This window comes from Mercenaria mercenaria, chromosome 2 (assembly GCF_021730395.1).
Source record: "Mercenaria mercenaria strain notata chromosome 2, MADL_Memer_1, whole genome shotgun sequence".
In the NCBI taxonomy this organism is placed as follows: domain Eukaryota; kingdom Metazoa; phylum Mollusca; class Bivalvia; order Venerida; family Veneridae; genus Mercenaria; species Mercenaria mercenaria.
This window is the reverse complement of record NC_069362.1, coordinates 103,418,892-103,563,070: the sequence shown is the minus strand read 5'-3', so window position 1 is coordinate 103,563,070 and position 144,179 is coordinate 103,418,892. Positions and strand designations below refer to the sequence as shown.

General features: G+C 34.5%; 3 protein-coding genes across 5 annotated transcripts; 2 read left to right on the top strand and 1 right to left on the bottom strand.

The window, feature by feature from the left end:
* The first annotated feature begins 41,207 nt into the window (after positions 1-41,207).
* Positions 41,208-47,347, top strand: LOC123562941 (uncharacterized). The gene is made up of 3 exons (XM_045355518.2): positions 41,208-41,369; positions 41,959-42,141; positions 46,485-47,347. Exons 1-3 carry the CDS (start codon positions 41,301-41,303, stop codon positions 46,581-46,583), a joined length of 351 nt encoding a protein of 116 aa, XP_045211453.2. The 5' UTR covers positions 41,208-41,300; the 3' UTR covers positions 46,584-47,347.
* Positions 47,348-53,483: 6,136 nt separating this feature from the next.
* LOC123564764 (thymidine kinase 2, mitochondrial-like) lies at positions 53,484-73,635 on the bottom strand. The gene is made up of 10 exons (XM_045358567.2): positions 73,397-73,635; positions 68,311-68,363; positions 66,703-66,777; positions 66,230-66,283; positions 64,678-64,767; positions 64,274-64,347; positions 63,607-63,695; positions 62,645-62,724; positions 61,036-61,116; positions 53,484-58,924 (listed from the first exon to the last, which is right to left on the bottom strand). Exons 1-10 carry the CDS (start codon positions 73,605-73,607, stop codon positions 58,838-58,840), a joined length of 894 nt encoding a protein of 297 aa, XP_045214502.2. The 5' UTR covers positions 73,608-73,635; the 3' UTR covers positions 53,484-58,837.
* Positions 73,636-73,647: 12 nt separating this feature from the next.
* Positions 73,648-113,872, top strand: LOC123564763 (guanine nucleotide-binding protein G(o) subunit alpha-like). 3 transcript variants are annotated; one of them, XM_053537403.1, is made up of 11 exons: positions 73,648-73,783; positions 74,081-74,191; positions 74,612-74,713; positions 84,730-84,821; positions 94,908-95,000; positions 95,749-95,909; positions 96,747-96,875; positions 104,477-104,606; positions 105,562-105,633; positions 106,549-106,636; positions 108,026-113,872. In XM_053537403.1, exons 4-11 carry the CDS (start codon positions 84,768-84,770, stop codon positions 108,214-108,216), a joined length of 918 nt encoding a protein of 305 aa, XP_053393378.1. In that variant the 5' UTR covers positions 73,648-73,783; positions 74,081-74,191; positions 74,612-74,713; positions 84,730-84,767; the 3' UTR covers positions 108,217-113,872. The 3 variants fall into 3 exon arrangements, with proteins under 3 accessions (XP_053393378.1, XP_053393377.1, XP_053393379.1); XM_053537404.1 differs by lacking the exons at positions 73,648-73,783; positions 74,081-74,191 and adding an exon at positions 83,770-83,952 and having other exon boundaries at positions 74,606-74,713; XM_053537402.1 differs by lacking the exons at positions 73,648-73,783; positions 74,081-74,191 and having other exon boundaries at positions 74,216-74,713.
* The last annotated feature ends 30,307 nt before the right edge of the window (positions 113,873-144,179 follow it).

Genomic DNA, 144,179 nt, shown 5'->3' with positions numbered 1-144,179 from the left:
ATATAAATCGCAAGCACAAGACGCAAAGCCTTGTTCTCTTCCTACTCAGCTGACGTTGATATTATCTGAACTACAGATTATGTCGTAAAATGATCGGGTTCTGAATTTTACGACGACTATGCAGGCTTACAATCTTTTCTTGAATCAGTTGTTCTTCCTGGTCTGGGTGTAAGGCAATGTAAGATCTTGGCTGGGGTGTTATGTATATTTCTTGTTGTAAGGAAATAGCTCACAATATGACCTTGACTAACTTTAAGCTGAAAGAAAGATATCTTCACCAAATTCCAATTCTGGTCCTACTAGAAATAAATAAATTGAAAACAGACCGCACTTGAAACAATATTTTTATTACATTTAACCCAGCCTTTTTTCTTCTTTTTTAAACGACTGCGTCCTCTGCAGGTGGTCTAGGACACCCGATTTAATTCCAAAGGTTTTAAAACGACAAAGCGATTATGTATTGTGTTCTTTTGTGTAAATTTACAATAAGTTTGATGATGTATGGACATTGTTCGTCCAGAAAATATAATAAAGTTGTTAACGTGTTAACTGCTGTTCATCCATGTGTCGCTTTTATATTTAATGCTCAAAACGAACTCGAAGTTTTGTTTACATTCCGTATGTAAATAAATCAAACTCCAGTTTCAAAATTATCGACAATCTGAATTGGTCTCATTGTAAACTAAGTATGATTAATGACTGTATATCATTTATGGAGGGAAACTGCAAAAGCGCCAATTCAAATGCACACAAGTGTACACGTTTAATTAATAATAAATAATTCAACTTTCTTTTTGTTTACTTTTGTTATGCTAACTCGCGCCTTGGCTGCAAAATAACATTTAAGAAATTATTTATAGCAAAGCAGTGTTTTAACACCAATTATAGCAAAGCAGTGTTTTAACACCAATTATAGCAAAGCAGTGTTTTAATTATTTCGTACGACGTATACGCCGGAGTGTATAAATAGTGTTAAAACATGACTTTGCTATAAATTATTTCTATTCTAATACGTTTTTTATTTTAAGTATTAGTTCAAATGTGATAGAGCTGTTTTTTCGCGAATGTATGGCGCCAAATGGTAGGTCGTCACGCTCCTGCGTTTATGCACGACAGGACCGGAAATGGCAATGCGCAAATGATAGCAAATTATTCTGCACAGCGAATTACCAAATCAGTGCATGTGTAAATCAGTCAAGACAGTTATGCTTTAGGACATTTCGTTTTAAACGTGTTTTTTAAGTAAAATATTTGATCAAATTTGAAAGATTATTTCTCGATGCGTACATGGCGCTAAATTCATAATTTTAACATGTCCAGAACATCACGTGACGTCAACATAATATCGTTGTGATGATTTAAGCATTGCCTGGTCATATTAGAATTCCCTGTACTGTCTCTAATTCTGGTTAAGATGATGGACAAATTTGATGCAGTAGAGTGCAGTTGAATTTTAATCATGTTTTAAATTTTATAATTAAACGTAGTACAGGTGGGCCTGTGGTCTAGTGGTAATACGCTTGACTGTCAATCCAGAGGTCCCGGGTTCTTCAGTGTCTCCCACCATTTAACTAAGATGTCTCCCATCTAACTAAAATGATTTCTCTCTATCTGTTCTGGGTGCTTTATCTCACTCTGTCCCTTTGGTCAGATCGCTCTGTGTCTGTACTGGTAGAGGATGAATTTTGCGCCCTGTGTAACTGCGTTTGCTATGTAAAGCGCCTTTGAACGTGTTTATCATGAAAAGGGCGCTATATAAATCTGGTATAATAATAATAATATAAGATTGAAAATGTTTCAGATACCTTTTGGCATTATTTATTGATTATTAAAGGCTTTGTTCGCTGATATGCTTTGCTTGTCGTCTGCAACAAAATTATCAGAAGCGTTTGAGGTTTAAGTAAATGTGCCCTGAAATATACAGTTTCCTTCATGAAAGTGTTTCTAAGCTAAATGTTCATCCTTAAAAGTTTGTTAATTTTATTTGTCCCTTGTTTTTGTTGTTGGTTTTCTTTTGTACTGATGAGAAAGTTCCAATGACTTTAAATAAATCCCGATGGACTATTACTTATCAAGAAAACTACTAATAACAAGAGCACAACCTGCGGGTGCCATCGCTCGTCTGCAAGTGCTGGACAAAACTGACTTTCTAAGTATAAAAAGGGCCATAATGCTGACAAAATGCAGGTCAAGTTATGTTTCTTGGTCTAGTTACTCATCTAATGATGATAAACAAGTGTACAAATTTTCAAAGCTGTTGCTTTTATAGTTTTTGGGATAAAGTGGACCTAAACAAAACTGTTAACCAAGAAAGTCAAATTTTCTAAGTACAAAAAGGGTCATAATTCTGGCAAAATGCATATCAGAGTTATGGTTCTTGATCTACATAGTCACCTTATGGTGATAAACAAGTAGCTGTAGGACTTATAGATTTTGATTAAAGGTAGACCTAAACAAATGTTTTAACCAACGCCGACGCCGACGATCAAGTAAAGACAATACTTCGTATATATTTTTAAAATCAGAGGAGCTAAAACGGACATTCATATCAGAGGGCGTTCTGATATTTAACACTACTCTCTGATAATCATTCCGTATTTTTTAAAGACTTGTATTTCAAAACTGTGTAACTATTTACTTTAGTTGAGGTAGGCCTAGTTTAAATTTCAATCTAATTACTAAAATGGCCTATATATTTTGGAATAACCAGACCTTTAGGCACATGTCAATGAGCTCAGTTTGAAGTGTTTTGTCAGTAAATGTTGGAAACTGGCAAAACATTTACGTAACCTTATTTTTGTGCCCCAATTAGTGTAGGGCTTCCGTGATAAATCTTTGCTAAGGTATTTCATACAAAATCCATTGGGTTGATAACAACAATTTACATAGTAAGTAATTCATTTGCTCAGATCACGGAAGGTCTTTTTGGGGCGTTTTGGTTTCTAAATCACAGCGAAACAATTAGGCCAAATGGTGATTGCTGAGTATTAATGGTAGAAGAAATACCACATGTACCCCTTCAGGCATGATTTGAGACACAGGCGAGAACCGAAGATCTGTAAGCCATCTTGGTGGTTTTGTCTTATAATGTCACGAACATGGCTCGAATCCATACAGATGAAGAATAAGTGATCTTAATCTTGTGGCTACGGAAGCCTGCACTAGCGTGGAGGACTCCTGAAACAAAGACATGAAAATTCTTAAGTAATAAATCTAATTAAAGTCTTTTAATTTTATTAACATACACTGACGAGATAATTTGCTGCCATCATGCTAATTATTCATATGTGACGTACATGTATGTAATGGTAGTCAGCAATTATTTCAGGTAGTGACATTTCATTACATAAGTAGTATTCTTTTATTTATAAAATCTGTAAAATATGTTATTTGTATGCGTAGGTAACTCTAAGCTTATATGGTCTCCCACATTTGATAAAATAACAGAAATAATTCAACGTACAAAACATCTTGAAACGAGACATGTATAATGAACTTGTAAAGAGACATTTGTTGAAAGAAATACAGTGCGAGCTTAGTCTGCCATACAGAACTTGGTACGCCAACAAAATGATGATATAGGACTGTCTGTCGTCGTAGTAAATCGTACTTTTAAAAAAATGAAGAAGAGTTCCTATGATCCAATTATTTTAAGTCGGTTCAAGTGGGTAACGTTTGGTGGCAAAAAAATTCAGAATCACTGACATTTCTGCGACTGTATACAAAATTCGAGCGGTTTAAGCGAAAAAAATTTATAAAAGTTTATTTGTATGTATGCGTTTATGAAATATGTAGGAAATTCCTTTGGAAGCATACAACGTAACTTCTGTTTGACTGAGTCTGTACATGAGTTTGACCACTTCCAGGCACTAAAGAGGAAATACTGGGATAATAAGATTTTTGATTTTGCAGAAGAGTGAATACATAATTTTTGTGATCAAAACCTTGCCTTAATTCCTATTAATAAAAAAATATGATTACATAAGCCCAGTCAATTTTTCTTTTTGATCAATTGTTTTTGTTGTATTGTGTCATAAAAGAACGGTTGAATAATGGTACCGGTATAATGGTATAAATTCCAAACTGTGCAAACAAAATTGATTTTTCTAATTTCCCGTTAGAATGTAAACACAATATAATTTCGGTGGAAATCATCAGAAAATACGATTCATTGCTCAACGTATATATATTATTCATCATTGCAATTAATTATATCATAATTCGACTTAAAGTCAACACAATTAACTTTGGAACAGTCTAATCAGTTTTAGTTGGCGTTGATTGAAATTTTGTCATCTGCAGCACGGTGTGTCATCAAAAATATCACTTTAGGTACAAGTAAATATGTAACATTATTGAAGTCCGCGTGGTATTGGCTTTTAATCAGAACAATGAATATGAGTCAATTTCAATAATATGAAGACGAGATTTGGCAATGTTCGTATAGCACTTGTTGTTGCTGATATACCCCAAACAGGATAAACAAACCTTAATTTACTAATTATGAAAAGTTCCATAAGGTTTTAACATTGAAAAAAAAAACAACAGGTAACGAAAGTTTCAATATTATACATGAACTTATACAATTAATTCAGCACTATTTTCAAATGTGCTGATTAATGGTATAAAAGTTCTTTATTCACAACTAATTTTGGTTTTTTACCTGACTGTTTCGGACAGTTCTCTGTCCTTCATCACAGCACTGACTTCCGGTCATCTTCGACTGTTTCCGCCACTGCACGGGTGAGCGGCGAAAACGGAATCGTAGACGCTTGCAAGCTTGTACGCCCCTCGTCACGGTTCATAGTCGAAGATTGGCGCTTGATATGTTTGCCCTTCAAGGCCTTGTCGAGTTCGGTTCAACATCCCTATAACCACTAAAAAAACAAAATATTTGAATAAAAACTTTATACAGGATTTACCAACTAAATGAACTTCTTCAAGCATGGTGATTAATGTTCAACTTGCGGTATGAGGAAACAACAGAAACGAATAAGATTTTAACAACAAATAGACATATTTTATGTCAATGACAAAATGTGTGGTAGCCACATTACGAACAAATGCATAATTAGCCTTGAATAAAAGCTGTACGGACAAAAGCATCCAAGAATGCTTACATTACAACTCTCCACTGCATCCAACATTAGTTCAGCTTACTTTGCAAAATTCATGAATTTAACAGACGCATACTTTTGAAATTGAAAAAAGTGGTGGTATGATAGAATTTACCTCAAAAAGTACAAGGTTGGTACATGAAATGGATATTGTTTCAACGTTATAAGTATCATATAAAGGGTGCTCACTAATGAAAAATGAAAAACTGAAACAATAAGTTATGTTGAATTACAAAGACTTATTGTGTACATTCAATTACAATAAGCTTTTTGGTGCGAAATAATAGTTGCTTACCATGTCAAAATTGATCAAGTCCTAAGATTCTATTTAAAGAAAGATGTCCAATATGTCACTGTCTTGTTTCATCCGCATATTAAGCAAACACTATTTAGTTTCTTAAGTGCATAGAAAACGAAGGTGGTAGGAAGCCATATCCAAATAAAAGAGTATTATCCTTAAATACATTAAACATTTATCGTTACAGAAGTCTTGCTACAATAAGGTTAAAATGGCATTATAATTTTTACTTGGTACAGAAGCACACATGCACTTAATATATCAAAAATTCAACAACTTTGAACATTATTTCTAAAATCCTAAAATAAGGTATGATAAATTGGTTGAGAGGTCAGTCAATTTTATGTGCAAATAACATTCTAATCTCTTCACAAAATTACTAATAACAGAGATTCAATGATAAAACTGGACGAAGTATCAGTTATTTCAAAAATGTCATTTATATTTGTCCTTAATTTCTCCACCATACTTCATAACTCTTTTGCACGATGCACGAATCTGTCATTCACGTAAAAAAGTTCAAATAAGTTTTAAATGCAATATTCTCTAAACGTAATAATGGATATGCATTCAAGATAATTTTCTAACGTAACGAACATGATAATGCTTAACAACCAACTTTGACTTATGATTTAAGTACATCGATTTTAGTGACTTTATTGATTCTTTTGTGTTTTGTAATTGTAGCAAAAGTATAAAGGAAGGGCCCCACATGAAGCGAAACCATGCAGCGCAAAGTATCAATTAAGTAATATTTTTTGCAAATGTCAAGATAATTACTAAATGTTTCTAATATTGAAAAGAAACTTGAATAGGATTCTTATTGATTGAAAGAAATGTATATCATACGACATTCTTTTTTTATAAAATGTAAAACGGCTTGACACCTAGTTGTTCCGTTGTTTATTAGGTTACTTTCGTCCGGCGCAGTAAAATTTGCAGTGTACGCGAGAAGTCGTGGAAAATTAAACCATGAATAAACTAAATTAACCACATTTAAGAGAATTTCAAGGACGCATTATGCATTTAAACCGCATGCTGTGTAGCATTTAGATACTGTTCAAGGATCATTGTGTAGAATGTCATGTATGCCCTTGCAATGTAACACTAGCTTTTTTGTTACATTTATCAATGAGAAATATGCGTCATCCGACTGAAAGATCGGCGTAATTTTCTGTTTAGCAAACCTGTGCGTTAGAAAAAATCTTATCCCAACATTATTTGGAACATGTTATTGTAAAAAACTGTATTTCCTATCAAAGCTTAAAATTTGTGTGAATGTACTTTCACAAAGACCTGTTTTCCTGTAATTCATAGTACACATCCCTATCACAAAATGACTGAATATTAAGTGTCCATCATTATAATCAGTTGGAATAGTTTTATTCCACATCGATTTCTGAAAAGCACCCTCATACATTCGATGAAACTAGAATGAGAATATGCGTCCCTAAGCGATCTGTCAAGTATTTGAAATTATTTTTTAACTTTGAAAAGTTATTCTACCTATAACCAGCCTGTAAATCATGTATTACTTTATGAAGTATAAGAAGTATAAAACGACTTTACGTGAAGTTTATATACCCTCCAACAAATTTCAACTACGATGGCACTTCAGGTGTACTTCCGAACCAACTGGACATAATACGCATGAAAGATGGGACAAGTGATTCGAGTACCATCATGAAATATTATTTCTAATTAAAATGTCAATATTTGTTCTGTAAATAAACAATCTGACAACCAAAAAAACAGTTTATTGAAATGAATTGAAATGTAAAATGCACTTAGACAAATGTTATAACATAATTTTCATTTAATTTATTCACGCTCATTTTGATATGGAATAGGTTCCATTAAAATATGGTCTTACGTCACCTTAAGTTGCATTACTTTATTAAACGCAGAAAGTGCGACATCCAACGTTGAGCGGAATATGCGCATACGTTATTAGGCGCGTATTGCGACATACAGCTGTTGAGGGCGGGAATACTGTGATTACCAGCGTGTGGCGGTATTGCGAATATAACGTGTGAAGGTGGGTATTGCGACATACCACGTGTGAGCGAGTATTGGACATTACGTGTTAAGGATATGCACATACCCTTGTGATGGCGGCGTATGGTTGACTAATCAGCATTTTGCACGAATCTGGCTTATCTTCGGCGACAGTGCATTGTACATCCAATGCGCGCTTCTGAATTTAATTTAGTCGTGCATGCAATCAACAATAATTTTTAACTTTATTTCTGTTTTCGAGTGAGTCATCATAATGGTTTCCAATGACAATAACTTCCACAGGAAATCGTTAATAAAGCGAAGTGAATTCGTGCAAAAGCTTTTAGATTATGACTTCACAGTTGGTTGATTTTTTTAAATTCACCACGTGAAGTTCTTCAAGTGCAATGTGGTATGAAGAAAACAAGTCAAATTTATAAATTTAAGTTTTTTATTAAACAATACCCCAGTTACAGTCCATAAAATAAACAAACGTGTTTGTAAACACGGACGGATCCAAACGGAAGGGGAAGAAGCATTTTATAGAAATATTCCGATGTCAAAATACAATGTATATCCGTAGCCCTGACCAACCTATAAACCGGGTAATTCTATTTTATAAGTGCATCAACACGGCTGACCCATTTAAACGAGCTGTATATATCTAGATAGTTTATTTTGCTGTTCAGTATATTTTTTCAATCTCAAAAATAGAAACTTCACAAACAAAACAATCAATAAACTTATAGATGAAAATAATGTCGAATACACTAACACCAAAGACAAATTGTCAAAAAGGTTACTATGAAAAACTGTATGAAAAAAAGTTTACATCAAGATGAAACACCTATTATAAATACTATTGGAGATAATCCCAGAAAACTAAGTTTTCTAGATTCTGCAAAACTGGAAGGCGAACTTGATATTGAGGAATTAGGTGATGCACTAAAAACATGAAAAATGATAAAGGCCCTGGGTTGGATGGATTTACTGTAGAGGTTTTCGAGTTCTTTTGGAAAGATGTTGCATATTTTGTTCTGAGATCATTAAACTATGCTTATCAAACAAATAACTTACCAGTAACACAGAAACAAAGGTCATAACTTTTCTTCCAAAACCAAACAAAAATAGATTTTGGATGAAAAATTGGAGACCAATTTCTCTCTTAAATGTTGTTTACAAGTTAGCTTCAACAACAACAGCAAATCGTTTAAAATTAGTCTTGGATAAATTAATACACCAAGACCAAAAAGGTTTTATATCCGGCAGATTTATAGGAGAAAATAGTAGACTTATCTACGATATTATGTTTGAAACGAATTTAGAATATATGCCTGGTTCACTGCTTTCCATTGATTTCCGGCAAGCCTTTGACTCGATCTCCTGGACATTTATACACAAAACCTTAGACGATCTTAATTTCGGGAACTCTTTTAAAAAATGGATACGTTTATTTCAAATGGAAGTAAAACGTGCATTCTACAAAATGATCATTTATCCTACTTTTTCCTTCTCGAAAGAGGCTGTAGACAAGGTGACCCAATTTCACCTTATATATTTATTTTATGTTCTGAAGAACTGGGATTAATGATTAGACGCAGCAAAAGCATTGTAGGTATTAGTCTGCGAAATCAGCAATATGAAATTAGTCAATATGCTGATGATACACAAATATTTTCTAATGGAACCGGGGAATCTCTTGAAAATTGTTTGGTTACACATGAGAACTTCTATAAAATGTCAGGTTTAGAAATAAATATAGAAAAAACTATAGCCTATTAGATAGGTTCACTTAGAAACTCCCAACTTCAGTTATGTAGAGACTACTCATTAGACTGGAGCCAAAAACCAATTAAGATACTTGGTGTCAGGTTTTCTGCCAATATTTATGATATTTGGAATTTAAATGCACTTGAAATATTACAAAATGTAGGAATATATTAGATGATTGGGCAAAAAGAAAACTCACCTTTTATTGGAAAGTAACTGTGTTAAAATCCATTGTTTTGTCAAAGTTTGTATATATATTGATTGCACTACCTGACCCTCCTGATGATTTTGTCAAGCTATTTGAAACTATTGTCTGTAAGTTTTTATGGAACAACGGACCTGACAGACTAAAAAGAGTAGTTGTCACCAAGAATATAGAATTCGGGGGACTGAACATGATTAATAATACATCTTTTATTTAAAGTTTGAAAATTAGCTGGATTAAATTAGCTATTTTAACTGTGACACTTGGAAATCTCTGTTAACATTCTCATTTGATAATATTATCTCTTAAGGCTCGCAATATACAAAAGTACTATCAAGAGAAGTACATTATCCTTTTTATACGTCCGGAAGGACGTATTATGTTATACCCCCCGGTGTCCGTCCATCCGTTCGTTAGCGATTTCGTGTCCGCTCTGTAACTCTTGAACCCCTTAAAGGGTTTCAAAGAAACTTGCCACAAATGTTCACCACACCACGACGACGTGCAGAGCGCGTGTTTTGGATGTCTCACTTCAAGGTCAAGGTCACACTTAGGGGTCAAAGGTCATATCAGTTTGTTTCGTGTCCGCTCTGTAACTCTTGAACTGCTTGAAGGATTTCAAAGAAACTTGGCACAAATGTTCACCACACCGAGACGACGTGCAGAGCGCATGTTTCGGATGACTTGCTTCAAGGTCTAAGTCACACTTAGGGGTCAAAGGTCATATATGACTTTGCTTTTTGTTTATTGCTCTGCATTGCAGTGCTCTTGTTTTTATTTGGCAGATCCCTTTTTTGTTCACTTAAAATAATTATTTTTCGAATTACTTCCCTTTTTTGTTACTATAGATAGCTTATTTTGAAACTTTTTTATTATTGGCTGTAGGGAAAAACCGAGACCACTTTTCTGTGATACAACATGGATGGTACCTCCAATTTTTATGTGTATTTTGGCATACCTGTACCTGGTAAGGAATTTTTTGTGGACTTAGATTTTTTTTGGAGTTTTTTCCCTTTGTTGTTCCTGTCATTTGGGCTTCAACAGTCAAATTCTTTAAATTTTGCTGCCATCCTCTGATGTAACCCTTCGGGCGTATATTGCCCGCTTGGCGGAGCTCTTGTTGGAGAGATGTGCTCAATAGTTGGTGTAGATTTGCTGAATGTTGCGAAATCAACGATTAAGAAGATATTTTATACTCGCCTTTATGGTATAACCACCGTTTTACAATAAAATGGAATATTCAGAAAACTGGTAACAAAAAAATATCATATATGTTATAGATTTACTCGACAATGATGGGAATTTTTATAATTAAGAAGACTAAAAACCATTTACTCGATAAGAGGAACTTTTTTAGATTTACACCGTGTTCTTTCAAATATACCAATTGAATGGAAAAATATAATAAGGAAAAATGCAAATGAGGTTTAAGAAATAATAATTTCCCAATCGTGGTTTATCGTAGAATTACCCGTGTTTTGAGTTCCTATGCGTAAGAATATACCACGAAGGCCGTAGGCCTTGTTTCGCATAAGAACGAAAAACTCGGGTTATTCTACGATAAATCACACTTTGGGAACTTGTTATTTCGATTCTAACACGACATACTAGTATCAACAGTGTTAGAAAAAATGGTAACTACTTTTTACGACCGTGCTACGCACCTTGATCGAATGAGGTCATTGCACGCGCGTGGGTTATTGCAGAATAACCCGAGGTAGATTTTGCTCTACATGTGTGTAGGTTATTTGCTGGTCGTGTTAGAATAGTAAATATATGACAAACATGTTTTTGAATAAATATTTAAAAAGTTTAATTAAAGATAAAAAGGCAGTAGTAGTTTTTATAATACAATCACAGACACGAAGAGTGTTGTGGTACAAAACAAATGGGTACAATCACTGGGGATTTCCGATACAGAGTATAAAGATTATTGCAAAAGCTTAAAAACAATAAAAGAAATAAAGTTGAAAGATTTTTTAGTTTAAGATAAATCATCATATTCTTGCTACAAACTCATTTCTACACCTCATACATAAAAACAGATAATAATTTATGTCCTTACTGCCAAAAACGAGCGAGAAACAATAGAACATATTTTTTTCATTTATGTCCAATTATTTATTATTTATATAGATGTGCCCTAGAAGGAACTTTTGCTATGCTTTAAATTGTAAAAAAAAAAGCAAACAGTATTTATGTCCCGCTTTCTGTAAACCAACCCTGCTTTTTATTGTATCGGAGAGAGTTCGTAGCTGTTTGTTGTCCTTCCACTTCCTGTAAAAGGGAAACAGGTTATGCTGGATAAATGATGCGCAGTGCATAAGAACTTTCTTAGTTGCGGGTAACAACATTGACGTAATGTACACATGTAAGTTACCTCGCATATTTTATCTATCTTTTGCTGAATATCTTCTATAAGTAACTAGATTCTACTGCTTAGCTTTTATGCTACGAAGGATACGGATATGTTTCACGACTGAGCTTGGATGATGAACGAAGTACCTTACTAAAAATTCTTAAAAACTATGTCCTACTTCTATTTTCATATTGTACCCAATTGTATTTAAACCAGTACAGTTTTGCTCATTGATTGATCTTTAAGTGATCCAAGAGTGCCATAAGTGGGGGTATTACTTTGGAACCGGACACTGTCTGTTTGATCCATTAGTAACTGCTAATATTTACTTAGATCTGTAATTATTCAGTAGCTTGAACAATGTAACTCCTCATTATTTTTTGAAACGTTATATGCTTACTTTCTACTGTTTAGGAATAACCAAACGACCCCTGTCAACTATTAAAAGGACAGTTTTTAGTTTTTAATTTTTCGGGCAGGGTAACACCTAAAGTAAATGGACGTACATCAATATTAATAATGTTTTGGACATTTCTTGCTCTCTGCATGTTCCATGTACAGGCGGACACATTTTCTGGTATTCTTTGTTTATCGTCTGCAACAAAGATGACAGGTTTATTCTATACATTGCCTGCATGTGCCCGAGGCTGTGCATATACAGGCGGGTGTCAAAGTTTCTTCTATGATAGTACAACCTTAGAATGTTACAGCGTGGACACGGTTTTAACATCAACGGATGGGTGCGTGTCAAAAGCTGGTACAAGGTACTACATCCCACCAGGTGAGTTAATTTGCTGTCAATTATTTATATTTGTAATGTTGTTGTTGTTGTTGTTGTTTTGCATTCCCATATGATCCATGCGTCTATGATGTCACGTAAAATTGGATCATTCTGGATTGATTGATGATTGTTGGGATGAAAGTCACACCCACAAAATTATAGGTCATATAAAGACTTTCTAGCGTTACATGGTGGAGGATGACCCTACGTGTCCCTTCTTGCATCAATCTATTAAATGCGGGTACCTGGGTAGAACCATCAACCTCCAGTAAGCCAGCATGGTTGCTTTGGTGCGATTAATTACCCATGTCACATAGTGTATGAGGAACATGAATTTTACCGGACATTACCCATTGAAAGCGTACCTTGTTTGTCGTGACGTTAGAGCTTTTCATGTTCCAACACTCGCCGTATACTGTTATTTATTTATTTATTTGTTTGTTATTTTGGATAATTTTAACTTCTGATATAACCGAGATATGATTAAAGACAATTTAAAAAGACAGAGGAAATCAAAACTGCACATATACAACAAAGAACGAGGATTTGGTCATTTACGTTTGCGTATGAAATACATTACTGTGTGAAAACTACGTGGGAGAGGGTCTTCGTGAGTGCGAGAGGTCGTGTGTTAGTATCCCTGGCCACGTCATACAAATGATGACATCAGGTCCCCTGCTTGGCGCTCAGATTTAAAGGAGAAACTGGCTTTTTTCATACCCTCTCGGCGTTTGAATTGTTGTACATGTTTTGCAATCGGCCCAAAATAATATAGTATAAACTAATTATGCGTGGAGACCTTCGACTTCCTCCAATTTTAAACACCATCAATACATTCCATACATGAAATTAAACTAACATCACGTGTCATAGATTTTACATAAACAAACAATAAAACAATACATACATGTAAGTGAAGAATTAGATAATGAAACTATAGGCCTAATATATATTCTCGTTTGCTGTTTGGTAAACAAAAATCAACATAATGATTTGCAAAAAATTATATTTTCTTGTATAGATATGCACTGAATTTGAATTCATTTCTTAATACTGAAAATAACAAAAAAGAAAAGAAAACATAATACAATGCTTTCAATATTTGGGCCATTCAATACAAAATTCAGATGCATAAATGCCTTTTTATAATGTATGGAATGGATTTAAATTAAATACATTTTATTGAGGAATATGTAGAAATATATATTTCTAAGAAATTTATGTAGGGATAGAACACGTTTTTTGTGTGTATTAACGTCTGCAGAAGCTCGCGGGATTGTGTGTGACCGAGATCGAAGGTCTTGCATAAAAAAACATTATACGACGACAAAATGTATTGTTTTCATATGTGATGATTTAACGATTCCGGTACATTTTTTTTAATTACCATTCTGTTGTTCTTGGAAACAGTAAAAATGTTTTAAACATCCATAACCAGGGCGCAGATATCAACAACACTACTAAAAGCACGTACTGAAGGGTTTTAAGCGATTTTTTTATCTCTCGTTATTACAAACATGAAATTACGAATAATTTTTCATATAACTTAAAACGTTGGTAAACAGTAGCACAATTACAAGAATAATAACTTTACCAGTACGGACACATTTCGGGTAACGAGTACGACCGTAGTGAAAAGCTTTCAAGCTTTTTATATAAATTCTTTGAAAAATTAGATAAAAACATACCGATTGATACTTATCAAAATCATAAATATGATTCCTAAAAACAAACAATCGCACAAGTTACACGCGATTCTTAAACATTCACGGTTATCTACAAAAACTGAAACGACGCTGAGTTCTAAAAGGGGAGTAAACGAGGGAAGAAGCGCGTACGAACATTCTTAGAGGCAGTGCATTTTGTGTTGGTAACTGATACAGCAAAAGATTGTATCTGTCATACTACAAAACGCGGTTATTATGGAAGAACGAAGGCGCATATGTACCAGATGTCAATATGCGGAGAAATACATCTACGTCCCCGGGAAAGCAATTCAAAAATAAAAATCATGTATTAACAGCACGTGAATTGCCTTATTTGCACACGATTTTACTCCCGTTAATACATGGGCGGATCCAGTGAAAAAAGTAGTTTTTATGCAAGAATGTCTCAAAGAACTTTTACGTACAACGTTTGCAACGTATTCCGTACGCACAATGAAAAGTTTATGAAGTTTGTAGGTCTGTTTCACAACCCGTCGTGCGGAGTCAGTGCAAATGAGCGTATTTTTTTCTTCGCACGAACCTTATTTCGAAAAAATGTTTAAACCTATTTCTCCCTGTGATGATTTATTTTCTTTGCACAAATAAAGACCAATGTAAGCAAAAACAACAGCACCAGACATATTTTCCGGCTGGTTAAGAGTAAACGGAAGATACTGAAAGTTTGATATTCATTTTAATAGTCCTAACTGAGTAGAGTGATGCTTATAACTGTGATCAAAGGTCTTTTTGCAGAGAAAAGAACACCTCATTCGCCGTATTGCGTGATACGCGAGTAAGTGTGAGTGCTTGAAATCAGGCAATATGTTGGAAAAAAGCGGTAGAAGTTGGCCTTCTGGAAAACAGCTGTAGAACGGTTGGCCTTCTGGAAAACAGCTGTAGAAGTTGGCCTTCTAACGATAAAGAAATATTTAAGTTCCAAAGCTATAGCTGTTATTATTAAATAAGAAAAATGGATATAAACAAAACATTAACCTGGAATTATCAATTGTCTAAAGAACAAAGGCTTACAATTCTATCACAATGGAAGGTAGAATTACCGTTTTAATATAGTTACACACCTAACGATAATTAACAAGTGTACAAAGTGCCAAAGTTTTAACTCTTATATAGTATTCAAGAAAAATTGACATGAACAGAAACATTTAACAAAAAAAAATAATAATCAAATATTCTTAGTATAAAAAGGACCACAATTCTGAAAAAAATACAAGTGAGAGTTATGGTTAATGGCGTACTTAACCTTATGCTGATAACACGTGTATAACATTTCAAACCTTATTTCTTAAAGCAAATCATAACAAAATTGGAAAAAATGTTTTAAAGCGTACAGTCGTTTTGTCTTAAATGTGTTAAGGTTCAGTTTGAAACTGTAGCTTATTACGTAATGTATACTTGGTATATTTTCGGTACATATAACATTTAATTTGAAGGTATATTTAAAACAAGAGTGCCAGAATGTCACAATATACGTCGGTCACAGCAAATTTCTTTATTCTAGCACCTGTATTTGCAAATGGAATTTTAATTTTGTAGTTGTTTAGTAATCATTGTAAGTCTTTTGTTTTTCTAAGTCCACTAAAAAAATCCTTACCAGGTAGAGATAACTTAAAATACACCTAAAATTGAAAAGTAACATCTATGTTGTACCACAGAAAAGTGGTCTTGTTTTTTCCCTACAGTCAATTATAAAAAAGTTACAATATAAGTTATTTATAGTAACAACTAAGTGAAGTTAATCTTAAAAAAATAAATAAATAAATAATCCAAAACAAAATTGTAAGTCCACACAAAAATCTTTACCAGGTAGAGATTGGTCAAAGTACACCTCAAAATATGATGTAGCATGCATGTTGTACTACAGAGAAGTGGTCTCGATTTTTCCCTACGACTAGTAATGAAAAAGTTACAATATAAGCTATTTATAGTAACAACAAAGGAAAGTAATTCTAAAGAAGGGAACTGCGCATGACACTTCGTCTCATGATGGTGTATAATTGTGCCAAGTTACATCAAAATCCTTCCATGCATGAAGAAGAAATGCTTCGGACAAAGTCATTCTTGTATCTGACCTTTGGCCTCTAAGTGTGACCTTGACCTTAGACCTAGGGACCTGGTTCTTGCGCTTGATACTCCGTCTCGTGGTGTTGAACATTTGTGCAAAGTTATATCAAAACCCCTCTATGCATGAAGAAAAAATGCTCCAGACAATGTTTTCATTCTTGTATCCTTTGACCTCTAAGTGTGCCTTGACCTTAGACCTAGGGACCTGGTTCTTGCGCATGACACTCCGCCTCGTGGTGGTGAACATTTGTGCCATGTTATATCAAAATTCCTTCATGCATGAAGAAGAAATGCCCCGGACAAAGTTTTCATTCTTGTATCCTTTGACCTTTTAGTGTGACCTTGACCTTAGATCTAGGGACTGGTTCTTGCGCATGACACTCCGTCTTATGATGATGAACAATTGTGCCAACTTTCATCAATATCCCTCCATGCATGAAGAAGATATGCCCCGGGCAAAGTCATTCTGGAATTTGACCTTTGACCTCTAAGTGTGACCTTGACCTTAGACAAAGAGACCTGGTTCTTACGCATGACACTCCGTCTCATGATGGTGAACAACTGTGCCAAGTTTCATCAAAATCCCTCAATGCATGTAGGAGATATGCTCTGGACAAAGTCTGTGGACGCCGCCCGCCCGCCAGGGGCGTTCCCATAATACGCCCAAACGGGCGTATAAAAATGATGTATCCCAAACAGTGATTTGTCATTGAATAAAATCATTGTTTGGAGTTTAGATGCGAAAGAATTATATCGCGAGGTTGCAGCCCGGGTGATACTCTAATACTATGCATCTAAACGACATAAAATGATTTTATTCAAGAGCAAATCTCTGTTTGAATATATTATTTCGATTCTAACACGTTATCAAGGATTAGGCCCTATTATGTACATCCTTGACGACACGCATCAAATATTTGCCTGTTTTCTGTTGATTTCATTTCCAGCGCGCCGCTATGCCGTCTGACGCTATATAACGTAATAATTGGACATCAGAAAAATTAATTGTTGAATTATAACACAATTTCAGCTTTCTTTGTCTAATAAAAAATGAAATCGGGTCGTGTTAGAATACAATTTATTTCATGATTCCTTATATTAATCTACGGAAGCCTATTAGGGACATTTTGTCTTAGTTTTTATGCATTACCTCTTATATTTGATGTATTATGCGTTACGTATTATTTATTACCTCTTAGATTATACACGTAAGGTAGAGGTGAAGCGGGAAACATGACTTTGTAAACTCAAACCACAACACCAGAGGTACAACGTAACATGTTTAATAACAATCCTAGGTCTGGTGACTCTAGGTTAAATACTTTTTGAGATATATGGCATATATTCAGACAGACGTACTGACAAGAACAATTTTAGGTCTCCCATAAAAGAACTAGAAACAAAAGCTGTCGGTTGACAGCGCACTCGACTATTCGAAGAATTGATGGAAGTATGGGTTCAAAATATCTGACAGAAAATAAAAAAAAGATAAGACAAACAATCTACCTATATTTGTGGATCTGGATTATGGCAATGTGTGGCTATGATGGTATGCAAGTGTTCAAAGTTTCGAAGTTATATATCAAGCATTTTAGACAAAACATTGAATTGTATGCGAAACGTAACTAATTTCTTTGCCAAAAGAAAACGCCAAAACTGAGCTAAAGACCTTGTCCTAGTTATGTAGTCTTGCCTACATATGTATACTATGATGGTAAACAAGTGGTCATCAGAAAAAGTTGTTTAAAGGTACTTCTATTTCTGCCTCTAATGGCTTCAGAAAGTGTTCAAATGCCCCGTGTTTAAACTACAGACAAAGTTTAATGACAATTCAGCAAAAGACTTCATGAAAAAAATGTTTAAAGGTATTTCCGTGTTTAGCTCTAGAAGACCCTACAATGGGACTATTGCGCGTTTTAAAAAAAAAAATTGGAAATGACCTTAATATGGTGGTACAGTCCAAGTTTGATCAAGATCCATCATGTTGTTAATAGCATAGGTCGTTTAAAGCTTTTTTCTAGCTTTAGCTCTAGTGGTCACCAAAAGTAACACACAAGATATAACACCTAAGAGGTAATACGTAACATGTAAGAGGTAACTGATAACACGTAACACATAATATGTCACACATAAGAGGTTATGCATAAAAACTAAGACAAAATGTCCCTAATAGGCTTCCGTATTAATCACCGGTTCGCAGTGTGTGTTACTATGACCCGTCTTTGAATAATGACAGCTCTGCTGGGGGTATAGTCGTATAAATTGAACACGTGTTTTCTGTGCTATTTAAAACCAAAAGGTGTAATAAAAGAGGCGAACTGTCATAATATACCTCATCGCAGCAAATTACTTTTGCCTTTTAAAATTCTCTGCTGATTGAGCAGACTGATTGTCAATTTTTTTTTCATTCCGACCAATTCACTCTAGAGCAACACAGATTTTCCATCTAGTTATCGAACTTTGCAAAGAAAGTATAAGTTTGGTGAACATAGGATAAGAACTAATCAATTTATTTAAAGGACACTGTCACTTGCAATTTCAAGTAATTCCAAGGCCATAACTTATATGTGAAAATAATGCTTATAATAAGACTCTGTCCATAAATATTTTGACCAAGTTTGGTGAACATTTGGCAAGAACTGCTCAAGTAAGAGAGAGGACAACTTTAGTGAACGACGCCTGCCCACCGAAGGAGACCACATAATACTTGTTGAAAAATAAAACTGTGAACAGTAAAAAGTAATAAACTCCAATTTTTGGCTTACCAGTCAAGAATTAGAACTATTGGGCCTCAGCTCAACAGACTATTTAGTAAGCATGTAATATAGTTTCTAAGGTATTTGTATATATATGAGCCGCGCCATGAGAAAACCAACATAATAGATTCGCGACAAGCATGGATCCAGACCAGCCTGCGCAGGCTTGTCTGGATCCATGCTTGTCGCAAAGCCACTATGTTGGTTTTGTCATTGCGCGGCTCGTATTTGCTTTGGTATCACAGTTGAGGTAATGAGAATATGAGGTAAATAAGAACTCACCCAAATTATAAAAAATTATTAGAAGTACTTCTCATAATCAAGGGGGGTATTCGATCTACTCCTTACCACCAAAACAAAATGGCGGCCAAAACTGAAAATGTGAGTTTTTCTTACTTTTTATCTTTTTTAAGGATTTCTAGACCATGACACATAGCTATCAACCTGCTCCACTGTTTTTTCTATCTATCGGTACCTTTAACATTGGAAACAGTGCTGTAGTTTGTCTGGAATGCTGGTCATGGGATTTGAATCGATGGAAAATCCTCCGGTAAACACGGGATAAGGAATAGTGCGATTAGCAAAAATAGTCTTTTTTCCTTATAATTCAAATAATTGTGAGCTGTTTTTCTAATTAGAAGAAAAGAATCAATATATATTTCCATCATGGTTAGTCTGGAGCCGATTAAAAGTCGTAATTTTAAATTACACAGTTTTTTGTCTGATGGTAAGGAACAGTGTACGAAAATAAGAGGATAAGGTGCAGTTCACTTCTTCAAGCAACTTTTTACTTTGCTCTTTTCAGAGACAATCAAGTAAAATTCTATTACAATAATATTTTGGTGATCATTTATAACTATCTCTTGCTAAATGTAGTAAGATTTAAAAGGTATCCGCCTGTCTATCAGACACGTGATGTACTGAAAGCCAAAAGTTCAGCAAGTATTTAATATAGTATCCCTCGCCAACATTTAAGTATTTATAACTTTCTATTTGGTATAGCGCCCAAAGTCATTAACAACAAGCAATTGCCTTACAAAAATATTGAAATATTATTTTATTTTTTTTGTTTTAAAAAACCATTAAAAGTTAAACCTACTTAAAATACAATGTGTTTTACTAAAGATAGTGAAAACTCAGCAACACCACTTAACTTGTTTAGGTGTTATGCATTCTTTGTAATTTTGCGTTAAAATACATATGTTATGCGACATTTAGGCGCACTAATTCACGATTTTATGGATACAAAGACCAGAAATTATTCGTGGTTGAAGCTATAACTATGTATACGACTTTTCATAATTATGGTTAACTCTTACATTTTAAGTTAACGTTGGCTTAGAGTTATTAAGGAATATTACCTCGCGAGTTCGCTAGTAGATTATTGAACGAACATTTAACTGTAACAAAACATATTTAAAAACATTGACAAAAGGCAAATCGCAAACATAATAAGCTCATAAAATCATAGATATACTCTTACGATGCCATTAACATATATATTTGGAAGAGCAATTTGAATATTTTATGTGTCCTGCTTGTATCTTAAGCTGCATTGCAAAAGTAACGTAAGTATCATTGCACATAGGTATGAGAAAAAAATACATTCAAGTAAGGCTTAATATGTGGCAAATATGATTGTTATTTACCAACATTATGTATCTTATACCACGAATTTAAGAATATTTAATCATCAAGCTTTTCTTGGAAACATTTATGTCAATCAACAATAACACATACGGTATTGAACTTGTCAAAACTGATCAGAAATATGCTGATGGTAACGTATGTATCCCAAATTAACTAATAAATTCATTTTCGGGTATCAAAATTCGTGTTCAAGATTGCCATCAAATTGAAAGCCGACCATTGTAAATCAAAAGCACAAATACTTATTTATTCAAATTAATTATTTCTTACGATTGTCAAATTAATTATTCGTATTTTCAAAGGCGGCTTTGGTAATCTTGTTCCCTTGTATATTTGTAAGTGGCAGCTCTTATAACAAGTGCTTTTGTCACTGAATCCATGAATCACACCACTTTAAGCTGTATATAATGAAATGCACAAAGAAAAAGTATTTATTCTAATATTAAAAATTAAATATAACCACAAGTCACCGTGTCAGAACTTTTCCAAATAATGAAGAAAAGATAATTTTATTTGAGTACAACCACATTCATGAACCAAGCACCAACAAAAACCAACAATTCTCATATAAAATTTCATTCAGAGTTAACAGTTCTATTAAGTCTGTCTTTACTGTAAAGACTTTTTCAAATATATTAACGGTCTTGTAAAAAAATATTTCAAGATATATCACGGTTGGAACAAAAATTTATGCCCTTTTACTTGCAGATTTTTACCTTAACAGTAATTAAAGCAGCTCTTTTACCTTTTAGCTACCAGTTCTACGGCAGCGATTTGTTTTAAGGTATCGATTTTAATAGATACGAAAATAAAGTAATATAAGGTCGCATACGTTCTTAGTAAACTACAAACACTATCTTTTCGGTTAAACCTGCGCCCGAACAACCAAAACCTATTCAACAAACTAAGAAACAGACTCTCGATACTCCGAAAGAAACACAGTACATTTTCACAGGGAATGTATAATGTCATATTATACATTTCTTGTGAAAAAGTACTGTTTTTTTTTTTTCGAAGTCTCGAAGTCCGTTTCTCGTTTTGTTTTTCTTATTTTCTCTCCTCCATTTTCTGTTTGCCAAAGGATATAATTAGCAGGGAGGTAATAGTTTCACTGTCTGATTCTCTCTTTTTAAAGTAGCGCACTGTCTTTAGCCTTCTCACATTCTCGATACACATTTCAGATTTTAGCCCTTGATGTTACAATAATTTTAACCTGATGTGCAACCCACCACAAGTCAACAGTGATACACCAATAACCTATGTATTGATACATACGTTACCGATCACTGTGCTATGGGTACCACAGGTATGCTGTTTCCATTCATTTTGTATTCAAAAATATGTTAAACATGTATCTTTATGCTAAAAACACTATGACATACGACCAGTTCTGTAAACAAAACCTTTTTAGCAAGAAATTAATATTAAAGCATATATTATTAGATTTTATAAATAGAATTTGCATGACGTGTTTTAAACAAAAATAGTGATAAAAACAAAACTTTTTAGCAAATTAAAACACCTGAGCGTATTATCTTGGAACCTTGACTTCAAAAATAAAAGAAGCCTCGTGTTGTATAAAAAGTAATATATCAGGCATGAAAGGATACATACGTTACCATACGTAACGTATGTATCAATAATTTGTACTGTGTTTATGGCGTACTCAATATGTACAACAACATAAATTTAATTGAAACAAAAAATATAATTGTCATATAATCACAACAGGTTTTACTTTAAGCTTCCTATTTAAACCGAACATTACCAGCAGAGCCTATTGAACATTTTCAGAAAAAGAAAACACTTCTTCAAGGACAATGTGCGACTTAACCTGTGTGAAATCTGCATCTTATGACATCTATATAGACGATACAAACTGATGACACTGTCAATTAAAACTGAGTGACACTTTCTTGTTTATGTTATTTTAAATAAGATTGGTAACGTTTGTATCGATCACGTATCATTTTGCCATTTCTTATGCCATTTAAATTAAGAAGGACCCCTGCTTCATAACAGACAAAGGATTGATGTATTGAAAATGCATATATTGTTTTGGCATGAAAAAACTACTCTTAGTTCAACATGAACTGCTGTGATTTTCAGTGTCTTAGAATAAATGTAACGTTTGTATCATAGAAAGTGGAATCTTTATATAAGGAAAGTTTAAGTGAAAATATATCACTACTAAGTATATCTTGTATCAAATGTTATAACATGTAGTTGAAACAAAACTAGAAATAACCTATAAAGACATAAAAACGATATTCTTTATATGTCAAGCTCATATATTCATAGTAGGATAGATCCATAACCAAAGTATTCCTTCATTGGCGTCATATCTTTTTTTATTGTTTAGGAATCGTAATAACACAAACATACATATTATGATGCAGTTATTAATAATTAGGGAACATGTATTCTTTGCATTTACTAAAAAATCCGTCATTAACTATAAAAGCGGTCAAGCGTTGTGAATTTTTGTATAAAACTTGCGCATGGCGCCAGTAACGTATGTATCATTTTAAATTGTCTTTTGTACATTTTTTGGATTATGGATATGATAAATCCAATTGACATTAGGTAACAAGTATAAACACATATTCATTGGAATTATAGTATGTTTAATTTGCTTCCGGAGCCTATTTTTAAACAACCACGATAAGGAACACTCGATTGTTCGTCATTTAAAACTTAACGATAGGAGGGTTTACACTATGGTTCATCTACAATATTAGTGTAGTTTAACAGCCAGGGTCACGATTCAGACCTCTTTAATTATTACATGGTATAAAAATGTCAACTGATTATCTCAGAAATGATGAGAGAAAACTGTAAAATCCGTTTATAAAAATTGCACTGCACCTTATCCTCTAATTTTCGCACACTGTTCCTTACCATCGGACAAAAATTGTGTTTTTTTGAAAATACGAACTGTGATCTGCTCAAAACCAACAGTATTAGATAAATATGTGGAAATATTCCTTCAAATCAGAAAAATAGCTTACAACCTGCGGTATATTAGGTAAAAAGACCATTTTTGCAAGTCGCACTATTCCTTATCCCGTGTTTACCGGAGAATTTTCCATCGATTCGAATTTCATGACCAGCATTCCAGACAAATTAAAGTGCTGTTTCCAAAGTGAAAGGTACCGGTAGATGGAGAAAACAGTGGAGCAGGTTGATAGACATGTGTTATTGTCTAGATATCCTTGAAAAAGCAAAAAAGTAAGAAAAACTCACATTTTCAGTTTTGGCCGCCATTTTTTTTCCATGGTAAGGAGTAGATCGAATACCCCCCTTGTTATATTTACCTTGGACTCTCTTCGCCAAACAGCAACAAGACAAAAAGAAAAATTCTAAGTTAGCGTTTTTCTTTTTTCAATACGGGGACATTGAATATTTGAGGTAATTGTTTGGAAATTTTTCAGTATGCCGTATTGGATACTTCGTTAGTCTTTAAACTTATTCAGTTTCTTTATTTCAAGACTAAACCTTATTTCTCTTTTCAGACATAGCAAGTTATGACTGCTACAATTTTACTCAAGCGGATCAGAACGATATGGCCCAGCTTAATGGCAACCTATCTGAACGAGAGGAAAATCAATGCGGAAGTTACCAATTCCACGCATACACGGGTGGTGACAACCAGGAATACCCTGGGTGTGGTGATTGTCACTGTTGTAAAATGAAAGGTGAGCAACAGTCCATATGAGCCGCACCATGAGAAAACCAACATAGTGCGTTTGCGACCAGCATGGATCCGGACCAGCTGGCGCATCCGCGCAGTCTGATCAGGGTCCATGCTGTTCGCTAATGGTTTCTCTAATTGCAATAGGCTTTGAAAGCGAACAGCATGGATCCTGACCAAACTGCGCGGATCCATGCTGAACGCAAACGCACTATATTGGTTTTCTCACGGCGCGGTCCATAAGTTTACGAAATGTAATAACTGCCATGGACATGTTATGAACGTTTTACCCGTCATGTGCATCATAAATACACTGACGAGATAAAGAAACGCCTCATTCAAACTCGGTATACAATTTTTCGTTAACCGTGATTCAAAATTAGAAAAGAACAATTCCATTCGCAAATTAGATGCTTTACAAGAATTTATGGTCAATAAGAAATCATTTCATTGTCGCATTAAGCTTAAATCTTGAATTTTAATAGCCCGGTCGGAGAAATTGCATTAGAAAAATCAGTAGCGCGTGTGGCCACCTCTGCTAGCAACCACAGCAGCAAGGCGACGCCTCATAGAGCCGCACCAGTTGCGTAACAGATACCGTGGGATTCTGGCCCACTCCTGGTGCAGCGCTGCTACCAGTTCCCGGACGTTTGCTGGCTGGGGTTGACGTTGGCGTAACCGCCGTCCGAGATAATCCCACGCGTGTTCAATCGGATTGCAGTCCGGTGAACACGCCGGCCAAGGTAAAACATTAATGTTTCTAGCCTGTAGAAAGTCCCTGGTGACGCGTGCAACGTGAGGTCGCGCGTTGTCGTGCTGATAGACTAATCCTTGACGTTGACGGAATAAAGGGACAACTACATGACGTAATATCTGGTCGATGTAACGCCTGGCTGTGAGATTACCTTGGCAAACGACGAGTTGGGACTTAAGCCTATGGTTGATTGCTGCCAACACCATTACTCCACCTCCACCGTAACGATTGTGCTCCAAAACGCAATTGTTTGCGTAGCGTTCATGGCGTCGTCTATAGACACGGATACGTCCGTCGGCGTTCCACAAGTTGAAACGCGACTCGTCACTGAACACTACGTTCTGTCAACGCTGGCCGCGATGGTTGCGGGCCCAAATAAGACGTTGGTGACGGTGGCGTAACGTTAGAATTAGACCGCGGTAGGGCCTACGACAGGTAATTCCGCGTTCTCTGAGTCGATTTCTCACTGTATGTCGACTAATTGGACGTCCACGGTTACCTACAACTATACGTGACGTAGATTGCGCCGTCACAAATCTGTCACGTAAATGACGTTGACGTATATAATTATCCTGTCGTATTGACGTTACACGCGGTCTATCTGAACGTGGTCTATCGATAGCCGTTCCCGTGTCTCTAACACGTCGAATAAGATGCACAATTGTCGAACGAGAGACGTTAAAACGTCTAGCAACTTGTTCCTGCGTTCGCTCACATTCAAGCATAGCCAAAACCTGAGCCCTCTCTTCAGAATTCAGCCTCGGCATTACGAAAACTAATGTTTTTTTCAGAGAATAGCTGAAAATATGGTTGTGTGTCGTATTACACATGTATATGTGCAAAAATCGTTCAATCAAACCACATGGTTTACATGCACGGACTGCACGAGGAAATCATGACCAGGTACAAGAAGTGAACAAATGGCGGAATGAAATCGCGCGAGTTTTTGTTCACTGTGTTTGTCGGTCAGAGTACATGTAGATTTACTACATTTCACAACAATTAAAAGCGTTAGGAAAAAAAATAACGCCAAATTTCAATGAGGCGTTTCTTTATCTCGTCAGTATATGAAGATTCGATTCTAGCGTGTGATTATAAAAATACCGTTCATAATTATATAGCAAATCTCTTCATCTTAAACTAAAGATAACGATCTGGCTTTTGTTGCAAGGTGGCATATGATAAACTTATTCTTTCTTTCTTTCTTTTTTTTTTTTTTTTTTTTTTTTTTGATTTAACGTCGCACCGACACATGATAGGTCATATGGCGACTTTCCAGCTTTAGTGGTGGAGGAAGACTCCAGGTGCCCCTCCGTGCATTATTTCATCACGAGCGGTCACCTGGGTAGAACCATCGACCTTCCGTAAGCCAGCTGGATGGCTTCCTCACATGAAGAATTCAACGACCCGAGTGAGGCTCGAACCCACATCGATGAGGGACAAGTGATTTGAAGCCAGCGGCCTTAACCACTCGGCCACAGAGGCCCCTTAAACTTATTCATAAAATGACTACTCAAATTACTAAGGTATAATCAAATGAAAGTCATCTTTCAAACATTTCTTTTAATTCGTGAAAGATCATACATATTACACTTGTTAAACAATAACAAATCTAGACAAAATATGTCTACAAAGAAATAATGTTCTACTGTTGGAGTCAGCTTAGCTTGAACGCTTATGAGAGGTTGATGATAGAGGTGGTTAGTTGGGTTTTGATTTCTCATAAATTATGGTGTGACGTATTTTGATACTAGTATGTGAGCAACATGTTAGATACGTCATAGAAATACATGAAAAACAAATTAATAGAAATAGACCTTTTTATAACAGAAGTTTTTTTGTCATAGACTGTGAAAACAATGAAGAAATGGGTTTATTTTAATTCATGTACACTTAAATCATACCGTCTTAGGATCCGCTGGAATGTAAAAAAAAAGATAATTGTAATCCCATGCCATAATGCATGTTACCTTAATGTGTGCTAACTCATGTAACTACAAAGAAGAATTTAGAAACATCGTCGACAAACCGATGGAAGACACTCTAACTTCACACTCCTCCCAAATTCAACCGGACTGGCAAACTGCTGTAACTAATACTGAACATGTTCCTAACATCAGTGACAACAAATCCGGTTGCATAAAGTTATTCTAAGAAATATGTAAATTAAGGTGTACTAATTGTGATATAATAAGGGCACGCCGAAGCAAGTTATAATTAAAAATAATAAGCTACATACCTTTTCCATTACTTTTAATAAACTGTCAACACACTGACAAAAGTTAATTAGGGTCTCATTTCCAATGAGCTATAAAAATGTAAAGACATTCACAAAATCATTAAAAGTATGAGGGACTGGCTACAGTGTAGTTTTTTTGTACCTAAAACTTGAAATACACTTCTTATTCTTCTTCTTCTTCTAAGTATGCAACTACACTGTCAGATCAGTATCCTCGATGAAACTTGTGGTTTGCCGCAGATCCTCAACGCCTCCATACAGTTTCTGGTGGATTGAGGTATCTATCGGCCAAGTCGCAGCTCGCTCCTTGTCATGCCTTTTCATCTCTGAAGTATATGCTCCGTTGTCTGATCTTCCTCACCACATGGGCAGATTGTGATGGTGCCAGTCTGTATTTCTTATACATATGAGCATTGAGTTTGTTGTTCCCTGAGCGAAGCCTGACCAGCATCACTTGTTCAGGCCGATCAAGGAGATGAAAAGCATCTTCCTCTATCCTTGGTCTCGTTAGTACCTTGATGATGGTGACTTTCTTCTTGTAGCTCACATGTGGTATTGTTGGTTGTTCAGACTGAGCTCCTAGCTTAGCCAGTTGGTCTGCCTCTTCATTGCCTGCAAGACCACAATGGGATGGAATCCACTGAAGTTCTACTTTGCAGGTTATACACAGGCTCTGCATTCTCCTGACTAGCTGCGGAGCTTTATTGTTGATCAGAGCTTCCATGACAGACAGTGCATCTGTGAGAAAGACGACTGATGAGCTTCTTCTGCCGAGTCTTCAATCATTAAGACGGCCTTCATGGGTGTTTCAGTCTCCGCCTTGTAATTGCTGCAGTGTTTTCCTGTGGCTGCATGTAGTGTTTCTCTCTTGCCAGATAGGTATTGAATTGAAACTCCTGCTCCTCCATTTTTGATGGCGCATGTGGCTGATCCATCTGTATAGACATGAGTCCATGTTTCCGGAGGATAGTCTTCATTGATCATAGCTAGTGTGAGGCTCTTCCGATCCGAATACCTTCATCCTCTTGCTTCCCGCGGTCAAGATGAGGAACAGCAAGGCTCACAGTCACTGAGGACAGATCATTCGCTAGAGGGTTTATAATGTCTTCTCTACCTAGGGGAGTCGTTGGTATGTTCAGCTCAGTTTTGAACTCTCGAACGAAGCTGCTACATTTGAGCCAATTTTTGGTGTAGCCATCCAACTTGGCATTCATGTGATGGTCTTGAAAAGACCTGAACTTCTCTGCTTGAAGCAGGACCTTTGTATGTCGCCTGTCTTGTAACGACTGTGTACCTGTTAGCTTCTCCATGAAGGAGATTGTTGTAGACTTTGTAGCATCTGTCATGATCCGCAATGCTTGGTTTTGAACCTTTTCTAGAGCCTGTTGGTTGGTTTTGGCAGTAGTGGACCAGACAGTTGAGCTATACTCTAAATGGGGTCTCACTGTTGCCTGATATATTGTCTTGAGTATGTGCTCATTTGCTCCCCGCGTTGTTCCAGCAAGTTAACGCGTCATGGCAAGCTGCCTACGGACCTTCCCTTCTGCTTGACTAATTTGGAGTCTCCAGGTTAGCCGTTTGTCAAAGGTGACTCCAAGGTATTTTGGCTCGTCTGCTTCAGTCAGCGAAGTATTTCCCATCTTGATTTTACCCGCCCTCTGCTTTGACGACAGGGAGACTAGTGTGGTGAACGATTTCTCAGTATTGGTCGAGACACACCAATCTCCAGCCTTCTTGCATTCTGTGTTTGGCTGTTGTGGCATATTCCTCCTTACACCAGAACACATTTGAAATAGCATTTAAGCATTACGTAACCAAACAATAACACACTTTTTTCATTATTTATAAAGAACATTGAATTCTACATTGTACTTAAAATACATGTATGTGAAAACGATATTTTGTAGGACAGTTTTGTAACAGACATGATAGTAAAGCATGCTCTTTGCTTAAATACAGTTTCTACTTGTAAAATTACTGCATTAAAATACTTTGAATTTCAACCCCATTATGGAGCTTCGCTAACATGTGATTCCAATGTTTTCAAGTGTTTACAAGACATTCTCGATCTCAGTGCGTCATTGACCATTTAAAACCGTTCAAATTAATTATACCGATATCTTTACAAAATAACCCATACCATTGATGACTTTAGATGCTTGTTTAACATGAGCACATTGTAGGAATGTGGATAATACACGTTTTAATGTACTAACGTCTGCAGAAATCCGCGGGATTGTTTGTGACCGAGACCGAAGGCCTTCTTGCATAAAAAACATTACACGAAGACTAAATGTATTGTTTTCATATGTGATGACTTTACGATTCCGGTACATTTTAATTACCATTCTGTTGTTCTTGGAAACGGTAAACATGTTTTAAATATCCATAACCAAAAGCACATACTGAAGATTTTTAAACGAACTTTTTATCTCTCGTTATTACAAACATGAAATTATCAATAAGTGTTCATATAACTTCAAAATTTGGTAAACAGGAGCACAATTTCAAGAATAATAACTTTACATTCGAGTTATTTTGAGTACGGACACATTTGGAGTACGGATACGAACGTAGTATCAAGCTTTCAGGCTGTTTATATAAATTCTCCGAAAATTTAAATAAAAATGTACCGACTGATACTTATCAAAATCATAAATATGATTCCTAAAAACAAACAATCGCTCAAGTTACACGTGATTCTTAAACATTCACAGTTATCTACAAAAACTGAAACGACGCTGAGTTTAAAAGGGGACTAAACAAGGGAAGAAGCTAGTACAAACATTGTTGTGGGCAGTGCATTTGGCTTTGGTAAACTGATACAACAAAACATTCTATGATTTAGATTGCATCTTTTGTGTTACTAAAAGAGGTTATTATGGAAGAAACAAGACGCAGTTACCAGATGTCAATCTGCGGAGAAATACATGTACGTCACCGGGAAAGCATTTTAAAAATAAACATCGTGTATTAACAGCACGTGAATTGCCTTGTTTGCACACGGGTTTTCTCCTGTTAATACATGGGAGGATCCAGTGAAAAATGTAGATTTTATTTCAATTTCAATTTAGTATGGTATCTACTGGCAGGAGTCTGCACCGTTATCAAAAAAAAAACGAAAGCAGACGACTTATCCCAGGCAGAAACTACAATGATATATAGAACTATTTATAAATGATTTACTGTGATTCATCACTATTGGAAACAAATTTACTTATCATGAAAAATAGCATTTTCCTTCCCCTAAATAGATAAACGCTCATTCCATATGAAATTAATTACTAACCCTGTAACTCAAAGGATACTTCGGTACAGAGATTGTTGGCTTTTGCATGGGGTTGATAATTACCGTAAATATGCCGGATTGCAGTGCCTTTCAAGGTGTCCGCATTTAGGACCATAAGCCTGCTATCGGCAAGTGGTTCAGCCTTTGCGACCAGTGCAGACAAAGATCAGCCTGCACAGATGTGCAGGCTGATCATGGTCTGCACTGTTCGCTATTCAGTCAGTAAATTTTCAGTGAACACCCCTTTAAATATTAAGTGGTATTGCCCAAATTGAATGATGGGCAAGTCCATTTTAGAAATTTCGCAGGGTAAATGTTAGCTGAAGAAGGGCATCTTCATAATTATGATACCTGAAATGAAAACCCTAGATGAAGGAATATCTTTGGCTTTTACTATTGAGATATAAAGTTCTGAACTGAACTACATGTTCTCTTTCAGGGTGTACGAGTGGAGAGCCTCGTGCTTATAACGGTACTTGGAGTAAGACCAGAAACGGACGCACGTGTCAGCGCTGGGATTCCCAAAGCCCACATACACACACTCGCGATGATTTACAAGGATTCCCGTTTGATAACAGCGTCTCAGATGCACACAATTATTGTAGAGACCCAGATTTGGAAGGTGTTTGATCTTCATTCTTCATAAAATATATTTAAAAAGTAATTTATAGCAAAACCATGTTCATAACACAATTTATGCACCGTGACTACGGTTGGTTATACTTCGGGTGTAATAATTTAACAAAGACGCAGCCCGAGTGCAATTATTTTGTACGATGTATAACAGCCGGAGTGTATAAAAAGTGTTCAAACATGGTTTTGATACAAGTTATTTCGATTCTAATGTGTTTGTTATTGTGAAATTTAGATCAACTATGATAGAATTATTTCTTCACGCATGTACGGCACCAAATGGTAGGCGCCAGGACCGGAAACTGTAATACGTCTTGCGGAATAGTTCCACAAGGGTGCAAATGATGGCGAATTATTCTGCACGGCGAATAACCAACTCAGTGTTTGTGTAAATGAATCAAGACAATTGTGCTATGTGACATTTCGTTTTATACATGTCTTAAGTAACATATTTGATCAAATAAAAGCGCTATTTCTCGATGCATACATGACGTCAACATAATATCATTGTGATGGTTTAAGTCATATTAGAATTATATGTAATACACGGTGATCCATAATAAATATTCCCATAATCCCATTTCGCATGCTTGTACAGCCTTAGTAAAAACCTTTAACATGATAAGACATGGTTTTTATTTGATATATAACGCACACATATAAATAGAACATTTCCAAAAAGGCACCTCTTTAACGAATTTCGACGCCCCGTCATTTTTCTGGTTCTTCGTAAGTGAAAACAATCAAGGGATATATATACTTGTTACAACAGTTGGTTGATAACTTGCATTATATAAGACTTAGTGTAAAAGCATTTTAAAGAAAAAGTTGCATCTGTAATTGGAACATATTTCTTGGCCAACTTTGGGTTAACATCACTCTGATAGAACGACGTTTCCATCTTTTCGAGGTGGAGGAAGACCCCAGATGCCCCTCATATCATATGTACAGGCAACATATGCGTACGAAATGGTAATATTACGGATCACCATGCCAATCCATCATTAATTAATGTACATTAACGTACCAAGCCTGTAGATTTGATATTTTGCGTAATTTTCCAAATTCACCAAATGCGGCTTTAGTTGTTTGTAATTGTCTAAACATGTAAAAAAAATGAAGTTACTTAATGAGTTCTAGTGAGTATATATAAATTACTCGTAGGATAAGATAAAGAGCTGTCCTAAAAGTCATACAGTAAAAATGTGATCTGAAAAAGAAGGAATATAGACGTATTTTATTGTCCTATAAATGTCAGTTGAGAATGCTGATTACTGATTTTTTATTTATGTTCATCTTCTTCTTCTTCATCATCATCATGATCTTCTTCTACTTATTATTATTATAATTATTTATATAATGATTGCCACCACTTTAGACCACGCAAATATGTAGAATTTGTTCACACCCAGACTTTGCAAAACAGTTAACTTAGAACCAAAAATTATCTAATAAAGCAGTTCATACCTATTTGTAACAGTTAAATAATGTCGTTGTTTTGCAGGTGGTCCATGGTGTTACACAGTTGATCCGGCTGTAAGGTGGGAGTTGTGTGGTGTACCAAACTGTGCTGTTACAACCCACATGTTCGAGGAAGCATAAGCATTGAAAACCTTTGAAGGATAACTTATACAAGCACTAAACTGTTGCTGCTACTTAAAACTTGTTGTAACACTATTGCGATATTTTCATCTTACACATTAGCATATATTGCTATTTTTTACTTGTTGTAACCGTGTTGCGATATTCTCATCTTAAGCATATGTTGTCATTGTTGTAACCGTGTTGTGCCATTCTCATCTTTAGCATATGCTGTCATTGTTGTAACCGTGTTGCGCCATTCTCATCTTTAGCATATGCTGTCATTGTTGTAACCGTGTTGCGACATTCTCATCTTTAGCATATATTGTCATTGTTGTAACCTTGTTGCGATATTCTCATCTTTACCATGTGTTGTCATTTTTTGAGTTGGTTAACGCTGAAAGAGTTTGAAGATTCCTTGCTGATTTCATTCTAACTGGACAGAACAATACAGTACAGAAATGTAGTTCCATTTGAATGTCTCAGACATCATAGAGTTCGTCGCATTAATGAACTACTTATTAGTTCCAACACAAAGAAATGCCAACTTTTTCCCCCAGGACCCTTCCGCGTGATCTCCATCAAGCATATTACGTGGTGGTATTTCTCAATATTTTGACATTATTCCTGGTACTTCTTAGTTATAACATGCCGAGTAGTAAATTGATTAAATGGTGGCTTTAAGTGAAAATGAACTACATGATTAGATTCGATAGGAAACACTATTAACATTATGTGACACTTTCAAAATCAAAATTGGTAGTTCACGGAAATGGATTCACTGGCTGTCTTTATGCACAGACACGTGGTACTGATAGGCTAAGTTACTCCCCTTTGTTTCCTTGTCGGTGTAAACATTCATCATATTCATTTAACCTTTATTATATTTATACACAAAAGCAAATATTCAGATCAATTAAAATATGACTACACAGTACCTAATAGGTATAATTTAGTCCATACACATTATTTACCAACAGTATAAATTTACTAATTTTAACTAATATTCTTATGGTATAGCTCTCTATTTTTATATTTTTTGAAATATTGTGCTACATTGGCTTAACTTGTTAGATCTTGAAAGCAATGCCCATGGGATGATTTTAAAGAAAACAAAGTAGAGCGAAACGTTTCACAGGGTCCAGAGCCGCACTGAAAGGTTAATAAACATAATGTACTTCGAAATTCTGAGCTAGCATTGTCTCCGTACACCTTAACTTAATTCTTTCTGCTTCAGTAATTACAACAACTCCCAGTACTACATCAGTCAGTAGCCGACTCTCGGGTCCTTCAGACCTTTGACCCTGTTGCGATCTTTCATACTTCATACATCGGAATATGTTGCCAGTTCTAACTTGTAACCGTGTTGCGATACTCGTGTCTCTTACCTTAGTATATACGTTGCTAACAAAATTTGAATTGCTTGTATATCGTTACATATACATATACATTACACTTAGATATATACAAGAAGCTCTGTAAACATTTTCACTAAAACGCTAGGCATTTGTTTCGACAATATCGGTAAATGAAACACAATTGTTAATTTTCATTCCATCTGTTCAATTAAAACGTTTGTCCATCAATGGTTGCTTTTAATAAACACATCGGCGCTGTAGATGGAATGTTATATTCCAGTAACAATAGTGTGGTCATGATGAAGTCATGTTTACATTTTGTGCAAATATTTTATATAAAAACACGTCCAAAGGCAACGTCAGGCAAGGTATGACCATTTCATTATTATGATATAACAGATATTGTCTGTCAACAAAATTATCGAGATTTTACTGAAGTCCAAATACATCTACGAAACACCGGGGAGAAGGTTTTATGAAAGGTCATAACTAACGATTTAGATGAGGTACAATAAGTCAGACAATCTGCCACTAAGTTTTCTAAAAGTCTTGACGAATCTCACTACCAAGGAACATCATTAGACTTACAGAGTCTGTTGAGATTAAGAAATCTGTAATAATGTTTATATCTTCCTTCATATACCTGACATTTTTCAAAAAAAAATATTTTCCCTATTTTCTCTCTGAGCCTGTTAGAGTCAGAGATAAGAGATATTGTAATTATTTTCAGAAAGTGCTATTAAAGACGATTATATGGCAGAGATATTTATTTTAAAGGATATTTGATGTCAGTCTAGAACATCATACACACAGCTTAAAGAATGACCGAATAGCGTGTATGTCAACGTATTTATTTTGTAATGTTTCAGAGATGATGTTATCATTAGACGAAGGAACTGTGATCCTATAATAATGACATATTATTAGACAATAATGGTTCCTTTTTGAATTCTAACAGTAACGACCAATTAAACATTTTATTTGATATATACAAATCAATGAAACCATTTGCTTGCCGTCCTCTAAGTAAATTCTTATAAATATTAGATAATTTGTCTATGGCGCATTGTTCAATGTCTGTAAATAAGTCCAGTTCGGGTTATTGGGTCAAATGTTTCTATTGACCTCTGGCAAATATCAATAAATAACTGGAACATGATTGGGCTTGTGATCTGGACGATTCTGAAAGGCCGGTATCGAATGCTATTGATTTTAATGTTCAGAAAAATCAGAGAAAGCTTTTTCTACGAAAACATCAAACATACGGAAAATTTGTATTCACATTTTTCTTGATTATGTAATAGTTTGAAACAAAATAATGTATATGTAACATTAGTAATTTCACTTTTTGTTATCCTTTGCCATTCTATTTTGCATCGTTGCAATTTGTATGGAAGTATTACAAATTGTAACTGAATTATTATCAGAAGCGCACATTTGAAGTCAGTTATGTAAGAAACATTTTCTAAGGCGGTATTTAAATAATTTCAGTTGTTACAGATCATTATTGAAGAGTTATATTAACAGTTTTGAATAGCATTTTTGGAACATGTTTCACGGTTCCTGTAAATGGTCAGATAAAAAAGTCATTTACTATCCGTCAGTATACACAGAACTTTGTTACATCAGTTACATTTTGATATCAAACTTTGTTTGTAAGGTACTGCAATAATGCTAAATGACGTAGCCACTCGAAGTAACTTTCTGGCTTTATTCACGAAGTTTTAAATTTCCAGTTCAGAAACCTTACGGCAAAAAAGCATAGTTTCATCTAGCATATATCTAAAAATGCATTATCAAGCTCTATAGTAAAACAAATCTTGTTTGAATTAAGAAAATCTAACATCAGTAAGAATGCAGAATCTAAGTATTATTTTCTGTATTTGGTGTTTAAATGTTGCTATTGCGGCTCTATTTGAATAGGATATAGGTCAATTTTTTATTTATTCATAATTTATTCTGGATACTTTACATTAATACTTAATGGTCAAATTAGACAATAATGATTCACTGTTGAATTTCAACAGTACCGGTCAATTAAACATTTTATCTGATATATATAAATCAATGATGTTTACTTGACATCCATTTATTGGTCCGTCCTTTGAGTAAATTCTCATTAATTTTTGATATTTTGTCTATGCTCTTTCTGTTTACTATTAACAACATCGCATCAATCTTCCGGCGAAAATATACAGTGAGCGTTTAAGCATATCTTTTTTTTTTAAAAGAAAATACTCCGAAATGTTAAAACTAATATGGATCATTTTTGCTTTATGTATGCCATGTTTACCTATGACCTCTGTAAAATTTGTAGACTATTACAAAGAAGTTCTTTTTGCTGATATTGTTTGTTTGTCGTCTGCTACAAAATTAAGGGGAACATTTTATAGTTTAAAACAGTGTGCTTTAAAATGTGTTCGTACGGCTGGATGCTTAAGTTTTTTCTACGATGGCGCCAATTTAGCGTGTTACAGTGTCAACAAGGTTTTAACGTCGAGATCTGGTTGCGAGTCGAAAACTGGAGCAATGTACTATATCAGACAAGGTAATAATCATAAGTATTTTTGTATTTAACGTCAAACCGACAAAATTGTAGATAATACAGCGGCTTTTCATCTTTTGATGATAGATGAATATCCCAGGTGCCCCTCCGCGTATTATCGGACACATGCGTAGAACCAGCAACCAGCTGGATGGCTTCCCAACGTGCAGAATTATTATAGATCTAGTTAAACAACGTGTCTTTTTGTAGAAATATAATTGTTTACCCGTTCAAAATTCATATATTTCTATAAATAAATAAATCGTGCGATTGATGCATGTTTGAATCGCAATTTTACTGTATATTTTAAAACAACTCCGGAATTACCAGGTGCCATTTGATTACTTAAGTGAAATTTAACAATGTTGTTAGATAAAACCACAGCTTTTGTCTAATATATGAGCCGTGCCATGGGAAAGCCAACATAGTGGGTGTGCGACCAGCATGGATCCAGACCAGCCTGCGCATCCGCGCAGTCTGGTCTGGCTCCATGCTGTTCGCTTTTAAAGCCTATTGGAATTGGAGAAACTGTTAGCGAACAGCATGGATCCTGACCAGACTGCGCGGATGCGCAGGCTGGTCTGGATCCATGTTGGTCGCACACCCACTATGTTGGTTTTCCCATGGCACGGCTCAATTATGTGCTTTACCATGTTTACCATACTGAGAAGATCAAAGGAAAATTGCTGCACCATGCAAATTTCTTTTTATTATTGCATGTAGCTGAAATATTTTTAACTCCCATAGAATTTTTAAGCAACTTGTTTTAAGGTATAAAACATGGAGAGGGTTCAATATTTTATATTTATTCTATACCTATTTTATCTATCCAATCGCGAACGTTCATTTGCAACACGTGACCGTACAATATATTACGGTATTTGGATGCACGTGCGTACAAAAATCCTGTATTTTCTGTATTTGGACGCACGCGCGTACAAAAATCCTGTATTTTCTGTATTTGGACGCACGTGCGTACAAAAAATCCTGTATTTTCTGTATTTGGATGGTTCAACAGTCCCATGTTAAACACACGATAAAGCCCGAAACGCGTGAAAATGATCCGAATGTAATTCGGATGAAGTATGCGCTCTATATACAGAGTTTTTGTTTACAACACACAAAAACGATTCAAGGGATAACAATGCTATCTGATTTAGATATTGAAACGTTCTTTAATAATCAAAAACTTAAAAATACTGTAAAAAGGATTATCAGATGTTGGAATATTTGAAAAGTCGCTAAAAGAAGCCGTTCCGGACGAAACCTAGAAATTGGTATCAGCCCTGACTGTCTGAATAGCTACCCCAGCAGTTTTTATTTAACGGTTAAGAAACAAAATGGAGAAGATTATGAATGGCAGCGGACGGGCGGTCAGCATCCAAAACATGTCTGCTCTATAATTCAGTTATCGTCGGATCTTCACCAAACTTGCTGACAATGTTTGTGGGCATTACATCTCGGTCAATTTCGATAACAGCCAAATTGTACCGGGCACTCTTTGATTATAGTCCTTGAATTACTCGAAAAACGGGGAATTTAGCCTTGTCCGCTCTTTTAAGTCGAACAGTTTTCATCCGATCTTCACCAAACTGGCTGACAACGTTTGTGGGTATAATATCTCAGCCAAGTATTATTACCACCCAAATCGCCAAATGGCTGTTGTAGGGAGGTTGCACCATATACTTTTTTTAATGATGATACGCAGAAAAAACAACATTCAATGAACACGTATATTACGTATGAAGTGAAATAAATATAGAATAAAAAGGTTATTAAGGTCTAACATTGTTCTTCATAATATATATTTGCACTCATACCAAGCTGGGAAAAGCTAGAAAAGGCAGGAATACAATATTTAGTGAAACATTTTTAATTTAAACTATTATTATAGTAAGATAAAATAGATAAAGAATAAAAAGGTTATTTAACATTGTACTGTACAATACGAGATATATTTGGACTCGTACCCAGCTGAGAAGACCATATTGAACTCGCCTAACGGCTCGTCCAATATGGTTTTCTCAGCTGGGTACTCGTCCAAATATATCTCCGTATTGTACAGAACAATGTTAAATAACCTAATAATATTGCACAAACAGCGCCGTTGCATTTTTGAACCAATACCGTGTTAAGCATCAGGTTTTCGTCATGCATTTACAGTATGTGCATACTCATATTACTGTTATTGTTCATACATTATGACTGACACGTCAGACAATTTATATATCTAAAAAAATAAAAAAGCTAAAAATATTTACGGTAACAAAGTATTTACATTTTGGGCTTGAATAAATATGGCATGTCAAACGTTGCTAAATTATATATGTATGTTATTATTATTGTATGTTTGTTATTGTTATTCAGTGTCGTGTCATTCATATTCTAAAAGTTGCTATTGTTATTGTATATGTCGTTATTTTTATGGTATGTTCGACATTCTTATAGTAAAAGTCATTATTGTTATTCTATGTTTCGTTATAGTTATTTTATCTTTGATATTGTTATTCAACGTCATGTCATTCATATTATAAGTCTTACCATTGTTATTGTATATGTCGTTATTCTTATTGTATGTTCGATATTCTTATGGTAAAAGTCATTATTGTTATTCTATATTTCGTTATTCTTATTGTATCTTTGATATTGTTATTCAATGTGGTGTCATTCATATTCTAAGTGTTACCATTGTTATTCTATATGTCGTTATTCTTATTGTATGTTCGATATTCTTATTGTAAAAGACGTTATTGTTGTTGTATATTCATTATTGAATTTGTAAGCTTGATATTCTTATTGTATGTGCGATTTCCCGCGATATAAATAGCACAGCGACGCTATACAAATACAATCACATAACATAGAATAAGAATGACACATTTTGTAAATAGAATCGTCAGATATTGAACAACAATTATGACGTTTACCATAAGAATATCGAACATACAATAAGAATAACGACAGATACAATAACAATGGTAAGACTTAGAATATGAATGACACGACATTGAATAACAATATCAAAGATACAATAAGAATTACGAAATATGGAATAACAATAATGACTTTTAGAATATGAATGACAAGACATTGAATTACAATAACAAACATACATATATAATTTAGCAACGTTTGACATGCCATAAATAAAGAGGTATTGATGTTGTATCAATTGTTGATATATCAATAGGTCATATATACATGACACTTATCTCGTTATCTGTTGTTCCGTTCAATGGTTTCCGTGAAAATGTGCTATCAGATCATATCCACTAGCAACGAAAGGTAGTTTAATTTGTCGGCGCTTTGTCTGAATGGCTATTAACATTGTAGTCTCCAACCCGAAGGCGCATTTGTTCTATTGCTGTCATAGGAATGAAACTTATTTGTAGAACCCGCACATTTGTGAAGTACAGAGTAGTCGAGTAATTGTTTACAAAGGATTCTACCGGTTTGATAAGCATAATTTGCAAAAAGCGTGCAGTCCCAGTTGCATTATTTTCACCGGCGAACATCCCTTATACACTTAAGAAATCACCAACGCAATACTGCATTTCTTGTCACAGAAAACCAACATAGTGGCTTTGCGACCAGCATGCATCCGCGCAGTCTGGTCAGGATCCATGCTGTTCGCTAACAGTTTCTCTAATTCCAATAGGCTTTGAAAGCGAACAGCATGGATCCTGACCAGATTGTGCGGATGCGCAGGCTGGTCTGGATCCATGCTGGTCGCAAAGCCACTATGTTGGTTTTCTCATGGCGCGGCTCAATTGGTTTCCAGTACACGACTCTTGAGATTCTAAATTTCTGTAGTATAGGCTAACTATGTTTGTGTAATGTAGTTGGGTGTTGTGGTGAGCTAAACTCTATTGTAGTTGATTGATTTCCACCGCTTGACTAAACAAATAGTGATAAAAGCAAGTGTGTGATATGATTTTGGTTCACAAAATGCCGTCTTTTTGCTGGTATATCTACCAAAAAGTGTCAGAAATACAGTATTAATTTAAGATTGCACTCCTGTAAAGCGTCATAGTGTTGTCAAGACGTACTTAGTAAGGTATTTCCGATGTAAACGACGCGCGGGAGACTGACAGTTGTAGTGATTTTATTGAAACTTCACATGGCTAAGAGGACATTGAGAGTAAGCATGCACAGTATGAAAGATTGTCTTTATTTTACTTCTTTATCTATACTACAATCCAACATTTTCAACACATTAAATCCCCACCAACGCCGAATATCTTTTTAAAGATATGGTTTGTTTCTTCTTACTTAGGGTACAATTTAGTATTTAATTTCTTATTACGAATTAAAAATAGTTAAAGTCGTAACATAATAGCATATTTCCATTTTGTTCATGTTTTTATTTGCCATTTACAATTATAGCTGATATCGACTGCTACGTGAATACACAAGAAGATATAAACAGAATAAATGTAGAACAGAGTGTTTCGGCGAGGGCTAATTGTGAGAATTACCAGTTTCATGTGTACACGGGAGGCAACAATGACGCATATCGTGGTTGCGGCGGCTGTCATTGCTGTAAATATAAAGGTAAAGAAGATATAATAGGAAATAACAGGCCATTGTATCTTTTACTACTGCATCTAAGCATTTGAGAAACTTTTGAAATGATGCTGAAACAGTATTAACCTTAAGCCTGCTGGTGGCAAGCGATTTTGCCTTTGCGACCAGTGCAGACCAAGATCAGCCCGCACGTCTGTACTGCTCACTATTCCGTCAGTAAATTTTAAATGAATACCTCTTTGAAAAATAAGTGGTACTGCCCAAATTGAATGATGGACCAGTCCATTTTAGAAATTTAGCAGGGTAAAGGTTAATCAAACGAATCCGGTACCAAAACAATCAGAAATCAGAAGACTTTAACTGCTAATTGCACTTTACCTGCAGTTCTATTCATGTATTTATCCACCCTGTGTGTTCTCACTGCTCTACTGAATGATGATTAATGTTGATATGTATTTAACATTTGGCAGTTTTAGCTTTATAACTCTATAAAAGGAAGAACTTTTCGAATATGTTTTGTACCATTGCCAGTTTACTGCACACATTTAAATCTGCAAGGATTTGACAAAGAAATAAATTTCATATACATGTAACACCTTTATCCTTGATTCGTAAGGGTGCAGAACTGGAGGTTCACGCAGTTACTTTGGTACCTGGAGTCAGACCAGGTACGGACGTCGGTGCCAGCGTTGGGATTCACAGACCCCGCATGCACACACTCGCAACAAACCGTCTTTATTCCCACAAGATACTAGCGTGTATGATGCACACAACTATTGCAGGGATCCCGATTACGAAGGTACTTTTACTTGTATCAAGGGCAGGTTTATGAAACTAAAGGAACGTAGTGTTTGTACTAATTAACAAAAAAGAAGGTAGTTTCACTTCTATCTAGTGCAGGCTTATTGCTATCTGTTTATTAAACTGAAAGGACTTTGTAGAGTTTGTACTAATCTACAGATAAAAAAGAAAGTAGTTTTACTTCTATCAAGTGCAAGCTTACTGCTATCTGTTTATTAAACTGAAAGGACGTTGTAGTGTTTGTTCTAATCTACAGATAAAAAAGAAAGTAGTTTAACTTCTATCAAGTGCAGGTTTTCTGCTATCTGTTTATTAAACTGAAAGGCCGTTGTAGTGTTTATACTAATCTACAGATAAAAAAGAAGGTAATTTCACTTCTATCTAGTGCAGGCTTATTGCTATCTGTTTATTAAACTAAAAGGACGTTGTAGAGTTTGTACTAATTTACAGATAAAAAAGAAAGTAGTTTAACTTCTATCAAGTGCAAACTTACTGCTATCTGTTTAAGAAACTGAAGGGACGTAGTGTTTGTACTAATTTACAGATAAAAAAGAAGGTAGTTTCACTTCTATCAAGTGCAGGCTTACTGCGAAACTGAAAGGACGTTGTAGTGTTTGTACTAATCTACAGATAAAAAAGAAAGTAGTTTTACTGCTATCAAGTGCAGGCTTACTGCTATCTATTTATGAAACTGAAAGGACATTGTAGTGTTTGTAATAATTAACAGATAAAAAAGAAGGTAGTTTTCACTTCTATCAAATGCAGGCTTATTGCTATCTGTTTATTAAACTGAAAGGACGTTGTAGTGTTTGTACTTATCTACAGATAAAAAAGAAAGTAGTTTTACTTCTATCAAGTGCAGGCTTACTGCTATCAATTTATGAAACTGAAAGGGCGTTGTAGTGTTTGTACTAATTAACAGATAAAAAAGAAGGTAATTTCACTTCTATCTAGTGCAGGCTTATTGCTATCTGTTTATTAAACTGAACGGACGTTGTAGTGTTTGTACTAATTAACAGATAAAAAAGAAAGTAGTTTAACTTCTATCAAGTGCAGGCTTACTGCTATCTGTTTAAGAAACTGAAGGGACGTAGTGTTTGTACTAATTTACAGATAAAAAAGAAGGTAGTTTCACTTCTATCAAGTGCAGGCTTACTGCGAAATTGAAAGGACGTTGTAGTGTTTTACTAATATTCAGATAAAAAAGAAGGTAGTTTCACTTCTATCAAGTGCAGGCTTACTGCGAAACTGAAAGGACGTTGTAGTGTTTTACTAATCTACAGATAGAAAAGAAAGTAGTTTTACTGCTATCAAGTGCAGGCTTACTGCTATCTATTTATGAAACTGAAAGGACATTGTAGTGTTTGTAATAATTAACAGATAAAAAAGAAGGTAGTTTTCACTTCTATCAAGTGCAGGCTTATTGCTATCTGTTTATTAAACTGAAAGGCCGTTGTAGTGTTTGTACTTATCTACAGATAAAAAAGAAAGTAGTTTAACTTCTATCAAGTGCAGGCTTACTGCTATCTATTTATGAAACTGAAAGGGCGTTGTAGTGTTTGTACTAATTAACAGATTAAAAAAGAAGGTAATTTCACTTCTATCTAGTGCAGGCTTATTGCTATCTGTTTATTAAACTGAACGGACGTTGTAGTGTTTGTACTAATTAACAGATAAAAAAGAAAGTAGTTTAACTTCTATCAAGTGCAGGCTTACTGCTATTTGTTTAAGAAACTGAAGGGACGTAGTGTTTGTACTAATTTACAGATAAAGAAGAAGGTAGTTTCACTTCTATCAAGTGCAGGCTTACTGCGAAACTGAAAGGACGTTGTAGTGTTTTACTAATCTACAGATAAAAAAGAAGGTCAATTCACTTCTATCAAGTGCAGGCTTACTGCTATCTGTTTATTAAACTGAAAGGACGTTGTAGTGTTTGTAATAATCTACAGATAAAAAAGAAAGTAGTTTTACTTCTATCAAGTGCAGGCTTACTGCTATCTGTTTATGAAACTGAAGGGACGTTGTAGTTTTTGTACTAATTAACAGATAAAAAGAAAGTAGTTTTACTTCTATCAAGTGCAGGCTTGTTGCTATCTATTTATGAAACTGAAGGGACGTAGTGTTTGTACTAATCTACAGATAAAAAAGATGGTAGTTTCACTTCTATCAAGTGCAGGCTTACTGCTATCTGTTTATTAAACTGAAAGGACGTTGTAGTGTTTGTAATAATCTACAGATAAAAAGAAAGTAGTTTTACTTCTATCAAGTGCAGGCTTACTGCTATCTGTTTATGAAAATGAAGGGACGTTGTAGTTTTTGTACTAATTAACAAATAAAAATAAAGTAGTTTTACTTCTATCAAGTGCAGGCTTAGTGCTATATGTTGAAGACACAGAAGGGACGTTGTAGTGTTTGTACTCATCTACAGATAAAAAGAAAGTAGTTTCACTTCTATCAAGTGCATGCTTACTGCTATTCGTTTAAGAAACTGAAGGGAAGTTGTAGTGTTTTTACTAATCTACAGATAAAAAAAGTAGTTTTACTTCTATCAAGTGCAGGCTTACTGCTATCTGTTTATGAAACTGAATGGACGTTGTAGTGTTTGTACTAATCTACAGATAAAAAAGAAAGTAGTTTTACTTCTATCAAGTGCAGGCTTTCTGCTATCTGTTAAAGAAACTGAAGGGACATTGTAGTGTTTGTACTAATCTACAGATAAAAGGGCAGTTTTACTTCTATCAAGTGCAGGCTTACTGCTGTCTGTTTATGAAACTGAAGGGACGATGTAGTGTTTGTACTAATCTACAGATAAAAGGGTAGTTTGACTTCTTTCAAGTGCAGGCTTACTGCTACCTGTTTATGAAACTGAAGGAAAGTAGTGTTTGTACTAGTTTACAGATAAAAACGAAGGTAGTTTTACTTTTATCAAGTGCAGGCTTACTGCTATTAGTATCTGTTTATAAAACTGAAGGGACGTTGTAGTGTTTGTACTAATTTGCAGATACAAAAGGTAGTTTCACTTCTATCAAGTGCAGGCCTACTGCTTATGAAAGTGAAAGGACGTTGTAGTGTTTGTACTAATCTATAGATAAAAAAGAAGATAGTTTTACTTCTACCAAGTGCAGGCTTACTGCTATCTGTTTATGAAACTGAACGGACATTGTAGTGTGTGTACTAATCTACAGATAAAAGAGAAGGTAGTTTTACTTCTACCAAGTGCAGGCTTACTGCTATCTGTTTAAGAAACTGTATGGACATTAGGGGTGTTTGTACCAATGGGCTTTATTTGTATCAGCCTTCAGTGTTTTTTCCTCTTTTTTTTTTTTTTGTTGTTGTTTATTAATCATCATCGTTGGTAGTTTCTCTAATAACAAAGGACAAACGAATTTGTAATTTATTGTTTTAAGAACCCAAATAAATAATTCCTTCAAATATTGATTTGAATGCTTGTCGTGTTGATATTGTGCTCTTCGTAGAGGAAGTTGTATTAAATGGTGTCGTGAAAATGCTGATCCTAATGCAATAAAAGCTTGGAAACGAACTATTTTAGCATTGTCGATTCTCGTAATTTTCTTTTATAAACCTAGTGAAGACCTACCCCCATTCCCATCCCTTAGCATACGTATACTTTCCAGGTATGTTTCGGATCTGGCAGTTATTATAACACTTCCACTCATGTAGATGGGACGTATCTCACGGGAAATATTTTGCAAATGCATTGAGTACAATTTACATTATATAAATGTCTTCTTTTTTTTAAATATATGTACACCAAAGCATTTTTGTGAAATTAACCGGATTAATGTCTCCAGTTGTGTTTTAGCCACTGACTGCTCCCATTGCGTACCTTATGTTCTATTAAGTCTCCATAATATGTATGGATCGTTTTGTTGTTGTTTTTTGTTTGTTTTTGCTTTCTTTTGTTTTTTTGTTTTTGTTTTGTTAAACTGATTGATGAATATTAATGCATAAGTCCGGACACGTACATGATACAGATTCGATCGTAGCTTTTCACGTGTGATGAAGATTTTTGTTTCCTCCCATTACTGTTTGTTTTAAAAATTACAATACATATTTTTCTTTGATGTTTTATAGGTGTAAAATGAAATATAATATTTGCACAGTGCTTTTTGCTTGTACATATTTCATAGTGCAAATGTTAATATAGCTTTTTTTCTAAGTTGCATTGCCTGATTTCCTATTCACATTCAACATTCAAGGACCGCATTAATTCATATTAATTGATATTCTAATTGACCTTAGATACATGTAAGAAATTCGTCTATATATAAACCGTCAACTTGTTTAGAAAAAATAAATTATATACATATTATGTTACAGGAAGTCCTTGGTGCTACACTGAAGATCCGAGTGTGCGGTGGGAGTATTGCATTGTTCCAGAATGTTAACCAGCTGTTCGATGAATGTATGAGCTTCTAAAAACAACCTACGCTTGAACATTATACTAGAAGACAATGAATGATTTAAAACTATAATGTATTTTGGCTTACATGAGGTCTGAACAGTAAAAGTTTTATATTCAATTTCTTTATAAATTTCAATTCAGAGAACCTATTTATAACATCATTATACTTGTTGACTAATGTACCTGTAAAGGATGTTTTAAACCTGCATTTCTTTTTTTTCTTTATTTAGAAAAATTCAATTCAAATGTTACAAACAAGCCCTATGGCTTTTTCAATACTACACTAACAATCACCACTTACTACAAAGTATATCTTCTGACAAGAAAGCGTTAAAATCGATCTATAGAAATAGCTATGATACATTAATAACAATTTAACAATTTCATGTAGATATTACTGTTCGATTACACTACCGATAATAAAAAAGTTGTTATTTTACCCCACTTTTATACATTTCCAGTCAATTATCTACATTTCAGTTCTAAGTTAATCTAATTCTGAATGTTGCATATGCATAATCATTTTTATTATGAGTTCTAATAATGTTTAAAATGTTTTTCAAAAACACCAGCTACTAGAGAACAACATGACCAACTTATCCACAAGATATATAATTATTCATGTAAAAACATTCTTCTCCACACTATTAACTTTGTTCTTGAATAGGAATTCAAATTAAAGAATTAAATATCGAACAAGGCGTCAGTATACCACTTTCACTGGCTTAGAAGATCTACAAGAGTCCATCCCTGTTGTTTATCTTCTCTACATGTTTTATCAATTATTGCCGCAATACCGGGTAGCAAGTTTAAAGCTTGCCTTAAGTCCATGTAAAGATGGTATAACATCCCTTCTTTTACAGAGAAATATGTATCTTTTAATTTCTAAGCACAACACATTATAATTATATGCAGTTTTTCCTGGATAACCCAAGATAAAAGATTTACAATTAGTAAAACACATATTATCATAAGTTTTGGCAAGTTTTTCAATTTCTGTGATCAAGTGTTTTACATGACCACATTCCCAAAATAAATGAACTAAAGTTTCTTTTTCACTTTTACAAAATGTGCAATATTCAGTTATACTCTTGTTCATTTTGAATAACAAAACATTTGTACCTAATATTCTATGAGAAATTCTAGTTTGTAGCCACTGTAAATCCGTATCCTTACATGTCATATAACCCAGCTATATATGTGTTTCCATTCAGCAGTATCAATATCAAAGATATTACACCATTTTTCTTGAGACGTTGGATTGTCAGAGTTTTTTATAAAAATTCTGTACATTTGTTTTATTCCTTTATCTGTACTTAAAATAGGCTTCATAAAAAAAGTATGAATGGGAATACATGGTCCATATCCGACATTTTATCAAGTAAACGAATAGATTTAAAAGCTTGTAAGATTGCTCTTTTAATTCCTTCATATGTAAGAAAATTTATTTTCAAATCTGAAGTTCTCTCTAGGTCTTGTTGGTCAATAAACATCCCATTTTTGTTAATAATATCTTTCACATATCTAATACCTTTATCATACCATAACTTAAAGAATATAGGTTTTCTATCAATAAGATAAAGTGATTATAGTATAATGGCATTTCAAGAAAATTATCCACCGTAACTATCTCAGATTTTTCAATCAATTCAGAAAACGCACGCAATACATCTTTCCAAAAGCAATTTTTAACATTGTTGACCATTATGTCTATGTATCCCTTTCCACAATCGCATAGGTTAGTTAACCTGCATTTCTAACTTTACAAACTGATTCAAGTCTCACAGTTTTCTCGGTTTGTGGCACTTGAGGCTTGTGGATTTTGATTAAATTTCATAGCACCCTTAAGGTGTTGGGGAGTGTGAGATAACGCAATTATCTGAACAATCTAAAAATGTGCAATTTATAGCCAGATTCTACACGTATTTAATATAACGTCTGTAGAACAAGGTTCCTAGAAAACAGGTCCCTGTGTCACTTGTCCGTTTATTGGTATACTTTGATTCACAGCTTCACCCTGAAGGATTGGCCTTTCCAACCAAAATATTAACTTTTTGACCCCCTGGAAGGTTTACCATATCAACCAAAGCATGAAGTCTTATTCTCTGAAGGAATGGCCTTACAAAAAGTATTAAGCATTAACTTTTTCCATATGGATTAATATTACCAATTAAAGCATCAACATTTAAACCATTGAAGGACTGACCTTGCCACCAACAGTATTAACTTTTAAACCTTCGAAGAATTGACCTTACCAACCAAAGTGTTAACTTTTTAGAACAAGGAATGATATTACCAACCAACGCATTAACACTTCAATCCCTGATGGGCTGACCTTACCACTCAAAGCATTAACTATTTAACCATCGAAGGACTGACCTTATTAACCAAAGTGTTAACTTTTTAACACAAAACGTAACATTACTAACCAAATTATTAACTTTTTAACCTTCGAAGAATTGACCTTTCCACCCAATGCATTAACGTTTAAACCCTCCAAGGACTGGCCTTACCAACCAAGGCGTTAACTTCTAAACCTTCGCAGAATTGACCTTATCAACCAATGCATTAACTTTTAAACCTTCCAAGGATTGGCCTTCGTTAACTTTTAAACCTTCGAGAGTTGGCCTACAAACCAAAGCATTAAGTTTTAAATGCTGATCTACGGCTGAGGATATATTTAGAATACGTGTTTTAGATCTATGTGTCTGCTGTTTGCAAAGGTTTTGTGTTATTGAGGTAGCTTACTATAGTGATTAAACATCTACCTTGGAGTGATCGAGTGGAAAGACCTCTATGGAGTTGTAAATTTCCCCTTGTGAGGTATGTCATACTTTACTCGTCAGTCTTTTAAGTCGTAAATCATCTTCAGCTGGTATCTACATATCACGCCACATATTATTAACTGGCTGGTAGATGATCTGGTATAGCATGGCGGCTTTACACTCTCGTCTCTGTGCATGGAGTTCCTCCAAGTCTAAGTCTTGAAGCACAGCAGAGACACTGCTACTTTCCCTGCTATATCTGTGACAGAATCTAGCAATCTTGTACCTTATTGATGTTGTTAGTCTTGTTGATCGTGTCCTAGACAGTGGCTGCATACGCCAGATGGGGAGGAACCAGTAATTTGATGCATGTTAACTTGATGCCCCTTGGATAGGAAAACAGATTTCTTCACAGAAATGCTGTTGTATTGTTTGTCTTTTCCGTCATATTATTGTTCATATGAATGTTGAAGTTCAGGATGGTTCTGTATAGGAAGGTAACTTGTAAATGCATCCTTATATTCTAGCCGACCACGTTACTTGAACTGAGCCTTCTCCGGATCATTGATGTATTGACTTTGTCAGTAGGTATTACACATTATACTGAACATATAACTTGGATCTAATCTTTAATATTTGCCCCTTTTAGCAGCAAGCGAACGGCAAGCTTGTCGAAATTGCAACAATGAATTACAAGTCTCGGTGGGACTTCAGTCGTTAGGAAATCACAGTTACAAACTAAATACCTCCCTGCATCACACACATTTATTAGCATTTCTCCCAACAGTATGACTTATTTGTGACCTTGATTTTTTGACCTACCGAAGTTCATATGCTCTACACTTTCACTACCTATAATACAAAATTTGAAGTCAGTACCTTGAATTGTCATTAACGCTCCTTAAACGAAATATGACGGACAGGGTTGACGTTGCTGTGACCTTGATTTTTGACCTCCCATCATGCGCTTTGCAGATTGTCTCATCAAACACTATCTATGTGCCAAGTTTAAGTCACTACCTTTAATAGTTGCATTTGTATTAAGTTTTGACGCATACACGAAATATGACGGGCACATTTTCCCTTACAACTCAAATTGTGACCTTGACCTTTGAACTACCGATCGCTTTTTGCGCATTGCACATCGTCTGATCGCCACCTATTAATGGATCGCGATAATTTTATTTTAACGGTACTTGGTAAAATCCCAAAACAGGTAAAGCAGGTGTATTGTTAATTTGTATATTGTAGTATTCTTAAATCCGTCATTCCATAACAGATTTGTAGTCAAGTGGCTAGTGTGTTGAATCTCTATTCTTTTTATGTTTGTATGGTGTAGGTTCCAGTCCTCCTTTTTTAAAATGATTTTACTAATTCTATTTTTGCAGGTCTATTTTATATTATCTTTTGTATTTATTTTTTCTTTCATTCTTGCAAAAGTTTTCTTTATTCATTTTGCAATTTTAATAGATTTAATATCGATTCTAATTACGAGATCCTCTGAAAAATATCAATAAGTACTTTAGTATAAGTGCATGATGTAAATAGTTTTACCCGTATTCTTCTCCAGGTAAAAACATGTTAGAAAATTAAAAAAAAATGCTCGTCCTGTATTCGAACCAGCACCGTAAGCTTACAAATCATACGTGTTTACCACTAGACCACGCCGCTACTTACATCGGTTTTGTGATATAAGATATTTGTCAAATAATGTGTCCACCTGATTCCCTATTTCATTGTTATGAGTTGATCCGGAATTAGTAAATAAAGGCCACAGTTATCGCGTTTTGTTAATACCTATATCCTAAGTTTAAAGTCAATATCTTGAATGGTAATCAAGTTAAATACAGGATGGACTCACGCACGCGCCGTCGCATACATCCCGATTTTCCGAGACGGCAAGTGTTTTTTTTTATATATTTTTGTTGGGTTAAACGTCACACGGACACAGTTATAGGTCAAATGGCGACTTTCAAACTTTTTGGTGGTGGAACCACCAACCTTTCATAAGCCAGCTGGATGGCTTCCCCATATAAAAAATTCTACGCCCAAAGTAAGGCTTGAACCCACATCGGTGAAGGACAAGTGATTTGAAGTCAGTGACTTTAACCACTCGTCTGCGGAGGTCCCTAGAATAAAGTGACGACTCTGGGTTCATTTATGCTAACAGTGGGGTAATGTACTTTATGGTACTCATGGATAAAGACAAATGATATAGAAGACATTATACCATTCTAAAACGAAAGTACAATGTACCAAGATAACCACAAGTCGCTCAACTGACTACGACCGTTTGACTTTTAATACATGTTTCAAGTATGGCTAGTTTTGTTTTATATATAAAAGCAGAAACTAAGCAAAACAAGAGGGCCAAGATGGCCCTAGGTCAGTCACCTGAGTAACACACCATAACAGTGTAAACATGTTTTACCTAGTGATTTCATGGAGACAAATATTCTGACCAATTTTCATTAAGATTGGACCAAAAACGTGGCCTCGTAAGTGTAAACAAGCATTTTCTTTGATTTGACCTAGTGACCTAGTTCTTTACCCCACATGACCCAGATTCGAACTTGTCCATTTTGACAAAGTTTCGGGAAGATTGGAGCAAAATAGTGGCCTCTAGTGTATACAAGCTTTCCTAGTGACCTAGTTTTTGACCCCACGTGACCCAGATTTGAAATAATCCAAGACTTCATGATAAACATTCTGACCAAGTTTTATGAAGATAGAATCAAACAAGTACCCCCTAGGGTGTAAACAAGCTTATTCTTTGATTTGACCTGGTGACCTAATTTTTGACCCATGACCCAGATAAAAACTCCTCCGAGATTTCATGCAGACAAACATTCTGACCAAGTTTCATGCACATCAAATGAAAAATGCATCCCCTATTGCAAGCACAAGGATTTTAACAGGTGACCTAGTTTTTGACCCTCGAACTTGGGCTGAAGATCATCATTTTGACTAAGTTTCATGATGATTGGGTCATAGACGTGGCCTCTGGACTGTTATCAAGCTTTTCCTTTGATTTGACCGGATGACCTAGTTTTTGACACCACATGACCCAGATTCGAACTTGACCTAAAGGTCATCATTTGTCTATTTGGGTTTTACGGCGCACCAACACAGTATAGGTTATATGGCGCCAAACAGGACTGTAAATTTGGTTTCACATCTGATTTACATCGAAATAAAAACACGAGGTATAAAATCAAAACCTGTATACCTGCTGGAATCACAGAGTTACAGCAAAACCAAGTGTTAAGACCCTATTAGTCGCCTCTTACGATCATGCAAGGGTAAGGCAGTGGTTCCATTTCTTTTCATACACAGATTGTCCCAGAACCACAGGTCATCAAGACAAACATTCTGACCAATTTTTATGAGTTTCAAACTTAAACTGTGGACTATAGTGTGAACAAGATTTTCCTTTGATCTGACATAGTGACCTAGTTTTTGACCACACATGATCCTATTTCTACTCTGGCCAAGAGATCATTAAGACAAACATTCTGACCAAGTTTCATAAAGATTGTGTCACAAATGTGGCCTCTAGAATGTTCATAAGCTTTTCCTTTGACTTGACTGGGTGACCTAGTTGTTGACCCTACATGACCCAGATTTGAACTTGACCTAGAGGTCATCAAGACAAGCATTCTGACCAATTATCACGAGTTTGAAACTTAAATTGTGATCTCTAGAGTGTTAACAAGATTTTCCTTTGATCCGGCCTACTGACTTAGTTATTGATCCCACATGACCCAGATTAGGACTTGAACTAGAGATCATCAAGACAAACATTCTGACCAAGTTTCATAAATATTGGGTCACAACTGCAGCCTCTAGTGTGTCCACAAGGCAAATGTTGACGCACAACGGACAATAACTGGTCACAATACCTCACCTTGAGCACTTCGTGCTCAGGTGAGCTAAAAAGGTGGAGGGCTGTCATGAGAAATATTTTGTCATGCAATATCAACTTCCCTTGCTAGATGTTCTGAACCTACACATGTATTCATTATGGGTAAAATTTGTGCTTAAGAAATGTCCAAATGACCAAATAGATGGCTAGAAACAGTGCGACAGAGTAGCCCATTTCTATGTCCCTCTTTTTCAAGACATGTGTTCATAAAGAACAACAAAATATAAAGTTTTCATCATTTTAATTTATCATTAAGCGTACCCCATAAGAGGTTTCTTATATGTGTTATAAATATTTACATGGTAGAAAATGTTTCTATCTATAAATACTACATATGAAATCATTCTTAACATACAACAAAGATAGGGACAACAGGTATAGACATAATATACTTGTAAACAGTAGAGAGATGCAAGAAGCACATACAGAAGAAATACAGACATTTCATATAAAGCTGTTTTACATAAACGAAATGATACATATTTGAATATCAGCTGTTTAAGGTAAATGTAGCACCAAAAAGTACGAGCAGACATTTTTTGCATATACAGGTGCAGCAAAGGAATTTCAAAATCCAGTCTTTTCTCACACTGTACTATTAACTAAATTTTGTGATAACTGTTACAGTTCTTCTGATGTTTTCATTACGAATTTCAACTAACTGTTATATCTTGAAGAAAACACTAACAACTTTGCCATTAAAATTTAGAGAGGATAAAAAATAGTAAAAATATGAGGATACAGCAGAAAAGAAATACAGAGTATTTCATTTTTTTATTAAAAAGGTAAAACTGTTTGTAAAACACAAAGCCGACCTCCTCCCCACCCCAATGATTGCCTGTCCCATTTTCAGTCCCCATTTCAGTATGACCTTGACCTTCTCACCCGGTCATCAACTGACCATAGGCAATCATCCTATAAAGTGTAAGGCAGTAAGCCAAAAGGTTCTTTATTACTGAGTATTTCAAGCTCATTTTGACCTAGACCTTAGCCTAGTGACCTCCAAATCAGTTCAGGGGGATCTTTAAACCACAGCAATTTTCTGGTAAGTTTGACAACTGTAGGTTAAATGTTCCTTAGATATTGAATAGAAACAGTTTGCAGTCTTCGCGTCATTATGACACTGACCTTTAACCTACTGACCCAAAAAATGAAAGGGGTCATCTACTGACCACAAGCAATCATTGTATAAATTTTGGTAACTATAGGCCAAAGCTTTCTTCAGTTATAGTTGAGCATAAACATTTTTCAGTCTAAATATCATTGTGACCTTTACCTTTGGCCCCAAAAACAATAGTGTTCATCTACTGACCACATGCAGTCATCAAACGAAGTTTGACCAATGTTGGACCAAACATTCTCTACTCATTTATCAGAAACTATTTGGTATACCTACCAAACAACCGACCATGAGCAAAACAATATACCCCCTATTCTTTGAAGGGAGTTTGGCGGGGGGGGGGGGGGGGGGGCATTACAAACAAATGAAGGAGATGAACACAGATGGTGGCCTGATTATATATATGCAGTTGTTAACAATTATACATACACTAGTTTTAAAATATGTTGCATCTATCACTCAAAATAAGAAACTACTTCTCAACTGACAAAATTTTTTCATATTCACACCTTATACACGTCTATTTAACAACACTCACACACGATGAAGCAATAATGTTTGAAATTTAATGAAAAGCTAATAGAATGAAGAAAATCAAAACATGAGTAACATAGGATTTGTGAAAAGGATAGCTGCCTGAGATTATGGTTGAATGATCAAATTACAGAAATATATCAGTTGGTGGTAAAAATGAGATACCAACTTTAAAATGCTGTTTGCAAAACTTTTTAAACAGGATAAATGAACAGATTTGAGCCGCGCCATGAGAAAACCAACATAGTGCATTTGCGACCAGTCTGAGCATCTGTGCAGTCTGGTCAGGATCAATGCTGTTCACTAATAGTTTCTCTAATTGCAGTAGGCTTTGAAAGCAAACAGCATGGATCCTGACCAGACTGCGCGGATGCGCAGACTGGTCTGGATCCATGCTGGTCACAAACACACTATTTTGGTTTTCTCATGGTGCGGCTCATTACTATTCAATAAAATGCTTTAAGAAAAAAAATCTTAACAATAACATTCAAAACTTGTTTAAATAGTTCTGTTTCATCTGAACAAACTGATCAAAGTTTTTCTTGTTTGTTTGTTATGGGTTTTACGCCGTTTTTCAACAGTATTTCAGTCATTTAACGGCGGGCAGTTAACCTAACCTGTGTTCCTGGATTCTGTACCAGTACAAACCTGTTCTCCGCAAGTAACTGCCAGCTTCCCCACATGAATCAGAGGTGGAGGACTAATGATTTCAGACACAATGTCGTTTAGCAAATAGTCACGGAGAACATACGCCCCGCCCGAGGATCGAACTCACGACCCCGCGATCCGTAGACCGACACTCTACCTACTGAGCTAAGCAGGCGGGCTGAAAGTGTTTTGTGAATGGAAGGAAATACATATTTATACAGCACTAATAATGTTCAAAGTATGTTTTATTCGCTACTTTAAAACAAAACACTGGTGATAATGTGTCTGAGAAAACCCTTGTAAATTTATAAATTAATTGTACAGTTTATAGCCAATTTGTTTCTTGCTAAGCGCCATAAAACAGATTCAATCAAACATTACTTTTAATTTTCATCACAAAGTAATTTTGAAATATTCAGAAAACAAGGCAATGCTAGTTGAAATGTCAAAAGATGTGTGCTGAAAATGACATTGACAAGTTTCAAGTTAATTTGGGCATTCTACTTCTTTTGTTCAGGGATAAATTTAAAAATTATAAACTCACTCACTGTTATGTTTATTCAACGACTATTCTCTGTTAAAAATATTTACTTAAAAACTTAACAATCGACAAGAGTTAAATACATGGATGGATAGTGCCAGTGATTCAAAGAGAAGTTATTTCACTTGCTAAATATTAGCCACAGTAAAATGGCAGGTAAACAGGGCTGTCGACTCCTTTTGAGGAAATGGGGCCAGGTCCCTAAATGTTGTTATCGCCATGTGTATATGTTGTTTTTGGTGAGGGGAGGAAGTGGGGGAAGCAGACTGGGGAAAGAAGGGCAAAATGTGTCATCTTGTGCTATTTATCTGATTCTAGATTATTGCATGTTCTTTCTACTTTAACACAGACTTTTTCAATGTACCAAACACAAACTAATCTTTATCACACTAAAATATGTAGTATTTTCAGGCTTCATTTCAGAAGCAAACAGTTCAAAAAGCACATTACCTGATTTTTCAAATGTTAATGGATATATATGTAATAAGAATTTTAGTCAGAACACATATCAAAAAACATAGTAAGAAAAAAACATTTTTATATCTGAATTTTTGTCAGCTGGTTGGAAAAACATACTTTTTGCAGAGGGGATTTGCGCCAAAATTTGGCCCCAAGAACAGCCGACTGACTACCCTGTTAAGTATATGCTGCAAGACAGGATTTTCTATTCATATATCGTCGACCTCAGTCGAAAAGGACATACCTGCAAGATACCAACTTTTCGAGACACAAAAAATGAAAATTCAAAAACAGCGTATCTACAAATGAAGTATACAATTTGAAAAAACAAATCAGCCTCAAAAGGACGTATCTGCAAAAACTTATCTTAAAAACCACACCATTCTGCAGCATGAATAGGATTTAAAGGAATTCCAAATTGCTTCATTTACTGCATTTTATTTTAACAAACACACAAAACTATGTACTTTAGTGCAAAATGGGTTTTCATTGCAAATATGTCTTTTTCACCTGTAAATGAAATTTATTTTACGCCTTTCCTCACAGGTCATTTTTTTTACCTTTGCAATTGGCTATTGTATCCAAAGGATGCGGGAACACTTTACCTTCTCGAAAATGACAAATTTTTTGGGGCAAAAGTGCAGAATATGTCCTTTTCGACTGAGGCCGTCGATATACAGATTTAATTTACAAATGCCCGTTACTTCTACCCACACACGTCTAAACTCATTGCAACCTTTTAACAACACAGACAACTCCACAAGTCTATTTGTAACTTATTTCAGAAATCGCAGTCAGATAAAATCAGTTCCTGTATTATAAGTAAGTTTCTACCAGTTCTTTGCAGATAAGTGACATCTCCCGCATATAAATCAGAAGTAGAGTACCAGGGCTCTCTTTTGCTTTTTGGGACTGGGGCCAGGGTCCATGCAAGGGGGGAATTTCTCAAAAAAAATCTTTTGCAGGGGAATTTCAAATGCGAAAAGAAATGCAAACAAATATAAACATTCTTTTCAATTTTGCTGACCCAAACCTGAATTCTGTTAATTATAAACTCTTCTGTATGAATTCTGCCAATTATAAACAACATTATTCAGTCATCACACTTGGTAATTTTTTCTCTGAGCCACTGAATTTTCGGAAACAGTAAAATTTTAAGGCCAACAAGTCAACTGCAAAGCGCTTAGCACTGATGTTATTGGGCTCGAGGGGGGAATTTTTTTGAAAATAGGGGGGAAAAAAAACATACTATTTTGAGGGGGGAATGGGGCCTATATTCGGCCCCAAATTTTGCCAAACGAGAGCCCGGAGTACAAGTGAATTTCAGATGTAATGCTATTTTAAGAATTCTCATGCATATCACATCAGACAAACTAGAGAAAGTCTCACAATTTAGAATTTAATGAACTGGAACTCTCACTTCTGATCTAGATAACTTTGGTTTAAATACGGCACAAAAACTGCATGTATCGAAAAGCAAGGTCGTTATAATCTAATATTGCGATGATATTAAAATGCTTTCAATAATTCAAGTGGACTAGTGCTAAGCTATAAATTAGTAGCTTTATGAATGTAGCATGTTGTATATAAACTACAGTGCAGTGTATGCAAATGGCAGTGCGTAAGAACAAGCCTACATGTATATTATGAAGCTTAAAACCATTTCAAAGTACATGTATTTATATTCAGAGTACTGATTCATAAAATATCAAATTTGTGTGTAAAATCTAAGTATACTATAAGAAATTAAATGCAAGCAATAAAAATAAACACAAAAGAGTCCTGAGAGATCAGATGATAAAATATGGTCATAAATAAAATATGGGCTGAACACAGTCTTCTCTTGGCAAGTCCTTCACGTGTACCCAATTTGATTTTAATACAGACGCTTCAAAATGTAACCTTGAATGTCCAGTTACAAAAAGAACATTTTAGAAAATCTCAAAATTTTGTTCCAAAGTTCATATGAGGTATTCAGAATGAACCTTCTTTCATGCACCTGTCCGTGACTTAATCATCTCTCTATGACTTGTAGCTTGCCTTCTGTTCACTTTTCTTTTCCTCGTTTCCTGATTAGAAATCCACCACTGATAAACGTCTTTTCGTTCTCTGCTCAAGGACAATTTCCATCGTTCCATTCCTTTACCATAGTAGATAAACATCACTCAGTCACTCCCAGAACAAACTAAGACACAACATACTATGAGCAATACTCATCATGCTTCAAGTCTAGTTTTTAGAGGTCTATTTCACACCCTTAAAGAGCAAAGTTTTTATCACGCTCTTACACCACACAAGATTTCATGTCTTCTCTCCTCGTAAATGCGAGTCATTTGGGAATATTCGTTGTTTGCATCTAATACCTGTAAAATAGAACAAGAGCACCGCCTTGCGGGTGCTGACGCTCATCTGATTTTTTTTGTGTAATAGAAATATTGTCCTACCCATGATTTTCTAAGTCTAAAAAGGGCCATCATTCTTGCAAAAAGCAGGATAGAGTTATGTTTCTTGATGTACAGTGTCCACTTATGATGGTGAAAAACTGTTGCAAGTTTTAAAGCAATAGCTTTAATAGTTTATGAGAAAAGTTGACTTAAACATAATACTCAACCAAGAAAATGATTTTCTAAGTCCAAAAGGGGCAATAATTATTGCAAAAAGCAGGATGGAGTTATGTTGCTTGCTGTACAGGGTCAGCTTATGATGGTGAACAAGTGTTGCAAGTTTCAAAGCAATAGCTTTGATAGTTTAAGAGAAAAAGTTGACCTAAACATAAAACTTAACCAAGAAATCTGATTTTTCTAAGTCAAAAAGGGGCCATAAATCTTGCAAAAAGCAGGACGGAGTTATGTTTCTTGCTATACAGGGTCAACTTATGATGGTAAACAAGTGTTGCAAGTTTTAAAGCAATAGCTTTGATAGTTTAGAGATAAAGCTGACCTAAACATAAAACTTAAACCAAGAAAAATATTGGTCTATAAGTCCAAAATGGGCTAATAATCTTTTGCAAAGCCAGATGTACGATTTGATTTTAGTACAGGGTCGCTTCAAATGTAACACTATTCCAGTTTACAAAAGAATTTTGATTCAATTTGTCAAAAGTTGACTAGACATCAAATAACCTTCTTTCATGCATTCCGTGATTATTTCTCTAGTACAATAGGTGCCTTCATCTTCGCCAAAAATCACCAGATAACGTTTTTCTTCCTTACAGGGTCATTTGATGGTACCATTCTATTACCAAGTATAAACATCATAGCTTGATCAACTAAGAAAAACTGACCTAAACATAAACTTATTAGAGGCAACCCCGAGCCGACGCTCGTACACACCGTTTCTATCTCGTAAATGCGATCATTGGATATTGTTTTTTCAATAACCTGTATATAAAAATCACTTAACAAATCTACTTCCTGTTGACGTAAATTTTCAAGAAATTTCAAAATGTACCACATTAATGACCTGATACTGTAACAAGCATCCTAAAATTTATCTTAAGATTGTAACCTTAATGAACTGAAATGTAAAACTACATCCAAATACTTCCTGATTAAACAGTGAAAATCTCCGGTTTTGTAACTTTAGACAGTCACATAGCTTCCATGATTTCTTATCTGTATAAAGTTGATCTTTACTCTTAATTTCTTATTAATAACGGTTCATTCTATATTGCGGCAACAGTATATAGACAAACTCGTGTAGAGTATAGACCACACTTGCACTTTACAGATATGAGCTGCGCTATGAGAAAATCAACATAGTGGCTTTGCGACCAGCATGGATCCAGACCAGCCTGCGCATCCGCGCAGTCTGTTCAGGATCCATGCTGTTCGCTAACAGTTTCTAATTGCAATAGGCTTTGAAAACGAACAGCATGGATCCTGACCAGACTGCGCAGATGCGCAGGCTGGTCTGGATTCATGCTGGTCGCAAAGTCACTATGTTGGTTTTCTCATGGTGCGGCTCATATATCTGACAACTTCCCCACATCTTTTCAAGGACAATCTTCGCCTAGTCCAATAACAAATCTGTTAATAATTTATTTATTTTGTTTGATTTAACGTCACACCGACTCATGATAGGTCATATGGCGACTTTCCAGCTTTAATGGTGGAGGAAGACCCCAGGTGCCCCTCCGTGCATTATTTCATCACGAGCTGGCACCTGGGTAGAACCACCGACCTTCCGTAAGCCAGCTGGTTGGCTTCCTCACTTGAAGAATTCAACGCCCCGAGTGAGGCTTGAACCCACATCGATGAGGGGCAAGTGATTTGAAGTCAGCGACCTTAACCACTCGGCCACGGAGGCCCCTAAATCTCTTAATAAAAAACATAACCTGCTTCCTATGCTAATGAACTGACTTTGAAAATTTAAGCATACATGTTACTTACCAATACATCTGTTAATAAAAAACATAACCTGCTTCCTATGCTAATGAACTGACTTTGAAAATTTAAGCATACATGTTACTTACCAATACAGGGGCAGGGAGTTTACCACAGTTTTGTCTGACTAACCATTCTTCATGAAGGTTGTGTAAATCTTCTATCAGTTTCTAAAAAGTAATGATAACTGGTTATCATGTAACTTCCATATAAAATGTTCATGCTCATTCAAACCTGCAAAGTTAATGAACAAGGTTAAACCAAGTTTTATTTATTTAAAATTACACTGTTACAATTATAGGTCCTATGGCGGTTTTCAAGCTTTTAATGGTGCATGAAGACCCCAGGTGCTCCTCCGAGCCTTATCTCATCACGGATGGGTAGAACCACCGACATTCCTAAAGCCAGCTAGATGGAATAATTCTCTGCATTAAACAAGCTTCTGAACCAACATCAGACAGGGAAAAGTGACTTAACAGCCAGCAACTTTGACCATCCTTATTACTTGTAATTCAACATTTATCTAAATTGAAATTTTGGCAAATCTGACATCCTAGAAATTCTACCTAAAATCATTGTTCCTACAAACTATCAGAAATAAAGTCCCTAACTTTTCCCTGTCAGAGACAGATCAGTTTAAAGTACTTAAGTCTGTGACAGTTTTTTGTGTATTTTACAAAACGATTGCTTACTAGTACTTTTTTCTTGTATAACCATTAACAGGAGACATTTTCTTTAAGTAAATGTTGTTGATAAGTACTGTTACTCAATGTTTAATAAAATTTTAAAGTGTGAACAAATTCATTATCCATAGGTATATATTTTGGAATGTTGACTTCCATGATGGCATCTACCCCTACAGCCAGTGTTTTAGAAAAAGGACTAACAGTTTTACTGCTAAATAAAATTCCCTGACATTATCCATATCTAGAAGTTTCCCTTGTAATCCCCTTATTTTGAATTTTTAATTTCCCTGATGGGTGGCAGCCCAAAAAATGATGTCAAGCAAAATCAGATCCTCCTTTAAAGATACTGGCCTCCAGATTTTACAACTAATTTTGTTTATTAGATATCTGGAAATTAATGCTATATTTCTTAAGAATGCTTTGAAACTCAATTGCTGACAGACTATATGTTACTGAAAGTCAGAAACACGTGAGAGTTAGTTGTTTTTACTAATTTTAACAATGAGATAAATATGAAATATATATAATTAACACAGTTTATCTCGGGTAAAGCATTACAAGTGCTTTTCGATTTTCATTGTTAAAATTAGTAAAAATAACTAATTCTCATGTGTTTCCGACTTTCCGTAACATATAGTCCGTCAGTAATTAAGTTTCTAAGCATTATTAAGAAATATAGCATTAATTTCCATCTATCTAAAAAATATTTTATATTTAACGCATACTGAACACAAAATCCGCAGTAGCGGTATTGGTAACAACAGCGGAAAAAGTTCTTTATTGCAACGGCAGTCTGTGTTGGATTACTGACATGGGCATCTTTTCTTTCTTGATTTGACTTTTTAAAGAGATAGTTTAGAAACAAAAACTCATTCTAATGTTCTTAATTAATATGACCAAACTTCAATTTTAAAGAAAGATTATTTTTAGCCAAAATCTTAAGGTCAGTTTCTTTAACAAGCACATTAGAGCACTTTGTGATGTACAGAGAGTAGTAGTCATATGTACTTACATATGGTACTCCAGCTTCTTCTTTTCGAGATCTCTTCTTTATTCTTTCAAAACATACTTTAGGGTCAGCTCTCAAATAAACTGTAAGGAAATTAGACATGAAAATATCAATTTGTTAACAGTTGCAAACAATCAAGAGTACATTACTCTCGGAATCAAATTTCTAAGATTTTTATATCCACTTTTACCAGTCTTATTACTACTTGAATACTGAAATAAACAAATAGCAAAATAATTTTTATGTAAAGCAGAGACTAGACGACTGTCAATAGGAAATAGGTGTTCCGCTTACTGTCACTCACTGTACAGCTACATATTACTTGTTGACAAAGCAAAACTTTATAAGCTTAAATGTCTGGAAGAAGAAAAGGGACTTTTCTAGAAGCTATACTATCTGTTTATCTATTTTTTATTTTGTTGGGTTTAACGCCGCACCGACACAGTTATTGGTCATATGGCAACTTTCCAGCTTTGATGGTGGAGGAAGACGGTCTGACCCCAGGTGTCCCTCCGTGCATTATTTCATCACAAGCAGGCACTTGGTAGAACCACCAACCTTCCCTAAGCCAGCTGGATGGCTTCCTTACATGAAGAATTCAACGCCCCAAGTGATACTCGAACCCACATCGATGAGGGGCAAGTGATTTGAAGTCAGTGACCTTAACCACTTGGCCATGGAGGCCTCTATACTATCTGTTTAACTTCCATCCAAAATTAAGTTATTTAGTGGACTTTCTTTTTTCGTTTTATATAATAGTGAAAATCTTCAGAAACATAGATGTTAACCTTAAGCATATTACACTTTCTTGGCAGCATGCATGACAACTTTGCAAATATAAATTAGCGGGCCATATTACTTCTGTTATTAGAATTTGGATTAAAGCACAATCAATACCCTCATGTAACGTGTGAGCGTGTTTATTCACTGTTATGATATACCAGGATAAACTTTTGCAATCTTACCGATGAGATCTACTCCAGTGCCTGGCATCTCTGTCAAATACTCAAACCATTCATTCAATATAGCATACTCCAAACCATTGATTGTCTCGCTGAAAAAGAAATCCACATGAAAATATATGCAATGATAAAAGTTTTAATGTTACATAGTAGAACAACTAACTTACAATAAAGTTTGTTTGTTTTAGGTTTAACACCGTTTTACAACAGTATTACAGTAATATAATGGCAGGCAGTGCAACCAGTGTAGCTGGATTCTGTACCAGTACAAACCTGTTCTCCGCAAGTAACTGCCAACTTCCCTACATGAATCAGAGGTGGAGGACGAATGATGTCAGACACAATGTCTTTTATCAAATCATCACAGAGAACATACCCCCACGCTCAGGGATCGAACTCAAACCCTGCTATCAGTAGATCTGCGCTCTAAAAGTTTGGTTTAGATTCTCTTTTTTACATCTTTATACTGAGACTTTTAAAACTGAATGAACTACAGAGGTACAAGCTTACATGCATGAAGTTAAGTTATTGTACTAAGAAAAAGAATAGAAAAATCCTTGTAATTCAGACACTGGAAATGGTATTAAAGTCAGGTAGTAAAGCTATATTGTGGCTAGTATATAAAATTTTATGAAATATCACACAATAAATGCAATTATTATGCACTTACTTTCTGAAATCGTTTTCAACAAAGCAATGTCTTGTGCTGAACAGTGATCTTTCTAACATTTTAACTTGTTTATTCTGCCAAAAAACAAAACAAGAAAATGTTTATATATAATTATATATATATATAAATCCTGAATTTACCAGTCAGGGTCTCCAACCTGACACACAACTATTCTTCATATAACAATATAATAAATGCCCTATTTAAATGTCAGTCTCTGTGACTGGTTATACTCAGGAGTCAGGAACATGCCAAGGTCATGCAATGCTGTAGTGACCTCATTAAAACAAGATGCAACTATCTGACATAAACCTGAACAAGTATACATAATACCAAAGCATCATTTCACCATTTCTTTACGAGCATGAACAAAGAATGTACAGTGTAACTGATGAACAACTTACATGTGGTCTTGTATGCATCTGTACTCTGGTAAGCTGTGCGTATATATTGAAGGAAAAACTCCATCTAGAAGGATCGTTATATAGAAGTTGCTGTAACAGGAAAAGAATAGGATAATCATTTATATCATACCTGACTATAATTTGTAAATACATGTAGTAGATGTTGAAAATTCCAGTAATTCTGAAGCTGCCCTGCAATTCTGAAATTACAAAGGCTCTTACATCTTTCACTTGTCTATCAAAGCAACCCTGAATATGTCACAAATGGCTTCAGTGTTTCCTTCTCCAAGAAGAGAAGAATGAATGTTGCTATGATAATTGTCAGCTAAATTTTACCATCACAAATGAGTATCTTTTTCATCATAAAGAACTGACATTTTTCTTACATGTATGTAACAGATGTGGCTGAAATAGAGAATAACAGGTTACTGTCTTTTGAGAAAGGGTTTCTCAGACGAGGCTTGATATGGTCATGGAAGGAGCGAGGCTTGCCGAGCTCCTTCCGGACCATATCTAGCCGAGTCTGAGAAATCCCTTTCTCAAAAGATAGTAACCTGTTATTCTATTTATCATGCCATAATTTATTAACAACTTTTCCTACCATTATGCGAAATAAAGTGCAAAAATAGGGGTGGACGAAATTTTGCTGTTTTGCCGGACTTCTTTTTTATATATTTTTTTCTTCAAAATGACGCCATCTTGTTTTTTAGAATAACTGCTAAAAGACATTTATGCCAATATTTTCCATCTGGAATGGACTTTCATCATGGAATAAAATAAACTGTAGATGAAATGGTACTGCCTATTTTTTCTGCCAAGCGGCATTATGGCGTATGTATTTAATTCACTTCAAACGTTTGCTTGGTGAGAATGGGTATCTGTCTAGCAACTGAATTTCGGATAAAATTTCACTTGGGAACAAATTGAAATTATTCTTTCGTGTTCAGCAAAACAGAGGTGTGGTTACAAAACACAAGGTTAGCATTTGTTGTTTTTTCCGCTTTTTTATATTTTGGGATTTTAAAGACCTACTTCAGTGTCGTATGAGGGCGTAATAATTTTTAAATGCAAAATGGACACAATCTGATGTCCTTGGATTTAATCATCCTCAAAAATATTTTGCGGCAGAATATATATCATTTGTAAAATATAGTATAACTTTACTGCAATAACTAGGCTTGGCAATGATCACTCTTGTGAAGTTTGGTGTAAATCCGTACAGGAGGAGTTGCGTGGACAACTTTGTGAAAGACAGACAACACTAAATCAACATACATGTATCTCCCGGTTTACATGTGGGAGACACAATAACTTATGCTTAACCTTTAGCCAGCTGACGGCAAGTGATTCTGCCTTTGCGACCAGTGCAGACCAAGATCAGCCTGCACATCTGTGCAGTCTGATCATGGTCTGCACTGTTCGCTATTCAGTCAGTAAATTTTCAGTGAACATCCCTTTGAATAGTAAGTGGTACTGCCCAAATCGAATGATGGATCAGTGCATTTTAGAAATTTAGCAGGATAAAGGTTAAATATTTAGTATCTGTACTTACCAAAGCATTATGTCCTTGAACATTGGTCCACTGACTCACCGGTTCTTTGATAGCCTGTATAAAACCATAAATACATAATATCTGGTAAGTTACTGTGTCATTGCACATTATTTTTGTTTTAGTTCTAGTTCTTCTAGCTCAACTTAAATACCAAAACAAATAGATACGAGACATTTAAATCTGCTACAGGTAAAAGATTTATAAATCATCATGTTAGAGTCTTCAGAAGGGCTCCACTTCTTAGGCTTTCGTCCTTTAAAACTATATAGTAAATACAGTCAGCAACCTACAATGCAATACTCTGCAAAACAATCAGGCTAAAATGAGAGGGAGACTTGAAAAACTGTAACTTCACTAAGTTCAGGATCTAAACTTTTCACCAGAATGAAATTTGTAAATCTATAATTTTACAAACAAGATTCACCTAAAAAAGAACTTGCCTAAGTAAACTATTCTATTATACAAGAACATACCTCAACAACTTTTGATGACTTGAAATACTCTAGAAGGGTTGTCTTTCCGCATCCAATATTGCCCTCAATTGATACCTAAATTAAAAAAAAAAAATCTGAAATTTACAAGGAGCTATTCAATATTGCAAGCTAAATAATTCTGAAAACAATAGCCAGCAGATTCAGGGTGAAAGTTTTCAGTTTTTCCTTGGGCCATACATATTTATAATTAATAATAATAATAATTATAATTAATTATTTCAATATCTGGCCTGCAGTTTCTGACAAGATTGTATTCTGAAATTATCTTCAGCATGCCCAGTCACGCAGAATCCTGCGTTTTTCACGCAGAAAACACAATGTGCACGCAAATTTTTCGATGGCCGTGCGTGCAGGAACGCATATTTGTTGTGGCCGGCAAATAAACGAATTCGGCTCAAAAATTGGTGGTCGCTAACCTAAAACCCGGGAAACGCTTGCTTTTGAACAGAAAACCAATAAGCTTCCAGCGGCAAACATCTGCGCGATCTAGATTACTCCAAATACATCACTAACAAAAATGGCAGATGAGCATGAAAAACTTCATTCTGGGTGGAAATATTAAATTGACCTCAGTGCCATATAAAAGGCCGGGTTTTCACTACAAAATAGGCATCATACAGCATTAGTTCCTGCAGGCGTACTGTTAATAATGTGCAGAACAGAATGGTCATCGAGTACAAATGTAAGCAAATGCCTAAGCCAGAGAAAAAGCTGCTGAAGCATTTAGGCCTTAGACATTCGTAATAGTTAAATACTGTTCTTTATGCCTTAGCAGCATATAGTAAACAGGCTAGGCCTATATAAATACAGTAAGACTGAGTTTACTGAATAAATACTGTAAACATTATCTAATATCTGTTGCTTTTAGTTTTCATACCAGTACATATGTTCATGTTTTGGGAAAATTCAGTGTACCCAGATTTTTTAAGCCTGTACCCACTTTTTCCAAAAGTAGTGGGTACAGGTACCCACTTTTTAAAAATCCTGTGGGCATGCTGATCTTAAAATCAGACCAGCAGTTTTGGAGATGTTGTTTGTAGATTCTGATACTTTAAGCTACGACGGCTAAGCCCCTATGGGCAACCAAGTGGAACAATTTTCAAAACCTTGAAAGAGGATCACTGAAGGAATGCCTAGACAAAGTTTCAGCAACTTCCAACTAATGGTTATAGAGGAGGTATTGCTTGAAGAAAGTGTTAATAGATGCTGAATATAATTTATTCACATTAGCTCACCTTGAGCATGTTTTGCTCTGGCGAGCCAAAAAGCATAAAAGATCATAATATATGATATAACCAATTTCCAACTTAGGTAAAGATTCTTTCTGCTCCAAGGACAAACAAAAGACTGTCACTTATTAAGTTATTATAAATTCTATATTTACTGTTAACAAACCTGTGACAAGATCACAAGTGCTGGCCGCTTTTAGCAACATAGATCAGTTTGTCATTGTATGGATTTCACATATTGTGTATAAAAACTGTACTGCTAAATATGTTTTATAATTTCAATTAATGTCAGCATGTTGACAGTATTACAGCACATATGATATCTTATAAATGCACTAATTACTGGTAATTTACTTACTGTGTATTTCCTCCCAGGCTTCAATGGAATCTGTATATTTTCTTCATTGAGCACTGAAATATACATAATGTCATACACGTATAAACCTAGTCAAAATGTATGGCATCTGTACCAGTGACCATACCATAATATATCCAGTATACATTGTTAATTGAGATGTTTTGTGAAATGTACACAGCTGTGAATATGGATATATACAGTATGACTGTATCATAAATGCCTATATAAACCAATTACATTTTACTTCTGAACTATTGTTCACAAACATGACTAAGACTGAGAAGTGCTTAGTTAGATTTTAGTAGGAGCTACCAGATGCAGACAAGGAATTCGGGTGTGTTAATCTACCAACAGTAGAGTAAAACAAGAGGGCCAAGATGGCCCTAGGTCGCTCACCTAAGAAACACACCATAACACAACATATTAAACAGAGTAAACATGTTTGACCTAGTGATTTCATGGAAAAAAATATTCTGACCAATTATCATTACAATTGGAGCAAAAATCTTGAGTATAAGTAAGTATTTTCTTTGATTTGACCTAGTGACCTAGTTTTTGACCCCAGATGACCCATATTTGAATTTTACCTAGATTTCATCAAGGCTATCATTCTGACTAAATTTCATGAAGATCAATTGAAAAATACAGCCTCTATCGCATACACAAGGTTTTTCTTTGATTTGACCTAGTGACCTACTTTTTGACCCAGATTTCATTAAGGTTATCATTTTGACTTAATTTCAGGAAGATCAATTGAAAAATACAGCCTCTATCGCATATACAAGCTTTTCCTTTGATTTCACCTAGTGACCTAGTTTTTGATCCCAGATGACCCATTTTCGAGCTTGACCTAGATTTCATCAAGGCTATCATTCTGACCAAAATTCATGAAGATTAATTGAAAAATACAGCCTCTATCGCATACACAAGGTTTTTCTTTGATTTCACCTAGTGACCTAGTTTTTGATCCTAGATGACCCATTTTCGAACTTGACCTAGATTTCATCAAGGTAATCATTCTGACCAAAATTCATGAAGTTTAACTGAAAAATACAGTCTCTATCGCATACACAAGGTTTTTCTTTTATTTGACCTAGTGACCTAGTTTTTGACCCCAAATGACCCATATTTGAACTTGGCCTAGATTTCATCAAGGTAATCATTCTGACCAAAATTCATGAAGATTAATTGAACAAGAGCTGTCCGTAAGACAGCCAAGCTCGACTATTCGAAATATTGTCACAGAAGCAGGGAATTATTACCCAAAATGTTAAATATCAAAAGAGTTTAAGTTCGAAACAGGACATAATTTGACCAAAATGCATATCAGAGTTATGGGACTTTCAAGTTGATGCTATCAACTAGTTTAATAACCCCGAAGAAACATGTTAAGTTTCAATTCCATATCTGCATTAGTTTTGGAGATAGTAACTTGAATGTAAAACTTTAACCAGAATTTTCTAAGTCCAAAAGGGGGCATAATTTGCTCAAAATACATGTTAAGAGTTATGGAACTTGACCCAGTGAGGTTGGTAACTGACCTAGAAAAAGAATAAATAAGTTTCAAAGCTATATGCCTTTTGGTAATAGCTGTATGTACTTGCACGCAAAACTTTAACCAGGATTTTTAAGTCCAAAAGGGGGCATAATTTGCCCAAAATACATGTCAGAGTTATGGGACTTGATTCTATCAACTAGTTTTATAACCCCAAAGACACATGTGAAGTTTCAATTTAATATCTGCATTAGTTTTGGAGATAGTAACTTGCATGTAAAACTTTAACCAGGATTTTCTAAGTCCAAAAGGGGGCATAATTTGCTCAAAATACATGTCAGAGTTATGGCACTTGGCCCAGTGAGGTAGGTAATTGATCTAGAAAAAGAAAAAATAAGTTTCAAATCAATATGCCTTTTAGTTATAGCTGTATGTACTTGCACGCAAAACTTTAACCAGAATTTTCTAAGTCCAAAAGGGGGCATAATTTGGCCAAAATACATGTCAAGAGTTATGGGACTTGACCCAGTGAGGTACGTTATTGATCTAGAAAAAGAAAAAATAAGTTTCAAATCTATATGCCTTTTAGTAATAGCTGTATGTACTTGCACGCAAAACTTTAACCAAAATTTTCTAAGTACAAAAGGGGGCATAATTTGGCCAAAATGAAGGTCAGAGTTATGGGACTTGGTGCTATCAACTAGTTTTATAACCCCGAAGACACATGTGAAGTTTCAATTCAATATCTGCATTAGTTTTGGAGATAGTAACTTGCATGTAAAACTTTAACCAGAATTTTCTAAGTCCAAAAGGGGGCATAATTTGCTCAAAATACATGTTAGAGTTATGGAACTTGACCCAGTGAGGTTGGTAATTGACCTAGAAAAAGAATAAATAAGTTTCAAAGCTATATGCCTTTAAAGGATAGCTGTATGTACTTGCATGCAAAAACTTAACCAAGGTGTGACGCCGACGCCAACGCCAGGGTGAGTAGAATAGCTAGACTATTCTTTGAATAGTCGAGCTAAAAATACAGCCTCTATCGCATACACAAGGTTTTTCTTTGATTTGACCTAATGACCTAGTTTTTGACCCCAGATGACCCATTTTCGAACTTGGCCTAGATTTCATCAAGGTAATCATTCTGACCAAATTTCATGAAGATCAGTTGAAAAATACAGCCTCTATCGCATACACAAACTAAATGTTGACAGACGACAGTCAGACGCCGGACATCGAGCGATCACAAAAACTCACCTGAGCATTGCTCAGGTGAGCTAAAAACACAAAAAGCCCCCTTCTAGGAAGAAGCATTAGGTAAACTAGCTTAAAAGTTTAGAGTAGTCCTGAGACACTCGAGATCATCTCAGAAATCTTGTGACTGGACTGTCAAATATTGGGCTATTCCAGAAAATATCCATCCCCACCCCCATGTAGAAGCAGTTTAAAAACAAGAGTTGTACGTAAGACAGCCAGTGCTCGACTATTCCGATCATTGTCCCAGAACCAGAAATATTATCCTAAATGTTAAAATATCTATTGAGTTTCAATCCAGTATCTGCAATAGTTTTGGAGATAGTTACTTGCATGCAAAACTTTAACCAGAAGTTTTAAGTTCAAAAGGGGACACAATTTGGCCAAAATGCATTGACAGAGTTATGGGACTTGATGCAATCAGCTAGTTTTATAACCTGAAGGCACATGTGAAGTTTCAATTTAATATCTGCATTTGTTTTGCAGATACTAACTTGCACGTAAAACTTTAACCAGAATTTTCCAAGTCCAAAAGGGGGCCGCATAATTTTCCGAAAATACATGTCAGAGTTATAGGACTTGACCCAGAGAGGTTGGTAATTGACCTAGAAAAAGAAAAAATAAGTTTCAAAGCTATATGCCTTTAAACGATAGCTATATGTACTTGCACGCAAAACTTTAACCAGGATTTTCTAAGTCCAAAGGGGGCATAATTTGGCAAAATGCATGTCAGAGTTATGAGACTTGATGCTATCATTTAGTTAAGACTAGTTTCATAACCCCGAAGACACTTGTGAAGTTTCAATTCAACATCTGCATTAGTTTTGGAGATAGTAACTTGCATGCAAAACTTTTACCAGGATTTAAGTCCAAAAGGGGGCATAATTTGGCCAAAATACATGTCACAGTTATGGGACTTGACCATGTGAGGTTGGTAATTGACCTAGAAAAAGAAAAAATAAGTTTCAAAGCTAAATACCTTTAAATGATAGCTATATGTACTTGCGTGCAAAACTTAACCAAAGTGTGCCGCCGACGCCAGGGTAAGTAGAATAGCTACTGGTTGGCGACGCAGAATTTTGGACGACCCAGAAACCTGTATGGTCGCGTAAACACTTATTTCGGCGTAAATTTTGATCATTTTTGAAAAGTACACACACCTTAGCTTTTATGTGCAACATCTAGATGGCAACATCCACTGAAACAATTGCAAATCGGTTAGTAAAACTTATAAAATTGGAATATTTACATTTGTTCACAAAATGTTGTGACAGCGCTCGCTGGGGAAGTTGCATGTGCTTTCAGTTGGCATACTTGTTTTGAGGCCCCAACATTATTCAAGGAGCACTCATCTACAATCTACTAAATGCAAACGAGAAAATTGTGTGTTTTAAAATGATCAAAATGGGTAGATAGCCCTGGCTTTAATAAAATTTTCCAGAAGATAATGGCCATTATTTATTTCTTAAGTTATTTAAAAAAAAATGGAAAAGATGGATTTAATAAGCAGGGTCAGGTCAAAAAAATCAATCAAAGGGAGAAAACTCACACAGTTTTAAGCTTTTTATCATTAACTGACCTAAAAGTGATTCTGCGAGACAGAAATGACGATAATTAGCTTTTTTCCTACTGTCCGATTTATGGGTCCTGCAACACGCTAAAATCGTTTAATTCACAGACTTCACGCTTACGGTAACTTACCTCAAAAATGCCCCCCACCTGGTCCCTCCAAATAACCACCTCCCCTCCAATTTAGAGCTCTGTAAAATATACCCTCTAGTGACTTAGAAAACTGTTCAACACTGGGTAGACCCTTGCTTTACTACACAAACAAGCAATATAATAACCTAATAAATAGCCACTGTTCCTTTAACTGTTAAATTTATAAGAATCCACCACTGTTATCAAAAACTAAATAAAAAAACTAGATTTCTACTTCCATTTGTGGGGAATATTTTCTGGAATAGCCCAATATTACTTTTATCTTGATCTACATGAAAACATATCAATGAATTATTTAAACTGCTGAAAACTGCTGTAAAAAAAAAACAACTGAACATTGGAATCCATCATCCATGCTAATAAACTGGTGTTTCCTGGCCTTAATGCTTTTATCTTTTCATTGTGACAGCAAATTAAGCTTGAAGTATAGATTGTCTGATTCTTCATTTTGAGAGTATTCAATCATATAAACACATTGACGTTGGTGTAAGCTCTTTTTCCCCCAGATTGCCTTGGTCGTCCCAGACACAGGTCTTCCATAATTCTGTCACTTGCTAGATTTTTTTCTGATTTTGCATTAAAAACAAAAAATAATCAGTATTTTTCATGACAAACCTTTAGATGCAAGTTTCTTAAGTTGATTTGACCCCAACATGTCTTCTGATCTTGCGTGGAAAGACCTCGTCCAGAAAATTTTTCTGCTCGTCTTTGTGGCTGTAATCCTGGCGCGTTGTGTATTCCCACCAAATCTTGTAAATACCGCCAATGCGTTTGACCCTAAAGTTCGCGTAAATTGATTGGATAAGCAATACACACAGAGCGCCATCTGTAGTTGTCTATTATAATATGGCACCGACGTAAGGGGAAATAATTTCAATTAGTAATCACTTTTTGATTACTTTCTCCATTTTCAAATGTTCCGATTTATTGTAGGCAATGCTCTTCATTTATCACTCATTTACTGACGCCATCTTGAAATCATTTCAAATCAACAGATCCAAGGTAAGTTAAATACATGCATCACGTTGATTGCAGCATGTGTACAGAGTCAGAAATTCAGAATCTGATATTACGGATGGCCGTCCTTACTGTATTCATCACTGAAAGCATTTCCCCCACTGACAGCATCTTTATTTCAGCGTAAATATTTAACATTTACCGTCGCTCTTGTCAGATTTAATCCATATTTTAACCAAAACATTTCAACGCAAGTAATTGAAGTACATCTCAAGATGTTTTTATATTCCCTGGTCACATTACTTTCAATTTCGCATTATCTCGGACTATATTTATGTACAGGTTGTCTCCCTTAGACGAGTTTGCCGTCATATGTCAAGTTGTCTGGTAGCTCCGCCCATCGTCAAATTTTCTCACGCTCTGATTGGTTACTTGTGTGACGTTCCGTCTCAGGTGAGTTGACCTCAGGTAATCCCAGGTGAGCTAATCATGAATGACACAATTACGATAACTTAACGTGTAAAAGTGAAACGTAAATTTGTTTACGGAAGCTGTCTTAATTTACATAATATAGTGTAAACAAATGATGTGATCATGCGCAATATTTATTAAAATTTAATTAAATTAGAAAACACTTTGGTCTACCACCTATTACTGACATGACATAAGAAAATTAATGTTCTATTTTAGTTTTCAAGAGAAAATCAATAATCGGATGTAAAAGATTTACTTGTCAAATCGACCTAGTGACAGACTTATAACTTGTATTTTTAAATCTTAGTTGAGATAGGTACTTGTCAGTGATACTTTGTTTGGATTTTACACAAGATAATGTAGGAAATTAATAAGTAATGGGCACTTGTCTGAGTTTAGATCAAGAGGAACTGAAGGCTCGAGCCCGGAGTGCTGAAATAGACAGAAGGATACAGACATGGGCTAAAGAGGAAGGGAATACTATCAAGATTTTGTTGTTGGGTAAGATTTTGAAAACTTTTCAGTACTCATTCAGCTGATCAGGACGGCTTTTTTATGATCTTGTATTCCTGTAAAAAGTTAAAGGCTAAATATCTTTTTCCTTGGACTTGTGTAACTTCAGTATTTTAGAATCTATGCCTTAGATACACATTACATTTTTTACTTTTATTAAAATTAACAATATGGTAATTGTAAATGGTACTCTTAACAATGTTGATGTTTTGTATTTGTTTTATATATGTTATCTTTTGTTTTATTTTTAGTGCACAGCCAAAATAATTTAAAAATGGTAAAATAAAACTACAAAGCAATATATTACAAAATGTGAAAATCTTATGCAGTGCAAGAAAGAATAAAAAAAAATATAACCTTAATTATTCACTTTTAATGACAAAATATGGTGAGGGGACAAACCTAATATTTGTGAAATACTTAGGAAACAACATAAAACAATTTCTTTCTGTTGTGAAATACCACTTAATTTTATTTATAAAATTGCTAGGTAATGAAATACTTTTTATATAGATCTACTATCACACACATAAATATATTTATCATTTCATATGAATAACTAAAAGTTTGTTTTGTTTCGTTTTCAGTAATTTAATGTTTTAAAAGCAGATTTTTTTAGTTATTGTTTAAATACCAGTTTTTTGATTTTATTCATCAGGGCATAAATAAGATGGAATATTAATATATACCAAAGCTGTATCAATGAGGATCATAAAAATGTGTATTGAAGTCTTTAGCCAGAGGGTCCAGATTAAATAACAAGATGTGCTATGTGTGTGTTGGGTCCTGTATATTGACAAGCTTCACACTGACACCAGGTATAATTATCAAAATAGAAATAAGGTATGATAAGGTGTATTTAAGATGATTACCTAGGCCACAGGCACATGGCTGTCCATTAAAATGTATGGAATGCGGCGAAAATATGATACAGGATTGTCCCTTTTTTAGAAAATAATTGTATAGATTAAAGATCGAAAAATGAAACTGTGCACCTACAATTATACAGTGATGAGCTGTTTGATGAAGTGTTTACCATGTTTACAGGATGTGTATTGTCTTAAAAAAATTTTATTTGAATGGGAGTGATTGTCATCAGTTACTTTTTTTCCAGGGTTATTTTTGTTAAAAATACTGAAACCTTACAACCCAGCATACATTTACATGTACCAGTCTATTTCTATCCCCAGATGATGTTTATAAGGAAAAGAATTTTGGTAATCTAATCTGCCTTACTTTTTTTCTTGCATACCCATTTTCTGTTCTGCAAAAAAAATGCAAATTTAAAGAAGTGTTTTGTGCAAGAAACAAACAATGAATACTCTGACAGAGGAAATAGTCACACGAAGTAACAATAAGGCATATTAGAACACTGTCATTGTTTGTTTAAATAAGTTATTCTGGTTATATTCAAGAAACTGAATACTAGTACCGGATCATAGTCTAGTACCGGATCATAGTACCGGTACATTTAGACTCTGAATCATATATAATCTGTAATAATGTTCTGGTGTCCTTAACTACATGTAACTGCAAAATTTCCCTTTTTCGTCTGTCATAGAACACTAAGCCTGATTATTTTCATACTACGTTGGTTGCATCATACTGGCAGACACAAGGAAGATACTAGTATTATTTAAGAACTTAAAAAGAATTAAGCTGATAAGTACATACTCAGAAATTACAATATTCACAATTTTAATGAAGATTAGGTCGTATTAAATTCACTTTAAACTATTATTATAAACATGATATGAACTTAACTGGTATTTGAAAAATGTTATTACCTATGTGCTATTTATGTTACCTATTGAAAAAATGAATTATAATAATGAATATTTAAAGTATTTAGAAAAATATTTTAACAAGTTATTTATTGACTAACAATTATATGCGAACTGACAGAAAGTGTTAATGTGCTAATTGAATGTACTTTTTCACAATAGTGCAGAAAAATGCATGAAATTGCTCAGGTAACTGCGAAAAAAATTTCTTTGACATGTTTTTTTTTATACTTCTAAGAGGCAGTTCTATAGAAGCATTTAATTTCATGGGTTTCAAGTAACGAAGTTAAAGCATTTTATGTGGAGAAAGTGCATGGTTCTGTTGGTAACTTCAAAATACTTGAATTTCTTTTGATACTTCTTAGAGGTAGTTCTATAGAGGCATAATAATTCATGGGTTTCAAATTACGGCGTGGTTTGACACAATCAAACTAATAATATTCTTATGATAAATCAATTATTACATTAAATATTAAAAAAAAAAACACATAAAAGCTGAAAATTTGTATTGCAATGTATAATGCTTGACACTGATATATGAAAGGTGCAGTTTATCGAACTGAACAGAACAGAATTTTATTCTAGACATTATCTTGTCTACTTACAATATAAATCTGTTCTGTTCTGTCTTGTTGGACATAGTAGAAGGGTGCAGCAATTAAGTGTATAAATATTTCTTAAAGGGATTATCACCTGATCTCATAGATTAAAGGATTAACATTGATCCATTGACTTCTTTGGTGCAATCCCAGTTGATTGCTGTAACAAAATATAATATATAACTTTTACAATAACAGTATTTATATTGAACCCGAGTATTGAAAATGCTATAATTTTATTTGGGCATTTGACTATGATGGCCAGTGCAGACCAAGATCAGCCTTATTGTTCGCTATTCAGTCAGTAAATTTTAGTGAATACCCCTTCAGATAATAATGGTATTGCCAAAATTGAAAGATAGTCCAGTCCATTTTAGAAATTGAGCAGGGTAAAGGTTACAATCTACAACATGGAAATTTCTCTACATGAGAAAATGTCATTGACTTGAAGACCAGTATGAATATTTTCAAACAGGTTTAACATAAAATCAAAGACATAAGGCTACCTTTTTTGTTGACTGAATTTTCTTTGGATACCATGATATGTTTGGAAAAAATAATAAAATTCTTCATTGTAGAAAAATATTTGTTTCAAACATGGAGAACTAAGTAATCTAAATAAACCTGTAAATATATATTATACCAATTTATATTGCACCCTTTTCATGACAAACTCGTTCAATTTAGGCACTTTACAATTACAAAGACAGGCACCAAATTCATCCATTACAATACTGAGCCACAATACTGACGTAGAGTGAAAAAAGTCACCAGAACATAGAGAAATCCTTAAGATACAGACATGTCTGGCTAACTTAGCATATTGTTCTCTCAAATTGTGAATAGACAGTCTGGTTCTTTAACATGCCCTGTGTGTAGCACTGATCCTTTCCTGGGAAGAACCAGTACTGGCTTTTTAGTTAGATGGGAGACACTTAAGAGTATCTCAGAAATTTCCAAAGCCTGGACCTGCTACAGGTAGTTGGGGAGCAAATTGGCAGCGGTAATGGACTGTTACCTGGAAGCAAATAAGGGACAACTGAGCATTTATCATTATCCAGTTAAAACAAATTACCTTAGTATATACAAAAGCAGGTAGTTAATTAATATTATAGGGTATGTTTTCTCTATTATGATAATAATTATGTAAGTTGTCTGGAGAGGTGGGAACCTTTGATGAGATCTGTCAGTTTTGTTGTCCTGGCCTGTCAATAAACTACAAAATATTGACAGGCTGATACACAGATATCATGGCATATGTACAAAATGCCTTAAGCTATGTAAGGTATGTAAATTAATTACTAGATTCAAATATTTTAATTGAAAAGTGAACTATTTCGATTTTGATTAACATTGTTACAGCCTCTATCCTTCCCCCTTGCCCCCCTCCCCCCCTCAACTTCCACCAAATAAATGCTAAAAATGATTTATAAATGCAGTTCCTTTTAAAGCTAAATTTATTGAGTTAAAATTAGATACATTAATTAAAAGTTACTTCCTGCCAATTGTGAAAAATTCAATAGACTCAAACCTTCTCATATTTAATATAAAAGGAGACAGTTGAAATAAGGGAAGTACTTGAAATTTGAAAGAAATAGTTATCATTTATGCAGTTCATACTACTGTATAAGCAGAAAAATGCGCAACATGGAAATCTTGGCAGATTTCGCAAATTCATTAATATTACGAAAATATCAGCCAGTGTAAATTTTCACGTTCAGCAAGATATGCAAAACAAGTCAAGTAAAGTTAAACAAACTTGGCTTTGGCACTTCAGTTTTTTAGCAATTCGCAAGTATTTCTGCTGGCAAAACATCTTAAATTGGCAATTTATGAACTTCTTTACCCATGCATATGCAGTACAAAGAGTGAAACACAAGCAATACTTTCTGTTCAGTTTGGTAGTCTCCGGATCAAATTTGACATTAATTTTGCCATTTGATATGGAAGAAGTTGTATGCTTATTATGAGCTGCATTAACAGTCAAAGAATGCCAAAACACAAAATCAAGAATACAACTATGATTAGAAGCACAGAAATGGTTGGTTGTCATCGATCATTATGAGGTCCAGTACCTGAAGAAAGGTGCTTTTCTGTCCAACTAAAAAGATTTTGAATTTTTGTTGTGAATCAAACTAAAAGTAATATCATACACCATGTAAGAATTTTTTTGCTTGTTGTTTGTCACCATATGTAAATTAAGAGGAAATAGAAAAAGTGTTGAATTAGAATCAGATTATATGTCAGTGGGCTGGAAAGTGATTATCAGTCGGAATTTTATCGTGGACAAGTTCAAAGTAGAATCCCAAATGTATTTTTTCACTTCATTACACATTTTATGCATGAAATTTAAACATCTTTAGAGAAGTTTTAAATTGAAAATGTTTTATGACCACTTCAGATTATTTGTTGCACCATTAGGATTGTGGTTTTTCCCATTCTGTATCAGGATTACTATTATACCAAAAGAATAAGGGAAATGACAAAAAAGGCAAATTCATTAAAATTTCGGCCACACAAATTAGTGTATGAAGTGTTGATATAATGAGTATAACATTGCCTTGTATTGTGTTGGGGTCATTTTGTTGACAAGAGATCAAAGTGACCACAGGTCAAACTGGACAACTGACCAGATGGTTAATATTACCATGTCATCACAGCCATAAAGTTTACAGCCAACCTTCTATGGCCATGTTAGAGCCTTGTGAATTACTCTTTATTGGTACCGTCAGTGATTAACATTTGAGCCGCGCCATGAGAAAACCAACATAGTGGCTTTGCGACCAGCATGGATCCAGACCAGCCTGCGCAGTCTGGTCAGGATCCATGCTGTTCGCTAACGGTTTGAACTCTAATTGCAATAGGCTTTAAAAGTGAACAGCATGGATCCTGACTAGACTGCGCTGATGCGCAGGCTGGTCTGGATCCATGCTGGTCGCAAAGCCATTATGTTGGTTTTCTTATGGTGCGGCTCATTTTGTTTAGGTCTGGTTTTCTCATCACAGTCGAGACATTATATGGTTTAATAGTTATAAACTGTTCTTCCAGGATCAACATCTGACACAGATATTTTTATACACCCTAAGGGACGTATTATGTTATGACGCCGGTGTCCGTCTGTCCGTCCGTTAGCAATTTTGTGTAACTCTGTAACTCTTGAACCCCTTGAAGGATTTCGAAGAAACTTAACCTAGATGCACATAATTGTATAGTAGAATACCCAGGTTAAGGTTTATTTTTATCAGTAAGTTAATTAATGCGTCTTAAATTTGTCGTTTTAATCACGACTGTTTACAACTTTCTAAAGAGGTATATCCAAGTTGATATACACTAATGTGGCCATTCTTTGGCCTAGAGGTAATGTGGGTTATAGGGAATGACTTGATGGGATTTGTATTTTCTGACAGTTTCTATTGTAAATATAGTACATAATCAGATTGGTTAAGTTTTGATTGATAAACTTGTCAGATCAATTAATACTTGCCATGATATTATGAATTTTCATAAAAAAAAGCCCAAAAAGATTAAGCCGATAAGTCAATAAAGAAAGGTGACCGATAGCCCTGTCAAAGTAAACATACTTAGAGAGATAAGAGGGAAATTTGGTCTTGATCTGATAAAAGAACTTTCATAGATGATTGTATAATAAAGGTATTAAAAATATAAGGAAATAAAAGATGTAACATGTTTAAACATGAAAAGTAAACAAATAACACTGTGCACTGGAAAATAATAAAATACCAAAAAAATAAAGGAGATTACTTGAAGATACCCAATCTTATGAAGGAAAGGTATCAAAATAAATAGCAGGCTTTAAAGCATATCCCTGTAAATAGATTTGACTTAATCAAAAGAAAAAATATCTTGTATGAACAAACTTAAAACTCATATTTCATTTTTCTACAAGTTCGTATTTATCTGCATCTTAAATTTATAGACACCAGTACATTCTATCATAGCTTCGATTACTGTGCAATTGGCTGCAGCTGTGTAGCACCTTATTAAATAGGTCTGTAGCTGCAGTCATGTTCAGTCATAGGTACAGATAGGTCTGTAGCTGCAGTCATGTTCAGTCATAGGTACAGATAGGTCTGTAGCTGCATAGGTACAGATAGGTCTGTAGCTGCAGTCATGTTCAGTCATAGGTACAGATAGGTCTGTAGCTGCAGTCATGTTCAGTCATAGGTACAGTACCTTCTGTTATGGCTGCACTCACAATTTAACATTTAAGCTGCAGTATACCGGTACCTTTAGGTGATATACTTTCAATCGATATACTTTCAATCACATTCATTCATTGTTTTAAGGTCGCTGTCTGCAATTCACTTGACACTTACACTATGGTTTCCAAACCCCACTTTGGGTGTAGAATGCTTAAGAAACACCCAGCTAGCTAGCTTATGGAATATTGGTAGTTCTACCCAGGAGCCCACCTCTTATAGAATAGTGCCTAGAGGATTACATGGAGTCTTCCTCCTTCAAAATTGTCATAGTGGCCTAAATTGTGTTGGTGTGACTCATAGCTGTAGTACCTCAAATTTAGGTAATTGCTGCAGTACCTTAAATTTATAAGGCAGTTGCTGCAGTTCCTAATTCTGAGCCCAATTATTAAATTGTATAATCATTGGAATGAAAATGTTTAAAATTTCATCATAATAATTATTGGAGGTTTTCATTGTTATATACTTTTAAGTTACAATTATAGATAAATAGTAGTAAAACTTCATGGGGTCATGCCATTTTATTTATCAAGATTGAAAGTAATAAATGCCATTGTTTTACTTCAGTGGTCATGTCATCTGTCAGTTTTAAATTTCTGTTATATTTGTTATCTATCTAAAATATAATAGATCAATTCTCAATGAGATTGATCACTTTGACTTGACATTTTTGTTTTTTAATCTTTGTTGTCCAATTATAGAAAAGAACCTTTGCATTATTTCATCACAGACTGACACCTTTCTTAAGCCAGCTAGAGGGTTTTCTTGCATGAAAAACTAAATAATGCCCCTTGTGAAGCTCAAACCCGCATCGTTGAGGGGCAAGTGATTCTATGTCAGTAACCATTACTTATTAATTAGGAATGGAGGTCTCAGAAGTGTCAGTTTTTTGTTCACTTTATAATAGTCTGTATATGTATATTTCAAAGCACAGAGAAATATTGTAACTCAGCTATATGATAATAGATTATAATCGTTATATGTATAATTAAAAAAAAAAAGAAATGACATGAAAATGTTTAAATCAAAATACAGTCCAGGATATTGATCTCTTAACTAGAAATTAAATTTGTTGGTTATAACAAAATCAAATATGGGAAATGTCTGCCTCCCATGAAATTAAAAAGGGCAATTAAAAACCAATTTGAATCTGCAGGCCCAGTAAGCTTATCTTTTTGTTTGACATTTGTAAAGGAAGAAAAGTTTATTATCTCAAATTCGGTGTTTTCATTTCCTGCTTTGCTTTATGCAGTTGACTAAAGGAAAATCTATTTATCGTAAGTGCACACTGTTAACAAAGTTCCCCGTGGCGAAAGTACACAATTCACGGATAATGTACTCAGATCAAACATGTTATATTTACTTGTGCCCTAGGTACACAAAGATAAAGTTTTATTTTAAAAAAAAGTTAAAGAAGTGAAACATCGTAACCAGTATGCCTAAATATGTTATTGTAATTGTAAAAATTGATTTTCATTTAGAATTCAGCCGCTGCAGCTAGTAGCATGAAGTCGTATAACCTGTAAAATATTTTTTGTTGGGTTTAATAGCGACATTGCATCGACAAAATTATGGGCCATATCCAGACTTTCCCGCTTTTATGACTCAGTATGCCCCTCTGCATTATTTCATCATGTGCGCACCTGTGGGTGGAACCTGGCCGATCTTCTGTAAGCTAGCTGGATGGCTTCCACACATGAAGAATTCAACACCACGAATGATGCTTGAAACCACATCGGTTAGGGGCAAGTGATTCGGAGTCAGCAACCTCAAGTTAACCACTTGGCCACATAGGCCCCCTACCTGTAAAATATAGAAAAAATGGAGTTTTTTCAAGAAACACAACATTAAATTGTACAGTTGTAAAGTTTTGGTAGTACAGCTATACTTTACAGCTTTAATGACTTAGGAAGATCCACCCACCACCTGTACCCCTCTGGTCAGTGTTTCAGGCTTAATTGAAACCTTTGTAAAAGCACTGCTTTCTGCACTTAGCCTTGAGCAGTGTGTCTTTGTTAGTCTGCAGGGCTGATCGAGGGGCAAGTGATTTGAAACCTCTTGGCTGCAAATATGAAATGAATAATTCTGATGTCCTACTTTCAATATTTAATTTAACATATATATATTGAAGGGGTAATGTAAAAAGTTTGAAATTCACATTTAGTTATATTACAAATATATAAATCAAATATTGCTGGAGACATCTAATGGCTAAATGTTCTATTTATTTTAGATACAAATATACCTACAAGTATGCTTCATTTACTTTGAATACAAAACCATGAGCTTGCATAATTTGTTTTCACTACATTTATTTTGCAATTTCAAGTATAGATCCGTGCTAAGTATCTAGTTATAGATATGAAATATTATCTTAGTAGGATATAGGGATGCAGGAGAAACCCCACTATGACATGATATCACAGTTACTTTTACTTCAGAAGAGCATTAGAGCTGGGGGAAAGAGAACTTTGGTGGATTACCAGGTCATACGAAAGAAACAGCCATTGGTCTGCATCATGACTAAAATAATAAGATTTTACGAACAAAGATATTTCTGTCTTTGAATTCATAGTGTATATATTATGAATATAGATAAGACATGAAATGAATAACTTTATTCGGTAAATGTTTGATCTTTAACATCTTATAGATCTACTGTGTCAGCAGTTCCTTAAATAGTTCTTCCCAAATCTCATCTATCTTCCATATTAGATCTAATTTATTTTGAATCTGTTCTAAAATCTAGGGTTCATTAAATTTTGTAGTCTTTTAAGATTTCATTAAAATGGCAGTTCCTCTGGATCTGATCTGTTTTTCTGATCTCTCCTGTTATCTTATTGTCCCTTCTAAGAATCTCACTTGTTCTTTTAGTTATTATGTATTCTCACAGATCTCATTTTCTTGTCACTTCATCTTGATCTCATATGTTCCTCTGTAACTTATCAGTTCTTTTGGTTCTTTTCTATATTTTCTCCCACAATCTGTTTCTAGATCTCTTTTGTTTTTGAGATCTTATTTTTGTTTCTTTCCTTCCAGTCTCATCATCCTTTTTTTTTTTTTAGATCTCATCTTTACTCATATTGTCATCTATACCATATATTTTAACCCTAAATATCAAATCAGTTTTGATCATTTACTAGAACACAGCACCACATTTTTAGCTCACCTGAACAGGCTGAGGTATTAGCAGAGCTGGATCATCTGGCAATTCCATCGTCCTGCATCAGTATTTGTACTTAAATATCTCCTCTGAAACTACGGATCATAATTACACCAAAATTAATTTATGTCAAACCATATAGTATTAATTTAACATGGAAAAAAGTGATAATTATAATTATATTATATTCTTATTTGTAGTTATCAATTTTGTTACAAGGATCTTTTATATATTTTAGGGGCAGCAGAAAGTGGGAAAAGTACCCTTGTGAAACAGATGAAAATAATCCACAATGAGGGCTTCACTTTTGATGAACTCCTTGCATTCAAGGTAATTTTTTAACAAGTGCACAAGCAATGGCATGTAAAAGTGGCCAATAGCATCTGGACAAAGAAGATAGTAGGCAATAAGATAGATCCCAAAAATAAACAGACCCCACATAGTGGCCACAAGTTTTACTATTTTTATGCAAAAATTAAAAAATATAGTGACTGTTAAGGCAATACGTTTTGAGTGAGTAACATTTTTTGTAGCAGTAGAAGTCGGTAAACATGGATTTTACATTACATTGACTGATATAGATACATAATGAACAGGTTCATTGTGTGATGTCAAAACATATAGTAGTTATCTATCATCTAGTCACTCATGCCTAATTGATTTCAATTATTCTAAATCTTACAATACACAGAACATGACAGGTGCGGGCGCACATCCTATTGTTGCTCTTCCCCCACAGTAGACAGATGTCCCATTATCCGGGCTCGACTTGATATACTGGTACCCATATAGATACACCTGTAGATATAGAAGTGAGCTACTGAATTGTTTTGAAGTTCTTATCATGATGATTAGTCACCAGAAGACAAATTTATAGCTTTAATAAAACTTTATGAGGCTTTATTGAAATTTTAACACTCTGGTTTGCCTTAATAGTACAGACAAAACAACTTCCGTCTGAATTCATACGGAATTGCTTGGGCTATCAATAAGGTACAGTAGTGTACCATCACTGGAAACTGAGTTACTTGTTTAGGGACTGTGTCCGCTTAGCTCAATTGGGAGAGTGCAGATCTACATATCGCAGGGTCATGATTTCGAACCATGGGTGGGCGCATAAGTTCTCCATGACGATTTGATAAAAGACATTTTGTTTGAAATTGTTCATCCTCCACCTCTGATTCATGTAGGGAAGTTGGTAGTTACTTGCAAAGAACATGTTTGTACTGGTTTCCAGGAACAGTGGTTAGGTTAACTGCCCGCTGTTACAGAACTGAAATTTCTGTCAGAAAACTGTGTTAAACCTAAAATAAACAAACAAACAAACAAATGTACTAATAAGCCACATGTTTGATTATTTACAAACATAATCTGTAATCACTGTGTTGGTCCTTACAACACATGGAGTATTATTACATGACTCCTTATATCCATATGTTGTAACTGATCTATATTCAGCACAAAAGCTTGAATATTAATTTCTGATGTCCGTCATATGATAAAACACTTATTGAATCGTTTGTGGGTCAGTGGTCAAAACTGTTGCCTCTTGGTCCTGCAGGCTTGGAACAGTAATTTTGAATATTGACTGACAAATCATTCAATAAGTGTATAAACGTTTTTCAAGGAAAGTTGGGAATGATCCAAAATACTGATTCAGCTTCAGTTTATCTTAAAAGGAACTTTAGTTTTAAGGGATGCAATGGTATTACTGCTGGAAGTAAAGCAGATCTGCTGCGAGAGTAATAGAGTGACTCCACAGTATATGACATTGTGTCTTTAGTAGTTTTTCCAAGGAGCATAATATATAAAATATAAAAAATTATGATAAATTTCAATCTGACATTACGGTCTCCCCCAAAGGATGTACGCTTAACTAATCCTATTTATTCAAAGTAAATAAATCACGATTAAGATAAAACTACAATCACTTCGGTTGCAACAGCTGGTTGTTTTATATAGGGCTACTTTACCTTGGAGGTTATGTTATGATAGCGTGATCTCTTTCTCTAGTTACAGGCATTATGATGTTGTGTCCACATTATCCTCAGTTAAAGTATATGAGATGCGTTATTGCAAGTATCGTCAATTTTGAGTCATTTTGTACACGAAACCGTTTTAGAGTTAATGTCTATAAATCTTGTGTTCAGAGCGTTTTTGGTCGGTGACAGTATTATGACGGGGCCATTAGAGCGAGACTTTTCCAGTCACTGGGTGGCTTCTCTTCCGATTGTAGTAACTGATCTAGCGTTTTTTGTGTGCATAGTAATTTGTAAGATGGTATAAATTTTCATGCTTCTCATCAAAGTCATGTTTATTTACATCTTCGCACTAAACGCTGTCATTTTTATGTTAAGTTTAGAGATTTTCTGATGACAGCAAAGAATTAAAGATAAACTTCCGCTGCTCATAAATTAGAGAGATCTTATTGAAAAGTGGACAGTAAAATATCACCATGTGATGACAAGACCTGGGGTATGAAGAGGGAACTGTTTTTATCTCGATATAACACCATGGGAGGGAAGGAAATGATCTTTTCTCAGCTCTAGATTTATTGATCAAATTTTCAGATTTGAAAAATAAACAAATTGCGCTGTTTATAGAAAAATTGACAACAAATGTGCATGCAGACTTTCCTATTTTATTGAGTGCAAAATTGAAAAATCCCAGCCTTAAATTTGCCCATGATTTGTCCATTTATGTGCATAGTGCATTGGGGTGTGAATGTTTATTATCTTAAGTTTGGGTGGGCAAAATGTCCATACATTGTCCCAGATAATTTGCCTGACAATTAAACTCTTCATTTATTATAAGGCGGAATTGGTTTACCCAGCTTTCAAAGGCGATTACCTAAGATGTGAAGACAAAGAAATTATGGTGCATATTAATTATGGTAATTATTTTTCTAGAGTTATTTCCAGAATTGCGTCTCTTTGCAGCCCTTCCAGACTCACTTCCACACACATATATATATATATATATACAGGTACACACACGCACATGGACAAAACAACCTATCATTTAAACATTTAGCCAGATATTCAGAGTGCTCTTTTGAAGATGGGACAAACATAATGATTGTCATTAACAAAATAATGAACAAAAAGTAACTTTAAAATGAAGATTCGCCAATAAATAACAAGTTAAAATGAAATAAGTTAAATGATGAGAAATTTTTATTTAATTTATTTCTGTAAAGGGCACTTCATCTTGGTATATATCATTCACAATACAAAATTAACTGATATACTATCATAATTGGATGTTTACATTATAACTTTATCATCTGAATTGATATAGATATCAAAGTAAAATGATAGCAGTTCTCATTTTTCTCATGGCCTTGTTAGTTCCAATAATTAAATTGAAATAAAACTTAATTAATTCATTAGGATCAGGCTGAGAGAAAATTTGCTGTAATGTGACAATTGAGTCTTAAATGTAAATATCTTGCAGTGAGTCATCTTAAGGGAAAACTTGCCCAAATTCGTTGAATTTAAAGTGGGACTGTTTCATTTTTTGTAACTTAACCTGACAAGTATTTAGTGTGTGCATACCCAAACACTTTGATCTTCATGGGGTGGTGCCTCCAATTTGTAAATAAATTTGTAAGGCTTGAAAATCCTTGCCATTATTTCCTTAATAGATTTAAGAATGCATTACAAAAGAACATCACCCTGAACATGTAATTTGAGAGTTATTGCATGATATGTAACAATTATCAGCTACATGTATTAGCTCCGGGTGTTGACATTGTATTGCTGGATGAATTTCTCTCCAGAGTGAGTTTGATGGTTCGACTTGTTATTATAAGTTTCTTATACTGCATGCAACAAAGGTATGATAATACATTCTGGTTTAAAAAGTAGACCAATGTGGAGAGACTTTTTTTGTTTAGTTTCTCATGACTTTTGGCTTCTGTTGCTGTCATAACTTTAATTACCATTTCAACATATTGTTGTTCTGAGCCTGCAGTCTCTTAACTCAGTAGGGAGAGAGCTGATGTAGTCAGATCAAGGAGCCTTGAGTTTGATCCCCAGGAGAGGTGTATGAGCTCTGTGAGACTTTGTGTCTGAAATTATTCGTCCTCTGCCGCTGATTTATTTGGCAAATTTTGCTGTTACTAAATTGCAGATCAGGTTATTGCTACAGAATCCAGGAACACCCATTAGGTTGAACTGATGGCTTTTATGTTCAATATTTTTTTTTAGACGACAGCTTAGATTATTCCAAACTCAAATAAACTAAGTTGAGGAGATGAAGTTATTTGGTTTGACATTCATGATATTCAGTGTATGGCTGAAAGTTCTTGTTGAATGATTTTGATATGGATTGATCGAAACAAAAAGGCTATAACTGAATTTTGTTATTGCTTATATGAGAATCAAAGAATTTGCAAATTTAGACTTTTGTCATGTATTTGAAATAATTAACTCTAGCAGAAAATAAAAATTCCTTTTTTCTTCAGCCACTGACAAAGGAAATACTTAAATATCAAGGTCCTAAAGAGGTGTCATGAGTAGAAAGTGACCACCAACATTCATTTATATGTTGACGTGTTTATTTTAGGTTTGATATATGACCTACTGCATGTATAATTAACATTCTTAGGATATATTTTCACCCATTACCTTACACTATCAGATCTTTGGTCAATGATATCTCCACCATATCCCGGACTTTTCATCCAATGTCCTCCACTATTCATCATTTGCACAAACTGAAAGAGCGTCTTTTTTGACACTTCATTAAATGTACCGCTATACCTCTGTTTCAAGGCGACACAATCTGTTCTACCTGGTGGCGATACATTCACAAAGTCATTAATTAAGTTATTTGAAATCATTTGAGTGCCCTATTAACTGTTTTGGCAATTGATTACTCATACATTTTATTAAACGGTAATCGTAAACATTTTTTAAAGCCGCGACCTTGGAGTAACGGTAGTGTGCCGTTTGATACTTTGTATCAGTGCAAGATAATAATCATTTCGAAAATTTCCTACAATATTATAATGCCCTCTTATGTTCATTTGGGGTTACAAAAGGTGTAAATACATTTATCAAATTTGATCTTCACTAACTTTGATGTATTCAGTTTCTGAAGTAATATACGTAACATTTATTTACATTAAATGTTTAATATCTTGATAAAAAAGTAACCTGTACTGGAATGTGTGCCTATGCAAAACTCGGGTTCGACCCAGTTCATGAATTTAAAATTCATATGATGTGTTCATGAACACAGTTTATGAGAAATTCATGAATTGATTCACATAAGCAGTTCATGAACAGCATACAAAATATTTTACAGGGGAGACAACCTGATGATTTTCATTACTGAACAGTGCTTTTGCATGAAGAGAACCATTTCATGAACTGTGTAAATTACTAATTTTGTATTTTGTAATGGAATACAAATTATGATTGAAGTGGACAGATTGTAAAAGTCACTGAATTATAAATTTTCAACTGTGTTGTTGTACTTCAGTTTTACAGATGTATAAATAACATTTTAATACATCACTCAGATATGCAACTGACCGGTATATCATCTGCCTTTATGCTCCGTAGTGCATGGACTTGGCAAGAACTTTTTATGGACAGTCTAAAAATTGTTCATCAATCGATACATATTATAGCTCAATAACTCAGCTCTTAAAGTATTCAAGAACATTGCAAGCACTCTTTTAGAATTGCAAAATATTAAATTCAAAATGATTATGCTCAACAGTAAATCTTTGTTACGGTATGTGAAAACATAGCAGACATGCATTACAAAATTGTTTTTATTATTAAAATTTATGCCGCTTAGAATTGTCATTAAAATATTTTCTGCAGTATCAATAAATACATTATTTGTTTGATAAGCTGTAGAGTAAGTGTGAAACAGATCTATCTGCATGTAAAATGGTTCAGTAGACATAATTATGTAAGTTTAATCTACTAAGTTAGAGTACCATTTATTCACAATTTCAATAGTTTTAGCAAATATTACATACTTACTATGTTATATTCAAGCTAAAATGTAAGTTTAAAGTTGTTCAATGATTTGTTAAATGGGGTATAAAGCTGTTAATGTCCCTCCTCCTCTGAGTTATAATTAAATCAACCATAATAAATTAGTAAAATGTCTTCCAAAAGGCATAAAAATTGCATTTTAAATGAGATGTAATAAAGAATATTTTAATAAAATGAATGTTTTGATGCTGAGTTTGTCATGAAGTTACCGAGTGCATCAAGTAATATTATCATCTTTACTATAGTCAGTGTTATTCTGGCCAATTAACTTGTTCAAGATAATTTAACATTGAAATATGTACATTGTATAATTATATTTAGTATGTCCCTCCATTATGTGGGGGAATTGTACTGATTTTGTCTGCTCCGTCTGCCTGTCTGTTTGTCTGTCAGAACTTCTCCTCTGGAATTACTGGTGTAATTTCAACCAAACTTTGTAGGAATACTTTAAGTACCATTGATTGTTTTGCACATCATTGGCATTTTTGGATCTGTTACATTTTTCAGTGTGAAAGTATTTTAGAGAAAACAAAATATGATATGATATATATCTGTAACAGGCTGAAAATACTTCAGGTCTGACCGGGAATTGAACCTAAGACCTCTCACACCTAAGGCAGACACTCTGCCACGTTGCTATAAAAGCTAGCTAGCTCAATCATAAGCAAAGAAGTATAAGTGCACCCTTATACTCAACCTTACTACATAATATTATCATAATATAGTTAACTTCTATCCTGTTATGAAAGAGATGGTTGTGTTTAAAGTACATGTCAGGAAGCCTTGGCCTCCATCTCCAAACCTTTACACATTAACCCATCGAGGGCTGAGCGCGAAACTATTGTATCTTGTTCTTTATTTATATACAGTTACAATAGTTTCGCGCTCAGCCCACGCCATGTGTTTCATACTTATATGAAAAGCTACTAAACTGTGATTTATTTCTTAAATGAACATACTTGTACTTTAACTGTACCCCGTTGAAGTCAAATTTCATATACTGCAACTAAGTTGGTTCTGTCAAAGTGAATTTGAAGTCTTTTCAGTCGATTTCCTACGTATAGTTACGTCTTCATGTGACAAAGTAAAAGTAATTGTTACCTGCATCGATAAATGCGTGATCATGTATAACTGCAAACATAAAATAAATAAGAACTATGAAAATGTGCATACCCTATTCTTGATGTTGTAAATTCATAAATTCATACCCTATTCTGAAAATATGTATTTCATTACTGTGTAATATTATATATATGTGCAATGTTAACATTTACAATCATATGTATATATAGGATGCTACAAGAACACAATAAACGAAAGTACCATGAATCTTTTTTTTTAAAGTTGAATATCAGTTATCTCGAATTAAGTAACCTGCTTGGTCCCTTAGAATTTGAGATACAGAATTTCATCTGTAGTAGATGTTGTAGCTATTAATATATCATTATGACTATCACCCTAACTGAAAGTGGTATCAGATTCTGAAAATATGAACTCCAGTTTTTCATGTCCTGGTTTCATTTACATTATAATATATATAATTATAAATCACTACGCAATCCTGTTTTGCCTATTGCGTGATATATATTTTTGTTTTCTCTCATTACTCTGCATACCACACATTCCGAGGATAATATTCGATAAAATAAGTGTCGTATATGGTAGTAAGTACATAGAAAATCACAGTGTTTTATTGGCCATATTTCTTATAGATAGCACAATTTTATGGGGCATAATTATGATAGATTTTATACATACAGTGATCGTCATTATCACAGTAATCATGAATGGTGTAGGTAAATGCAAAAAAATAGTCCCATCAAAGTGTTCATGCAAGTGAAAAAAATAGTATTACTTTGAATGTGATCAAAATCAGTACAGATATATAATGTAATTTATTAACTTGAATTCTATACAATTTTTCACACACTAAAGTTTCAATTGAAAAAATTGATAACGTTTTTTAATTAATTTATTTTTTCTATTCAGTAATGAACTTATCTTGAGGTATGCTAAGGTTACTGCCTCAATGTAATTATGTCTCGATCCACCACAAAGTGGTGTGGGAGACATTGATTTACTCCTGTCTGTGTGTCAGTCTGTCTATCTGTCACAAAGCTTGTCCGCACTCTAAGTCGAACATTTCGCATCCGATCTTCACCAAACTTGAACAAAATGTGTTTGACCATAAGACCTCGGCCAAGTTCGATAACTTAGCCAAATCGGCCAAGACACTTCGGAATTATGGCCCTTGAACATAATTACCAACAACTACTGGTGCAGCATTGTAGACAGTTACTCCACTCTGCTACCGCTAACAGCATTGTAGACCGACACAGCATTAAAGACCGGTTACTCCAACATGTGAATACCAATAGGTCACAAACAGTATACAAAGATAGACTTATTATTCAGATGATTAGGCAGTTGTGGGAGACATGCACTTTTGTCAGAAGCACCTCTTAGTTAAAAATCATAAAAAAGTATTTTATTCCCTGAAAGGGGCCTCAGTGTTGTTTCTTTGGCTTCTATAAGCTATGTCTCTGCAGCTTATTCATAACTGTAACCACTCTACACCATTTTCAGCTTGACTATAGGTTTTATTTGGAAGCTTTCAGACTTACCCTTACATATGTGTCCATTAGTCTAGTTTTGATGCAGTGTCTTCACTTTATCTCTGTTATTACTTTACTCAGGGGCCATAACACTCACACCTATATTTCATGATTTGTGCCCCCCTTTTTATGTACAATTTCAGGTTTAAAGTTTTGATGCACTCAAATTCACTGGTTATTTCTGTTATTACCAAAAGGATTTGATTCAGATGTTAAAAATAGCTGTTCTGCATCACCATCCAAATCATATGACACAGGACCCATAACTCTGGCACCACTAATTCTTGATGATTTAAAATTTCAGGTTAAAGTTTTGATACACTTCCATCTCTGTTATTCAACTTTATGGATTTAATTCAGACTTTAATATTGTAAAATCATTTTATTTCGTGGGCATGAAATTTCGTGGTTTTGGTCAAAACGGCAATTTCATGGGGATATGAATTCTTGGATATCAACTTTTGAACATCAAATGAATGGGAATTTTACTTATTCGTTGGGATTAAATTTTGTGGATTGACTCAACCACGAAATCCACGAAAAATTAGTCCCCCACAAATATTAATGATTTCACAGTAAAACAGTACTATTTTGCCACATGAATCAGACTTACCAAGTGGTTACCATTAATTTTCAGTATGATGCTCTCCAAACTTTGGAACACCCTGTAACATTTTTGTCAATTTTCATGAATTACTCTTGGTCTAAATTTAACTTATATTTCATAATATAAGAATTTAAAACATTTTTTCATCCCCGTATGAGGTTGCATTGAAATAAGCAGGATGTTTTCTGTTAAAAAATGACAAGAATGTTTAATTTAAATAATTGAAATAATTTACTCTAGGCTTAAAGATAACAGTTTGAAATTGAAACATAAATGTACACTCAGAATGACTTTAAATAAATTTGTTTTAATTGACATACTCTCTAACACAAATGGAAAAGATTTAAGATAAATATTTAAAGTTAAAGAAAGAATGATGGTAAAATTATGATAAAAAGTCATGGCTGCATTTAATAAAAGAAGACAATTTTATTTACTCAATGTTATAATGCAATATCTCTTTATACTCATTTTAGGAACTTCAGTTTCACTAAACAAACTTCAAAATTAATAATGAAAAAGTTCAAAGAAATTGATGAAAGAAAGTCTTAAAGTCTGTGGCTAGGCTTTTCCAAAAAATTAATAAAGTTGTAGAAATAGACCCTAAAATTTTCAACAATAGAAATACATTAAATTAAGTCTAGAAATTTCTTTCTTTTTTTTTTTTAATTTAATGTATTTAACACATTTTTTGGTAACCAGCAAATTTGATTTTACTGCAGTATAGTCAGAGTCATTTGACTTCATTTTATGAGCAAGAGACAGGAAGTATTTTGTTGCCAGTGTATGTTCCGTAACAATAAAAAAATGTACAACGTTGAAAACTGAACTATATGCATGTGGTCCAGTGCTTAGACTTTTTTAAAAGTTTCGGAACTCCAAGCAAGAACGCATTTTTGTGTTTAGTTATGAATCATACTGACTTATGGCTTATTGTGAAAGTTTGAAGCTTATTTATGTCACTTACAAATTTATTAGTCACAATGCTGTTGTTCACCTGATGTTCTTTTCTTTGGAACATTTCACCAATAAATGCATTTATTATGTAACTGGCAAGGAATTATAATTGTCATTTACCTTATTAATGACCCCCATCCTTGATTTTTCAGAATGATCTCATTTTCATGATTATGGTAAAACTGTTTTAGACATGTGTATTTGATATCTATTTCAGCCAGCTGTGTTGGACAATCTAGTCAGTTCTATGAAGTATGTTCTCACTGGTATGGGTCTGCTCAGGGTCAATCTCGAAAATCCAAAAAACAGGGTAAGTTCCTTTATAATACAGTCAAACACTAGTCGCGAAAGGGGGTCTCCATGTCTGTGGCCCCTCACCGATGTGGGTTCATGTCTCACTTGGGGCTTTGAATTCTTCATGAGGAGATGTCATCCAGCTGGCTTACGGAAGGTTGGTGGTTATACCCAGGTACCCGCTTATGATGAAATAATGCACAGAGTGGCACCTTGGGTTTTCCTCCAACATCAAAGCTGTAAAGTTGCCATAGGACCTATAATTGTGTTGGCATGACGTTAAACCCAACAAAAACAATAAGAAATCAAGTACAACACAGTCAAATACTAATCACTCAGTTGCAAGAGGATGGGCAAAGTGCTTAGGTGTCAAGTGATCCAAACATAAAGAATATAAGAGGAACGGCCAGGGACCATGTGGCTGGTGTTTGAGCTATCAGTACTCGACTGAGGGGAATTTAAATCACTTCATATTCTGTTATATCACATTTTTATAAAGATTTCATGTGCATTAGGCTCAAACAAATGATCTTATTGAGATATCTTTCTGTTAAATAATGGAGTTGTTTGTTTTCAGTTTTTAGACTGGTATAAAATCTTACCTTTTGCACATACATACTTAACAATGTCTGCTTTATCTTTGATATGCAATTGATCAGATGAAAGAGCATTTGTATGTTCTTTTAAAGTAAACTTTCAGACAAACAGTGTGTTAATTGAAAACATTTTAAGGAGATCTTTTAACTGAATGTTTTCTATTTCAGATACATGCCCAGGTGATCCTCACATGTAACAATAGCTTCGACCACAACAAGAACATGCTACCTGATGTAGGCCGAGCCCTGAAGTCCTTGTGGCATGACAAGGGCATTAGGACAGCTGTAGCCAGGGGTTATGAGTATGAATTGAATGACTCAGCAATTTAGTAAGTGAAATATTGAAGCAGTTGGGTTTGACATTTATAATTATTGATTGTCTTACATGTAAAATTGAAGTCTGATGTCTTAACATAGAACATCTGTATTTGGAAAAAATGGAAAATAAGCTTTTTTTGGAACTGAAGGGCCATAAAGTATGTCAATGAAAAGTTAGACTTAATCTAGTTTTGGTTGATTAACCTTTAGCCTGCTGGCAGCAATTTGATTCTGCCTTTGCGACCAGTGCAGACAAAGATCAACCTGCACATCCCTGCAGTCTGATCATGGTCTGCACTGTTCACCATTCAGTCAGTATCTTTTTGGTAAGCACCCCTTTTAACAGTTATTGGTACTGTCCAAATTAAAATATGAACAAGTTTATTATAGAAATTCAGCAAAGTAAGGGTTAAAGTGATGAATTTTTCATAAGTATGAAGTGTGTTAATGGTAAAATTACTTTCATTTATCTTTTGAGGATATGTATGAGTTGAACTCAGAACTGTCATAACTTGTTTTTTTAAATTAAATGAGTTGCCACAGATTTGTGGTCAGCCTTCAAAATACTTTATATTTAACCTTTAGCCTGCTGGCGGCAATTGGTTTTGCCTTTGCATCCAGTGCAGACCAATGGTCATGGTCTTCACTGTTCGCTATTCAGTCAGTAAATTTTCAGTGAACACCCCTTTGAGTGATAAGTGGTACTGCCAAAATTGAATGATGGACCAGTCCATTTTAGAAACTTACCTGACAATGCGGAGTTAAAAGATACAGTTCGCGCTACTTAAAATTGTGTGCTTTCCTGTTATAGAAAATTTATCGATTACATCATATGTTTTGTTTTTCAGTTATTTTGAGAATATGGAAAGAATATGTTCTCCAAAGTTCATCCCTTCAGCTAGAGATGTGTTGCGTGCTAGAGTGCGTACAACAGGTGTTATTGAAACCTGCTTCCAGATGAAAGGATGTGTATTCAGGTACATGATTGTAGAAAACTAAATTTCACATTATGCTGCATATAATATTTTTGTCATATATGCAAAGAGAACGTATTTTCTGGTTTCCTTCTGTAAACCTTAGTATCTAAGGTGAAAAAAAAATGAGTTTGGAAACCTTGTCTCAGAAGTCAGTCATCTATTGGTTGGCTCATAGCATAATTTTGAAATTGACCAATGGAAATGTTACATTCTTAGACTATGTCTTGGAGCCATATTGGTCCAGTTTGACAGAATATATGCTTTATCCCTGTTTTGGTAACAGCAAAATGATCAATAAAAAAAAGTCAGTAGTATGTTATAAGAAATAAAGTAATGTTATGACATTGTAATGTATTTATTTTTAGCTCGACTATTCATAGAATAGTGAGCTATTGCACTCGCCCATGCGTCGGCGTCGGCGTCGGCGTCGGCGTCGGCGTCGGCGTCTGCGTCCGCGTCCGCGTCCCGATTTTGGTTAAGGTTTTGTATGTAAGCTGGTATCTCAGTAACCACTTGTGGGAATGGATTGAAACTTCACACACTTATTCACTGTGATGAACTGATCTACATTGCACAGGTTCCATAACTCTATTTTGCTTTTTTACAAAATTATGCCCCTTTTTCGACTTAGAAATTTTTGGTTAAGGTTTTGTATGTAAGCTGGTATCTCAGTACTTACTAATGGGAATGGATTGAAACTTCACATACTTGTTCACTATCATGATCTGACATGCACTAAGCAAGTCCCATAACTCTACTCTCTTTTTTTTTCAAAATTATGCCCCTTTTTCGACTTAGCAGTTTTTGGTTAAATTTTTGTATGTAATCTGATATCTCAGTATCCACTAATTGGAATGGATTGAAACTTCACACACTTGTTCACTGTCATGATCTAACATGCACTGTGAAGGTCCCATAACTCTACTTGGCATTTTTACAAAATTATGCCCCTTTGACTTAGCAGTTTTTTGTTAAGTTTTTGTATGTAAGCTGGTATCTCAGTATCCACAAATTGGAAAGGATTGAAACTTCACACACTTGTTCACTGTCATGATATGACATGCAGTACAGAGGTTCAATACCTCTAATTTGCATTTTACAAAGTTATGCCCCTTTTTCAACTTTTGTATTCATTCAATTGACAAGGCTGTTGAATAGTCGAGCGTTGCTGTCCTCCGACAGCTCTTGTTTTACATGCTGTAGAAAGAAATCAAATCAAAACATAAGCTATTTTTCTAAAAGTACAGTTATGCAAATAATGAAATCCAGAACAAGTTATTGATCTGTTTTTAAGGTATTAAGGTGTCATATTATAATTTGTTGTAAAAAAATTGAACACCTGTTTTTACAAGGTCAGAATGTTTTTTATGTCAATTTTACAGTTTTTGCCAGTGATAAAAGACCTTATACTAATTTACAGTATTGCAATATTTCTTATATTAAACTTTAGCCTGTTAAATTTCTAAATTGGACTAGTCCATAATTCAATTTTGGCAATACCATTTATTATTTGAAGGGGACGGACATGCAGGCTGATCTTGGTCTGCACTGGTCGCAAAGGCAGAATCACTTGCCGCCAGCAGGCTAAAGGTTAATAGAACTTCATGTCACTAAATCTATTTTCATAGGGTGAAAATTAGTTTGCAGTATGAGGGTGTGCTTGAAGAAAAGGTACAAGATATTATTTTAAGTTTAGAATCACATACTCTTCTTTGGATAAAATATCTTTACACATTTTGAAAACAAAGTATCTTAAGAAAAAATGATGAAGGATTTGTTTTTAAATTTTAGTAGTCATGGTTTATGTGTGTGATAATCACAAACTCATTTAATTACCACAAAGATGAAAAGGTAACTACAACTTGCTTCCGACTCACATTCACAAGTGATTATTAAATTTCCCTTAATGTGTATTAGCGGAAATTACTTTTGTGACTGTGCATATAGATCTACCTATAAAGGAAACGATTTTTGTACCTAGCAAAATAAAATGACAATGACTTGGTGAATTTATGCCACATTTGTTTAATGATGATATGACACTTTTCATGGTTTCCACCTGGCACTCTTCAGTAAGGCTGCTGTTATTTTTTTGTTGGATTCAGGTTCTTCTGTTTTAAAATTTTTGCCATATAAATGTAGGTGACATTGTGATGGTGTATCAATGTGGTAGGATCGATCATGGCAGTATGTGCAGTGTCAGTTACGTAAGCTGGATATTTATGAGGCTTGCTGTACCAGTCCCCATAGCCACAAAACACTGAACAATTTTTAATGTCTTTGAACACATTGCTTTCAGAAATTGATGAGATCTGTTGTTACCCCAGCAATATTCAACATGTGTTGAGTATTCCTAATAGGCAAAGCAACCTCCATTCTAAATATAATACCTGTATTAACTCTTATCATTCTGGACACAATTGATTCAGTCAGTATCTTTTTGGTAAGCACCCCTTTTAACAATTAGTGGTACTGTCCAAATTGGAAGACGGACAAGTTCATTATAGAAATTTAGCATGGTCAGGTATATTCATTGAGATACCATTGTCTGATATAAAAATCTGAAGTTGGCATTCCTTATCAGTCAGATGCAAGAAGAGAGAGCTGAGTTCTTCGTCCTGACTGCCAATCTCTGTGGCTGTGTGGTTCAAGTCACTGTCTACAAATCACTCCTTCCTTGTCCCATGTAGGTTTGAGCCTCATGAAGATCAAATCCTTTCATATAAGGAAGTCAGCTATCTGGCTAACAGAAGGTCTGCTGGTTTATCTGTCTGTTCATGCCAGCCACAATGTATGTCCAGTGGATATTGTCTTCATGCATGGTAAACTGACAAAAATTACTAAATACTGCACACTGCAGAGTGGTGTTTTACAAGCTATAAAACAAATTAACTATTATCAAAAACAAATAAACATTAGGTGCTCAAAAACCATGTAAACCTTTTAGCCTGTAAATATATAATTTTGGACATCACGTGTTGTCAGTTTTAATTTGTGGTGACATTTACTAGATGAAGTCATCCCATGCATGAATGTTCCCCTCCCACAATACTACTCTTAGATGTACTTTGTCTTAAAATATATTGTAAACATAATCATAAATGAAAATAAAACTTTGATTTAGGTTTTACCTGATTTAAGGACACATCCAGTTTGGTTGAAAAAGTTTGTGTCATGGTAAAAAGTGACAAGTAGTAGAGCAGAAAAGTAAAACAGTATGGGTAAATCATTTCATTTCAAATAAGATATACCACATATACAATTTATGTTTTGTTAACAGTGGAAGCTTTTAAATACGCAGTAGCGAAGTGCTGAAATAATTTTTTCACTTTTCTAGAAAAAATTTGCAACAATTTATTCAAATTCTTGGTGGCGACACCTGCAGAAAATTAGTTCATCTGGATTTGTTCAGATAGGTTGTATAGAAAGTAGTCCCTACTAAATGAATGCACATGATGATTGTTTCCAAGATATCTAACTGTTACTTATGCTGTAACAGTTGTTTGTAATTGTGCAGACTGGTATTATATTCTGTTTATTTCCAGAGCATATTCAAACTTAACACCTATGTCTCTGAGGGTCTTCAAATTCGGCACTAATTGCCTCTGTACAACTGCCCATCTCTCACCTGCAGTTAGATATATAGTATAGTTTTCTTTTGGGACTGTGCATTAAATTGAACATTTTTGATGTGCCATTCAAAGGTAACTGTGGTTTTAACTTGTTTTGCCACTTTCGTTGACATGCATGTTAAAACTTGGGAGTTTTTTTAAATTATATAAGTTATAATATCAGATGAATAATAACATTGCATAGGTTATAATGAAAGCAAGTATAAAGTTGCATCTTATTTGATTCTACTATATATTGTGTTTCCATATTGTATACCCACAAAAACTAAATACATACAAATGATTTTAAGTTCTGCTGCTATACAGCACTCATATTTCACTAGAGTATAATGTTAATGTAGAAAGTAGAAAGTGTTGTATAGTTTATTCTCTTAAACTATACTTCTCTGCATGCTTTAACAACTCTCCATTACATATCTACAATTACCTGAATAACATATAATATTTCTTTATAATTTAAATGAGCCCCACCATGAGAAAACCAACAAAGTGGCTTTGCGACCAGCATGGATCCAGACCAGCCTGCACATCTGCGCAGACTGGTCAGGGTCCATGCTGTTCGCTAACAGTTTCTCTAATTGCAATAGGCTTTGAAAGTGAACAGCATGGATCCTGACCAGACTGCGCGGATGCGCAGGCTGGTTTGGATCCATGCTGTTCGCAAATGCACTATGTTGGTTTTCTCATGGCGCAGCTCAAATGCAGAATTCAAGACTGAAACATCAAGTTGATATGCAAATTCATGTGAAATATTTAGTTGCATGTTATCTGAACTAATTCAAGCTGGTGTCATGCAAAAAGAAAATGATGCTACAACAATTTTCTATATTTTTCATTTTTGTTGCAATAAAAAGTAGTTCTCAGACTTTGGGAGTTGTTATTGTCACTGGTTCTTTCAGCTGAAGCTTTGGTCCTTATTACGCTCAGCTTCTTTCTTTTGAGGAAACCTGATCCAGATTGCTTTCAGAAGGTTGAGAGTTCTACCCACTAGTGCTCTCCAGCACGCCCACCTTCAGAGTGACTAGATGAACTTTGCTGTTGTTTGGGATCTTCCTTCAAAATGACCAGATGAGCGTGGCTGTTGTCCCAGGGATTGTTCTTCAAAGTGACCAGATGAATTGGGGTGTTGTTTGGAATCTTCCTTCAAAATGACCAGATGACCTGAGCTGTTGTCTGGAATCTTCCTTCAGATTGCCCAGATGACCTTGGACTGTTGTCTGGAATCTTTCTTCAGAGTGACCAAATTAACTGGACTGTTGTTTGGGATCTTTCTTCAAAGTGACCAGATGACCTGGGTTGTATGTTTCTGATATTCCTTCAAAGTGACCAGATGACCTGGGTTGTATGTTTCTGATATTTCTTCAAAGTGACCAGATGACCATGGCTGTTGTCAGAGTGACCAGATAACCTAGACTGTTGCTTGGGATCTATTTTCAAATTACCGTAAAGCACGTAAACTGCAGTAAGACTTTAGTTTTGAACTATTAAAGGTTTTGACACATACAATGCTGATATAAAACTATAAAATTAATATTCATAAATATAAAGTAATAATAAAGCAGGTGGCTTATGTATGCAAGAAGGATGTGTTTACACCACTCATGAAAGGTATTAAAATGCAATTAAAGAAGGGGAAATTAAAATAATTGTCCTACATACAGACAAGATTTGTTTACATTCCTAAAATGCATGACTAAAATGAAGTGCATTTCAAAGGATATTGCATTTTGAGTATGAATTCGTAATTGGACAGGATCTGAAAATGTTATCCAACTAGTAAACTTAGAATGCATTGTCATGCGGTGCATGAAATTGTTGTGAATAATGCAGCAATACAGTGTAATATAAAATAATATAATGCCGTAAAATACCAAAAAACAGAGCACTGCATTGAAATATAATTCATGCAATTATGAGTGTCATTTTCTCATGAAAATTAATATGTTTTTCTTACACTTATTGGATTTCAATTGGGCAGATTTGTCTAGATCATAAGGAAGAAGTTGGTTTTCACAAAGGAAACAAAACATGCAATTTGATTCCACTACAGACAACTTTTTTTTCTATTTCAAATGTGACTTAGCTGGCTTATTTATAATTGACTGTGTGTATTAAATTATGACGGACATAAATACCTAGAAGACGTTTAATAAATAATAATTGAAAAACTTGATGTGGATAGTAATCTTTTGCATTCATTATTGATCATAAAACACATCGATTTTCCTCACCGGTGGAATTCATGAAAACAGCCATTTTAATGTTTGCTTATTGTGGTATGTTTGAAGGGAAAGATAAAATCTTTTTGCAAACAACTTTAAAATGTTAATTTTCTGTTTTATGGCATCTCTTAAATATCAACAGAAAAAAATAAAGTGGAGTAAATTGTAATAAACTGAAAATTTGCATTGTGCAGAGTATGAATAGATTGACAGGGAATATACAATGTTGTGTGTAAAATGCATGTTTATGAATTCGATATATAAACATAAAACGAGTTTAGACATTATAACAGCCAAGTCTCGGCTATATAAGAAATTACCTGTGACCAGAGACAGCATGGCAGTCTGCTCGGATTTAATGACAACCAGTTCATAATTTAAGTATGAATAAAGACACCAAATTAAGAATATATATTTTCTGAAAAATGGTGAATTTCTCTTAATATGAATACTTTAAACTTATGTTACTAGCTATTTACAAAATACAGGTCCTCTAGTTATGTTGAGAAGTATATATTTAACCTTTAGTTAAGTGATTCTGCCTTTGTGACCACTGCAGACCAAGATCAGCCTGCATGGTCTGCACAGTGTTTGCTATTCAGTCAGTAAATTTGCAATGAACATCCCTTTGAATAATAAGTGGTATTGCCCAAATTGAATGATGGATCAGTCCATTTTAGAAATTTAGCAGGTTAAAGGTTAATATGAACACCGTAAAATATATTATGTAACTGTTTACAAAATACAGGTCCTTTACTTATTTTGAGAAGTATATATTTAATCCAAGTAAAGTATAATTAATCCCTTCTTTTCCCACACACATATTTGTCAGTGTAGATAACATTGAGATAAGATTGTCTACAATTGGATTAAAGCATATATCTAAATAGTTTCTCCATTATTAACAAATATTGAAGTCACTTTAATTTTTTCAAGATATCAAATATGGGCATGCTGTATATACAAAAAATGTAGCTGTTAAGGTAGAAAAGTGATCCAATTAAAATAGGATAAGGGAGTTTGCTTCAGTACTTACTGGTGTTGAAGTGGTCCTGTTGATTTGCTTTAAGGATTGGATTAGCTAGAGCCTTAACAGGGTACTGTAACATATTAATACCTGTCCCAAGGCTGAGTAAGCAATTTCCACATGTTTTAAGCTGATTTTGAGGGAGTAGGGGGTTTTCCATATTCAGTTCAACTTCATTTCAAGGATAAACTAATTATAAGTGATGGTCTGAAAATCTCATAAACAACATTATTTGTTCTTTAACCCTTAGCCTGCTAAATTTCTAAAATGGACTGGGTGTTCACTGAAAATTTGATGACTGAATAGTGAATAGTGCAGACCATGATCAGACTGCATGGATGTGTAGCCTGATCTTGGTTTGCACTGGTCGCAAAGGCAGGATCACTTGCCAGCAGGCTAAAGGTTAATAACACAAAAGGGAACTGAAAATATGGTCTTTTAATGAAAGTGGTAGGCATGGTCTCTCAAGCAAGTTTTACTGTATTACTCTGTTACAGTAGATGGATGATGTTGTTAAACCCACACCTCCATCTGGTGCCCAGTTAAAAGATTGCTTGGACAATAACAGTATTTTTAGCTCTTGTTCCACGTCTCGAAAATCTTGTTTACTTTTTATGTCTTAGTTTGGTCAAGTTCTGTACAAAGTAGTCAAACATATAAAACAAACCAACACACACACTAAATCTGGCATTGATTTGAGACTGACTTTCTATTTGGCAGATTGTTTGATGTTGGGGGTCAGAGGTCAGAGAGACGGAAGTGGATTCAGTGCTTTGATGATGTGAAGTCCGTCCTGTATGTCTCAGCACTAAGTGCTTATGATATGTGCTTGCTAGAAGACGCTTCAGTGGTAAGTACAGTACAACCTCAGTATACAGTATGATAGGGTTATTATAACTGTACCTAGATCTGCAGTGTTTTATTCAGCTCGAGCAGATTTTGCCACGCGGCACTTGTGCCGAGAGTGATCCAGTCTGGCATATTTCATGAGAGTAGAATGCAACCTTGTAGATCAAGGTACTGCTTTAATGATCCTTTTGTTATTTCTACTGTTACATACACCTATTTCTACTGTTATATCAGCTAAAATGAAGCTGAAAACTCATTTGAATTGGTGAACTTTTGGACACATGGAATGCCACGATATTTATCTGTATTCAGTGGGAGAGGAATACAGGGTTTTATATTCATTAGTGAAATACAGGCTGTATTTCGGACAGAAAATTCATACATATATAATAAATACTTTATTAATGACACTTTCAAGGAGGAAACACAACTCCCCAGATATTTTTCTTTCCTTTAGAATAAATTCCCAGTAAATTTAACTTTGAGAGGAACTACCTCCACAAGATTCTCATTTTGAGGTTCCCTCTGTTGTAAATGCAAGTGAAGTTCCACTGTATTGTAAAGATATAAAATATATATGCAGTGTCAAATAAAACTTACTTGTATATATTTTCTGTGAAATTAAGTAATAAACTGAAGATCTGGTTTTTAGATATCATTGTGGAAAAAAATGGGAAGGTCATTTTACCTTATTAAATGTATATTCTGCAGGTAAAATGATATCACTTGTTTGGAAAACTAATGGTATGCACGCCTGTTTGATTTATTCAAAAATTGTAATTATTTTGACAGCCATTTGTTTATATAACTGGTTCTATCTTACTTCATTTACATTCATAATGATAATAATAAGCCCTTAAGAGTTGTCTTTTCATAGTTAAGTGTTTATGCCTGTTAGAGTTATTTCCCTTTAACCACATTTCATTGCTTATGGTTTTTTTACTCTGTCTTTTCAGAATCGTCTGGCAGAAAGTTTAAAATTGTTCCGGGGTATTTGCAATAATCGTTTCTTCTATAAATCATCTATGGTAAGTTTAAAATTTAAATAGTCATGATGAAGACTGAAGGATGTTTCAGAAAGTTCTTGGTTGCCACATAAAATGTGGACTATAAAAATTTATTAGCAGTGGTATTGTTATTATGGAACACTTAGTATAGTGATAAATTTTTAACACTACTAATATGAATTTAGGCACCACCTAGCATTGGGGATTTATCTTTTTATATCCGCTTAGAAAGAAATATTCAACGCTCAAAGTGAAATTTTGCGCTAAACTGTAGTTTACATTTAGTGTCATCATACCTCTTACAGCGAATATCATACTTTGCAAAATTTACGGAAGCCGTGACGGTGACGTCATTCAGCGTTCTCGCATTAGCTTTTAGGATTTTTTTTGTTTGTTTGCACTCCACGCAGAAACTTGACGGCCTTTACACTTCCTTACTGTTTTAAAAGTGTTTTTCAGTTGCATGTACAGTTTTCATTACAAAAAAGAAGTAAAATAATCATGTTAGCGTGGTTTACGAGTTTCTATGACTGATTCGGGGTGCTCGGATGTTCATGCAGACAACCAGTCTGCGGTGTGTATATAAACCAGAACCGGAAAACATCGAAAAAATTGTCTCAGTATATGCAGACAACAAAGACGAATAACTATATACGGACGTTACCGTCTCGGGGATTTTCATCCCCTATTACTAATTATAATAATACTGATTAGAGGTGTTTATTGTATACAGATAGCCTTTTACTTGAGCTTGTTGCAGTTTCATGAGAAAATAGCAATGCTTCTTTGGAAGTCAACTTTTCTGTCATAATTAATCCTTGTATTTTTGCTATTAGGTATAATGATAGACCCTTGATAATTCTTTTCTAAAGTAGTTTGTTATAGTATGTCACAGAAACATTAAGTGACCTCTAACAAAATTCTTGTTTTCTTCAGATTTTGTTCCTGAACAAAGTGGACTTGTTTCAAGACAAAATCAGATTTTCAGGGAGACACCTGAGATACTTCTTCCCTGATTTTACTGGTAGGTGTTATAGTTAATCAAGATACAAAGTTTTTTCCTGGAAAAAAAGAGAGCTTGTGATTTAAACTTTGTATGTATTATTGGGGACTCCGTGGCGGAGTGGTTATGGTCACTGACATCAAATCACTTGCCCCTCATTGATGTGGGTTCAAGCCTCACTAGGGACATTGAATTCTTCATGTGAGGAAGCTATCTAGCTGGCTTACGGAAGGTCAGTGGTTCTATCCATGTGCCTGTTCTTGATGAAATAATGCATGGAGGGGCATCTGGGGTCTTCCTACACCATCAAAGCTGGGAAGTCGCCATATGACCTAAAATTGTGTCAGTGCGACGCTAAACCCAACAAAATAAATAAATTGTAGGTATTCTTGGTAGGCATTGTTTGTGACTTCTCAGACCAAAGTACTGATATATTTGCTTCTTGAAAAAAGATGCTTCAAAAATCCTAATGATGACAATGTCTAAAACATTATGAAGCATATATTCTTTCGCTTTCAGTTGTAGTTTTGTAACAGTGAAAATTATCATACGATAATCCCACTGCTTAAAACGTTGAAGTATCCAATGTAATCCATTGCTGTGTTTTAATATACAGCTAAAAAAATTAAACAAACTTTGATATGAACATCAGTATTATGATAATCTTTGTATTACAGGGTGAGAGTAATAACCCCAGGCTTAAAAACTAATAGTTTTATGCAGTGGTGTTATCATTTGATAATTTTCACTCTTACAGAACTACACTTAAAAGATTATGCTTCATAATCCTGACATGACCCAATTTATTTCCCAATGTCCATGTCTTTGGTCCAATGACTTTCATCTGTATACATGAATGCACCATTGTTTTATTGAATTTCCTTAAATGTTTTGACCCAGATCTCCTATACTGATGAAGGCCAGTGTGCCAAAATGTCTGAACAGTCATGATTATTAACCTTTAGCCTGTTGTTGACAAGTGGTTTTGCCTTTAAATTGCGACCAGTGCAGACCAAGATCAGCCTGCACAGATGTGCAGGCTGATCATGGTCTGCACTGTTTGCTATTCAGTCAGTAAATTTTCAGTAAAAACCCCTTCAAATAATAAATGGCAATGCCCAAATTGAATGATGGACCAGTCTATTTCAAAAAATTAGCAAGCTAAAGGTAGTTAGCAGACCTGTAATGGCATTCAGCAGTTCTGTGTGATTTCTTATTCTCGTCCGTTGTTTCGACATTCTTCAGCAGCAAAGATAGCTCATACAAGCAATGATTTCGGTGACAACTGGGAAATGCTGTAATCATTACCTATGATAACCATGACAAACCATTCCTGGCCAAAAGTAGAAATTCTTACCCTTATCTTTATAGCATTAATAACTATACTTGTATTTTGTATGTTATTTATAGGTGCAGACAAGGATGTAGACAGTGCAGCAAGGTATATCCAGCATATGTTTCAGGAGCAGAATCTACTTCCTGGTAAAGTCATTTATCCACATTTCACAACTGCCACAGACACTAGCAATATACAAGTTGTGTTCCAAGTTGTCATGGACACCATTCTTAGAGAAAATCTGAGGTCTGCATCCATATTGTGATAATTACCATAGCAGTCATACTTCCAGAATTCATAAAGTCATTTGTTAGATCTCACACTAGAGGCAATTTATGTTCCAAGGTGTCATGACAACAAAATCAGAGGAATCCTGAAGTCTACATCCACATTTTGACAGTTACTATAGCAACCATGGTTTCAGAACTCATCATCATATGTCAGATCTTCATCTGATAGAGACAGTTTTGGTACCATGTTGTCAAGGACCTTTCACAGAGCAAGTATGAGATCTATGTTCATATTGTAATAATCACCATAGTAACAAGACTTCAACAACTCATAAAATGATAATGTCACTCATCAGACCTTCACCTTCCTAAAGGGAACTTAAATTGTGTTCCAGATTTCAGTGGACTTTATTCTCAGAGGACAGTTACGATTTACATCCATATTGTCATGTGTTATAGTTTCCATTACAACAAAAGTTCCATAACAGTAACATGTCAGATCATCATCTCATATAAGGATCTGATGATACTGTTGTTATGAAAACTTTTGAACAAAAATCAGAAGAAATTTCAGCTGTTACTCTTTAAGAGTCAGTATTTTAAGTTGTTAGCTACACAGTTGATGCAGTATATCTTGTGATATATTGTTATTCATTTGTTTCCATGGTAACAGTACAGAATACCAGTACAAGATTTTAATGGATCTGTATCCATGCTGAAAGCATCTGATTATTAGTGAAATATTTGTTTTTAAAGTGCTACATGCAGTTTTGTCTGGAACAATTCTCAGAGGCCAGATTGTACATATGTTTAAACTTGAAATGTATGTAGATGCATAAATGTTTAGTTTGAGTGATTAAATGAATTCTGTTTTCTTTAGGGTTTTCAAAACACATGATTTTTGCATTAAATTATTTATTATATGCAGTGGAATATTGAAACAGAATTACAATGGTTTTCATAATGAAATGGACCAAGTTCAAAATATTCTTTTAAAGAAGAGATAGAAACTCATTTGCTATAGCAGACCTTATTCAAACAAAATTTTATCTGCTTTTACTGAAGTTATTTGGCTTTGTCAGTAGAAGACACTTTGGCTCCGTAAAATTGATGTTCCAAGTTGGCATGGGTCATGTTTAGATAAACATGAATTATTCTGCTTAAATTTGAGCATCATCTTGTTTTGAACAATTCATTTCAAGAGAGAAAAGGAATTCAATGAAAATGTATGGAAAATGTTTGTTGTCAGATTTAAATGGAACCAGATATATGATTTAAAAACTGTTACTATCGAAATTCTTAAAGTTTTTGTTTCAGGCCACCCACTTAGATTTTACTTTGATTTTACTTGTAGTTTAATTCCAAATATATACAGAGATGTTTATTTTCAGCCTATTATATAATACAAATTTGCAAAAAAATTAAATTTTTGAATTGAATTACTGAATGGTCCTTCAACTGACAAAAAATTACAACAGGCAGTAGGTATCCTAAGTCTGTCTTTAAGTGATGAATCGATTATATGACATATATGTTCAACACTTAACACTTGTTCAACAGCAAAATAAAAATTCATGAAAAGCCTCAATGAAGCATACTTGTGACTTTTATGTTCTTATACCATTGTAAACACATTGTGTTTAATAAATTTTGATATAAATAACATACAAATTTTTGACTTTAATGAAGTTGACTGTATAGATCTGTTTTTATGCCCCCGGCATCTACTGATGCCGGAGGCATATAGTGATTGTCCTGTCCGTTCGTCCATCAGTCCTTCAGTCCGTACAAGGTTAGCCAAATGGGACCGTTTCGTCTAGCATCAATACCCCTAACTAGAATGACTTAATACTAATGCAGATGTAACCTGTGACCATTCCTCATCTTCAGACATCACCTGACCTCAGTTTGACCTTGACCTTGAACTTGACCATAGGTTGCTTTGTATCGACAAGGATGCCATGGGGGGCATCAAGCGTTTATTGAACGCAGCTATTTGTTTGAAAGATATTACCATCTGTTTCATTCATTTCTAGAAGGAGATTTAATTTCTTGTTTTTGAATTTGGCATTTATTCTTTATGATTGTTTCCTTATGGCAGGCATTATATTGCTTATTTCCCATTTTGACTTCCATTTTAGACCTGTTCATCCAATGTTCATTTTATAGTGCCCAGTTAATTTTATTTTCATTTCTTTCACGGTAATTTCAAAATTTTTCCACAAAGCAAGAGGGACGATGCAATGTTAATGTGTTTTAATTTGTAATTCATTGTTTTCTTTTTATTTTTTTTATTTCATAATATTTTTTTCACATATTTAATTTTTTTCTGTTCATTAGGAAAGTTCCATGCTTTTCTAAATGGTTTATACAGAAGGAATTTGTATTTTGCACATATTTACTGTCACTTATTTTTTCAATCGGAAACTATCTGTTCACACATAAATTGTGCAATACTGCATTTTCTTCAAGAGTAATCGCGTCTGCTTCATTTGTACTAGGAATCCATTGTGCATGTTATTATACTGCCTTTGTATGTAATATGAGAATATGCCTACAGTTTTGAAATTACAGTGTAGTGTGTGTTTATTTCGACACATGTAAGTTGACGGCGAGTTATGACTACTGTGGCAATAATTTTAAGTTTCAACTAATATGTAAGCATCAGTACATTCATAAGATAGTAGTCGCCATCAAAACCTGTGTTAAGTATACATATATATTTCAGTGCACATTTTTGAAGTTTTAAGTTTTGCAGCAGCTATTCATTCTATTGTTATACTGCCGTTGATGGTAACAAGTTGCCTTGTATGTACTGAATCCTTGACTCATTCTTGTATAGCATAACTACTAGGGTTTGAGTATTTTTCATGTGGCTATTGTTTTTATGGGTTTTAAGTTCTACTGGCATAAGTTTTATATGATATGGCAACTAAACAGCTTTTTATAGTGCAGGAAAAACCAAGGTGTGCCCCTGTGTATTATTTCAGGTATAAGTAGGCACCAGGGTAGAACCACCAACCTTCCATATGCCAGCTGACTGGTTTCCTCACATGAAAGAATTCTACACTCAAAGCAAGGTTCTGAATACGTTGGTATAGGATAGGTGTGGGGGGGGTGCAAGTGCTTTGAAGACAGGAACCTTGACTGCTTGTTCGCAGAGGCCCGTATGTTGCTCTTATTTCGTGGTTTCATAGCCAGCAGCCTTATTTTCTTGGGCAGAAAGCTGGTTAATACATTGTATAACTTTGCAGATTTCACTGTGTTTAAATAGTAGCAAAAATGTTGTAAAATTCATGAAGTTTACAGCAACTCAGTACTTACAAATGACCTTACAGGTCATAAGGTCTGAAAGATTCAAGTTCTAAATGAAATTTTCTAAGAGATGCACATGTATGTTTTTCTAAGGAATAACTTGGTAAATGTTAAAGTATGCTTTATTTTTGTTATTATATAGTTAACAATGAAATTAGCATTTTACTGTTGTTTGTTATTATCCAGGCTTTGTAAATATTTTTACTGATCTCATGTTAAATTTGTATTATAACATATTATGTTCCTGGTAATAGATGTGTTTAGTGTTAGAAAACTGGATGTATTATTTTAAATGATTGGGTAAATGAATAGGAACTGTTAAATTGCTTAGTGTGATGTAAACTAGTGCATTTTTTAAAAAAGTTTAAGAAAGTGGTTGCATTTGAAAGACTTTATAAATATATAATTGAACAAGGTACTGTGTAGTATCAAAATGCACCATTCAAACTTCATAGCAACTTTGAAAAAATTGCATTGTTAATACTAATAAATTAATTGCTACTGTTTATTATAGCATTATTTACATTGTTAAAAGGCAGTTTATTTAGCTGGCTGCATTGTTTTAAATGATACTAAAAGTGGTCAAAGTGATAAAAACTGATGTTGTTTTACTTGTTGCTTACAATTTTGAGATTGTTGAAAAAGAAACTCTATAAACATTGAAAGCACAGCAGCGATTATCTCCCCTAGTACTGCATTGATGACAGATATCACAAATACGATGTGACCATAACAGTCACATTACCATTGTAAAGAAATTGAAATGCTGTTTTCATATTTTCAATTTTACTTTTAGCTGGTTTGCTTTTCCTGAAAAAACTAGAAGAGCTATAGCTTAAAAACTTTGTTTTCCTGTATATCATTGTTATGTCTCCCAACACACAGTGATGTGGGAGACATATTAATTTACTCCAGTCTGTGTGTCTGTCTGTCTGCCTGCCTGTTACAAAGCTTGTCTGCACTCTAAGTCGAACATTTCTCATCTGATCTTCACCAAACTTGAACAAAATGTGTTTGACCATAAGACTTCGGCCAAGTTCAATAACTAGCCAAATCCGCCCAGGCACTTTTGAATTATGGCCCTTGAATTACTGACTGAGTCCACTTGTCCAAGCCATCTTACTGGGTCCATTCATTTAAGCATTCTAGAGAAACTAGATATTTTTCATAGGGGCAGTTGTGGGAGACATGCGCTTTTCTCAAAAGCATCTCTAGTTAGATGAGTAAGCAGGTCAGGAACTGTGACACTCGGATGCATTTTTGTCATTATTATGGCCTTCTGTTATATAATTATATTTAGAAAACTGATTATTTCTTGGTCAAATTTTTATTAGATCCACTTTCCTTGAATACTATAAAAGCTATAATAGCTTTGACACTATAAACTTGTGTACTACCAGATAAAATGAATCCTTTGTAAAATATGATGGCATTAACTGTTTAGAACACAAATGGATAAAGTTAAACTGGTTGCATTTCTCAAAATTCAACGGATTGTATTACTTATATGAGGGATGAATAATTGTTAGAAGTTAAGCAACGAGGGAATGTTACACTGATTGTGTGAGGATATTGTTCCCATTTCTGTTTTTTCACTCTACAGCTTGTTTGCTTTGACTTTCAAAGGTGTTCAAAGGTTACTGTCCTTTTGCTGTCTTGAAAGAGTTTTATTGACATTATAGTAAAAAGATTGTGTGTGCTTATTTAAAGTTTACATATGATTTTTATTTTTTTTTGTCCATTGACATTTCGAAATTGGAGGGTGTTTTTATTTGGATTGTATTCAGTGGATTTCTTTCTGTCATGTCTGAATGGTAAAAATTAACAAATTTTAAAGTCTTTTTTGTGGCTACAGGTACATCCTATAGGAGTGTGTTACAGTATGTCAAGGGTGTGAATGCGAAAGATGTGCAAGTGCATATAAATAAAGATGCAATTAGACTTCTTTCACATTCACACCTCGATAATTTAGTATTTTGTTTTATTATTTCATTTAATTTGATTATTGTTACTTTGAATCGACTTAGACTTAAGCAGTCCTAATATAATATCATAGACTTCAAAAGCCCATTTTCATATCTTGAATTTCTTTATTTTGTCAAACTTAAAGTTTACAGAACTACCTAAAACTGTTTCCTAAAACTGGCTCCATAATGCATTTGGCGAATAATTTGTTGTAGTTTAGTTTGTGTATATTTATGTGTTTGTATTTGTTACTGATAAAGAGACTGCATCCTGTAAATATACTGTCATTGTTAAGTTATGTTTATTGATACATTTACTGACATTGTTCTAGTTACATGTACCTTTTTTGATATCAGATTGGTGCAAACAAAATAATAATGTATAAAAATCTAATAAAAATATGGAAATGTACTGATTGTTTTTGTCTTTTTGGTCAGTATGTTAGAAGCGGATGTAATTGTTGTATTGCTCTCCCTTCTTGATTTTGAAAACATGATTGCTCTACCAGGGGCGTCGGAAGGTGTTTGATATTGGGGCCGCGATGGGGTAGGTACGGGAGGGGGTATCCCCCTGAAAATTTTCAAAAGACAGGATCATAAATGGCGTTTTAGGGGTATTGAATCGCATCTAAAGTCTCCAGTATTTTCTTACTATTTACATGACTATACGCAAAATAAAGTTTAATAAACTCTTATTAGAATTAATAATGTATAACGCAATACAAAGAATGCATGTATGTTTTTTTGTGTTTTTTTGTATTTAATGTACTGAACAATAATTTTTCGAGTAAAAACAATTTATGTAATTAATTCCTTACATCTTAGCGGTGTGGTAAATCTTAATCTTAAATCTTAACATTTACCTCTTTCATTAAATAAAAACATGATAATTATTTTTCTGAATTTTATAAGTTAATACCTTAGATCTTTGCGGCGGGTATAGCTTAATGGTACCATTAACTATAGACATGCAAATTAAAGACATGCTGATTTGTTCATGCGTAATTAAGTCCAATCACGGACACGTGTGTATGACTCCAATAAACACCCCCCGATCGTGTCACCGTCACCACGGTAACACATTATTCTGGACAGCGTGTATTGTTAAACGCGAAGCAAAATTTAGCATACTATACAAAATATTGGGTCCGCGGATCTGCGACTCCAACTTATGAATTTACAAAAAAATCGTTTTTGGGCAAATTATTGGGGCCGCGACCGCGGCCCCTGCGGCCCCACTTCCGACGCCCCTGCCTACGCTTGTCGAATTTTCCATCAATACAAAGCATTTCGACACGGAATTCTTTGTCCTACATACGCATTTAACTTGTAGCTGCAGGAACACTTAATTTTAATATTCACTTACAGTAAGGATAGACATATATTTAGGACTTCATGGGATAAATATGTATGGGAATTATATCAACCATTTTGCGTTTGACATGTGAAGTGAAATGTCAAAATGAAAGTGACTCGGACAATTAAAAATGATTTCGAGCCGATAACCAGAAAAATGTGACCTGCCAAAGCTACTTACTGGAAACATAAACAGTTCTAATTACTCTAGTTCGGAGCCAGGTTAATTACAATAGTCAAAAAATAGCATGTGTTCAGTGAATGACACATGTATGTATTTGTAATAATAATCCCTGAAAGTGACAGCTTGACCCAGTGTACAAATGAGGCAGGACATCTAAATCCTTACGTTTGTTTATGTGAGTGTTCTCTGTTGAGTTACGGATCGGAGGAGCACAGGCCAGTTCCCGAGTCTAAGAAACTTTGTTAGCGCGCTAAAGCAAGGATTTTGAGTTTCAGATTTCAAAGCAGTCAACCGAGGAAGCTGTTGGTTCCGGCAGTCGCAGATCAGAATAATAGTCTTCAATACACCTCATCAGAAGGAGATACTTTCAAAATCGGCGTCTGTCGTCAGTCGTCCGTCAACATTTAGCTTGTGTATGCGATAGAGGCTGTATTTTTCAACTGACCTTCATGAATTTTGGTCAGAATGATTACCTTGATGAAATCTAGGCCGAGTTTGAAAATGGGTCATCTGGGTTCAAAAACTAGGTCACTAGGTCAAATCAAAGAAAAACCTTGTGTATGCGGTAGAGGCTGTATTTTTCAATTGATCTTCATGAAATTTTGTCAGAATGATTATCTTGATGAAATCTAGGACAAGTTCGAAAATGGGTTATCTGGGTCAAAAACTAGGTCACTAGGTCAAATCAAGGAAAAACCTTGTGTATGCGATAGAGGCTGTATTTTTCATTTTATCGTCATGAATTTTGGGCAGAATGATTATCTTGATGAAATCTAGGCCGAGTTCGAAAATGGGTTAACTGGGGTTAAAAAGTAGGTCACTAGGTCAAATCAAAGAAAAACCTTGTGTATGCGATAGAGGCTGTATTTTTCAACTGATCTTCATGAAATTTTGTCAGAATGATTACCTTGATGAAAAATAGGTCAAGTTTGAATATGGGTCATCCGGGATCAAAAACTAGGTCACTAGGTCAAAAATAACCTTGTGTAAGCAATAGGAGCTGCATTTTACACCGGGTCTTCATGAAATTTAATCAGAATGTTTGTCTATATGAAATGTAGGTGGAGTTTGAATATGGGTCATCTAGGATCAAAAACTAGGTCACCCGATCAAATTAAAGAAAAACCTTGTGTACGCAATAGGGGCTGCATTTTACATTGGAAATTCATAAAATTTAGTCAGAATGATTGCCTTGACGAAATCTAGGTCAGGTTAGAATATGGGTCATCGTTGGTCAAAAACTAGGTCACTAGATCAAATCAAAGAAAAACCTTGTGTATGCAATAGAGACTGTATTTTTCAATTGATCTTCATGAAATTTGGTCAGAATGCTAGCCTTGATGAAATTAAGGTCAAGTTTGAATATGGGTCATCTGGGGTCAAAAAGTAGGTCGCTAGGATTTATCAAAGAAAACCATTTTGTATGCGATAGAGGCTGTATTTTTCAATCGAGGTTGATGAAATTTAGTCAGAATGATTGCCTTGATCAAATCTAGGTCAAATTCAAATGTAGGTCATCTTAGCTCAAAAACTAGGTCACTAGGTCAAATTGAAGAAAATGCTTGCTTACCCTTAAGAGACCACATTTTTGATCCAATCTTAATGAAAACTGATCAGATTATTTGTTACCATGAAATCACTATGTCAAACATGTTTACACTGTTATGGTGTGTTTCTCAGGTGAGCGACCTAGGGCCATCTTGGCCCTCTTGTTTTTTCTCACTGGCTGATATCACTTCCTATAATTGAGATCTGGAAAATCTGTCAACGGAATGGCATCATGTATTATATATTATTCTTTTGTCAAAGCGTTAACCATAAATCAAAGTTAAATTTCCTCGAATAGAAATTGTATATTACAAAACGACCAATGAATCAACGAATTTGATTGGTTCGTAATCTGATGCTGATTTATCATGATTGTTACAAGAAAAGACAACTGATAAGGTAACAATAAAAGGCAATCCTATTGGCAAGAAAGCCATAGTATTGAATTAAGATATTCTACTTAAATGGAATGAGTTTTTTTAATTATAATATGCATAGGATTTTCTCAATATTGACCCAACAAAAAATTGCCATGTACAGCAAACTACAGATAAACGATTTGAGGATTATAAGTAACAAAATGTACAAAAGGGAAATGTAATCTGTGTCAATACGTACTATTGGTAATAGCCAACTTGGTCCAACTGTGTGCTTAGGGTTGAGATAGAATACTTTCAGGGACAAAGGTTTTTTATGTGGGTCATGGTCAATTACGTTTTGAGACAGAATTTAGCCTCCAAAATTACTTTTATCAAATATGTATTTTGTTACGACATTACATCAAGATTTATCGTGATCATAGCTTATTCTAAAGCAAATTAACATAAGATGAAATTTACATTTTCAAGTCTAAGGATGGCTGGGCAGAAAAAAATTGCAATGAAACTAAATCGGCACCAGTTTGGAAATTGTGCGGTCACTTTTATACATTTGTCTCACGTATAGATCAATGTTTGGTAGCAAACAAATGAAATTGTTTAAATTAGTTTTTGTATTTGTTATTGTTTTCGCTAACTTGTACAAAACAGAAACAATGATAAATAAACTGGTAAACGTGCAGCATTTATCATTACATGATTCTTTACTCTTTGAATAAATTATATGCTCAGTTTGTAGGTCGAAACCTGAAAAAAGGTATACTGCTTTATGTTTGTAAATGAAGGGTTACATCAATAAGCATTTTAAAAGCAAGCATCTCCGTTACTGGGTGATTAAGGTCTCTTGCGCCTAACCGATGAGGGATTGACACATCAGCTTGGGTTTATCCTTCCAGCTGGCTTACGGAAGGTCGATGGTTCTACATAGGTGCCAGCCATGCTTATGGAGTATTGCCCGGGGCTTCCTCCATCGTCAAAAGCTGGAAAGATCTCCATATGCTTTAAATTGTGTCGGTGTGACTTTTAACTAAACAAAAAAAAAAAAAAAAAAAAAAAAAAACGTCAGGAAACAACTAAACTGGAACTGTCAATGAAATAACATTGAATGATGTACATTACGATTCCGGTACAATTTCAAATATATATCAAAGAGGAAAACACAACTGATCGGGTTTGAAAACTGATGTTAACTATAATTACTAACCAATCAATGGATTTGACTAATACTTATGTATTTAGATGTGTATAAAAGACACTAATTATATGAATAAATATAAATACTAATATTAAAATGGGCGTAAAAGAAAAGGTAAATTTCAATAATTATAAACTCTTTGAATTATTTTTGCAATAGTTCAGAATTTCAGACTAAGAATACGTTTCTTCAAAGTAAAACTACAACTCTATCTGATATAGTATTCTATGTAAATATTTCTTAACACTTATTATGTTGGACACGACTGATTCTGCCTTTGCGACCAGTGTAGATCTTGATAAGCCTGCACATCCGTGTAGTCTGAACATGATCTGCACTGTTCGCCATTCAGACAGTATCTTTTTGGGGTGCTTCCCTTTTAACAGTAAATGGTACTGTCCAAACAGAAAGATGGACAAGTTCATTATAGAAATTTAGCAGGGTTAGGGTTAAACATCTCGTTAGATTATAATACATCGTTTGGCAAAGCCTTCATTGATTATGGCTTAAACTACTTTTTTAACATTTTGTAGTTAGAAAATGGCAGCTTCCCCGAAACAACTTGCATTATGCTTAATATAGCATGCTCTGTACTGAGAAAGAATCCCTGAAAATATATTTGTGTTTTAATTCTGTTATGCCACCAGCGTTTCTTTGATTGTTAGATTTATTAGTTATTTGTTATGGGAATTTGGCAATCTTACCCATATAGTGGCAGTTTTGATAAATGTGAAAATGTCGATTACATTTCCTTTCCAAACATCTTATATTAGATCATGAACTCGTCATTATATTTTATCTGTGTTATGCAAACGATCATGATAACCTTGACATTGGTTTATGTTCAGTGATCAGTCTTTAATGATGAATGTGCCAAAGCTTGCAAAACAAATAATATCTGAGCCGCGCCATGAGAAAACCAACATAGTGCGTTTGCGACCAGCATGGATCCAGACCAGCCTCCGCATCCGCGCAGTCTGGTCAGAATCTATGCTGTTCGCTTTCAAAGCCTGTTGCAATTAGAGAAACTTTTAGCGAACAGCATGGATCCTGACCTGACTGCGCGGATGCACAGGCTGGTCTGGATCCATGCTGGTCGCAAACGCACTATGTTGGTTTTCTCATGACGCGGCTCATATATCACCAGTTGTAAAATGTCCTTGAGACATATTTTATATGCCATTACAGAATGTTAAAAGACCTTATATTTGCTGTAATAGCAACATTTATAAAATTATCCAAGTTCTTTTAAGTTCCTGCTTTATATTGAAATTGTTTATGGACCATATTGCAATCCTTTGAAAGAGAAACCATGGTGAAATTAGTACTAGTAAGTCATCCGGTCTATTACTAATAAAGGACATGCATCTTGCAGATGATTACAGCTTTGTCTAAATGTGGCCAAAAATTTACTTTGAATCTCATGGCCTGAATATGATCGAAATCCCAAACTACACCTGTGACGGAAACCTTGTTGATATGTAACCTTTTTGCCTGAGTTGCGAACAAACTGGTAATCTAAACGGCGGGTATTTATGCCAAACATTTGTTTGTTTTCCTCGGAAGTCTAAGACAACATTAAAAAGGTAGATAATGTAAATTATAATACTACTAGCATTGTTAATGAAGACCATCGAAACAGCGCTATCTTGGTTAATGAATCTGACTTTCGAGGCACTATAAAAATAATCTTGATTGAATAAAGTATAAATTTGGAGGTTATTTACCCGTTTCTGTATTTATTACGTTGCAAAGAATTAAAATGAATGTGTTTCCACACGCTTGCAATAACAATATTATAGTTCTAAGAGCAATGTAAGATACTAAATGCTTATGGACATGACACTTTTTATCGTAAATTTGTCAGAAGGAGATACCCATTCGGTTTTTTGCCCAAAAATATTTTTCTAGCAAAGTCATCGCCAAATATTTTTTCTTCTGGATGGGGTTTAACATACGGAAGGTTGTGAGAGCAAAATTAAGCAGGCGCAGGGCAACTAAACAACATACTTCCACCTGTTGATAAAAATGTTGCTATTTTTCAGTTATACCGCTTCACGGAGGATACGTTTTTCTCCGTCATTTCTACAAATACAGGTAAGGTACATGCACTTACATGCTAGGTAATGTATACTTTGTTGCAGTGCATCGCGATTTTTTTGACAAAACAATGTCATTTTCATAATATTCAATCACAAATAAAAATCTCACGTATTTTTCTGCGAATGTTTACCACATATGTACTACCGGAAGCACAACATATGATTTTAAGCGGTGCCCATTTGGGAATACATATGTTGGATCCCCTCCCGTGTTTAAGTAGTGTGTGCATGTTACATTTTGTTTTACCTCCCAACAGATTCTAGCCCTTTCACTGGTTGAGTAGTGTCAGGTGGTTGCCCTCAATATTTCTATAGAGGGTCAATGGGTGACCCTATATGAGAACTGCAATTCAAAATGGCGGAAATGTGCATTTATTTCTTCTTTAATTATGATTTAACGTTTCATTTTTTAAGTTGACTATTCAATGAATGAGGGAGCTATCCTATTTGCCCGGGAGAAGTAATTAAGTGGTCGATAAAACAAATCAATTATTGGGTTTGTTACTGACCCTCTACGGAAATATGTAGGGTCAGTATGCTTTATAGGGAGCTCGGCCACTCGCCCTCCATAAAGCATACTGACCCTACATATTTCCGTAGAGAGTCAGTAACAAACCCAATAATTAACAAGGCAGTCTGAAAGACAGCTAAATCCCCCGCCACCGCTATGGATAGTGAAAGGGTAAACCTTTGATTTTAGCTGGACCTTGACCTTGAACTGACATGGCTGACTCATGAATTCTGCACAACGTCTTGATGAGGTGATCATTTGACCCAAGTTTCATGAAAATCCTTCAAGGGGTTTAGAAGATACAGAGCTGAAACCTTTGACCTTCAGTTGTGACCTTGACCTTGAGTTGACATGGCTGACTCATGAGTTCTTGATGAGTTGATCATTTGACCCGAGTTTGATGAAAATCCTTCAAGGGGTTTAGGAGATACAGAGTGGACACAAAATGGAAGGCTCAAACCTTCGACCCTTAGTTGTGACCTTGACCTTGAGCTGGCATGGTTGACTCATAATTTCTGCACATCGTTTTGATGAGGTAATCATTTTACCCAAGTTTTATAAAATTCCTTCAAGGGGTTTAGGAGATATAGAGCGGACACGAAATGGAAGGCTCAAACCTTTGACCTTCAGTTGTGACCTTGACGTTGAGCCGACATGGCTGACTCATAAGTTCTGCACATCGCCTTGGTGAGGTGATCGTTTGACCCAAATTTGATGAAAATCCTTCAAGGAGTTTAGGAGATATAGAGCGGACACAAAATGGAAGGCTCAAACCTTTGACCCTAAGTTGTGACCTTGACATTAAGCCGGCATGACTGACTCATGAGTTCTGCACATCGCCTTGATGAGGTGATTATTTGACCCAAGTTTGATAAAATTCCTTCAAGGGGTTTAGGAGATATAGAGCGGACACGAAATGAAAGGCTCAAACCTTTGACCTTGAGTTGTGACCTTGGCCTTGAGCTGACAAGGCTGACCCATGGATTCTGCACATTGTCTTGATGAGGTGATCATTTGATCCAAGTTTCATGAAAATCCTTCAAGGGGTTTAGAAGATATAGAGCGGACACAAAATGGAAGGCTCAAAACCTTTGACCCTAAGTTGTGACCTTGACCTTGAGCCGGCATGGCTGACTCATGGGTTCTGCACATCGTCTTAATGAGGTGATCATTTGACCCAAGTTTTATAAAATTCCTTCAAGGGGTTTATGAGATATAGAGCGGACACAAAATGGCCGGCTCAAACCTTTGACCTTGAGTTGTGACCTTGACCTTGAACCGACAAGGCTGACTCATGGGTTCTGCACATCGTCTTGATGAGGTGATCATTTGACTCAAGTTTCATGAAAATCCTTCTAGGGGTTTAGGAGATATGGACCGGACACGATTTTGTTACGGACGGAAGGACGGACGCAGACCATTCCTATAATCCCGCCGCTACGGCGGGGGATTAATAATGTGTCAACTTATCTCGAATGATATTGCAGAAAACCGGATATAGTCTCGGAAATTGACATCCCAATTCTCTTTTACAGCACCAGTCACGAACGTCAGTAAGCTTAGTGAAAATGCATGGCAATTGATTTAGTAATAGAAAGAGTATTGAAACTCTAGGTTAAACGATTTGTACGAGGGGGCGTAGCCCCCGAGTATAAATTGTTTACCCGAGTGTTTTAATGTTCTTTCTGTTTTGTATCATAGCCATCCATATATGGTAGTTGTAGACGTTTCACATTGCCATATACAGCAGTTCAGTGGGTACTTAATATCCTTGCTTTACAAATGTGTAAAGTCCAGATAAAATAAACCAATGCTAGAGCAGAAAATCAATAAAATACACTTCGCTGTCTACTGTTCCAGACACGCTGGCATACTTTCCTACCTAACAGTGCGGTAACTAGCGTGCGGGTATCAAATACCTGCACACTTTTAGTTACCGCACCCTGTATTCACTGTATACGAATTACCTGCCCCAAATTTGTTAAAAAAAAACACCTAGCTATTATACAAAAGTTCAGATAGACTATGACTATGACAGTGCAGATCAGTTTATTTATATTTTAATTTGATTTTATATAAAGTTATATGCCTGTTACGCTTAATTTTCACTTTGAAACACGGACAATTGCTGCACGGTATCTGAAATAAACACACACGAATATGTGTTAGGTTTAATAGCCACAGCATGTTTTTGGTGGAAGCAGCTCTATATGGTCATTATATTTGGGCAGGTTGGAAATATTTGATGAGGTTCTTTCATATATTTAAATTTAAAAGTATTGTTTTATGAATGATTGACGTAGTTTATCTTTGATTTACTTGTGCAAATGCTTTATTTCTGGTTATTTGTTTTATATCAATAAAAATCAAGTCTTATATTACATTATGAAATTTTCTTATTTTGCATAAGTGGTTGATAACATCTATTCTATTCTATTCTATTCTATTCTATTCTATGAGGTAAATGTTTATTCAGATGCAAGAAATAAGGTAATATTTTATAAGTGAAGTTGCATTTGAGGAGTGGCCCTGCGAATTCTTTAAGTGCCATGTGGTGGCCGTTAAAGCTGTCCAATACTCGGAATCAGTGTTTTTAAATATAGAGTCCAGTTTAAGCCAGTGTTAGGGTTATAATATGGGTTTAGAAACATTTGCAGCAGTGTATCCGTTCTTAAGTTTATACGTTAGCAGACTTAAATTATGTGCAAAGAATATATGAGCCGCGCCATGAGAAAACCAACATAGTGCATTTGCGACCAGCATGGATCCAGACCAGTCTGCGCATCCGCGCAGTCTGGTCAGGATCCGTGCTGTTCGCTAACAATTGCTCTAATTCCAATAAGCTTTGAAAGCGAACAGCATGGATCCTGACCAGACTGCGCGGAAGCGCAGGCTGGTCTGGATCCATGCTGGTCGCAAACACACTATGTTGGTTTTCTCATGGCGCGGCTCATATATTTTTACCTGAAATATTTAAGACGGACCCCGGACAAAGTTAACTAAAGTAAATACAATATAATAAATTACTGTTTATGAGCTAATAATGAAGAATGATTTAAAAAAACATGTTTGGTTAACTAAAATTGTAAATATTTGAATTTGAAGCTACTTAATTAAATTGAATGCTATAAAATAGAAACATGATAACAAAGTAATTCGGAAGACTGGTTGCAGCATGTACTTCCATCTTATATATTACACTTTGTTATTGATTTACTTTTGATTCGTAGGACAGTTATATTAAACAAAATTATATAATTTATGCCATTCAGATCAAAGTCAAACACACAGTTCAGGCTCAAGGCTGGTATCATTTTCTGTCCTTGAGCGGAGGAAATTACTAAAATGGAACTGCCAATAAAATAACATTGTATGCTAATATATCACTATTCCTTTACAATGTCAGCTATAAATAAAAGGCATACACCAATGAATCACTAAATTTGATTGGCTCTGAAAACTGATGTTAAAGAAAATTACCAATGAATCAACGGATTTGATTGGTTCGTAATCTTATACTGATTTATTATAATTGGTGCATGGAATCTAAACTGATTAAGAAATGATATGGTCTGGATGCCACGATGCGGGATTTTACTCCCTATTGGAATGACTTCTGATTCTTTCTACTCATTTTCGTAACCTTATAGTTACGTGAATATTTCTTTTTACAAAGCAAGTTAATTATTAATTAATATATTGACCCAAAGTTATAGAACGTTCAACAATTTTATACGCATGGAGTCTTTCTTGCAAGTATTAAAGTATTTGCCACCTCATGTTTCAGGCTTAAATGCACAGTTGTCTGCAAAAATACAATTAAGGTATTAGATCACTAATAGAGAACCTCCTTTTTGAAGAGTATTCAATTCCTTCCATAAACCTACTTTGACAGCAATTCTTAGAGGGGCGTAGGTTCAAGCCCTACTGGGACCAAATTTTCCCCCCCTTATTTTCCTTTTTTTCTAATTAGTTTTTACTTCTTTCAAGACTTATTATTGATTTCTTGTACAAAAATGGAAAAAATGAATCTTATAAGCGATTTCTTGGTGTTCAAAGTGAATTTACTACTTAAACAGAAGGGGTAGAGTTACACATCTTTAAAAATATTAAGTTACACATGGTGAAAGTTATCTATTTTGCTTTCACTCTTAGATTATATATTGTGGAAGAAATTTAGGTAGGTTTTACGTCTGCCCTAAGGTTATTTTTAAATGGAGTAAGAAAAATTCAAAACAGAAACACAGCATCCGACCTTATTTTTTAAATGTTGAAGTATGAATTCTGTCTCATTAAATCCGTTTACTTGAGGCACCATAGAAGAAATGATATTGACATTTTTATTTTGTGTTTTATAATTGTTTACCAATAGTTTGGTGTTTCTTTTGTTAAAACTAACGGTAAAATGAGTTCTTTGCAAACGTTTTGGATAGTGGCTATCACTTTGAAATTTGTCTGTACTTGAGTCTGAGGAGATACCATAAGTTGTACACAATTTATATAAAACGGCACGGTGAAAGTTGTTTAAAAATTGCAAAATAGTGCAAAACACGGTTACCTTTCAGAATATACCAAGCAAAGGCCATTTTGTAAACATTACTATTAGTGTTCTAATACCTTAATCAAAGCATTCTAACTTAAGTATCATAAAATTCAATATTGTCTTAAGTTTAGAAAATATATTTATCTGCTCAAATCGGAGACATTACACTTGGTGAAGCCCAGACTGGATGACTTGAATTAACCATGTAAACTGCAAAGTAGCACTGGGCAATTGTAGTTCCCGGAAACAATTTGCAATAAACAAAAAAATATACTCAGTTCAGTGAAAATAAGTTTGTCATTTAACGATATGATCTTAATTTATTAATGCCATCAGATAATCAGTACTTGGTCACAACCAAGATACACTTCATGTGTTATATAATATAGACATTTTGCAAATTTACCGATATATGAAACCAGTTTATAAAGGTCAAGCTGCCTCTGATGAACTTGAACGATTGTATTCAGTAATTATCATATATATTAGTTCAGGAATCCACTACATATACAACTGAAACTCAATATCTCGAACTCGTTTATCTCAAGATTACTGCTATCTCGAAGACATTTTCCAGTCCCGTCACTAAAAAATTAATATCATTTTAAGTGGAAATTTGGTTGTATCGAAGTAGAAGACTCGATCGCTTGGAATTCGAGATACCGAGTTTCAACTGTATTTGATCAGTAATCGATTTTACTATATTTTAACGTCAAACGAGCACGATGACGTGTTTTGTTTGTAATACAATCAGCTGATGTCCGTAACAATGTGAGCCACTGGTAGCAAAATGGCTACTTGCGATACCACTTTTAAATATGGGCCAGTCAAATGAGTGCATTTGAGAATTTGAGAATATATTATAATAATTATAGACTTATGTCGGACTGCGTCCTCGGTCAATATCATTTTTTACAGGTCCGTAAAAACACATATTGGCCTCAACAAAGTAAATAACTGTATATTAAAGACTATAAAAGAGAACAATATTGTTATGTAATAAAGACTTATAAAGCTATCAATCGCTTTTGTACTTCATATACAGAACGTTTTTGTGGGAAAAGAGTATAATACGTGACTTATGAAATATCACCAACCATTGCTGTTTTTCTAATATCGGGATATCATTACTGTAGTGGCACTAGACATTCTTATGTTTCAGATGGATTAACGACAAATACCGACTTGCAGTCTATTACACCAAAGGAGATAAGATATTAATATATATTTGATTTACATACCGTTTTCCTATTCTGTTTGAGTTAGCTGCATCAGTTTACACTCGAAATATTCTTTTTACTATCTATTATAATACCTATATACTCTTTCAACAATTACCCAAAACGACAGAAATCAATTAAAACACACACCCCTATATATTCATTCGAGAAGAAGAAATGTGTGAACTGCCAGTCACAACTAAAAGAAATGTTACCATATCATTCCGATGGTAAAATGAACCAGTATTTTATTGCATAACTAAATACTCATTTGATTCGAACGTCTCTATACCTGTTATATTCAAGTAATCGTCAAATAATACTGAACTACAAATCAAAAGCTCAGTATAAGATCATTTTTTTATGCTGATACCTTTAGCTTTAGTTTTTTTCTTCATCTCATAAACTTACTGATCTAACGCTAGAAAATGACTGAAGCACTTTAATGTAATGTGCGCATGTTAAGCATTTGTCAAATACTCTTATTTAACTAAGTCGTATGCAGTCTGGAAATTCTTTCGCAATAGTAGTCCCGAACGTCCATGTACGTAGTTGAATGCATGGAAAAATATACAGAATTCAGATAGCTTTTGACAGACCATATCAGGTATGCAAGAACATTAAATGTCATGTTGTGGAGGTGACGTGAAGGAAATTGCACTTCTGATCAAAATCATGTCAGACATAGTGTACTCTCATTTTGCTTGAACACTCAAATATGGCCTTAAAGATGTTTTTAACTTCAACAACGGAAGTCTGAGTGCCGTGAAAAGACCGAATAACCTCACCGTACTTGGATTCACGATTTTGGAGTCAATTTGAAGTTCATTTATCATTGAGTTTCGCTTTAGTCGGTGCTAGGCGTGTGAGGGGGTGGTGCAAATTTGATTACCAGTTCTAAAGGATTGTCTTAGAAATCATTAATATTATTTGGGACGAGGGACGCTTAATATTGTGGGTTTTGCGTAAAAAAAACGAACCATACTCCTTCATGTTTTGTGAAAAAGTCAAAACCCAAGAAATCATGTCTCGACGAAATTTGCTCAATTTGTAGGATAGTTTCATCGAATTGTAATTCTGACAAAATGTATACCACTAAGAATAAAATCACATTTCGTAAATGAAGGACTACTACGATATGCGTCAAGTAAGCAAAATGTTTAACTGGTGATATAGACAGGTATCATTTTCTTACCCTAAGCTTAGGAACCAACTTTGGGCACCCATGACCGATTGATTTAGGTTACTTGCCTCAGGTCGGTGGTTCTACCCAGGTGCCTGCCCATGATGACATATTGACAGGAGGTCACTTGTGGTCCTCCTCTTCCATCTAGAGCTTGAAAGGTCTCGATATGATCTAAATTATGTCGGCGTGAGTCTAAGCATAACAACGTCAGGAAACAGTTAATACGGTAAATAAGAAATAACATTGTTTGATGTACATTACTATTTCGGTACAGTGTCAGTTGTAAATAAAAAAGTAAAGAAACTTGATGTTAAAAGTTATTACTAATGAATCAACGGATTTGACTGATAAAAATTGATTATGATATGTATGTAAGACACCAAGTAAGGGGGGAGTGGGGTAGGGGGGATGGCGGGGGTTCAATAGCTTTTAACTCTTGGAATCATTCTTGCAATACCTCATAGTTTCCGACTAAGTAAAACTACAGTCTGACATTGCATTTTCTGTGAATATAAAATATGATAACATCTCCTTAGATAGAAGTTACATCGTATGGAAAAAAAAACCTTTGAATGTAACTTAAATAAACTGTCAAAAGGTACGTTGTTTACATTAATGTGTAAGGATATAGCAGTTTCCAAGAAAAACATTGGCATTAGGCAAAAATAGCATAAGTTATGCTCAGAAAGAATGTCTGAAAATATTTTAGCATTTCTTTAATAGTCAGATTAATTAATTATATGCTGTAAGAGTTTGTCAATGTCACCATAACTGTGGCAGTCTTTGATAAATTTGAGATATCGCTTATATTTTCCTTCAAAAGATCATATATTTTATCATGAATTCGCCATATATTTTATCTGTATTATACCGACGATCATGACGACCTTGACATTGGTTTACGTTTAGGAAACAATCTTTAATGACGAATTGGTATGGTGCCAAAAGATACGAAACAAGTATGCCACTCGTCGCAAAATGTCATCCGTCAAATTTTATGTGCCATTACAGAATCATATATTTGATGAAATAGCAATATTTATAAAATTATACAAATATATCTTTTGCCTTTTTGTGTACAGAACATCTTAGTGCAAATCGAACAATGCAATATCAACTCATCAAAGACGATTAGACTACATATTGTATATATAACAGAAAGAAGAGGGCTAATAACGGCTTGTAGCATATGAAACTTATATTGAAAAGTATGTTTTAACATTCCCTATGGGTAGTTATTTTTAGATTCTCTTTTAAATTGAGGTTGGTTTTGTTCTTACAACATTGTAACCCTTTGAAAGAAACTATGGTACAATTAGTAAGTCTCCCATTCAATTATTTAATCAAAGCCGTGCACCTGTTGTAGCTCTCTTATATGTGATTGCGACCTTGACCAAATGGGACCTGAAGGTTCACACCATGTTGACATGTATCTTTGCCTGGTAGACTTTTAGACGGACTGGTAGACTAAACGGCGGGTATGTATGCAAAATGTCTTTTTTTCCGAATGTTCAAGAAGACATTAAAATGGTAAATAATTAAGTCAAGCTTATGGCGGATTGATTTTCGATTGCCTTTCAAACATTATTCTTTTTTGTACATAGTAAAACAATGGTCATCATATTTTAGTGCTTATTTGTGCAAGATACTTAAACACAAATCATGGTTCGCATTAAACACATTTCAGAGTTCAAAATGTGGTGGCATACATCTAAAAAGTAATCCAAGTTTCAAAAGCAAAACGGAAGACGGAAATGGACCATTTTAGGAAAGTTCTAACAGATGTCTTTCATTGATTGTCTTTATCTTTTTTCAAACATGAATTTTATTGTAACTGGTTTCTTTGACATGCATGCAATATAATATCAGAATGATTCTGCTATAGTTCTTTAAATTATGTTAGCATTTTTCAACAATTATTTCAAATGCCAAAACTCAAATGTGTCTTTTATGAATATAAAGAGACCATTTATGGAAATTCCTTGACTTTATCACTTACAATTGCATATTTTCAGTTTGTTTGAATGGAGAATAAAATTCATTACGCAGTTCCAAGCTTTTGCTGCGGTTTATACAACAATGGGGTACCGGTTCCCCTCCAGGAGCCGCCCGACCGGGATTCCCGAAGCGACGGCCTTTGGGACGGACGACGGGACAAGCGATTCCTGTTTAAAGAGGTAGTTTTAACAGATAGGTAGTTCTTAAATCCGACCGGGACTGAGCTATTATATTTCTATCTTAACGAAGGGTGTTCCCTTGTTGCTCTGTCTTCTGCAAAGGCATTGAATACATGCATTTTAGGTTCATAAGGATCGCTTTTTATATAAATATACAAGAGTATTTTTGTGTTTCACATGCCTTCTGTTGCCATTGCGTATGTTAGAGTTTCACCTGGCTCGGATAACTTTTATTTATATTGTCCTGTGACTTTGGAACATGGTGGAGGTAAGAGTGAGGTTAAGTGCACAATAAAGTGGTCTAAGCTCCCCAGTGCTGGTTTTTGCCTAGTTTGTCCTAGTGTATTTGATTCGTGTGAGAGTGTGTGTTGTTGTGTTTACTTTGTGTGAGTGTTATGTTTTGGTCGTTTATGCGTCCGCGTGCTGGGTTAACGTTTGAGAAGGCTGCGTTTTTGGAACGTGGCTTTCCCTGTGGGATATTTATCCTTGATCTATTGAAGACATACGAATTAATGTGAATGTGCCATATATAAGATAAGAAAGTTATTAGAAGCCAACACTTGCATTGTTTATAAAAGCCATCAAGACAACGCAAGCAAGGCTGGTATTCCTGACTTTCGAGGAACTAAAATCGCGAAACGTGGTTGTAATAAAGTATACAGTGATTTCATTTAATCGTTTCTGAAGCTACTGAGCGAAGAGTTTTAAACGAAAAAATAACATTGCATGTATCTCCACATGCTTCCACTAAAACCAATAGATTTCTATTACACTTGAACATTGTAAGACATTACATACTTATAGACATGACACTAAGATTAAAACGTTTCCTTATATTGTTAACATTAACTGATCTCTCACAAGACAATGATATAATCTGCAGTACATTTAAGTAGTGTGTGCATGTTTCAATTTATCTCGCATGATATTGCAGAAAAACGGATATAGTTTCGGAAATTGACATCCTAATTCTCTTTTACAGCACCAGTCAGGAACGTCACTCTGCGTGGTGAAAATGCATGGTAGTTGATACAAAGTTCAGATAAATTGTGACAGTCAAGATAAGTTAAGAAAAAACTATAAAAGTTATATTATCCCTTAATTTCGTTGTTGAAAATTGTTGAAAAATGGACGATAATATTACTGCACGGTATATTTTTGAACACGAGATGAGCATGCTTATGCTTATCAAACATCTGAACAAAATACCAAGACTTTCATAATGAACTATGACGTACCGTTAGGGGGTGAAAATGCCGATTTAACTTTAAGACAATTCGATTTGGAAAGATCCAGGGTCGAACATATTTAATTTAGTATGACCCTGGTTGAGAATTTGCTTAAAGCTATTTCATTTAGTACGACCCAGGGTCGGACATATTTAATTTAGTATGACCCTGATTGGGAATTAACTCAAAGCTATTTCATTTAGTACGACCCAGAGTCGAACATATTTAATTTAGTATGACCCTGATTGGGAATTAACCTAAACTTATTTCATATTTAGTATGACCCAGGATCATAACGGTACGTCATAGTTTCGTATATCTTCATTTGACTTGGTACATAAGGTCTATGTAAACGTTCGACTCTCAACCCAGTTAACTATAGTGTCACATTTAGAAGCAGCCTTTGCTATAATATCTGTTTAGGTACGGCATTGCTATTCTTGAAACATTTGCAACAATGCATGAATGATATTGGTTATGCCTAAGCAAAGTTGCATGCAAAGACTGTTTCTACTTGAAATATTCATTAACACGGGCCCTGGACACAGATAAAAGGCAAACTTTATAATAATTTACTAATAATGGAGTAATTATGAAACGTTGTGATACTATTGTCCGTTCCCTCAAAACAAGTTTGATAAATTACTAACGCAAATATTTGAATTTGAAGCTGCTTTTATTGATTGCTTTATAACAGAAACAATGATAGAGTAATGGGAAGACCGACAACATATCCTTGCTTAATTATTTTCTGTATTACACTCTCTTGTTGATTTACATTCTTTTATTCGAAAATCAAATTATACCAAATCGGAAAACCCCAAAATTGCCACTCGGATCATAGTCAATCATAAGATACAGGCTCAAAATGGTATCAAACAACTGAGAGGATCTTCAATAAAATAACATTATATGCTATATATTACTATTCCAGGATAAATCAAAGGCATACATCAATGAATCACTACATTTGATTGGCTCTGAAAACAAATGTTAAAGATAATTACCAATGAATCAACGCATTTGATTGGTTCTTAATCTAATTCTGATTTATTATGATTGGTGCATGGAAGCTAATTTTATACAAAATAATACTGTCTGGACATTCTGACCCCTGGTTGACAATATCAATGTCACACACGCTGCCATATGATATTTATATAATAGTCTCGGAAAATTACACAAAATTATTGTGCGTTTCCATGATTTTATATACAAGGAAACCTCCTTGCAAAATATCTGGCACCTAAAATGCCCATTTGTCCGAAAAGTACAAATACCATTTACCAAAATATTCTCACGTCGGTATCAGTAATTTACATATTGTCTTAAATGTAAAATGTATGTATTCTCAAATCAAAGACTTACCTTTGATAAACCCAGACTGAATGATTTTAAAAAATTCTGTAATTTGTAAAGAAGTGAACGAAAATACTAGATTCCAAGAAACAACTTGCATTAATGTTTTTAATTAAGCGCCTTTATTTTTTTCTAAAGAAAAGTATTCAAAAAAGATATTATTGAAATAAAATTGATAAGATTCTTCAAACTGAAAAATACATTGAAATCACTGCGAAAACAATGTTTTTGTTTAGAGAATCATGCTCAATGAATGTAAAGAGAATATTTATGGAAATTTATTTACTTTATAACTAGGAATTACACATTCAGTTTGCTTAAAAGACGAAATACATTTATATTCATAAGGAAGACCTAATTTTGGTTGCCGTTTACGTACAGTTTAAACGCAAATCGTGTTTTGAAGGCTGGGAAATATTAACAGTCCAAATGCATTTCCGCAGATGTGATGCATTTTAATCGCTCGATTTAACCATGATTGTTAACATACATCATGTCATGTCACAAAAAAAAACGTGCGTTTATGTAGGAGATGCCAATGCAAAGTGTGTGTTGTGAGAATGTTTACTTCGTAGAGATCTGCAATGAGAACGAGAGAGAAAAATAACCATTTTAAGAATGAATTGTATTTCATGTAGACAAAATACATTAGGATGCTTGAAACTACGCGTGAAAGTGTTCGGCCCAATGTCTCTTTAAACATTTGGTAGGTGAGGTACATATATTGTCTTTGGTCCGGTCGTATGTCTGTCCGTCCGTCCGTCCGTCATACAGCTTGTCTGCTCTGTATCTTGTTCGTCCGTCAACAGCTTGTTTGCTCTATATCGTTTTGCTATGAAAGGACTGATAAATCACTTGTCACAAATGGTAATCAATATGAGATCACATATAAAATATGAATTATTGTATACCCGATTTGTACATGTAACTCTAACAACTGATGTTTAAAGTTATTACTAATAAATAAACATACCGTTCCAAGGCGGTGCCCCACTGTGTTCCTGTATTTGTTCGTTTTGTCCTCGTGTGTTTGCTTTGTATGCGAGTTTGTGTGTGTTTGTAGTGTGCACATCTGCGTGCCGTGAGTTTTCTTTTGGGGAGGCTGCGTTTATGGAACATGGCATTCCCTGTTGATATTTATCATTGTTTTTTTACTGACGCCAATTCATTTATGATTTGTATATAAGCTGACTAGTAAAAATGCGTTTCAATAACTGGAAACTTTTGAAATTATATCATTGCAATAATATCCGCCACCATATAGCTTCCGACTAATTTTCTTCAAAAAATGATTACAATTTAATATGACATTGCAATTTCTGTAAATACTGAAAATCATAACATTTCTTTGGATTGAATGTATATCGTTAGAAAAAAAAAACATTGAATATAAGTTAAAACTGTCAAAAGCATGTCGTATACATTATTGCGGAAAAAAAATTCAAGTATGCTTGTTTCTGTTAAAACGCGTTTAAGCTCAAATGACGTCACGTAAACGTGCGAGGACGTCAATGAATACAACGAAAGGTCGCTACTATATTTTCTGTACTGTTTTAGATTAAGGGCACTTTAGAACGAAGTGAAATAATGTACAGCAAAATCGTGTTTTACTTCGATTAATACACTTAAGATCGGATATACGTCGCCAGAATAATTCACTCTAGACATTATTCCGCGGACGTATAACATCTTTTCATGTATTAATAAAGTTAAACAAGTTTTTCTCTGTACATTATTTCTTAAGAAGTTTCCCCGAAAGTTATGCTCAAAAAGAATCTCTGAAAATATTTTATAATACCACCAGCGTTTCTTTCATTGTTAGATTAATTAGTAATATGCTTTAACTGTTCGGCAATCTTACCCATATTGTGGTAGTCTTTGATGAATTTGAAGATGCTGATTACATTTTCTTTCTAAACATCCTATATGACATCACGAACTCGCCATATATTTTTTCTTATTATGGAAACGATCATGACGACCTAGGTTCACTAAACAATCTTTAACGACAAATTCAAGATAGTGTTAAAACATACGACATAAGTATGCTACCAGTCGCAATATTCCTCCAGTCATATTTTATGTGCCATTAAAATGTTAAAAGATCTTATATTTGCTGTTACAGCAATATTAGGCTTCTGTTTTTTTTGTATACAAAACATATTTGTGAAAATCAAAGAAACAACTAGCCCAATGAAATATCAATTAATCGAAACCACTCAACATTCTTCTTTTTAATATTATATTATATATAAAGGAAAATGAGGTGTTAATATAAAATTTATATTGAAAAACATGTTCAAATATTCCCTATATGAATATTATATTAGTAACTCTTTTATAATGAGATTGGTTTTGGTCTTATAACATTGTGAAAGAAACTATGTCAAATGAGCAAATTTCCCATTCTATTATGAAATCAAAGACATGCAGCTGTTGTAGTTAGTCTGTTAAGGGATTAATGGGACATAAATGTTTACTCCATGTTGATATGTGGTCTTCCATGGGAGACGTTTGGGCAGATTGGTAGACTAAAAGGCGAGTATATATGCACAAAGGTCTTTGCTTTCTCCGAAAGTTCAAGAAGACATTAAAGAGGTAAATATTTTAAGACATGCTTATAGCGGATTCATAAATTATTTTTCACATATTTGCACGTAGTTAAACGATGTTCATCTTTTTAAACGCTATGATGTGCAAGATACTACATCATAAATTAGGGTTCGTATAAAAAACACTTCAGAGTTCAAAATATGGTGACATGCATCTAAAATGTAATTAAATATTCGAAAGCAAAGAAATGGACCATTTAAGGAAAGTTCTGACGGATGTCTTTAATTCATTGCCTTTATATTTTTTCAAGCCGGAATTGTATCATTGCTAGTTTCTTTGACATGCATCTATGAAATATAAACAAAATAACGATTCTACCATAGCTCTTTAAATTAAGTTGTTTTTTTTATCTATTATTTCAAGTGCAAAAACGTTCATGTGTCTCTTATGAATATAAAGAGGACATTTATGGAAATTCGTTAACGGTATTACTTGCAATTGCATATTTTTAGTTTGTTTGAAAGGAGAATTAAATTCACAGAGCAGTTCAAAGATTTTGCTACGGTTTAAATAAAGTAAAACGAAAGTGATCTATTGAAGACATACGAATTGATATGGATGTCAAGATACGAGTTATATGACCCAATGAAGTGCTTACGCCTTTAGTATCTTGAGCAATGAAATTGGTCCAATCGCTAAGGTGACTATGTCTTAGACTAGCTGACAAACTTTGTAGAATGTCCTTTGTTAAAACGAAGAGCCAGGGAGACCTATATATCTCATATATAAAAATTGTCTCTGGCTTCCTCGCCTAAATGATTCGTGTAACAATGATTTGTAAATGATTTGAATTATGAGCTAGATAATTTCAGGGATCAGACAAATCACTCAATGTTTTAAACTAACAACCTTCAACTAATGATATCAGCTCAAACTCCTCTCGGCTGGAGATACATTACTTGACTGATACTTGGTTTAATATTTGTAACTGTTTAATCGTTTCGAGCGATGCATTTTAAATGCATGTATTTCCACATGGTTCCAATAAAAATAATATTACACAAGAACAGTGTAAAACACTACATGCTTATAGGCAAGACAGTTTCCTTACATAGTAAATTTGTCAACATTTAACGAATCTCTCACAAGGCAATGACATAATCTGCAGCACATTTAAGTATTGTGTGCATGTTACACTAAGTGTCAACCACACTTATCTCGGATGTTATTGCAGAAAACAGGATATAGTCTCGGAAATTGATATCCTAATTCTCTTTTACAGCACCAGTCACAAACATCAGTAAACGAGTGAAAATGTATGATAATAGATGCATAAGTCAGACAGATTATAACAATACAAATCAGTTTATTGGTATTATAATTTGATATAATATAAAGTTATATTATCCCTAAAGTTCATGTTTTAAAATGTACGATAATATAACTGCACTGTATCTATTTCAACACGAGATGAACATGCATATATGAGCCGTGCCATAAGAAAACCAACATAGTGGGTTTGCGACCAACAGGGATCCAGACCAGCATGCGCATCCGCGCAGTCTGGTCAGGATCCGTGATGTTCGCTAACAGTTTCTCTAATTGCAGCAGGCTTTAAAAGCAAACAGCATGGATCCTGACCAGACTGCGCGGATGCGCAGGCTGGTCTGGATCCATGCTGGTCGCAAAGCCACTATGTTGGTTTTTTCATGGCACGGCTCAATTATGTTAGTTGTAATATGAAAAGTATGATTTCAATGCAGCTTTAAATGCTCAGTTAGATTTTAAATTTGGCCAGGATATCTTATGAGACTTTTATACGTTTGAATTTATTATTATTATTAATGAAAGGTAGGTAAAGTGTATCTTTAATTGTTTTAATCAAATGTGTTTTATTTCTAGTTAATTGTTTTCAAACCTTTATTACATTATGAAATTTTGATATTTGTTGAATAAGTGGTTAATAAAAATTGTACTCTACTCTACTCTACTCTATCAGGTTAAAGTTCATTCAGATACAAGAAATAAGGTAATAAGTCATATTTGTGAAGTGATGTTTGGGACGTGAGTCTGTCAAAGCGAATCTGCTATTATTATACCTTGTCATGATCTGTGCTTCCACAAGGTATTGTCTATAACTGCAGTCATTAAGTGCCGTGTGGCAGCCGTTGAAGTCGCCCAGTACTTGGAGTAAGTGGTGCCATTACATAGTAGAGTTCTGCTTAGGTAGGGGTTGTAATAGACGTGAGTTCTTTGCACTTTACATTTATTATATTTACATTGTGTCCACTAAGCTGAGGCTCCATCAAGCATTGTGTCCACTAAGCTGAGGCTCCATCAAGCATTGTGTCCACTAAGCTGAGGCTCCATCAAGCATTGCGTCCACTAAGCTGAGGCCCCATCAAACATTGTGTCATTTGTATGTTCAATCTGGAAGATTTTTTTACCGCATTTTCGCTTTTTTATGTGCTAAAACATCGACGTTTTTCTTTCTTTGCCTATCGTACTGAATTCATTTGACCAACGTCTTCTATACAAGGTCAATATCAAAATATTATATGAAAATATGACAGTAATTCCACTCTCACAACATTAGATATGTGAAAAAAGCTTTTTGTTATAAAGGACAAACATATAGAACATTTTTGAAGGAAATACAACATCCAAGATGTTAAAACGTAGTACCATCTGTTTTATTCTACAGCAAGATTAATTGCATTCCGCCAAATGGCTGCATTTTAAAAAGTTAAATGCATAAAGAGCTATATCTGTTTGATTTGTGTCAAACACAAAGCCCCGAAGTCTGCTTATAATTGATTATTGCAAGCAAGCTTTTGTTTTATTGAGGAAGCAGAATTTTCTAACTTTGCCTGTAATTTATCTCTGGAGAAACTGTCAATGAAACACCATTGTGTGTTAAATATCATTATTTTTTGTCAAAGTGTTTACAATAAATCGAAGTTAAATTTGTTCGAATAGAATTTGTATATGACCATAATATTATGAATCAACCACTTAGATCAGTTTGTAATATGAGACTGATTTAATTTGATCGATGCTAGAAAACAAACTGATAAGGAAACTATAAAAGCCGATCCTATATGTAAGAGTCATAGTAACAAATTATAATGGTCTGTTTGAAAGGAAATGACTTTATATTGTTTATTTTTATTTTTAAACATTATTTTGAAATATATTTGGTATAGCAGCTCACAAAATAAGTCTTGAAATTAGGAACAATATGCATGCATCTAGAAATTATAATGCGGGTCAGTAAGTTGTATTCACTGTACAATCCTTAAAGTTTTAGACTAAATGTTGTAATACATCGTCTGATTGTACGTAGTTTGGTTGAATATGTCTTTTTTTTTGGTCTGATTCATAACCAATCAAGTCGTCATGATTTGTACAAACATATTGAAGAGTTCTTAACCCTCAACTAAAGTTTCACGCAGGCTGATGCATTATTTGCATATGTTCAAAATGTTTGGAAAGCACTTATAGGAACAAAAATGATAATGTAAGAATCTTTCACTGGTTGAAGGTGCAGATGACAAGATCTGGCTGGCTCAAGGGTAACTGATTAGGCGGTTACCAGGCTCTACCCCAACAGCTAGATATTTCCATCCGCATCTTCCACTAATAATAGATTCTTTTCCCCCCATACGATTCTCTTCAATAAATAGACAAAATAAAGTAAAACAAATGCTTTTTCATTTTAAGCACTATTTTATTATAGTGTTTTTATATTATATCTTATTTCAATTATTATTACAGATCAAAGACCAAGATAAAACCGTCCTCCCTAACTCACTGAACCTTTTCATCATAGGGACGACAAAAGACAAAAAAGGTAAGTTATATACCATACATCAGGACGACTACACGGATTTTCACTTCTTTAGTTAGTACCGTTGTTGTCTCTTGGTCAAACGACTTTGCTCTTCTACAGACCAGATTACGATATTTTATAAGACTTTCATTTAGGAACCTCTTTGCGACTCTTTATCACATATAGTATTAGGAAATACAATTACATATACAATATAACCCTTTAAAATAAGTGAAAATGGGAACGATGAACCTATCAAACCGCTGAACAAGACTGTTCCAGACTTTCTAAGTGATCCGTTTCAAGAGCTGTTTCGTACATCGTCATTTATCTCGGTATATAAGGTATATAAAGCATTAATATCTCATTCCAGTTAACTTCAGTGTCGGATTTATAAACAACTTGTTTGGGTACGACATTGCCATTCTTGAAATAATTGGAATAACGCATTCCTTGTAACGTTTGAATAATATTGGTTATGCGTAAGCAAACCTACGTTCAAAGACCATATTTGTACTTGAAAAGTTCATTTACACGGGCCCTGGACACAGATAGTGTAAACCTTATAATAATTTTTATTTGAAACGCTGTGATTGTTCGTTCTCTCAAAAACATGTTTGATAAATTATAAACGTAAATATTTGCAGCTGCTTTAATGGATGCTTTATAACAGAAACAATACTAAAGTAAAAAGGAGGAACAGTTGCATATACTTGCCTAACATTTTTCTATATTACACTCTCCTGTTGATTTACATTTATTTTGATTCGTATATCATATCTTACCAAATCGGGAGACCCCAAAATGTATAATAATTTTTGTTACTCAGATCAAAGTCAATCGTAAGGCACAAGCTCAAAAATGGTATCCTTTTCTATCTCTGAGCTCAGTAAGCATCTAAAATTGAACTGTCAATAAAAATAACATTGTATGCTCTATATTACTATTCCGGTACAATGCCAGCTATAAATCAAAGACATACACCTATGAATCACTAAATTTGATTGGCTCTGGAAACTGATGTTATTATGATTGGTGCATGGAAACTAATCTGATCTGGAAGTTACAATACGGGATTCTACTCCCTTGGGAATGATTTGATTGTTTTGTTTTTTTTCATTGTATTCATTTTCGTAATATTATTGGAAAGTGAATATTTTGTTACAAAGCAAATTAAGTATTAACTAATATATAAGGTAAATAACACAAAATTGTTGTGCGTTTCATTGATGCAAACTGAAAACAGCATGGTTTCAGAGTAAAATGCACAATTGTCGAAAAAGTACAAATATAATTAATCAAAAAGTTCTCACGTCGGTATCATTAATTCATATATTATCTTAGATATAAAATATATATATCCTTAAATCGAAGATTTACTTTTGTTAAAATCCAGATTGAATGACATAAATTAAATGTATTTTGCAAAGTGGTATCAGAAAAAGCAGATTCCCGGAAACAATTTGTAATACATAAAAATTAGAAAAAAAAGATATACTGAGTTCATTGAAAATAAGTTTATCATTAAAGGATATAAGTTAGATTTATAAATGCAATAAAACGTTTACTTGTAAGCGATCAAGATACACTATAATATAGACCTTTTTACAATTTAGCTGATATATGGACATAGTTCATTAGACTGAGTTTGAAACAATTGGATTACGTTGCTTCTGATGAACATAAATCTTTTTAGTAATTGCCTTATGTATATTTGTCCAGGTATCCACAACACATTTGATTTGTATTAGATGTTACATACTTAGACGTCAAACGAGCATGGTGACCTTGACATTGTTTTTTGAAACGTAGTTTTCTTCGAGATTTGAAAAAGCATGGAAAAGTAAATAGTAATACATTTCCGGTGTTCTATAAAGATATCCTGACTGTCTTTCGCTTATATATTTTGTATTTAGATATTTACTTCAAAGGTAGAAAATCCACATAAAATATAATTAATTTTATTGAGTATATAAATTAATTGTGTATATAGAGCTGCATTCATATCAAATGTCATGCGGTAACAGCCGATTGTTTCAAAAACTTCCAGTTTTAGTGGTAGTAAACATTTATACTGTATTCAACCATACATGTATACAGCAATCTACTGCATAATACTGTTAATACAAATAAAGTTAATTTTATGTTTACTATGTGTAGTATTTTTTCATGTTTTCAAATATGAAAATTTTAATTTATATCTTGTGTACCTTTAATATTTGCACTGCTAAGTTTCATATATTAAATACATGTCATAAAGTAGTCATCATTTTCAAAAGCAGCAGCTATGCCAGACTGCCTTCGAACCATGGCTCGTAAAACGTGACATACAGTTTTTAATAGATGGAACGGAACCATTTTAGGAAAACGCTGACAAATGTCTTTAATTCAATGCTTTATCTTTTTCTTATAGGCGAAACGTTGCCAAAACAGATCGCTTTGATATGAAATATAAAATTTATACCATTCTACGATAATTCTTCAAATTGAGTTGAAATACATCAAAATAATTGCAAAATCTTTGTTTTTGTTTAGAGAATCATGCTCAAGGAATACAAAGAGATCATTTATGGAAATTCATTTACTTTATCACAAGCAATTACACATTCAGTATGTTTGAAAGACGAAATAAAGGTAGGGCCAAATTTTTGTTACCGTATATATACACACAAATCATGCTTTGAATGCAGGGAAAATTTTACAGTCAAAATGCTTTTGGGACACGTAATCACATAAAACACATGATGCCAATGCAAAGCGTGCGTTGTGAGGTGAGAGAAAACTTTAAAGAATGAATTGTGTTATGTAGAAGAAATACATTAAAGCTGTTTAAAAGTACTGGTGAAAGCTAGATGTCATTCTAAACGATACACATATTGTCTTAGGTCCGATCGTATGTCTGTCCGTTCGTCCGTCATACAGCTTGTCTGCTATTTATCTTTATTACTCTGAAAGGATTTATAAATCACTTGTCACAAATGTTAATCGTTATAAGACAAAGTGCGGAACGTAACATTCAGTCACGTCGGTTTAGAGTCAAAATTTTATTAACATATTTGATATTGTTATCAGTACAAGTAGCAATATACAGGAATGACTTTTTGTATTGAAATCACTACGGTAACAAAAAAGAAAGACATACGTGTTCTGATTGCAGTATCTTCACTTTGTTCCAATAGTTTGAGGCTACTATATACTAATGAACATGTGTCAATGTGAGAATGAACCAATCCATGCACTAATGATTCAGTTGACTTTTGTGTGAGATGTTTCCGTATAGCCCTAAGGTTTCGTAACTGCACATGAGCTGTCTGACATTTTTTCTGAATGTGATGGTCGAAGCTGAGTGTATTGGTCATAGTTACACTCAGGTCTCTGATATGATCGACGCATTTTACGTTACACCCGCCAACGTTTACACTTGTGATGTTCAATTTTGCTAACTGCTGTCTGGTTCCATACATAATTATTTCAGTTTTAGACTGATTCATTTTCAGTTTGAAGGTTGTCATCCATTTTATGATTTCATTGAGACAACTGTCGAGTTGTTGAAGAACAGTTGTCTCATTTTGAAAATTTCCTAAAAAGACGAAATACATTTATATTCACAAGGAAGACCTAATTTTGGTTGCCGTTTACGTACAGTTTAAACGCAAATCGTGTTTTGAAGGCAGGGACATATTAACAGTCCAAATGCTTTTCCGCAGATGTGATGTATTTTAATCGCTCGATTTAACCATGATTGTTAACATACAACATGTCATCACCAAAAAAAAAAAAAGTGCGTTAATGTAGGAGATGCCAGTGCAAAGCGTGCTTTGTGAGAATGTTTGCTTCGTTAGTTGATCTTTGTAGAGATCTGCAATGAGAACGAGAGAGAAAAATGACCATTTTAAGAATGAATTGTATTTCATGTAGACAAAATACATTAGAATGCTTGAAACTACGCGTGAAAGTGTTCGGCCCAGTGTCTCTTTAAACATTTGGTAGGTGAGGTACATATATTGTCTTTGGTCCGGTCGTATGTCTGTCCGTCCGTCCGTCCGTCATACAGCCTGTCTGCTCTGTATCTCGTTCGTCCGTCGTACAGCTTGTTTGCTCTATATCGTTTTACTATGAAAGGACTGATAAATCACTTGTCACAAATGTTAATCAATATGAGACAAAGTGCGGAACGTATCATGCTGTTACGCCGGTTAAGTGTCAATGTCGCATCGCGATATCAAATGTAAAATATGAATTATTGTATACCCGATTTGTACATGTAGCTCAAACAACTGATGTTTAAAGTTATTACTAATAAATAAACATACCGTTCCAAGGCGGTGCCCCACTGTGTTCCTGTATTTGTTCGTTTTGTCCTCGTGTTTGCTTTGGTTGCGAGTTTGTGTGTAGTGTGCACATCTGCGTGCCGTGAGTTTCCTTTTGGGAAGGCTTCCTTTATGGAACATGGCATTCCCTGTTTGATATTTATCCTTGTTTTTTTATTGACGCCAATTCATTTATGATTTGTATATAAGCTGACCAGTAAAAATGCGTTTCTATAACTTGAAACTTTTGAAATTATATCATTGCAATAATATCCGCCACCGTATAGCTTCCGTTCAAATAAGGACTACAATTTAATATGACATTGCAATTTCTGTGAATACAGAAAATCATAACATTTCTTTGGATTGAATGTATATCAATGAATATAAGTTAAAATTTTTAAAAAGCATGTCGTATACATTATTGCAGAAAAAAATTCAAGATTTTGCGTTTCAGCGTTGTAGATTTCGAATTCTCGAAGTTATTGAAGTTATAAAATGGTCATTTCCATGTTTTGATATTTGAATTGCGTCGTTTCTTGCCGTTTTTAACATTCTATTGATCAAACTGGCCTGTTTTGGGGCCCTTAAACGAGACAAAACAACTAACTGTGAAGAATTCTATAAACGTTTGGCTTTGCATGTTTTAGGGATAGTGCTATACCCAAATAAATCTTGTTCGAGCTAGTTTTTGTTGCAAACTTGTAATTCAAGCAATTTCTGTTGCAAACTTTTTCTGGAAAAATAGTATCCAACTCTCAGAGAATGTTTATTGTGCAACTGGTTGAAGAGGCAAATAATAAATTTCGTCAAAGTTGCAGCAGATAGCGCGAAATTTCATAATTCTATTTCTAATCACGTATAACGACGTTTAGGCACAAAACAGAGACTTATTTTTAGCTTTTTATGATTTTGGAAGATCAGTGAAATAATATGGTCGATGTTTTGCTATTGTGTGCACTAGCCTTGTGTGTATCTTGCCCAAGAAATTACATAATGTAAACCGTGTAATCTGACAAGTTCTCGTCTCAATTCTT

Bases quoted from the DNA above. Each gene is read 5' to 3' on its own strand.
- LOC123562941 (XM_045355518.2), top strand. From the start codon at position 41,301: ATGTGTACACGGGAGGCAACAATGACGCATATCGTGGTTGCGGCGGCT. The intron at 41,370-41,958 runs GTAAAGAAGATA...TTGATTCGTAAG, and splicing joins TCATTGCTGTAAATATAAAG to GGTGCAGAACTGGAGGTTCA. The intron at 42,142-46,484 runs GTACTTTTACTT...ATTATGTTACAG, and splicing joins CAGGGATCCCGATTACGAAG to GAAGTCCTTGGTGCTACACT.
- LOC123564764 (XM_045358567.2), bottom strand. From the start codon at position 73,607: ATGGCGCTCTGTGTGTATTGCTTATCCAATCAATTTACGCGAACTTTA. The intron at 68,364-73,396 runs GTTTGTCATGAA...TGTATATTTCAG, and splicing joins TAAGAAACTTGCATCTAAAG to TGCTCAATGAAGAAAATATA. The intron at 64,768-66,229 runs GTAAGTACAGAT...TTCCTGTTACAG, and splicing joins TTCAAGGACATAATGCTTTG to CAACTTCTATATAACGATCC.
- LOC123564763 (XM_053537402.1), top strand. From the start codon at position 74,590: ATGGGCACTTGTCTGAGTTTAGATCAAGAGGAACTGAAGGCTCGAGCC. The intron at 95,001-95,748 runs GTAAGTTCCTTT...TTTCTATTTCAG, and splicing joins TCGAAAATCCAAAAAACAGG to ATACATGCCCAGGTGATCCT. The intron at 106,637-108,025 runs GTAGGTGTTATA...TGTTATTTATAG, and splicing joins CTTCTTCCCTGATTTTACTG to GTGCAGACAAGGATGTAGAC.